The sequence below is a fragment of the Sinohyriopsis cumingii genome, chromosome 1 (assembly GCF_028554795.1).
Source record: "Sinohyriopsis cumingii isolate HCF-2022 chromosome 1, ASM2855479v2, whole genome shotgun sequence".
Lineage (NCBI taxonomy): Eukaryota > Metazoa > Mollusca > Bivalvia > Unionida > Unionidae > Sinohyriopsis > Sinohyriopsis cumingii.
The window spans coordinates 145,528,211-145,650,106 of NC_142961.1; the positions used below are offsets into that span (position 1 = coordinate 145,528,211).

Below are 121,896 nucleotides of genomic sequence, written 5' to 3' on the forward strand. Positions count from 1 at the left end.
AGTTCCTTATATATATATATATATATATATATATATATATATATATATATATATATATATATATATATATATATATATATATATATATATATATATATATATATATATACATATACATATACATATATATATATATATATATATATATATATATATATATATATATATATATATATATATATATATATATATAAGGAACTATATGCATTACTTATTAATAACATTATTGTATATTAAGAACTTATGTTGACTCTAGTACTTTTCATAGGAATTGCAAAGAAGAGGTCTCAAAAATATTGTGATACCTTGTTTTTGCATTAGAATCCGTGAGTCTAACTGCTTATAAAGGACACTTCATGCGATTAAATTGCGACATTTATAGACCTGATTTACTATAAAATCCCCAGGGACTTTTGATAATTTGACAATTTATTTTCCATTACGGGAGCTAAATGATTTCAATAAATGGCATGTGAAACAAAATCTTTTAAAAGATTCTCAATTACTCAGTACGCTATGGAACCAATCTGTATAAGCTGTGAATCGTGCGGAAGGACATGAGCGAACACTACGACCTTTCAATACCAAAGATCCATTATGTTGCAGCGTTTAAAATGTAAATCTTCTACAAAATAAACTTATTTGAACCTTTTATTTATTTATATAGCATTCACGCCAAATCAAGATTTTTTTTATGTATGAAATTAAGTCTAGATTACCATCGAGACTGTCAGAGAAGTTTTGTAGTTGTTGAGATGTTAGAAGACAAAGATTTTTTGGATTGTTTTGTCAAACCAAGTCCTCTCGTCATCGGAGTACAGCCCAAAGATATCAGTTTATTGTTAAAATGCAAATTGGTTTAATGAGAGCAACGTATTTTCTCGTTTGACACGTGTTTACAACACAGAAAGGAAAGCTTTAACACAGCGATTCTTACAATTTCATCACTGCGCCACGAGCGTTCATAAAAATCTGCTAAAAAGTGATAAAAATGGCTGGAGCGTACACAATGGCGATTTAAATCTCTCCCGTGACTCGCTTCCGGTAATGTTTTGGTGGAGATTAGTATAATCCTTAAAAATGGAATGACAGCAGTTAAGAAGTGATTTAAAAGTAATGAATTTTAACAAGCACTCGTGGAGCTGATTTATTTGACATGAATGTTTATATAATTAAAAGTTAATTGAGAGCCGTAGCACTTGAAGCGCATTTGCAAACAGCAATATCCAGTTAAAAAATGATAATTCATTCTGAGCGACAAAACACAAGGACTTGCAAATATCAATTACGATTAGACGACGGCACTTCCTTGTAAATGGACGTTCAAAAATTTTGTCTTGGATTCATACTGAGAGATGTTATTTGGAGAAAATGACGAAGGAAAAACTAAATTTTTCAGATCAACACGTCTGCGCCAGACGGTGGATATAAATTAGTACAATGACCAACACTAGTGCTGCTGTTGCCGTTACTGTTACCCAACAACAACATCGACAACAAGAGCAACAGCAACGTCGACGACAAGAAAAATTACAATCTTGTTATTGATACCATATGCATTTTAAAAGTGACAAAAAAGTTATTGCAACTATATCTTTAATACCCGGAAAATTATGTGATAAAAAAGAAATTAATAAAACGTACTTATATTTGACTCGCAAACTTTGGCTGAATAATTCATTAGTTTCTAAATTTTAAATTGATGACCAGATACAAAAATAACATTACTGCATTCAGAACGAAAATTAACAAAAACTAACAAGTAAAGCGGATGTTGGCTATATTGGTGGAAAACGCAAATGGAGCAACCATCAAGGATTGTCACTAGATTGTTAATATACACAGTTCTTTTACGTACTGATTATTTCAGGCCCAGTTTTAGTACCAAAATTAATACCAACCAATATGTCTGTATAAAACGTCTGTCAAACTTGGCACACGTGATTTGTAAGAGCCTTAAATCGGGAAACCCTATACTGAGGAGGAAACGTGTTTATACTGCGATCGTGACTGACATCTTTGAATTCACGAGCCTGTATCTTACACGCGAATACATTATCAACACAATCGTTACACAAACATATGTGTATCATATATGTGTATCATATATGTGAAGAGAAACAAATAGCAGCTCTCTGCTTTGTACTTGAGATAACACTGGACAACAAATTTTTACAAAAGTCCTGTTACTGAAATAAAATTAGTCAATTCTTATCAATTTTTATGTGCTGAACACGAATATGAGAGTCAAATTGCAAAATTGGCTCTAGTTTTTTTTGTAATCTGCAAGAAATTAATATTTACATAACGAAATGCATTCCAATAGTAAAAGGTCAACTGTAATAGCCTACCTATAAAAAATCAAGTCATTGACTACATCTTAGATTTCTTCGCCTGTCTCTTGTACAGCTGTTCGGGAGCATCTCTGAGGAGTGTCCAGCAGTAGTCAGCCAGCATTGTAGTGGACCATTTTCCCTGGTATCTTTGTTCCATTGTTGCGATATCTTGATGAAAACGTTCGCCGTGTTCATCACTAACAATACCACAGTTGCTAGGAAAGAAATCCAAACGGGAATGAAGGAAGTGAATCTTTAGAGACATATTGCAGCCAAGTTTCTTATACTTCATCAACATGTCTTCTACTAGTTCCTTATAGTTTTCTGCCCTAACATTTCCGAGGAAGTTTGTAGAAACTAGGTGAAAAGCATTCCATGCTTGTTTCGCGTCACCTTCCAGCAAGTTGTTGAACCGGTCATCTTTGAAAAGCTCTCGAATCTGAGGACCCACAAAAACTCCCTCTTTAATCTTTGCTTCGCTGAGTCGAGGGAATTTTTCATGCAGGTATCGGAATGCTGGCAAAGTCCGGTCAATGGCTTTCACGAAGTTCTTCATCAAACCTAGTTTGATGTGAAGGGGTGGTAGCAAGATTTTCTGAGCCTCAACCAGAGCTGGGTGTTGGATATTCTTCTCTCCAATGGCTACATTCTGCCTGTGAGTCCATTCCTTCCTCATGTAGTGCATTTCCCTTGCTCGGCTATCCCACTCGCATAAGAAACACATGTATTTTGTATATCCTTGCTGCAGTCCCATTAAAAGGGCAACTACCTTCAAATCACCACAGAGGTGCCAGCTGTACTTGTTATACTCAATGGAATTCAGTAGCTGCCTTAAGTTATCGTATGTCTCTTTCATGTGGACAGCATACGCTACTGGAATAGATGGAAGATTGTTTCCATTGTGCAAAAGCACAGCCTTGAGACTCAGTTTCGAAGAGTCCACAAATAGTCTCCATTCTTGTGGGTCATGAGTGATTTTTAAAGCATTCATGAGGCCCTCAATATCGGAACAGAATATCAGATTACTTTCCTTTCTGAAGAAAGGCTCCAATTGCTGGTGGCGCTTTCGATATGCAGTAATTGTGACATCTTCTTCTAGAAGATTCCATTGTTGGAGTCTTGGTCCTAGCAATTCTGCCTTGTTCTTTGATAAGTCCAAATCACGAATCAGGTCATTTAGTTCTTCCTGTGTTATTCTGTGTGGGGTTGATGATGCACCACAGTGAAAATCTGGATCACTGCATGCTGATGGACCAGGAGAAGAACAGGTCGACTCACCTTTGTCTTCGTTAGATGAATCAAGAGAATATTCTGCTGGAGGTTCTGGAATAGGAAGTCCCTCACCATGTGGAACTGGTCTCAATGCAGACGGAATGTTTGGGTAGACTATTCTCGACTTCTTTCGCTTCGTTATTCCGCCGGAAAGAGGAGGAACCAAGCAGAAGTAACAGTCATTTAGGTGGTTGCTTGGCTCTCTCCACACCATTGGGACTGCAAACGGCATTGATGACCTTTTGCAATTCAACCACTGTGAAAGCTGTGTTGTACATGTAGCACAGCATATATGCGGAGCCCAAGGCTTGTCTTGGTCACCAACCTTGCATCCGAAGTAAAGATGATATGCCTTCTTCACTTGAGAATTGATACTTTTCTTCTGGTTGGCAAATGTCACTTCCCCACAAATATAGCAAAAATTGTCCGCGGTATTAACACACTTTCGAGGCATTACTGTTCTTTATTGTACGTAAATGGATAAAATAATAAGTTTTATGTAACAGTAGCTTGAACTGTCTCGCACAACGTCTAAAATATTTTAAATGCTGAACCTATCTGATTGGGCTTTATATAGTACACTGCTTACGTCAGCTTCAGCAGCCGCCTGGCATTAGTATAATAGGCCTACACATGTATAGTACACTGCTGACGTCAACTTACTTCAGCAGCCGCATGGCATTAGTATTGCATTGCATCAGAAAATGATGCAATCAACTGTGGATGATGTGAGCATGATGGTATTATGCAATGTTACATCATTATTCCGGATGTTGCTGCAGTCCTACTGGAGAAATTTACACAGTGAAACATAGAAAATGAGGTATATGAATATCTTCAAAACGAGAGCCAATACAAATTTTTCACGGTTATATTCGTGTTCGGCACACCAAAATACTACAGATTAGGGCCTTTTCAAGTCAGTAATGATTTCACTGTTGACCAGTGTAATCAAATAGTTTTGTAGACTGATTTCCCTCTTACTCTCGGCCTGTCCAGATTGTATCTGCATAGAGAATTTGCATCCATCAGTCATTTGAAAATACGCTAAAACTTGCGTCCACTTGCGAATTGTTTGCTTCAAGAGGATGCATTTTGATCATATCCTTTCAGTAAGTGTAGACGTCACGATTATAATATGTTCATGACGTAAACATGACCTTAGGCTATTGACATAATTTATCATACAACATTCTTCCTCACTGAATATCATTGTACGTTTACCTCAAAGGCGTGAAAGTTCATGCCTTCTTTAATTATTAATTAAATTTAGTTTGCGCTCACAGTGCCGCCTAGCGCGAAAGTTTTTTTTTTATTCTCCATTCTGAACATCTTTGTCTTTTTCTGATGCGAGTAGAATAATTGCTATTCTCTGAAAGAGATTTGGATATAACCCTAGTGATACCGATTTTGGGAAGTTTTGGCGTACGAACATCCGGCTCCTTTTTATTTCCTTTTGGGGGGTGGGGTGGGGGTACCAGACTGTCATATGGTGAAGATCCCACTGAGCCCCGTAAGAGTCAGGTTGAACAAGACTAGGCTGTCACACGGATTCCCAGATTACGTCACGACCAATCTTAGTCCTGCAGTTCCTCGTCCTTTTCCATTGTAAGTTAGAAAGAAAAAACAGAAAGAAAAAAAACAGCGTCGATGTAGCTTGGGTCACCCAACCATCTCGGTTGTCATCACTTTGCAGTGGAAAATTAAACCAGTGACGAGCTAAAACGAAAACAACAAAGAAACAAAGAAACAAATATTAAAAAGAAAGTAACGTGAAAACAATGTACCACAAATTTTGGGACGCTAAGCGGCGTTACGAGTATTGACAAAGATTTGATGAAATTAATGTTGAAAATAAGGCATACCAAGGCAAAGTTAACAAAACATGAAACCATCCAGGACGAGCGTTATAAGAATAATTTAGTTGTACAAAAGCCTGGTGTCATTTTGACGTCATGTACATCATGAAGTCATAATATTGATGACTAAATGGGTTATGGATCAAAGCGTGTCAACTTGATTTAAACACATTGTAAGATGTTGCACCAAATTTGAATGGTTACTGTCCTTCCACGTTAACAATCAAAGAAAGCAAAAATACTAACCATGAACCAGCTAATCCAAGACGGCATTGATACACTTATCATGACAAAATGGGATAAAATTTATCTCCTTTTGAACTGGAAGAGGGGACCGTAGGATGCCATAACAACAGTCGTGGAAAAATTCATGGTCAACTTGAACGTCGATTAAGGATGGAGTTCATTATGTTGGTGTCACTCATTATTCACGTATTATGTGACTTGGATGTTTATAATCGGGTGGGGATGGTCTTTATTCTTTATCAGGAATGGAGCAATGTTTTCAATTCATACCGACTATGCATTTGCTCAATTTTACAACAAAAATCCTGTATTACTCTGAATTATGGAACATATATAGAGATAAGCAGATTTATTATGTCTAAATCACATTTTTTATATATAAAAAAGTACTATACCTTGATATATTATTGACGAATGTTCAATAACTCATCAAACTCAAATTATATAATAAAATATTATGGTGTGCATAATACTTATAATCATAAAATAAATAAGTATTTTATAAATAATTAATCATAATATATTGAGAATTAATTTTAAATGCCCTTTCATTTTTAAAGAATTAGTAAACTTGTTTTTGTGATATTATATTGTACTTTCACTATTTAAGTTATTCTGTGAATTAGAATAATATATAAATATTCTTAATTAATTGTAAACGGGGGACTTAATTTAAAAAAAAAAAAAACAAATTCTGATTACTGAATGTCGTATAGAGTTTTGGTATTTAGACCTATAGGATATTGTTATGCATATTTGACTTAATCTATATTTGATTTAATTTAATTGTTTGTAAATTTTAAAATATTTTTATTTTTAATTTCATTACATGTCAAAGTAATGTAATCTTGTTTACTTGAGTTTTCAGTTTTTCAGAAATTTCAGTTTGACCTGATTCTTTTCATAAACACCTAATAACATATACACTGTTTCTAATTTTGACTTAGTTCCCGACCTTGAATCATAAATCACTGAGGCCAGTAAACAACTTTCTATTTTTATTTTATTCTTGGAGTAAAATGATTGGTTTTTATCAAGGTCCTACTGGGAGTGCAAGATTGTATATATGGAAACAGCCTCTATTTCGCAATCCTGGGTTTTCCGAAATTGCGCAGTAGTTAGATTTAAAGGCGATATTTAGAGAGCTATTTCTCAGTTGGGCTTTTACTTTGGACACTGGAACGTGTTTCGCTGCGACCAGTTTGGAGTTACATTTTAATTTTTATTCAAATTATTTGGATTCTAAAAATTTAATTCTTTTTCCTGGAAATATTTTATTACTCATAGAGAATTCTTGGACAAAGACATTTCTTTAAATTTTATTCGGAATTCAAACACCGAATATTATTTTCTGCGGTTCACAAAGAACTGTAAACACATCAGCGCTATACTGACTATAGTATACGTCATCGCCTTCCATTTTGGATTTTTCGTCTGGACTCGAACTTGAATTCATTAAAACATTTCATTACTGAGACTTCTAAAATTTAATTTGTGGATTATTCTTGAATTATTTCTGCATTTAATTTTTTTAAACCGTAAGTTCTTATATTTTTCATTTTTACAATGTTTTTTCCAGGGAAATAAATTATTTCTTACATTTTTCAAAGCTTAATGTTTTCACTCTTTCTTTCGTTACTGTTTATTAGAGCCTAAACACGTAACGTAAGAATATACCGTATTGAGACGATAAATCCAATAGGTTTCCTTTAGCAGACGTTCCATCTCAGAATCAGCTATAACAATAGGTTGAAAGGAGAAATCTTGAAAAGTATGGGGACTCTTGTTTAAATGTGCGGCAACATGAGATGAAAATGATTGATCGATATAAAAAAAATATGTCTGATCTATGATGGTTCATACGTTTAGATAGTTGTCGACTGGTTTGTCCAATATATCGGGTGCCACATTTTTTGCATGTGGTCAAAAAAATAACATTTGATGTTGCACTGTTGGTATCACAATGCATATTAAATGTTTCGTTCGTATTGTTACTATTGAAAGAAATATTTTCATTAATAAAAGTACAGTGCCAGCATCAGAAGTCTTTTACATTCAGTTGATGATCACTTTTTTATAGTTTAGAATTAATTAGGAAATCTTTAAGATTTTTAGTCCTTTTATAAGCAAGTGTGGGTTTGCTTTCGTGTAGCGATTTAACACATGCTTTACATGATAAGTTTAATAAATCCCAATATTTATTGATTATCTTACATATATTAGGCAAACTTGGATTATATTCAAAAACAAAAGGAGTGCTATCTTCATCTGCTTTCGTGTAGTGATTAGAGACTGGCTTTACATTATAATTGTCATCAATCCCGATATTTATCGATAATCTTACATATATTAGGCAAACTTGGTTTATATTAAAAAACAAAAGGAATGAAATATTCATTTCTATTTTTGATTGTACATTGTAAAGATTCATTTTGGAAAGCAGTATTAATGATGTCAATAGGGTAATTTCTATTTAAAAAATGCTGACCTAACTCTGCCAAAGATGATTTAAATTCGTTGTCATCGGAAATAATTCTTCTATATATTTTTGCTTGACTATATGATATCCCGTTTTCACGTGATTTAGTATGGCATGAAGAATATTCAACATATTGATGAATATTCGTGTTTTTAACATGAACCATGGTAGTGATGTCATTATTTTCATTTTTCACGACCTACACGTTCAAAAATGATGCTTTAGTTTTACACAGATTGAATGTAAATTGTATTGTTGAATGTAATTTGTTTAAACAGTCTATAAAATAATAAAGGTCTCATAATGAATAACTCCAAGCCATAAATATATCGTCTAAAAATCTTAACCAAACATCTGGTTTTAAGAGGCATTTATTTACAAAGTCATTCTCTAATTTACCCATAAATAAATTTGCATAAGAAGGTGTCATAGGACTACCCATTGCTGTTCCCAATGTTTAAAACATCCTTTATCTAGACCTATTGAATTCGCCGTCTTAATACGGTATATTCAAAATGTCTAAATTCCAAAACTCTACACGAAAAACATCAATCTAAATTATTATTTTTTAATTATGTCCCCCGTTTACAATTAATTAAGAATATTTTTATATTATTCTAATTTACATAATAACTTAACAAGTGAAAGTTTTATTATAAAACAAATTTACTAATTCTTTAAAAATGAAATGCCGTTTTAAAATTAATTCTCAATTTATAATGATTAATTATTCATAAAATACTTATTTATTTAATGATTATATATATATTATGCACACCATAATTTTTTATTATATAATTTGAGTTCTGATGAAATATTAAACATTCGTCAATGATATATCAAGGTATAATATATTATTTTTTAAAATGTGCATTATACCAAAATAAAAATATTAATAAAACCGTTTATCTGTTTTTATTCATAAATTTGTGTATAGTTATCAATAGAGATATATTTATTTTTAAGGTCCAGTTTCATGTATTTTGATGTATTAAAATATCATTAATCTGAACTGTAAATGCATATTTCCATGTCAATTCGTGAAAGAATGAAACAAATAGGTTAAAAATGTAATATATCATTGATCACCTGGAAACATAATATATTTAATGATGCGAGCAATGTTATTGAATTCAGTTTGAATTCAGTCTGATGAAGCGATAAATATATATCTTGTCTAATGTTGTAAAGCGCTTAGAGCTATATATATAAATCCCGTTTACGAAAATTATCAATTTAAAAATGAAACTTCATTCTCAAGAAACAAATACTTTATGAATATACACGTGGAATTTTATTCCCTGATGGAAGGGAAGGTATGGTAATGCAAGATATTTTTTTAAAATAGTATCAAATGAACTGACGTTTTTTTCCGTAACAAAAAAGCAAGCAATATAAATAAAAACAAAACAAACAATAGCATCAATACTTTAAAATTACAAGTTTTAAAGGAATACAAAAAGCAGGTTTTTTGTCATTCTTTATTGATTAAACCTCAAACTCCTATGGTTTTATGGAGTCGAGGTTTTAATTCAGCTAACAGTTGGATCAAATGCTGAAATACCATTGGTGTTGCTCTTACACACATTACGTAATATTGTCATGCGAGTAGTAATTTGGATCATGAATGGCCGAATAATATATAATTATTCGTTATAAAAGATATATTTCTTTTTTTTTATCGAACACATAAAGTCTGTCAATTCTCCGTTCGTTGCAATTTACACATAAACTTTCTAATTTGATTTTATGATAAATATGTGAAATTTCATGTGCTTATTTTCTTTCATTTGGATTTATTCTCCAGTGCCTGCCACTTTAATATATTTCTCCATCTATCAAATCAGTACTATGAATTCATCCTGGCATACCATATAATGCCCAATACGGCATAATAATGCACTGGTTCACCGACGGAAGAATATTTTCTGGTTATTAGCGAATTCTCAAACACCTGACACACCATCAGTAAATGCGATTTATTCACATCCTAGTGTTCCGCAGAACTCCATTCCTCTCACCTTTGTCATCACGAGCCTGTTTGCCTATGTTTTGTTTATTATATAATTTAAATTCAATGTTTATTATATACAAACTTTTCCTTTTGATGTATACTAAACATTTAGGGTAGTGGGTATGAACAAAATAAACCCAGGGGTAAGTTTTTAGGAGGTGGTGATTGATCCAAAGACCCAAACTGGTTTCATAAATTATTTGGCGTTTAGATGCCTACGAAATGTATGGCTGTAGAGCTGAAACCTCAATTGTTTCAAGTTTTGACCCACAGGCTAAGTTCCCACCCGATCCCTACATTGTTAAAGCCTTCAAGGCTACATTTGTTAACACTGTTAACCAATGCTGAATGCATACGTTAATTACCTTGTAATTTCAGACGGCATGTATTTTAAACCCTCAAACACTGAAGTTGATAGATAGATAGATAGATAGATAGATAGATAGATAGATAGGTAGGTAGGTAGGTAGGTAGGTAGATAGATAGATAGATAGATAGATAGATAGATAGATAGATAGATAGATAGATGGATGGATGGATGGATGGATGGATGGATGGAAAGTTAGGTAGGTAGTTAGGCAGGCAGGCAGGCAGGCAGGTAGGTAGGTAGGTGAAGAGATAGATAGATAGAACCTTGAATGATTGTTGTGTTATTTTAAATTGCGTGACATACGTCGGTGCAACCTTTCCCATGATCTGGATTATTTATTTCACGCCAGTTTATTTCAATCCATTCGCCATGCAAGCATTGAGTCATTAAGGACGATACGTTGCATTCTACCTGTGCAAGAGAACCTACATATGTCTGTGTACATAAACAAAACACGACGTGAAAGCACAATAGCAACAACAGCTGTGTAATGTCCGTTCATTAACAAATTCATAACCGTTCCTAAAGTAAATATTTTCTTTATAAAAGGGCTCAAGTTGCCCGACACCATGACACTGTGAAGGAGTTAAGTAAAAAGTTCTCATGGTTCTTCCAAGCTGGTCCTCGCTTGTGAATCTCAGCAGAGTGTAATACTAACTGTGGGAAAACAGCCGCCAGAGAAATGATGTGTTTCAAACACATTATATAATAGACATTTGGATTGGCTGTTTTATAAACAGTGATATTATCAATGCTGATATGTTTCACTGATAATGTAATGTTTATCTTTTGCATGACACAACTCATTAAAGACATCTACATTGCAACTAAGTAAAATTAACATCAACGTCATTTACAGGAAAATGATTAGAACTGACAGTTCTGCGTACAATAACCCGGCCATGGATTTGGCTAAATCCTAACTCACTTATGTTTTGAATATGATGGAAACAAAATTATATAATAAAAAAAAAAATACACAAACAGAAGGGCATAATTTTAATCCTGAACGCCAGTTTAAGAACTGTCTTAGATTGTGTCCTTATTTTGGAATAACATGCTCCGAAGATATAAAAAGGTTAGCTGGTTTCAATTGACAAACAAGATTATACCTCTGCACTTAGAAACTTTCATTAAAAATCTTGTTAGTTAATGTGCAATTATTTGCCACGATTTGATAATGTTATAGCTAACAGCTTAGAACATCGTACCTCAGCTATACAAACAATATAATATGCTTCTGTCTTTCAAATAATAATAATAATAATAATAATAATAATAATAATAATAATAATAGTTTCTGTTATTATTATTATTATTATTATTATTATTATCATCGTAATATGAATTTCAGGATCACTCAACTGTACACGATATAAATTTGTTCGTATCTCTCTTTGATACAAATAATTTTCATTTTTCTATCAATATGCATAATTATACTTCTTTCGTGACAATGTATATAACTTTTATGTGACATAATCATATCGGTGGAAACACACTGAGCCACCCACCCACCCTGACACGTACAAACACATAGTGGTTATTCCACTCAATTATTTTTTATCTTCCTGGTGTAACTAACACTTTATTGGATACTTCTGAATAGCAAAGTAATAAATTCACAATCCTCTTATGTACAACATTGCAATTTGGATAACATTAATGGCAAGTTTTCAAAACTCCCTACAAGGAAAACCTAAAGATTCCGATCCTTTTACCTATGTATCAAGACGAACGCAACAAGCACATTGTACCCTTCTGTGAAACAACGTTCTCGAAAGAGCTCTTTTGCATCAATGCTCCCATAAGCCACTACTAAGCTTATTTATAGTTCTACTATGAAAGCACCTGATAACCTCGCATCCTTTCAATGTTACACATATTACATTATCAGACCAAATATGCTGCAATAAGACAATCTTTTTCTCCATCCTGTTTTAAATATGAAGACAAAAAATCAGTATAGTAAAAAGTCTGTGAGTTGTTTGTCCGTAAACAGATATTGTTCTTAACAGATTATGACAGGGTAAAACAGAGACACTGAAGGAGAAAAAAAGAAATATATTCCTTCGGTTGAGATCTCGAAGACTCTGTTGAAATGTTTCAATAAACTCTACCAGCTGAACTTAACTAAACACACGAATTACCAAATCGTACACAGTGTCTTGTTAAATTCTTTCTGTATGTTGAAATTATTTTGTAGCAATTTCACTTTTAAAAGATTTTTTTAAATCAATTAATTTGTGAAAAAATTATAAAAATATTTTGTTTTCTTGCAATGTAAGTTTGATGTTTGAAAACCGGACTGGTAGGGACAATTTTGTCCGAAGGAGACAACGTGAAACAAAATGGTGATGAAACGAATATTGTAAGACACAAAGTGAACCAAAATGGTAATATAAACAATATTGTAATATACAAAGTGAAAAAAGGGTAATGTAAACAATATTGTAAGATACAAAGTGAAAAAGGGTAATGTAAACAATATTGTAAGATATTACACGAACCAACAGGGTAATGTAAAAAATAGTGTAAGATACAAAGTGAACCAAAATGGTAATGTAAACAATATTGTGAGATATTACACGAACCAACAGGGCAATGTAAACATTATTGTCCAAAAGATACAACATGAAACAAAAGCGTATTGTAAACAGTGTTGTCCAAAATACTTATGTCAGTTGGGAGACGGGTTTATGTTCACGTTCTTCTGTGAACAGAGGTGAATTTATTTACTTCTGTAAGTTAGCATTTAAACCACGCTTGTATATAGGATGAATTCCATTCTACAGGTATACCGCCCCTCCAACCACCCACAATACACACACCCTATCAACTGAGCAATACCGTTAGTTTTACTACTTGTTGTTCTTGGTCTTGGGGTTCAAGCTGTTTTTCATGTTATGTGTTATACATGACATACAAAGCTCGGGGGGGGGGGGGGATCAATTGGCCATATTCAGACAGACGAAACCATTTTTTCCCAATTCCTTTCGTGACTCGAGTCGAAAAATAGCAGTCAAAATGTTCATTGAAAACAATAGATTCAAAAAGGCGGAGTTTTCCCACGATCGCAGCCAATCAATAAAGAGAATAATACACAATAAATTCATGGGACTATTTGGACCGATCAGAATCACATGAAGTGATATGTTAACATGTTGTAATATCAAGCATATTAAACTGCACACTATATTCAAAGTGCACCGTCTATATGATAATATCTGACCTCATATGTTGTTTTAAAATGAATTATAAAGATCTTCGTCTGGAAAATACTGAGGACGAATCTGTCCTTTCAAAAAACAAAAATACTCAAATATACTCGGAGTATCTTATTGTCCTTAAAATATTAGCAGATATGTAGAGAAAAAATTAAGTTATTCATTTTTATTTCTTTTAAAGACTAAACCTAAGAAACCTTAGTTCATAAATTAAAGTTTTGTAACTTTTTTTGATCGTTCCGTGCATTATACAGTTTTTAAAAAAAAGCAGGCTCTCATCTGCATATAGAAGAGCGCAATTAAATATGACAGTCGTGTCTAAATTATGAATGATAATGTCGGTTTTATGAATTTGTAGTACCTATTCACAAATATTAATGGAGTCATTAAACTCTTAGGTTCCGTCTCAAAACTAAAACTTACAGTGACTCTTATGTATCAAGCTTTTTGAACTATACTTCCAAATTTGCTAAAAGCAATTGTGGATTGAGATAAGGTGAAAATTTACCAACTGTTTCATCTGCCTTAATCTTGAATGACATGGAAGACTTGGCTTTTGGTACCAAACAACTTGCTTTGGTGTTTCAAATGAAAGTAAAGATGATGGCATTGTAATAGTACTCCACTTCATATTTACATTTGGTTAGATGAACAATCTCTTTGAATAATATCAATATCTGTTTTCTTTTTTCTTTTTCTTATATTACGGAAATGAAAACTTAAACATTGAAAACTAAATTTATGATTTTTCGTGTAACAAATAACGCTAGGTACAATTTCAAATTGGAACATTAAGCCAGATACCATACTGAAAATGTCAGGTGTGGCATCAATTGACTTGAGTTTTACGGTAGATGCTTAAACTTTACAAAGCTTGAAGGTGTTGGCCGTACTAGTTTAAACATTGGTCGTGTTATGCCATGTGCCTCTTTAGACATTTCGTACCATCAACAAAAGTGAATTTTTTCATTGGTCAGGCACTGGATACATAACAGCCAGTGAAAGCGGATTTAAAACGGATAAAATACCTTCAAGGAAAAAGATAGAAGAGTAGAAAAAAGTTGAATCATTCAAGATGGTTAACTTCATTATTTAAGCGATTCCGAAATATTCCTTTATAATCTTTTATTGCGTGAGACTTTTTCTCCAGTTGGCAGCTACTCTTGTAGTGACAACTGTTGGAAAAACTAAAAGTGACACTGAAATTTATAGATAAACATTACAAAAATAAACAGATAATCTCGACACAAACAGCAGTGAACACTTAATCAAATCCGTCAAAAAAGTTTAAGGACATTTTTTTTTTAAAATTCAGGTGAGATAACTCATCAAGAAATTATTAAATTTTCTTAATCTTGTGGCATTACAAATGAATACAAAGTTACTATAATTTAAATAGTTTCTTCAACAGTGCTTATGACCCTTTTATTTTATTTTTTAATTAAAAACATATTTTAAATTTACAATCATCTTCAGGTAACACATATATAAATGGAAATGATTACATATTTGTATTATTAATAAAATATGAAGTTAAAATGTATTTTTTTTAGTATAAAAGAAATTAAACTTCTGAAACAATTAGCGAGGAAAAACTCAAATTTAATATAACCTTAGTTACCACATTTTAAATATGCCTAGTGAAATATGAATAAGATCTGTGAAATATAATGCTTCGGTCGTAAGAAGTTAAATTTTTTTTTAATAACTTCAATTCTAATTTTCATCGCTGCACACAATTTAAAATAACGAATGTGTGGCATAATATTCTAAATTTTGATATTGAAAGTTGCAAAAAAATTACTATTGATATGTATTTTAGGCGATCATTACAAATTCTTTAAAAGAATATGTTAACTCTTCTATGACACAATAAGAATTTGTGAATCATTATGAAAACGATCGAAGTTATTTCGCATGTCATATTTACTAAAAGCTTTTATGTTAAGATCGCGACTTTGTTACTATTATATTTCTGTTACTATTATAAGTTCCTTGTCATGTTGAAGGCATAAAAACATCAACAATAAATAAGCTAGTACACAATCATTTATAACCAATACGTGCTAGGCTTTAATAACACATATGTTTTTTTCTTTCTCCTATGTTGTCTTTTTAAAATAATATATCATAATGTTTTCAGACTTAAATTTAATGTAGGTAGAAGCTATCCCAAATTAAATGACATTAGTTTAGTGAATTGCCTGATACCATTTGATATCATGTAATCATCTTTCAGTTCATTTTGTAAACTAAGTTGTCGATTGGAATAAATAAGTGAAAATGTCCAGGAAAGTAAATAGAGATGCAGTCTGTAGACACAAAGTGAGACGTTTTGTGAATTGGAATGAGAAGCGGAGACTAAACTCGACGAATATCACGTAAGTTTTCGTAGTGTAGAAATAATAATAATAATAATAATAATAATAATAATAATAATAATAATAATAATAATAATAACAATAATAATAATAATAATAATAATAATAGAAAACCTGCAGTGAAAAGATTGTTACCCATACTACAGGAGTAGAGAGGGAATTAAGAGATTACGTAAACGCGAAGTTATCAACTCGAAAATAAAACCAATGAAATCTAATGTTGAAATGTATGAACAAACCAATTGAAGAGGTTTAATCAGACGACATTAGCGAAGGAAGACATCTAAACAAAAAGTTGAAGTGTCATCATAGCCAGAAAGTATTGAAATCATATGAGCAGAACTAGGTAGGCATCTAACACGTTGGAGAGAGTTTTCATACAAAAATTTAAATTATAAATTAAAATGTTTGAGAAAGATTAATATTAGAGAAAAAGTTGAAACAACGTTAAAGAAAAAGATGTTACAATAGTTGTTGTAGCCAACTGGTATTGGTTGTTCTTGTTATAGGGTTTAACGCCATTTTTTCAGCACAAGATAGGCTATACATGGCGGCCAGTATAATTGGTGGAGGAAGAACCCTGGAAAACCCAGGGAAGAACCACCGACCCACGAGAAGCTACTGGCAGGCTTTCCCACGTACCAACGTTAGCCGAGCCTTGGACTCGAACCCACGCAGACAGAGCTGAGATGGCAGTGATCCGTAACGGAGAGCGCTTTAGACCACTCGGCCACTCGGGGCCCCCCAACTGGTATTGGAATGGCAATATCAACTGTTGCTCGGTCTATAACCACTGTTATAAGAATGGCAATAACAACTGTTGCTCTGACAATAGTCACTCTTGATGGAAACAATACCAACTGTTGCTGTCTACAGCCTCTAGCATTGGAAAGACTATCAACTGTTGCTCTGTCTGTAGCCACTCTTTTTCTGCCTTTAGTCAATGTACTGGAATGGCAATATCAACTGTTGCTTTGTCTATATCCATCGCTATTGGAATGATATTATCAAATGTTGCTCTGTCTATAGCTACTGTTATTGGAATGACAATATCAACTGTTGCTGTCTATTGCGTCTAGCATTGGAAAGACTATATCAACTGTTGCTCTTTCTATAGCCACTTTTTCAACCACTGTTATATTAATGACATTATCAACTACTGCTCTGGCTATAACCACTGTTATTTGAATGAATGATAAAATCAACTGTTGCTCTATCCACTGTCATTGGAATGACACAATCAACTGCTTAATTGTCTATAGCTACTATCATTGGATTGACATTATCAACTGTGGCTCTGTCTATAACCACTCTTGCTGGAATGACAATATCAACTTCTGCCCTGGTTATAACCACCGTTATTGGAATGATGCTGTAAACTCTTGCTCTTTCTACTGAAATGTTTATAAAAGGTCTAGATGACTATGGAGAAGGAATTAATGGCGATTGAGCCACATCAAGTGGCAACGATATTTACTGCGTTGACAAAACTGAAAAGGGCTCCATCGTTCTCACAGTCTATAGAAGCAGTATCGTGTCTACATTTAAATTATGCCAATAAGTTTAAAAACGTTTTCTGCGGGCAGCGTGTTAAAACTCCTCTAATATCAAGTGATTTTTTGTGAATTTTGTGGCAATGCTATGTAATTGAGGATTTGGGGCTGGAAGGATATGTTGAAATTGCATGTAGCAAAAATGTTCCACAATAATAATGCATAATTTGTTTTGTAGTTGCTATACCTTTTTTGCGTGAATTTGAAAGTTTATATACCTCATGATCGCATCAACCTGTAGTCTTCTACAATATATATATATATATATATATATATATATATATATATATATATATATATATATATATATATATATATATATATATATATATATATATATATATAGAGAGAGAGAGAGAGAGAGAGAGAGAGAGAGAGAGAGAGAGAGAGAGAGCGGTTTATTTAATGTTTTAATGTTATTTCTTTTCATTTTTTATGTGGTCATATATTACCTTGAAGGTACATCGTGAAAACGCACGTTTATCATATTGTACCATTCTGGTCTCTACCTGTAACGTTTTGGGATATCTCATGCCCCGTGATAATAACATCCTTGAGGTGTGTGTCATTGGCATCCGGAGAAGGAGTGTATCCTCGACACATCGTCACCACTAGACAGGTGTATTTTGCATCGTTTATTTTAATGCCATAGTATTTTCGGCTGGTCCCAAACTGCTAAAAGATTCATCGTATCCTTTACATTAACAAACACATACTTTTATCCGTTTAAATGTTTTGTTCTTAAAATAATTTCAACTTTATATAAGACATCATGTGTGTAGTATTGTGATGCCCTTGTATGTAAATCATGCTATTTATTTCCTCTCTTTAAAGTATTCCATTTTGCAAGCGATTTTTCAACTTTTTGGAGCTATCGTTGTCTGTTTCATATGCTTGCATGTCAACAATGTCTGCAACCTACTGGTCATCATCCACATTACTGATATCGACCCTTATGTAGCTGAATCGTTCTCTTGCTTGTCTGTTTAATGTTCCTTTAAATATCTTTCAGTTCAGTGTATTTTATTTTTTATTGTCCAGCTTAATGTATTCCCACAATTTATTAATATTTGCGAAAGCTACTAGACTTTTTAATGATGTTTTAAATAAAATCCAAAAGATATATAAACCTCCAGAAAAATACTTTATCCTTGGTAAGTTTATTTTCAGGTGTTTTCATAAGGAATATCTTTATCACGTATTTATGTGTACCAAATTGCCATGACTATTTTTATTGTACATATAACATGGTTCCCATGCCCGTCTACCTACAGCATTACTCATAGTGATTATTTTGACCCGGCGAACGATTGCAACATAATGAGGTTAACTCGCCTGAGCAATCGATTTATTGTAATAAGTACAAAACTGTCTGCAGTAAGAATTCATTTTTTTTCCGGCCACGCACGACTATAAATTGCTGATTTTTCTGTATCGTTGCAGTTCATACATGATAAACAGATCTTTCAGCTGTGCATCGGTGTTCGAGTTCGATGCTCTTCATCCACTTCCATCATTTCTATTTCATAGAATAGTTTACTACAATACACGTTTTGGAATTTATTCTAAGTTTCCATTAGGTCGCATGAAATTCATATACAGTAGCACAATGCTACCAGACTTACCATAACCTGTTTCATGTTTTGATCTGAATTTACAGCCTGGTTTGAATTATGCTGTATATGGATGCGGAGTGTTCTACTTTTTTTATAATCCCGTGCTAGTATTCGTTTTGGATAGTATCGTGCATAAACTTGGTTGTCCTTCAGCAAACAGGAAAGAAATGCGATAAATGAATTCGTTTTTGCGTACACTACTGAGAAATATAATCACTCTGTATCCGTTGCTGTACGATGTATCGTCATAATTTAATGTGTATGTTACATGAAATACGTTACTCTTCAATTTCATATCGTTGCTGTACGATGCATCGTAATAATTTAATGTGTATGTTACATGAAAGACGTTACTATTCAATTTCATATCCGTTGCTGTACGATGTATCGTCATAATTTAATGTGTATGTTACATGAAAGACGTTACTCTTCAATTTCATATCCGTTGCTGTACGATGTATCGTCATAATTTAATGTGTATGTTACATGAAAGACGTTACTCTTCAATTTCATATCCGTTGCTGTACGATGTATCGTCATAATTTAATGTGTATGTTACATGAAAGACGTTACTCTTCAATTTCATATCCGTTGTCGGACGGTATATTCTCAAGTAATCATATATTCATATGTTTGTGAGCATCCCATTTTCATCAAATAGGATATCATAAATGATTTTCAAGGATCCTTAGTTCTTGAAATCAACATATGCTCATAATGCCAATAAATGAATGAACAGAACACATTTTTATCTCTTTTGCTTGCAGAATATAAAAATATATTTTGTATACCTACACACTTATGCACATAGTTAACGCAGCAAATAATAATATATGTTGCATCGGTTGACGTATGGAATTCAACATTTGTTCAGTATGGTTAAGTACTAGATCGAAATATGTTTGCTTAGAATCAGAAATGCGTGCATTGTTGTTGTTGTTGTTTGGGGTTTAGCGCCATTTCTCAGTGCAAGATAGATTATACATGGCAGCCAGTGTAACTAGTGGAGGGAGAACCCGACAAAACTCCGGTAAGAACCATCAACCCACGGGTAGCTACTTGCAAGTTTTCTCACATAACCACATTCGCCGAGTTCGGGACTCGAACCCATGCGGACAGATGAGATGGCACTGATTGGTAATGGGGACTGCTTTAGACCACTCGGCTACCTGGGACCCTGCATCAATTATAGTAGGGTCTAATTAATTATCTTATAGGTAAACATTAGTAAATAAATATATTATTTCATACCTGGTATCGCCTCTAATCAAAAGCCATTATGGCTAACAGCTAACAATCCTTCTCCAACAGGCATTATTATTTTTAAGCAATTTGCAAATTTTTAACATCTTTCCAGACGTATACACTATTTCATATTTATGTCCATTTTTTGAATTCCTAATGGTTTACTCTGCTGTGGCTACGTCACATAGCGAGCTTCTATGTGCTGTCTTAAATCGAATTTTGTTTTCCATAAATTCTAAGTCAGCTTTTGTCGAATTGTTATATATTGACATTGTAAAGTTTACGAAATCGTTAAGTTACATTATAAATATAATCGAGTATAAATCTGGGTATTTATCCACACAAAAAAGCAATTTATTCTTTCCCTATTCTACACTATTATAAATGTATTGCTTTCATAGCTGATGATATTTATCTCGGTATTATTATCTTTGAAAGTTTTCTGTAAATCTGCATTTTTCGACATCAACAAATTAACATTTTTATTCTCTTTTACCTTGTTCTTCACCTTTGATCACACTTTTAAACTTTCTAAACTAGTAAGCAAACGGTCATTATCTCTAGATCACGCGATTATTTTCAGATTCAGTTCTATGGTTCAATTCTATGCAAACTATTGAATTCAGTACAATGAAGTTTTTTGCAATTATTTATTATGTGTACACAATTTTTGTATTATTTTGTGTTGTATCTGATGTTAGCTCCACGAGAAGACTCATTCCTTCAGTGATACGTCACTTCCGCCATTTTGTTAGTGACCACTCACTCAAATGAATCAAAACGTAGACAATGACATTCTCGCTCTCTGTTTGCTTTTGGTTGCTTACCATTGGCACAGTCTTTAATTATTAGCTACTGACTTTCTTTCTTTTTATTTGATTTATTCTGCATTTTGCTGTTTATATTGTATGTATATTTTTATTTTAACATGTGAAAATATATAACTTTTCCTGTCTGACTTACAAAGATTTATTTATGTCTTCATCAAGTTCTTCAAGCACGTGCAAATTAGCTTTCGATCTTTAAACAAATGAGCAATCTCGATAGCCTTGATATATTGTCTTTTATTTCGTTTCTCCGTGTCGTCGGCTGCTTTTCACGAGCACAAATATAGCATTGTATCATCCCCATATACTGTAAACAGTCCACAGCTTCAAGTATTTGGGGGCAACTGTAACAGATGAAGGATCGAAGCCTGAAATACTCTCCAGGACGCACAGACAACAGCAACACTAACAAAATTGAAGCCTATCTGGAAGACAAGAACATCGCAGTCAGTTCAAAGGTAAGACTGATGCATTCACTGGTGATTTCCATATTTCTCTATGCCTGCGAATCATGGACCATAAAAGCGGACGTGGAGAAAAGGGTACAGGCTACAGATATGAGATGTTTCCGAAAGATCCTCGGCGTCACATACAAAGACCATATCACAAATGAAGAAATACGACAAAGGATAAGACAAGCCATTGGGCCTCACGATGACCTCCTGATAGTTGTGAAAAAACGGAAACTGCAGTAGTATGGGCATGTTTCACGATCATCAGGACTTGCCAAGACAATCCTACAAGACACTGTACAAGGAAGACGAAAGAGAGGCAGGCAAAGAAAAAGGTGGGAAGATAATATTCGAGAGTGGACAGGCTTGACACTGAGCGACTCACTGAGAAAGACGGAAAATCGAGAGGAATAGAGGAAGCTGGTTGTTAGGTCTTGTGCGGTGCCCCAACGGTCTTCCAGACTACGGGACTGATGATGATAATAATATACTGGACTAATGAGGTTTCAAATAGCACGAGAATAGTAGTTGCACTTGAATAAAGAGGATATGGGCAGAACTGAATTGGAATTTCTCGTAATTACCCAACGTGTAGAGATCGTGTTTTTTTGTTGTTGTTTTATTTTTTGTTACTTTTTTGTTATTTTTTTTGTTGGTGTTTGTGTTTGTGTTATTCTTTCTCTTTTTATTTAGATAATGGTCTTTTTTCTTACAATATATTCACCTTTCAGAAATTTAGATTTCTCTGTTTTCGAAGAACTTACATTTTCAGAACTGTAATTTATTAAAACAGTAAATAAATTTAGTGAATTTTTAAGTCCTTATGAAGTGGTACCTGTTATGTCGGTCTGTCTCTTTTTGCTGTTTTACACACAAAGACATTTAAAATACGTTAAAATAGCGCGAATAGCGATGCAGTCGTAATCTCAGAAACATGTAAAAGCAAGTGCATAATTTAATTATTTACGATGCGTCCTTATGCTCTTGTAAGATCAAGTAAATGGGAAAACTGTGGGCCACTTCAAGACGGCAGCATCTGATTGAGAAATGGTCCAGTGCCTTTTTGGAACAGCGCTGCTCGCAAAATAGCTCCCATCAATATCAGATTATGAATTTACCTCAGACTACGGCCAAAATGTCTATGGGTGTCAATTTTAAAATTTAGGTGCAGCAATCACATATACCAGCTGCAACTGGAAGACTGGAAATATAGATCATTTGATTAGGAAAAGTCACCTATGTTATCGTAATCAAGCGGAAGATAGATTTTATTTATTTTTAACTGTCAGCTTTTCAAATATTCTAGACTTATCCAGTCAAGTTCTGTATTGTTGATTTTGATCTTTTCTAAAATACTATTGTATCAAATTAATTCTAATTTAATTTACACATCAATGAGCATCCACTGCTCATATATCAATCGATTAATCTTTGCTTGCAATCCTATCATGTTTACCCGATATTTCTCACCTATATCTACTGTATAAGGGGCCAACAATTTAATGCCCGAGTATCGGGTAGAGTAAGGTTGCTATTACCTTGGGTGGGGGGGGGGTCCGACCCTCAAAAAGCTTGAAAAAAAATCTTGCTCTGATTAATAAACAAACCTATTATACTATTATATCAATTAGATTAATTAAAAATAATAAATTATCTCGGGCTGAAAGAAAATAAAATATCCCGGCTCCAAAACAAATCCCATATTCCCACCACACCCTCACATCCCGAATTAAATGGTCGGTCACCCATTATCCATGTTATGCTCCGTATATGTCACATGCGCATTAGCTGCTCCCATACGTCACCTGGGTATGGTCTGAGACGATTTGCAGTTAGTAAAGGTGCTTATTGATGTATGTTTGAAACTGTAGCTTGTTTGAAAACTATTTAAGAGCGTGGTGTGAAATCCTTAACACCAAAACATCGTACGTTGATGTGTGATGGAATGACTGGTCTCTTTACGTAAATAGGACGATTTAGTAAGTGGCAGTGATGAAACTACATATATAATATACTCTAATGGGACCCCTCATAGTTCTTGCAAAACCAAAACGGGTACAATTTGTATAAATGTTAATGTTTAAAAATAGTATTACTTAACTGTTTCCGGATAGTAAGAGATGCTGTCTTATGAATTTTAATTGGATTTAGAAAACAAAGAGGTCTTATAAGTCAGTGCTTTTACATACTGCCAAAAAATTGATAAGAAATGTTTCAGGACAAAAGCTTATTGTTTTATGACCCCGCCGATAAATTCGAGCAACATAAAACGTTAGGGCGAGATTTGAAGTGGAACCTGATTATATCTTATTGGATAGATCATGTTGTGTACGAAATATGGGCACTTAATTCACTTGTTTATTCTGATTAAGTACATCCTTGTTGAGGAAGAAGAGGTTTAGATGGGCGAAGTTGGGTACACTTAACCTATCAATCATTCCGATTAAGCTTCTAGTTTCAGAGGTTTATATCTGTCACCGCGCGGCGCCCCGGACCGGTCACGTGTCACAGTTCCGTGAAGGCATTGCGCCTCGCAGCAGCGAACAGTGTAAGTAGTGGGTATACACGGTGGTTGGAACTTGAACGTTGCAGAATATAAGCAGGGGTTATCTGTCATACAAGATCGCATAGCCCTATAGAAGCTGACGGACGTTTTACTATGGCCACATAACACCGCACAGGTGATAAAGGTAAGAAGGTGTTTAATTATCCAACTAAGTCGCACAAACAATTATGCAAAGCCTATAACTATTTAATTTATTTTCTTTAGACTTGTCTGTCTATATCTCTCTCTAATTTCCTTTCTTTAGACTTGTCTGTCTATATCTCTCTCTAATTTCCTTTCTTTAGACATGTCTGTCTATATCTCTCTCTAATTTCCTTTCTTTCCGTCTTTCTTATATCGGATTATTTATTTAGTAAATGTGGAAATATAAAGAGACCATTATTCTTTGAGAAAATACCAAATGGAAAGAAGGGCAACGAATCAAATGGCAATATATTAAACTGCATGAATTTATACGTTAAAATGATGGTAAAATGATGGAAAATTTATATGGTTAAAACAAATGCGACCTGTCCTGCATACATATGTTGCGTATAAAGCTATATAAAGCAGAAAATGGATTTTTGTTGTTGGAAGACCTTACAAGTTAAATGTGTCTGAAAAGAAATAATTCTGCATTTCTTAGTAATATACAAGAGATGGACGAACGAGCAATTTCAAATGCAAAATCATTAAAAATCAATCACAGTCAATACGTATTTAATTGCAATTTTGAAACAGACAGTTAGCCCACTGGACAGTATAGTATTCGAAATTTTCTGAAAATAATAATAATAATAATAATAATAATAATAATAATAATCGTTGAAAAGATGTTTCGTTGTTGTTTTATGGAGTAATCTTATCCCTTAAACAGCTCTACTTGAATCGTCTAACAGCCAGGTCGAACTCACACAAAATGTAAGACATGTTGGATTAAGGATCATTTCAATATTTTCCCTACTTATTTTCCATCAAATCGTTACAAGACGTTATCAAGATAATCTTTAATCAGGCAAGAAAATACCTATCATTTTAGAATCATTAAAAACTGTTTTATCAGTCTAATTGTTCCCATTCAATCAGTCTAATTGTTCCCATTCAATCAGTCTAATTGTTCCCATTCAAAGATAATAACCACCTTGTTGTTAAACAGCTTACTAAAAAGAACTCAAACTATTTTGTTTACAGATATATACATTTAAACATGAGAGAGAATTTGTTTGTTTCAAACGCCGCAAAAAAAATCAAACCATACTTGATATCTAAGCCATACTGTCATAAAAGAATATCATTTAGTAAAAATAATTATTTGCTTCGGTGTTTCTTCAAACACAGAAAAATATCATTGTAAGACAAAGCCATTTCAATATATTTCCTTGCATAGTGCAAATAAATGCATGCATCTTCTTGGTTTCAACCTTTTTGACTTAAAAAGATAGGACAAAGAGTTCATGGGATTTGTCCCAGTTTGTCCTTCTATTTAATTTCTGATTATGTATTTAGTTACCCACTGCCATCATGTACCATTTGTGGAGTACTAAGCCTCTCTCTCTCTCTCTCTCTCTCTCTCTCTCTCTCTCTCTCTCTCTGATACATATTTGTCAGTTGCAAATATCTGCATGACAGAAGAAAACACATACTTGCATAACTCAAAAAATAGGTATCATTTTTATCGTGCTTTTAAATACATGCACATTTGCTTCGTGTGCAACCTGATCTTGTAACATAGCAGCTGACGAATTATGACTTGAACATTATGAACCTATATACATAGATTTTTCTCAAGCATTGACCCACATAGCGGAAATATTTCAAAGGTATACCCATCGATTTGACGTATCCCATTTTCTCTCTCTCTCTCTCTATCTCTCTATCTCTCTCTCTCTCTCTCTCTCACACACACACACACACACACACACACACACATACACACACACACACACACACACTCACACACACAATCGTAGAGTGAAGTATCCCAGAGTTACGGTTGATCTCTGTGAGTAATAGTCTTGGTTTTATTTCTTATGTTGTACGAAAAACAGTTTAATATGATCAGTTAGAATTTCGTGTTATATTTTTAACAGTTGTAATCGTTTTATTAAGAACAGTTCACATGGATATGAACATAGCTAGACACGTCACGATCATCAAATAAATGCACGTGCAATCCGTCCAGCCGTCCAACCACCCATCTAACTTCCCATCTGTCCAAAACCCGGCACATGTAAAATACCGTCATTTGCATCAAAATAGATCGAGAATAGTGTGTTGTTGGGGGGAGGGGTAACGCCATTTTTCAGCACATGATAGGCTATGCATGGCGGCCAGTATTAATGGTGGAGGAAGAATCCGGGAAAACCCCGGGAAGAACCACTGACCCACGAGAAGCTACTGGCAAGCTTTCTCACATACCCACACTGGCCGAATCCTAGATTCGAACCCACGCAGACAGAGGTGAGATGGCAGTGATCCGTAACGGAGAGCGCTTTAAAATAGTGTGTAGTTGAGTGAATTATAGAAAATATCATTCCTAAAACAGGGCAACTTTGTATGCTTTGTACGGCTAGGTAAATTTCTTAGAATTTAGCTGCAGCTCTTGAAAAAATTAAATGGATATAATCTACGGTATTAGTAAATCCAAGGAAGACACAATTTTATATTTTAGTAAAGCCATTTTCTCAAGCCTGATGATTTGGTGTGTATACGGGCATTTAATTAAAGTGTACATGAAATTAGAAAATAATGCCATTTGCATATTAAAATAAGATCTAATATTAATAATTTTGTATTATTTGCTGTTAGATGACTAGTGAATGACATTCCTCAGGACACGTCCAGAACTTCCAAAATAATAAGACTAACGAAGATGAGAGCCTCGGCTTAATGGTTAGCGTACTAGACTAGCGACTGAGAGAATGCGGATTCGAATCCTTCCTTAATTTCAATTGTCTCGGTTTTAAATTACCTTCATACAAAGAAATACTGTTTTGTTGGAGTGTGACTGGAATGAATCCTTGTGGAGAGCGATATACCATTTTTTGCATTGAAGATGGGGTGTACTGTCTTAGTTGCAATCAGCTATTTCATCTACGTTTTGTGGAGTCTACTACTTACTAGACTCTTCAGTCTAAGTATGAATAGGTTAGTAATCACAGTATGAATAGAGTAGTAATCTAAGTATGAATAGGTTAGTAGTCTAAGTATGAACAGGGTGGTAATCTCGGTATAAATAATACGATAAATAGGGTAGTAAATAAAGTATGAATATGGTAGTAAACTAAGTATGAATATGGTATTAATCTAAGTATGAATATGGTAATAATTTAAGTATGAATAGGGTTGTAGACTACGTATGAATAGGGTAGAAATCTAAGTATGAATAGGGTTGTATGCTACGTAAGAATATGGTAGTAATCTAAGTATGAATAGGGTTGTAGACTACGTATGAATAGGGTAGAAATCTAAGTATCAATAGGGTTGTAGACTACGTATGAACAGGGTAGTGACCTGAGCATCAATAGGGTAGTTAACCTAAGCATGAATAGGGTAATAAACTAAGTATGTATAGGGTAGTAATCTAAGTATGAATAGGGTAGTAAACTAAGTATGAACAGGTTAGTAACCTAATCATGAATAGGGTAGTAACCTAAGTATGAATAGGGTAATACACTAACCATGAATAGGGTAATAAACTAAGTAGGAATAGAGTAGTAATATAAGTAGGAATATGGTAGTAAACTAAGCATAAATATGGTAGTAATCTAAGTATGAATAGGGTGGCAATCTCATTAAAAAAAATAGAGTAGTAAACAAGTTATGAATACGGTAGTAAACTAAGTATGAACAGGGTAGCAATCTAAGTATGAATAGGGTGGTGATCTCGGTACAATAGGGTAGTAAACAATGTTTGAATAAGGTAGTAATCTAAGTATGAATATGGTAGTAAACTAAGCATGAATAGGGTGGTAATCTCGGTATAAATAGGGTAGTAAACAATAAATGAATAGGGTGGCAATATAAGTGTGAATAGGGTAGTAATATAAGTATGAATATTGTAGTAAACTAAGTATGAACAGGGTAGTAAACTAATTATGAACAGGGTAGTACACTAAGTATGAACAGGGTAGTAAATTAGGTATGAATATGGTATTAATCTAAGTATGAATGGGGTAATAAACTAAGTATGAATAGGGTAGTAAATTAGGTATTAATATGGTATTAATCTAAGTAGGAATTATGTAGTAAATTAAGTATGAATAAGGTAGTAAACTAAGTATGAATAAGGTAGTAAACTAAGTATGAACAGGGTAGTAAACTACGTATGAATAAGGTAGTAAACTACGTATGAATAAGGTAGTAAACTAAGTATGAACAGGGTAGTAAACTACGTATGAATAAGGTAGTAAACTAAGTATGAATAAGGTAGTAAACTAAGCATGAACAGGGTAGTAAACTACGTATGAATAAGGTAGTAAACTAAGTATGAACAGGGTAGTAAACTACGTATGAATAAGGTAGTAAACTAAGTATGAACAGGGTAGTAAACTACGTATGAATAAGGTAGTAAACTAAGTATGAACAGGGTAGTAAACTAAGTATGAATAAGGTAGTAAACTAAGTATGAACAGGGTAGTACACTAAGTATGAACAGGGTAGCAAACTACGTATGAACAGGGTAGCAAAATAACTATGAATATGGTAGTAAACTTAGTATGAATATGATGTTAATCTAAGTATGGATAGGGTAGTAAACTAAGTATGGAGAGGGTAGTAAACTAAGCATGAATAGGGAAGTAATAAACGAGTTTAGTTGGGGAAATTTATAGCAGAATAGTAACATATACTTGCTACACACATTTGATCCAACTATTATGTAGATAAAACATACACGCTTGATAAAAATTGTGTCACAATATAGTATCAGTATAGGTATAGATGATATTACAGAAGGGTATTCAATCGTTCTGATATCACTGCTTACACTGATAATAACGCAGTAAAATAAAGTTTGTAAGCCTGGTCAAAATTTCTATCATTCTATCATTTTTACCGCTGAGTGAAAAATTTACTTGGGAATGCCGTCGGTGACGTATTTTAAGGAAGCATTCCGTATGTATATTAGCAAAAGGTAGTATTGCAATGTGTCATTTTCTTAAGGGTTCACATAAGTGTTCCTTATTTTGGAGCTTTTCAGGTGGCAACCCTACATTAACGTCATTGATCCCTGCTTTATTAGTCTCGTTCAACTAGATATATCGCGTTCCACGAGATCAAAGCCAAACGAGAGACACTTGTATGGCGGAGATCTAAAAAGAACGAGAGTTTGCTTGAATGAGACTATTGCTTTTTACGATAATCATGTTTTGAACAAGATAATTTGTTCCATGTCTCAGTAAAAGGAGGCTATTGGGCAGCCATCTTTGATAAAATCCATTTTGCAGCCGCAACAGAACTCTCTGAAATGAACGTTGGATAGTCGCGGTAATCCGATTTAGTGTATAGTGTCTACAATTTCGTTCGAATATAAATGAATAGTGGATTTGCCTCATGATATTATGATGCTTCAAACGAATTTAAATATGTCAACTTTATTGTTTATTTTATATACCTTTTACACAGGTTGAAGATCTTTACGTTTGATACTGTATCCTGTAGTATTTCATGTTAGCATTTATTTGGAAGAGTTTGTCCTCTATTTTCTTTTGACGTGCAATCTATATTTTTACATATCTCTAAATTTGCTTTTATTTATCATTATTGTGCTTATGTGCTGATGTGCCGCTAAATGCTACTACGGACATACATTGTATGTTAATGTTAATGTTGTGAAGTCTTTTTCAGCTAGGCACAAAGCATTTTGGAGACCTTCGATTTTATCTTTCAACTGAAAGAAACATTTTTTTGTCTCATTTTCCTGGAACATTAGAGTTCTCTCTCTCTCTCTCTCTCTCTCTCTCTCTCTCTCTCTCTCTCTCTCTCTCCATGTCAAGTTGACCATATGTTGGGGCACTTGGTCATCTAATGAAGTGCAACCACTCAAATACTATTCATTAGGTTATTACGATGCATTTGAGTGACTCTACTCTATCAGATGACCAAGTACTCCAGCATCTGGTCAACTTGACGGAGAGAGAGAGAAACTACTTTATATATATAATACACCAATTAATGATAATTTTCATGTATATTGGTCAATATATGTTGCCAAGCTCTTCTGCAAGTACGCTTTTTTGACATTTTAAAATTGCCAGACAACTGCGAAACGTCTTGATCACAAAGTGCTGAATCTCGGTCAAATGTACTTTCAATATCTTTCTGTTTTATTTTCATGTTTTGGAAATTTCACATGTTTTCAAACCCTTTAAGAATAGTCTTAAATTTGTAATTTGTAATTTAATTTCCGTACTCAAAAGTATAGCCTTTTCTCGTCTCAGGAAAAAATTACAGCTGTTACTGATACAAAGTACTTGGGTAGCAGAGAAGTAATAGATGAATAAATAAGTGTGGGGGGGAGGGGCGGGTACAGATTAGAACTCATTAAGTCCTTAAAGTCAGTCATTTTCAACGACAGATTGCGTTTAAAGTTTTTTCTTAGTCCGATTGCTCAGCCCGCAATGTCATGCTCATATTTACTGATGACTTCAATCGGTATCAGTACATGTTTGGGGTTTGATTTATCTGACTGGTCGTTACTTTCTGAAAGATTCTCGCTAAACTGTCGAAATGTTCCAAAGAACTCTGTCGATCCCGCTTACACTAATCGGAATACTCTTGGCCTTTCTGTCAAATAAAACATAAGAACTAGGTTGTAATTTGTCGCCAGTGTGAACTATATTTGGTACTACTTTTGATCGCTTGGTGCAGCATGGCTGCGAAAGAAGACAAAGCCACAATCAGGATATTGTGGGCTTTTCTATCGCAATAGATATAGAGCATTCCGCCGGAGGCGATTAACCACACCCATCAACTTTATGTGTATTCCTACAACTACTTCCGTTTTTTTCTCGACTTAACAGAAATGACCGAGCAATGTTTCTTTTGTTGCAAATAATTCAACACAAACTTTTAATACTGGTGGCATCACCGTTAACGCTAGAAAAGTGGCATCTGTATTTCACCATGCTTACGCGAGTGTCTTTAGAGCTCCTCGCAACAGACCGTGAGGCCATTTAAGCTGGTCACAGTTTAAATTGAGGGGGTGAGGTGGGGGTGTTTTTTTGGGGTGGGGTGGGGGTTGGAGGTTTTTTTGCGGGTATTTTTCTTCGCCCAGGGTAAAGTTTAATTCTATCATCCTTTTGTCGCCAGTTTTAATAATTTTCTCTATATTACAATTTTTATCTGCCCTTTAACTTCTTCAATTAAACCAGTGTATCCCCAAGGGTGCAAGACTGAGAGTCAAAAATATCCTTGATGTCAAAACTGGGGGTCAGACTGAGTAAAAAACAAACTTTGGTATCAAAACTGGGGGTCAAATTAAAAATTTGGGGGTCTCTGAAGCGCAAATGAGGGTAAAGGGAAACACTGATTAAACTATCCATTTATTTATAGTAGTACAGCATTCTTTTTATGAAATATTTGTATTCCTCTTTCTCGTTACTCTCTACACTCGTAGCTCCAAGAAGTTCGAGCAAAACCTTTCAACAGATGTCATTGACTTTATGTATTTTGAGCAAAACCTTTCAACAGATTCTATTGACAATTAAATGTATTGTTGGTAACATTACCAGTATTTGCTCATAACTTTGCATTCTTCACTGCAAACAAAATTTTTAAAATTTTCACAGATTTCTTACAACACTTTGTACGTAAAACTTTGTATTTGTCTTTCGTCTTTTTTATTTGTCCCGAATGCCTTAGTTAGGCTTTAAAGAAGATGGAAGCTTCTTGATCAGAAGTAGAAGAATATTTTCAGGAGTTTGTGAGAATCAAAGCCGTAAATCTATATGCCTATTCCTATTTAAAACGTTTTTCATCCCGTTTGTCTTGTTGCCGTTGATTAGAATTCATCTATGAGAGCATTGTTGTGAGTAAACATTTATGTTCGTAGTTGGTAAAATTTTCACTGTCGTGAGTAAAGTTTTCAATTCCTAGTTGGTAACATTTTCATTGTCGTTGTTATTCTTCCCTTGTTGCTGGCAAGTCGCCATTCATTGCCTGTACCTGAAGAAAAAACACTTTATAAAAGAATTATTATCCGATTATTGTCAGTCATATCCCGTCAATATCTTGCAAACAGTGGGACTTCACTGGGCATCCTGGTAATTTGGCTGTACTCGGTTATAGTTCACATACCAAGGTTAAGGAAAGAAACTTTTCTCTCGTTGAGTTGAAAAAAGGAAATGTTTCAGTCGCCAAGGGACCGCTCCGGTGGCCTAGTGGTTAGAGCGTCCGCCTCGGATACAGAAGTTCGTTGGTTCGATCCCCGGCCGAATCATACCAAAGACTTACAAAAATGGTACTAATAGTTGCCTCGCTTGGCGCTCAGCATGAAGAGGTTAGTGTGGGCCTGGTGTCAGGATAATGTGACTGGGTGGGACATCACGCTGCATGTCTGCGACATGATGCCCCGGTGCTAGACATCACTATAAACTGCCACACTGCAGACATCGTAGCGATATGACTGAAAAATTGTTAAAGCTACGTAAAAAATCCAAATCACACACACACACACACACACACACACACACACTCAATCACCAAGGTATTGAATTAAGAGCGTGTAGTCGTTGATTCAATGTTCAGTCTCCATTCAGTCTAGTATGTAGTCATAATAAGTTGACAATGACATTTTACTTAACAATATCGATATACAGAATGAAAATCGTTTGCGAGAATTAAAAACATGGTGAAATATTACCAATTATGACATATGAGCATGTATCTGTGTTTTTGGCCATACGTTTTCCACTTAATTTTTTTGAAGACTGTTTTACTTTTGCACATTGTTTTGCCCAGGTAATATGTGATTGTTATGCACACGCACAAATAAATAAGTTTGATTTCCTTTTGTTATAAAACAAAACCTCATTTACAGAAATAACGTTTCACGTGAATGTTTCTGTTTACTGGCTTATAAATAGCCTTAAAAGTGTCAACAACAGTAAATGTTCATTTTCAGAAAGAAAAAAGCAACAAAAAACCCATGACATATTTCTATGTATGGTCAACGATTCAGTGTAACTTACATATAGTTTCTTAGTTAGTGAATATTGAAATTGAAAACTTGAAAATATCATTAGCAAGGAAATCAACCATAAGGAGAAGTGGGAGAAATAACTTTAGATCATACATTATGTCATCGTTGCAAGCCACGGGCGACAATCCGCTACGATCATTTTTCTCCCGTGGCTGTCTGTGCGATCTTCGCTTTTCATGAGCAAATTACGTTATCAACAACACATTGTTGCAGCCTTCTACATATCAGTGAAATGCCAGTTCTATCGAGCAAGATGTGACTTTTTTAAAAAAAGACTCTTTGATTGAGTGATTCAAACAGTGTGATACGTCACGTTGGGTAACAATGCAAGAAAATTGTACTTACGCTCGCACTGATTGGTTAAGTAGGTTTTTTCGTGAAAACGATGAAATCTCTGCACAGGAGAGTAGCGAATTGTCGCCATTGGCTCATGACGATGTCAAGTTGTTTAAATATCAATTTCGTGAAAAAGACGTAGGCCCGGCCCTATGGTAAGGCGAACGAGACAACCACCTTGGGACCCGCGCGCACTTTTAGAAAATCAACTCCGCAATGCATTTTTTTTAAATTTTTTTTTTTTTGCTTGGGGCTCCGCGCTCGTCGCTTGCTTCTTTGGGCCCCGCACATCCCAGGGACAGGCCTGAGAAGACGTGATTGCGTTCCAGTATAGAATTATCCTTCTTAAATTTCGCTGTTGTGTCGAACCTATTCGTCTGGAAACTGGCATATATTAAAACATAAGAATTTACAAAATAACTTGCTTATGATATCGAAGATGAAGAGTTTATCCTATATATAATAAAATAAGATACAAATTGTGAAAAGGCAGTCGTTCAGATAAAAATATTGTTTAGTTATTGTCTTTTGCTGACAAAATATGTTTAATCCTGGTATTATAAAACTCACAGCCAAGGCCTGCTAACATATTTTTAAAATTTAAATATTGGAAAAATTAATTGTATATAAAAAATAATATCTAATGCAAATTACTGCATTTGTTGATATTGGAAACTGAGTTTCTGCCATGTCTGTGCATGTGTCATTGTTGTCTTAAGTTGATTATCTGTTATACGTTTTAACATCGATGTGTAGATGTCAATAAAATGTATATGTGTCTGTCTGTGGAGTTGTTATGGCTATGATCAGATGAGAATCTTGTTGATCAGGTGAGAAACATGTTGATCAGGTGGGTAACTTGATATAATTAAGTTGGTGATAACTAGAGTTAGGTCGGAAATGATATGTTTATTGGGGACCCTTTCTCGATGGGATCTTGTTAATTCGCATGAGACAAAGTAGACTTCGGATGGGGTCAAAGAAAATTTAAGGTCAAGTGAAGTGGGCATGTCCCTTGACCAACTTTATGTTTGATTCTTTCTTTTAAGGTTTAAAGTTATTTATTTATCAGCATACGTTAAAGAGAACGCTTTGTCTGTATCTATCTCTCTCGGTTCAGTTGTACCAAAGAAGAAGAGTCAGACAATGACATCATTCCTCATGGATAACTTGGTGGGGATATTTTAGTCTGATTCACGAGAGAGAGAGAGAGAGAGCACTAAGGTAAAGGTTAACTGCATCGGCAAAACAACTTGTGCAGCCTTTTTCGTATTACAGCCCTAGCGTGATGTATGTAAGAGATATTATGTATGTATTAAACTCAATTTGAGATGATATCAGAGGGAATCATGAAAATTATCCGCCCCAGTGACACTTAGGTCTGGGAAAGCCATAGTGTTGGTTCCCACGGGATTAAAAGACATGTACATACGTCTAGGGAAGTGTCACACACAAACTTTCTCTTGTGAAAATCGGCCTATCTTGATTTATTTGCTTGTGTACATTTTTTTGTTACCTAGATTACATAACGAATTACGCTGTTATTTCTTCGTGTCCTTTGTTGAGTGAAGGCCAATTGTAAGTTTCACATTTTGCCTGGATTTGTTACAGGCACTGCATGACAATCACTTATCTCTAAAGTGTGGATACTACATATTAATTTCATTGCCGATATGTCGTTTGAATCTCAAAAATTTATTTTAATTTTATACAAATGTGATTTAGACTGAAGTAATTTTAATCAGTTGCGTCAGATGGGCATGCTGTTAATTCGATGTTGTGTTTGTTGAAACCGTTGTCGAAACAAAATGGCAGATACGTCAAAATCAATCATAATAAGCTATTTTGTTCTGTCCATATTGTATTGGTTTGATTCAATAAAATGATTGATTGCCATTTTTGTTTGCACAATTTTTAATCTTTTACACCGTGGACATATAAATATCTTTTTGATAGAACTATACTAAACAAATTGTAAAGTTAATTAAACGAAAAATAAAGTTCTAATAAAATATAATATTTTTTATGACACTTTGGGACAATGAATAAAATTTTATAAGATAAGTATTTAATGTTAATGGTTGAACGGTTATACTTCGAACTGTAACACTTTTTTATATTAATTACGATTTTCTTTTGCACAGGATTATATAGTCTCTATGACTTGTTATCATCTTTATTTCCTTTCATTTTTGATAAATTTCCAAATATAGTTTGTTAATGGCGATGTTTGCTTACAAATTAAGCATTTTGTCTCCAACGTAAGACGAACTTCGTCAGATAGTGGTGTTCCAAAATACTGGCATAGTTTTAATAGTCAAACTTAAAACAAAGTTTACACCTTGTGCAGTCTATATGCGCGCACGTGCGTTTTATTTTTCAATATGCGCGCTTCTGTATGAGTTTATGTATGTTTTGTACAAGAATTATTCTGTCATTCTTTTGCTTTCCAAATGTGTTTACATTTCTTTTTACTTCACCTAACTGTAAGTTCGCACAAGCTCGTTGAATTTTCGTTTAATCTCTTTTCTTTGGTTAAAAGTTTTTTTTTAAATACTCAAGCTCAAACTAACAGTTGGACGTCTGTACTCTAGTATTATTTCCATGACAAAACTAGTTGTAAGTCGGGTCTCCTAACCGGCCTTTAAAAAAAAAAATTAAAAAATTCTAGAAGCAGTGGTTACAGTCTCATAAATCTCTTTTTTAGACGAGACTGAACCCTAAAAATTAAAATAACTATCTGCAGATATCTGCGAGTTTATTTGACTGGCCCTGGTATCACATATATCTAGGCTCTATCGCTAGAGATTATCTTAGCTGTTGGCAGATAGACAACAGACAGAAAACAGACTTTCATCTTTATTTGATTTTAATTTTATTGTTGCACTCGGCCACTCAGGAAAAATATGTCTAAGGTGATATGTGACAGATCTGTCTTCCTGTATGTCTGTCTGTCTGTCTCATATGATACTTGGATTCTGTACATTATCATCGGCGGCGTTATAATAATAATAATAATAATAACCTGAAGAATAAGAAGAAAAAAAGAAGAGAGTTCGATAAATGTAAAGTTGAATATATCACAAATCGTCATTACTAGATGGAGAATACTGACAAAGGAAATATTAAAACTAAAAACGGGAAAGAGATTTTGCAAATGTCAAAACTTTTGGAGCAAGTGGGATACAGATACAGAAAACAAGGAACGGAGTAGGAAGAGTGCCAATCGCGCAACTAAATAAGCCTTAAAATGGCCTTTTACATTGGTTGCACATCAAGATCAAAATGAGCTGGGGGTTATTTTTCGTTCAGCGCACGCCAGATGCAAGCTTGATGGTGCAAAAGAACCAATTAAACTGATACTAACGTACAATTAACTAAGCAATCAACAAACAGCTATAGAAATAAAGAAAAAGATTAGAAAGTCATCCGATATGTATATAGTATTTTTTAAATGTAGACAAACAAGACGATAATTAAAACGTTACCGGTTGCTGTGCCTTGTTAAACTGCGAATTTGACTATAATAACAGCGTCCACAAAGCATCAAAGATAGCTGAAACCTTATTGACAAACTTGTTCCTTTAACAGCATTTCAAACATTTCAAACAAAACAAAAAACAAATAAAAAATACAAACAAAAAACAGCAACGATTGTATTCTTACACACTTCTAATTCGCTCGTTTGCGGTTTATACGGCTGTTCAGTTGAAAAAAAAGCACATTATTCAGGGTGTCAATACTTCTAATTGACAAGTGGGCGTGTTTTAGCGAAATCAATTCCACAGACCTCCAGTAAAAATATCAGCAGCATCGTGATAAATGCACGAACAATTAGGCGCCGTGCCGCACTGCTTTTCTGGCACGTGGAGATCCGCCTCTTGCAGACAGAACCATATTGAAGTTGACAGATAATGCAAACAAAAACGTATTGTTGTTGTTGTTGTAATGGGGTTTAACGCCATTTTTCAGCACAAGATAGGCTATACATGGCGGCCAGTATTAATGACAAAAACGTATAGTAACTAGTATGTTCTATGGTCTGTAATACACGTGTTTAATGTATATGTATTTAAATGAAATAATATTGAATAGGATATTCATATTGAAAAGTATAAGAGCATAGAAATTTGGCATTTATACATGAAAATATATATAATTTTTGTGTCAGTGTGTGTATGTGTTTCGTTAAGTAAGCAAAGTAAAAATATAATTTATTTGTTATTCAAATCCACGTAAATTTCAATTTTTTTATGGACACGATACAATTTCGAGCTAGTGTCAAGGACGAATCATCTGAATTGAATCCAATGTTATTTTTAATGCACGTTCCTCCTGACATATTGAACAAAGACCCATCGTGCTTATTCAAGCTGATAAATATGGCAATAAATCATATCTACCATTCACTTCCATCAAATGGTTGTTGTCTGAAACCAAGCTGCAACTCATCCTTCCTAATCGCTCCGGTGGCCTAAGTGGTTAGAACGTTCACTTCGGATGCGGTAGGTCGCGGGTTCAAACCACGGCCGAGTCATACCAAAGACTTCTAAAAAATGGTACTTGCAGCTGCTGCCTCGCTTGGCGCTCAGCATTAAGAGGTTAGTGTTAATACTGGTCGGCCTGGTGTCAGGATAATATGACTGGGTGGGATATCATGCTACATGCCTGCGTCATGATGCCCCAGTGCTAGACATCACTATAAACTGACACACTGCAGACATCATACCGATATGACTGAAACATTATTAAAGCTAAGTTAACATGTTAAATCTCTCTCTCTCTCTCACACACACAGACACACACACACGTTCCTAAGTACTATTTCTTGCGCGGCATAATGTACAGCTTGATCGGTTCCGTTAGATGTAGGCTTTTGTTTGGTATGAATCTGGTTCTAGCTTCAACACCCTTGACACCTGAACGGTTTGGTACATGTCTGTTTCAAGTTTCAACACCATTGACACCTGAGCCGTTTGAAACAAACCTGGTTCCCTATCGTCAACACTCTTGACACCTGAACAGTTTGGTACATGTCTGCATCTAATTTTAACACTTGACACCTGAACTGTTTGGTACATTTCTGCATCTAAATTTAACTCTTGACACCTCAACAGCTTGGTACATGTCTGCATCTAATTTTAACGCTCTTGACACCTGAACAGTTTGGTACATGCCTACATCTAATCTTAACACTCTTGACACCTGAAACGAAACATGGTCATTCACCGAGTACTGTGCCTGATGTACATTTCAAGCTGGATATTATATGCACACTGAGGCATTTGGGTGCTAATAACGGTGGTTTAGATCACACAATTGCTGTGAAACGCGCTTGTCTTCTACAGCTTGTCATGCCTGCAGATGTATAAATCGGCTGCCACTTAACAAGTGGTTCCTGTGTTTCCAAAGAACCCATTACTTGTTGTTTGATATTAACTTTTGATAAGCTTTCAGCAGTTATTTATTTCGACGTTTAATACTGTGAATAGGGAGATTCCTAGTCACAAATTTTCAGCCGTGTACTACTGTATATATATTCACCGGCGTACGAAATTTGAATGCACCTTGCACAGGAAGACATCAATGGCTGGACTTTTATTGAAGAAAATAACTGGTCATTGTTACCAGTCTTGAGTCATCTCTTAGACACAACGAGCTGATGAAAGATCTAAAAGAAAGCATTCTCAAAGACGAATAATAATAATAATAATAATAATAATAATAACAACAACAACCAAAATCCTCGCTACAATTCTCTAATTATGCCTTGCTTTATTTCAGAAACAATACTGTAAAAGTAGAAATTCTTGTCATTCGAACGATGTACCGCGTCCGCTTGCAATTTGAATATATTACAAAGTTCTATGGTGTTTACACTATATGAGTTCATTCGGAGGTCAAAAAATAACATAATTTAGATTATAAGGTGAAAGGTCAGTGTCGCTTTTATGCTCCTCCTCCCCGCGCCCCCTCCCGGGTCGGTGTTCAAACCTCAAATTAAATTTCAAGAGGACAAAGTATTTTGTATATTTGACACAATTGAGATATGCATTTCTTGACATCCTCAACAAATGAAATTGCATACATAATATTTACTTGCAAAATGATTTTTTTTTAATTATTAAGTTTTATAATTTTGTCATTTTATTCGGGGGTTTCCCGACATTAAAGCAGTATTTACCGTATATAACATGCGTGGGCAATACTTTTCGTAGGGGGCACTCAACGAATTTTGGTAAGTCGTCAGGGACCTCACACTCCACTGTGCCTCAAAATGTATTATATGTAGACCCCATTATGTTCTTTCCACGACAACGTACTTACACTTGATAACAATTAGCTGACTACACGTTTATCCGAAGCTTATCTTAGGAGACAGTTCATCTCGTTAAACCGTTTGTGAGCTCGGTAGAAATGTTAGACGAGGCCGTATTTTGCCCACCCCTATTTATAGAGCAAGTGAGTACCTCCTTACAGTTCGCTCCAATCAATCGTCGAACAAACTACTCTACTAATAAAATTAAATCACTGGGGTACTCGACTGTGTTGTACACAGTAGTACACATTTTTCAAGATATTTCTACTTTTCATACTTATAATATTCAGTATTTAACATTGGCGTCAGATTGGGTCAAGCGGTACCGAGATTGAAAATTATATATATATATATATATATATATATATATATATATATATATATATATATATATATATATATATATATATATATATATATATATATATATATATATATATATATATATTACCGTTCAAAATCGTGTTATGGACAAAACACAAATGGTTCTTAGTATCTTAGTACTGCCTTGTTATAGTAAAACCAAATAAAGATAGTGATAACGCACCGTTTCATTTTGGATCAATTTGGGTCTGATAGTGGAAGATACTACATTGCTAGTTGTATGAACAGGTTCAGGGGTGATACTGTGTTCAGGTATCAACTATAAATAGACACAGCACATAGTTTACCAAAGCATTCAGGCAAATACTTTTACGGAGGACGTTTCTTCATCTAAGTTTGCCTTATTCTTTCGATTGTGAAAAATTTTTCATAAATCTTGTTTCGACTGAAACGAAGAAAAGTTATCAAACTCAGAGAAGATAGTTGACATTTAGCTTGCTCGTTAATGTATAAGAATGCATCTTTGTGTACAAAATTAAAAAGGAATAAAGCAACAATGACGGTGAATAAATCAAACAAGGACAATGACCGACAAAATCAGCGGCAATCCACTATTATGAAATTAAGTTAATTGCCCGACCCAAGACGGGAACTAAAACAATTAAAAAAAGGATGAGCGAGATGAAAAGAAAATTTGAATATAAAAGTTTTTTTAAAAAGTTTTAAAAGTGCGGGATGCTTCCTCGACTTTCGAACTCGCGACCTCTTGTATAGCAGCCAGGATACAAAGAAAGAAAGAAAGAAAGACAAATATATATGATAGAATTACGTGTAAAATCAGTAAGCTAGATTCTATCGAAGTAGCTAGAGATTACACAGGACTGTTCTGGTCTTACTAACACAATGCAGTCTGTCAACTTTGAAGCGTGTGTATATGGTGGGATAGGCATCGGAGAGGGTGGAGAAAACCGATGAACAGTGCATGCTTTATGACCAAATAGATAAGTCTGTTTAATGCAGCTTTCTTATCAAATGTTATATAAATGTTGATAACTTAAACAGACGTGAGTTGCGTAACGCATAGAATCGGATGTCTTCCCACACACTGAAGCGGTCCAGCATAATAACTTTAATGGTGTATTGAATTTTGTTTCTAAGTGGGCGGACCGACATTACTCATTGCCTTAAATTTCTTCCATTAACTAGATTAAACAGATTGTAGATATTTGTCGTGGTAATTTTGTATATTGCATGCAAGTTGTGCGGACATTATATTTGATGCGCATTTTACATCATCAATGATACTGTTTCAAGACAACGGTCTTTCACTGCCATTACTACAGACTAAGAAAACCGATGATGTCAAAAACAACGTCGACGATTACAAAGTCAACACAGAAATAACTATATATTTGCATGTAGACTTAATAATGCAGTGCATCTCGCGTGCAATTATAGTAGAACATTGTCTTTCCTAGTCAAATAATGACTATTCACAAAACAACGTAACTCGATTTTGCATGTAGAAATTATTTTCACGTAAGGTGAGTCTACACCTTCGTACTTTGCATGGGTTAAATTTTTAAAGAAAAACAATTTCTTCTGTTTTCCTCACTGGTTATACTGGCTATTCATAAAAGACTTTGTATATCTTAGGTATTGCTGAAATAACGTTTAATTCTCTTTATTTTGGTGTGTGATTGATGGATGTGATTTGGGTTATAGGGCAAACACTTTGGCCGTACTTCAGATGTGCATTTATCAAAGAACTGCTAGCTCCGCTTGGTCATTTTCACTTCCTGTGTTTCTTATTTATTTTGTATTTCCTTCATTGCTCTTTGAGAAGTCTGTATGGTCGACTTTGGTAAAATTCGACTTTTTCATTTGTGATTGCTGCCAAAGATAGTGTACCTTTGACTAATTCAGGCTGATGTTTTGAGCACATGGCAGCAGTCATTTTAGTTAGTTGTGTGTTTAGATCATGTACAATTTCCTCAAGTATAATATCCAAATAAACTTCATCCACAGTAAATGAAAGTAACATAGAGGTATGCCAACATTATCTCTATTTTGCATCTTGCAGATACACTGTACAACCTGTTAATCTCTCAGAAGTTTAAATTTTATGTAGAGCGCCCCCATAAGTAAGAAATCATTGTATAGAACATGTGTTGTAACTTGTCAAACATGACCTTAAAGTAGGAAACCAGTTTCTTTCATTCCTTGGTCATACTGACCTAAACTATACAATAAATAGAATGTATTTCGCTGTATGTCACTGATTATTACAGTTGCTATGGAAATTAGCAAGATGAGATACGATGTGGAGACTATATATCCCACCCTATCCGCTACCCTGTGTGATGTGGTGACTATATCCCAACCTAATCGCTGCCCTTGGGGATGTGGTGACTATACATTCCACTTCAACCGCTACCCTGGGGAAGTTGTTTATCGGGGGTGGGGGTGGGGGAAGTAATATTAAGTGACAAGTTCTGGCGCAGTCGCCATTGTTCATGGAGAGATTTTTCAGTTTGAAAGTGTGCTGAAGCAAGCGAGTTGTTACACAAAATAGAGAATGAAATTGTAAATAACTCAATTGCTACTTAAAATTTAGCAAAATGACTCCTATACAAATGCGATTTCTCTTCTGGTACATTTAGCTCTATCAATTCTTCGAAACCTAGTTTAAAAGGGGGTCCAGTTTTGAATACTAAAATGTGTTTAGCATAATGATGTATGCTGAAAATTACGGTAAAATAACCATCCTAAGGTTTGGTGGTAGAGTGACGTGATGGATATCATGTAAGTTGAATTGTGAAGGAACCCTATCGCTATATTGCAAGTACTGGTGCGTTTGTAGCAACCCGTTGTTGCTTGTAAGGGTTTATCATTGTTGGTAAAGCCAGTAAAGTGAATAATACATCCGTTTTAAATGATGACTGAACTTACATGTTGTCAACCCTATTTCCTACATTGTAAAGATATCCTTTTGTGCTCGTTTAATTATTATGCCCGCTTAAAATCGTTAAAGTAATTTATTTTTTAAAAAGAAAACATTATTTGATTTGTGTTAATACGTTTGTTTTGAATTTAACCATGATAAATCCCTAATGTTTAAATAATTAGTTTTTTCTACTCCATCGAAACCGATTGACATGAACATGCTGATTCCTTTTTCCAGCACACTAACTGACCCAGATAGTATTTGTCTTCAACTAACTTCATAGACCCTACAAATATATTGGACTCTTTATTAGATTTCTGCTGTCTTCTATTTGCATCTGTCATCTGTCAAAACCGACTATATTTATTAAAATTATACTTGGTTGGTCTGTGTGTGACCTTCGATAGAGTGTTTAGAATCGACTCGATTGTCATTAACTTTTACGTTGATGCAATTTTTGATTTTATATTATTCTTCAATCACGTAACTCTTTGCAAGAGTGTCTTCTTTAAAAGAAGTCGAATCGAATAAGCTTATTCTTCTTGCTTCAATTTCTTAAATCTAATTCTGGAAATATAATTTTAACTAATTTTGTTAAATTTAAATTTAACTAATTTAATTTTGCTAACTACCTGTGCATTAAACATTGATAAATATTCTACTTATTTGCTTGAAGATTTTCTCTGCACACGGCACTACATGGTAAATGAACACAAAGAGATCACCATAGCTTTATTCATTCCAAGAGATGGTTTTTATTTAATATGTATTTACTTCCATCTTTGAATACATTGTGCAACGTTGTTGCCTGCTCCTTTCCTCAATTTCTTGTTCCAGCAATGCTTGTTTTAAATTCGGAAGCTTGCTTTTCAGACTTCTCATCAATATTTCGCCTTCTTTGGAACTCCTGTTATTGTTTCATCCTATCTTGTTCTTTGGAAAAACAGATGATATTGCTTTGCACTCACTGTTTTATCATTTTCAGACATCATTTTCTTTAATGTATTTACGTTAGAAATCTTTTGAACGTAAATTCTTATTTTCCATCGTCGTAGAAAATTGCATTTATATGTCAAAAATGTACTAAATATATTCACGTCAGAAATCTTCTTCAAACTTTCAGCTGTCAGACGAAGTATTAGGTTTAACCGATTCAACATTCCAGATATGCACGTGTTCACTCTGTTTTGCCAACACTAGTCTACTATGAGCCAACATCAGTCAACTAATGTGGGCCACCTTTTCACAAATCTATCAGAATTCACTCTGAATTATTCCTTTTTTCTTTTCTTTTTGGCTTCCTATGTTTGTTACGCCATTCTGCCCTCCGTTTGCGAATTTTTTTGACTGGTTCAACAATTCATTTCTGTTGTATGAAATCGTCATGTTATTACAAGTTTGCACAAACCGTTCAACATTTCACAGTGGCTTGTCACGACGGACATAACAAAACAGTATACTCAAACATCTTGGGTGATATATTTAATGTACAAGAATATTCATCCAATATTTCCTTTCAACACTAAGTAGTGTGCTTTTCCTAGAGAAGAGGACCACGTGCAGGTACATGCAGTTTATTGCAAACTATTTGATACAGTTAATGACTTTAGTAACAAGGGCAATATAAATATGTGACCTTTTGTACTCTTAGCTTGCAATCTGTGGCATTTATCACGTACTATTTCATCGCAAGATAAATTTTGTGTACTTTAATTTTGCAATCTGTGGTATTTATCACTTACTATTTCATCGTAAGCTAAACAGCAAACGCCTAAACATGCACACATTTTTCTTCATACATATAAAATTTGTGGAATTTATAACGCATGTACAAGGCAATCATGATTGCAATCTAGAAGAACTTAATGCGTTAAGAGCTGTAAATACCTCACAGCAACAGAAGCACGAATTTAAAATCTTGAACTAGAAAATAAATGGTTTACATGTAAGGAGTTAAGAATTAAAAGAAAACTTTAATTCATCCCTTCTTTTATGCAAGATACTAAAAAAAAGAAGATATTGACGAAATTAAAGAACAAATATTAAGTGGGTACTGAAAAAAAAATCACGAAAAATGTAGGAAAGTTTAAAATCCATGGCATGGCCATGTATTGGCATGAATTTCACAATCTTCCTTGTAATTAATTATGTTTAGTCAAGCCTAATATAGCTGAAACTAAACGTGTAGAATCAAACGTTGAGATAATAGTAACAGTTGCACCAGTCAGTTACAAAATCAAATGTATTCCCGAGATGTCATGAAATGGTAGAATTTGTCCTTGGATGAGCGAAATAAAAAATATTATCAGCATCCCGTATCATGCTACACTCGATACAGCTGTATCATACCATTTAGTACGTTGCTCCAAGAAACAGTAGGACTCTAGCGTTGACTACCTACAAAGTTTCGAAGAACTGATAAAATCAACTTTGCCAGCCAGTAGGTATGTCTGAGTTGACTCAAACCTGTTACGATATGAGTATAATACGTATGCAAGAGTCATGCCGGTATACGCGGACATCACTTGTTTGTTGCCCGGATACAAATGAGGCATAACACGATGCAAGAGTCATGCAGTGTGTACGCGGACATCAGTTGTTTGTTGCCTGATAGGACTGAGACATAATAAGCGTATATGTTTACATATGGGTATGAAATTTGCTTTGCTCTGCAAAAAATGCTACCCGTCAAATATGAATTAGTTCTGTATATGCATCAAATGTCTGGCGCAGGCTATACTTTTGTCAAGTGGACATAGTATTTTACAAATGGCGGGTTTTAGAGAAGTCGCGATTGTACTCGAGTCATTCCCTGTACTTGTTTTATGTAGTAAATGAGTCATAGACGGTTCAGATCTATGCTCCAATAGCTTTCAAATTTTTCTAATGTAATTTAAAAATTGGAAGCTAGTCAAAAACAACAGCTATTGCCCCAGGCTAAACCACTTTTATATTGCTGTCAGGTACCTAACAAAACAAATGCCGGTGTCAAAATAGGATATGGTAACGCTTTAACTTGTAATTGTTGCTCGGCGTTTGAAATGACCATTCGGTATTTATCTATCATCGCCCAAGTAATTCTTTTCTTGTAACTAATATCAATACAGGATACACACAGACTATGTACTAGCAATTCTTTTTTGTGTGAACATTTCGGCAAGAAACGAGTAAAATTAAGGGAAGAATATGTTATGTTGATATCTTTGTTCCAATGTTTATTGCTAGGAGTTCTCCAGTATCTCATTTAGCTGGATGACCCTTATTCCATCACTTTGTTTTCTGGAAAATTCTCTACGCTGCATCGAAAGACATTTCATAACGATCGGACTAAGTGTTTACAACACTTTACAAATTGCACATCAGCGTAAACACACTGACACTTTCTCGTGGCAATTTCAGAGCTATGATGTGGAACTGTTTTGACGTTAAATATCGGTATCTACATTCATATACCGGATCAGGACCTTGCAACTAATATTTTTAAAAAAATGCATAATTAACGAATCGAGATACACAAATAGTTATCTTTTATGTTTACTAACCTTTTATTTATTATTAATTAGTAAAATGTAGTCCATTGCAGGCTTACCATAGATACAAATGCAAATTACTGTATTCTTCCTTCCTTTGCAATTTGCGACAAACAAAAAATCCGAGCTCCTTGGGATTTCTTTTAAAATATGGGCGTAACTGACCAGAATGTTTCTTGTTTCAAAAGTACAAAAGTTGATCATTTTGTCTCTAACTGACCAGAATGTTTCTTGTTTTAAAAGTACAAAAGTTGATCGTTTTGTCTCCACTTATATATTGAAAAAACTCCTTCGTTATGAAAATTAAAAAATATCGTTTTGCGTTAAAGTATGAAACATAAATGTTTGAAATCCGTTGTATGAAAATTGCATTGAAATATCTGTTTAAAATTTTTTTACGCCATTCAGTATAGTAACTTGACCATAAAATATAATTTGACGGCTTTTTGGTCATACATAATTTGGTCAGCTACGCATGTTTACAAGCTAGGTACGTTTCCTTCACATTTGCGACTGATATATCGAAAGTCCAAACATGCACTGGCACTTATTTTATTTATTTATCTCGATCATTTCAGGTGTTCTCTTAAATACAAGATGGAAGTGTACAAAGAAGAATGCCCCAGCTTTTCTCCCGACTCCACATCGGAGCTGAAGGAGAACGAATGTAATAGTCTCAACATTATTGATGATGCGCCGACAAGAAGTGATGACGTCATGGTGGACTGTCGCTCGTCAGCAGACACCGATAATCTGCAAAACGAACAGGATGACGGGGACGACAACGTGTTTTCAGACAACGAAAAGCTGAACGACACTGGTTACATCTGTCTAGAGAGAGCCCCATATCCGTTCTTCTCGCCCAGGTCATACTGTTCAAGTTCAGGGTCAGACGGAAGCTTACAGGATTTACCACTTGATTTGCGTCAGAAACATATCCGGAGGATTAGTGATGCGGATTCAGAAAGAACGCATCTGCGCAGATTCAGTCCCAAACGAATTTATACAAATAGCCGCGAACGGTGGCGCCAACAAAATGTTAACGGGGCGTTCAGTGAACTACGAAGCCTCGTACCATCTCATCCTCCAGACAAAAAACTAAGTAAAAACGAAATTCTGAGGCTTGCTATAAAGTACATAAATCTTCTGAGGCGCGTGATCGAATACCAAGATCAGGAGATGGCAGTGAGCTCCGCCACAGGAGATGTTGTCGACACAAACGCCACACCATGTAGTATGGAAATGGTCAACATTACTGTCACGCCTTGTGGTCAAGATAGAGTGGACAATGAAGACAGTTTGCAATTGAAACACACAGACTTAAAGCAAGAGTATGATGAAGCTGTCGATAATGGTGTACATTTGAGGAATAATTCTGTCAACAACGTTGACAAACAGCACTTCCGGAGAAGCTGCAGTTCTGATTCTCCCGATTCCGTCTACTACGGAGATCGCAGCGAAGAAGACGAATAATCAGATTTGGGGATTTTTTTATTTCGATCTCCAAAAACTTTGGGTTTTGCAATATTATAATATGGGTCCATTATATTTAAAAAATTGTTATAATATCCAGTGCAGCATAACTACTATAGCCCCAATTATTTGGATAGATGGGAAGGGAAAGTTTTGTTTGCGGATATTTTGTTCTTGTGTTTTCCATTAGATCGACAATAGCAAAAAAGTTTAATTTCATTTTCTTTAAACAACAAATCTTAACATTCAAGCTGAATTAAAAGAAATGCGTTTGTTAGTTTTTGAATACAATTTAGTATGATGGTAGCCAATAAAAGGAGTAGTTCTTTTGGATGCAAATTTAAATTTTCTAAGATCCCAAAAATGTAGGAGTGAGAGAATTCCAGTTACGGTGGACACCACACTCTGTAAGCCTTCTTGTGACACTCTTATCAGTTTAAATAAAGAAACGTAATTGCCTTCAACGGAAATTATATACATTGTGTAATTTTCTGAAGAAAAATATAATTTCGCTATATACTTTAATTCTTCATTTAGCTTTATTTGTATTTGTTTGTAATGACAGTATTACAAAGGAATGTTCAAGTAATGTTACATCTTTAGGATGAGAAATATTGCATTTATAATAAATGTTGGTATTTCAAATGTATATATCTAACTTGCGTTCCAGTTATTGCGATCTTCACGGACCATCATTTTACATCCATTCTATAGCAGTCAGTCATGATACGGGCATATATGCCTATCCGCTTTTCAATCTTTTGTTTGTGCCAGAGTTAAATAAGGTAATATTTCAACAAAACAATGAAAAACTAAGAGTTATATTATTAAAAAACGTGTAAATAAGTGTTCAGATGGTTCTTGAGGTAACAGTCTGTTACATTTCCCTTATAAATATCTTTTCTTTTTCTTTGAACGAATAGTTGAGTGTTGTTTCGTTTACATTTGCCAAAACATTTTGTGTGTCCATTGCCGTTTAAAAAATGTAAAACGTTAGGTTCACAAGGCCATGGTTCAAACGGTCATAACTTCAGTTTGTATAATAAACTCCAGTCCACAGCGATTAATGTCCAACACTTCAAAACGTTATGTAGTACGAGATAGAAATTTAATGTAACATCTCTTAAACTTGATCTGCAAACACATAATACATAATTTGAAGAATTAAACATTGTTTTAGTCTCTTTCATAGCGTCAACCATTTCATCCATCCATAATAAAGGTCAACATTTTTGTATAAAAAGAAGTCGTGCTCAAGAATTATCAAACGCGTATGGTCGTGAATTCTGTCGAATCATTGAGCAACGGCTGAGTTGTACTCTCTTTCTCTCTCTGAAAATCATGTATTTTCTTTAAATTCGGAGTTTCTCGTAAAGTTATCTTTCAAAAGAAACAAATTTGGGAGCAGATGAATGTAAGCAACAGTAATGAACGCTGTTATTTGCTTTTGTTCTCTGACGCTATACTTTCTAAATTATTTATATTGCCGTTGTTTGCTAAGTCCAGTGTTTCAAGTATGCCTTTAAAATCACTATTATAGCAAATACCTTCTCACAGAAACAACAAGAGGAGTAAAAGTACTGTCCAATCATAACTGTTCCTTGATGTGGTTGGTCATTGTAAGTGCGGGGTATTCAATGGGTCTTGTTTATCTGTCTCCTTCACTGAAGAGGTAAGAGTGATCAGGGTCATTGAATCTCTTGGCTATTCCAGAGAGTTAAGTGCAATTGAAATACCGTAAACCTTGTTATAAATACCGATCTAAAATCTGTAATGAGAAGAGAAAGAGCTGTTTTCTTCTTTTATGATAATGAACTCAGTTACTATTACTTGGTTCTTTATCATGATTTCACTTAGTTTTTTATTGGGAACTTTTCCTATAGCTTTTTCGGGGTTTAAAGTAATTTTTCAGCACATGATAGGCTATACACTGCGTCCAGTATATTTGGTGCAAGAACCCGAGAAGAACCACAGATTCACGGGGAGCTACTGGCATGCAGAGACCCGAACCGACGCGGACAGAGGTGACGAAATGAACGCTCTGTAAGGGTGACCGCCATGGATCACTCGGCCAACCGGTACCCCGATTAAGAATTGACGATGTAGCTCTATTCTAAAGCACGTACAGTTACACCAGTGTAGAAATATCACTGATGGGACGATTCATTATTGGTTGTCGTGAGCAGGTTGTTTCTGTATGCGGATATATTTTTATTGATTAAAATTTGGACCTTTAGTACTGTACCGTTATAAACAGGTAGTCACCATAAGCAGGTGGTACATTTTGTGTGTAATTTCTTTCTAGATAGTCAGGATTGTGTTGACTTGCCATGAAACCTTATACACATTGAATTTGAAGCACATGAGAAAATAATGTCGCGGCCACGACGCGCTGGTAGATCAAACTTCGCAATGTTTACAGTTCACTTGTGAAATAAAAGCGAGCATAATTATTACGATAAAACGCGTACTGTACGGAAAGCACTTTGCGTGAATGTAACATATGTTTAGCTTTGTGTTTATTCACGATATTAAAGGCATTTTTTTAAAAATAAATTAGACTAACAACCCTAACAATCTAAGATTTCAATCGTGAGCCAGCCATTCCAAAACCATTGAAGCACTTTTGTCAACTTAATATTTAAGGACCACTTGAAATGTCTCGAAGCACGTGTAGAAGAGATAAAGGACTCTTTATGACGTACATATTACGATTTTGGTAACTTTTTGCTTCAATATTTTTCGTCTTTCCTTCACCCCAGGGTATTTTTCATCTTTCCTTCTCCCCATGTGGGTATTTTTCATAATTTCTATTCTCCCAAGGTATTTTTCATCATTTCTTCTCCCCCATGGTATTTTTCACCATTTCTTCTCCCCCATGGTATTTTTCATAATTACTTCTCCCCCATAGTGTTTTTATTCATCTCTTCTCCCCAGGGTATTTTTCATCATTTCGATGATCCTGAAAAAAGTGTTAAAATTAACTGAATTGATTTTGGTGGAGAGGCGGTGTAGGGGTGGGGAACTGACCATTATTTCGCCTAAACGTTTCACATCAGTGTTCTAAAATTCGTCACCTCATTTAGTTTTGTTTGCTTGTTTGAGATACGACTACTTGACAAAATTCTATTTTTACGACAAAGTTTATTGCGTGTTCAAATACGACAGAGCATTTTATTTTATTTAATTAATTGAATATTGGTTCATCCAGTAAGTAAGCAAGTAAGTTGGGTGATGGCTTTTTTCTTTGGGTAAAGCTTTTACTCGCGTCAACAGAAATTGTATCACGCGAGCAATCATATTTCATTACTGAAAAGATATTTTCGAATGAATAGTAACCAAATTACGTTTTTTTCCCTCATAATAAATAAGTTGTCTAACAGTAATTTTATGGCATTGAGGGAAGACGGTGCAAGAGTCAAACATGTGCCCCGCAGATCACAGGTACTCGCGTACTCTTAAAAGTTCCCTTGTAACAATACAAATGAAACACTTTGGCAATAATGAAAAACTTTGGCAATAATGAAAAACTTTGGCAATTTTGGCAATAATGAAAAACTTTGGCAATAATGAAAAACTTTGGCAATAATGAAACACTTTGGCAATAATGAAAAACTTTCACAGGTAGGCAGCTCAGCTGCTGTTTTAAAGTTTAATTTATTCTGTTTGTATGCATGAATTGATTAAAGTATAAACCAGTTAATTTTTAAATGTGTCAAATAGAATCTGGCACATTGTTGGGACACGATCACTGTTCCATCCTTGAATGTATGACATTGAACTAAGCATTTATTTCAAAATTGAAAACTTGAAAAGTGTGTAACTACGAATGAATGACTGAATGAATTCATGATATAAACAAGTTTTAAAAACAAAACAGACAAGGAACCCACATGCAGATCTACAAAACGAGCTGCATAAAAACAACCAGAATTATCAGAATCAGCAAATATAAATGAAGACACAATTGCTTTTATTTCAAACCATAGTAAAAATAAACAACATTATATTAACTGGCTTACAAAGAAACTACGAGATGGGTTGTGCTATCTTAATTACGACTTAAATCCCGTCATATACATCACCATACAATGAGGGGATTGGCAAACTTGTCCGCTAAAACAAACAAGAATAAGCTGTATTTCTGCCTCATCTTTATCAGCGGCAAAACATCTGCAGTCGAGAGGATTAGACGCTGCTCTTCAGCAAGCAAGATACCTAGATCGATCGTTTTCCAATGCAAGAGAATGACGGAATTTAATTGGAAGCGGATATTTGCATACAAGCACGTGCTGAAGCTGGGGAACCGAGTGTAATTAATTTTAAATCTAGCAATAACACGCGCGTCATTGATAGTTAATCCTGGGCAGGAAAGCATGATTTGTCGGAACAAAAAGCGAGATATTTTCGCCAAGAAGGATCCAAGATTACCGTTTAATTCATTAATAAGCGAGCATGTTTGAGCTCTGTATGGGCTGATGACAGACAGAACGTGTTCGGGAAATGGTAGAACGTTACAGTGCGCACCTGTAGAAGTTAGTTCTGATCATAGGCAAGTATGACTCGACCATATATCTTGGTAATTAAAACGTGTAACAGTCGTATTCCATCAGATTCACACTCCAAAGGCGTAAAGGCAACATTATTAATAATTTGACGGTACTTAAAATCTGTCCAACAGTGTTGTAATAAATTATCCACGCCGCCCTGTTCGGCATCATTTGAATTTTCAAGTAATGAAAAACTCATTTTTTAAACTATCATACCCACCCAACCCACTGTTTTCATCAGTAATAAGGACCAAGAGAGCCTAACATCCCTCCCCTTGCATATGTTAATGCAATTAGTTACATAGTTCTTTTTCTATGCATAAAACGACGTACAACCATCGCGTTATTGTAACTTTGTATTTCTCCCCTCAATAGAAAACATATATATATATATATAGAGAGAGAGAGAGAGAGAGAGAGAGAGAGAGAGAGAGAGAGAGAGAGAGAGGGGGGGGGGGCGGGGGGCTTAAATGATACAGGCCCTGTCCGTCAATTACCGATCACGATCATCTTACCTATCCATTTTTAAAAACGATAGGGCATCAAGAGTGATTAAAAAAAAACAATAGGAAAATCGTACCCCAAATCACTTGATGTTGCTCATATCCAAAATCGTCAATCATCTTGATTTATTTACAAGCACTGCCTCTAAGGTACTAAAAATAGTCTAGCAGATTTGCAACAGGACCGACTAATTAAAAACAACTCCCATGTGACAAAAAAAACAAACCCATATCATCAGCTCCAAAATCACCTTATTAATAAGTGACCCCAGGTGGCCGAATGGTCTAAAGCGCTAGCCTTTACAGAAAACTGCCATCTCACCTCTGTCCGCATGTGTTCGAGTCTGTGGTTCGGCCAAACTGGTTATGTGAGAAAGCTTGCCAGTAACTTCCCGTGGGTCGGTGGATCTTACTGGGGATTTCCCCGGTTCTTCCTCAAACAGTTATAGTGTCTGCCATGTATAGGCTATCCAGCGCAGAGATATGGCGTTAAACCCCAAACAACCACCTCATTAATATAAGCAGGTTCATTGTGATCAAACTCTTGTGGAATCTTAATGACATATGTACTACTATCTACCAATATTACAAAAATATTTTCTGTGGAATATTTAAAGCGATAATAAGCTCAAACTCGTGCAAGATTATATTATAAAAATCCAAATATCTCACTAATATTCAGATTTGTTCCAGATTTTGACCCAAATCAGTCAGTCACTAAATAACATAAGATCTTGATGGTATAAGCCTGCATACCGTGTTTGATCAAAATCTCTTAACATATATAATTAACGCGTCCGTTTCTCCCCCACCCCCTCCCTTATTCTTGAGAATTTCCAACATATAAAATTCTGGGGAAACACACACACACGCACACACACACCTTAGAGATAAGAGGTTCATAAAATGAGACATATAGAGTATTATAAAACTTGTTTCGAATAATGCCAACATGTATCCGAAAATTCTGTTTGATTGATTTGTTATAAGTTCAAGCTTAGGACTACTGAGTTGGTGCTCATTAAAGGTAATCGCTAGATAAATCCACAAACAGTGGTTAATTAAAACAAAATCATATGCTTTGTCATGCTAATCCGAGTTGAGAATACAAACAAGATCATTATTTTATATCACATCAGAGTAGATGCAATATGTTGATAACAAAAGAGATTACTTTTGTTTCTGAATTATTTTCTTGAAATAATTGTTCTTACAATCTCCTAAAAAAAAACAGGGGCACTTAGATTTCACCTTTGTCCGCGTGGGTTCCAGTCTTGGCTCGGCCAACGTGGATACGTGAGAAGGCTCGCCAGTAGCTTCCCGCGGGTCGAGCGTTCTACTTGGGGTTTCCCAGCGTTCTTCCTCCACCAAATATGCTGCCGCTTTTCAAGAAGATTGTAAAAACAATGATTTGAAGAAAAAAATAAAATGTGTTCAAACATAGCGTTAAAATCCACAAAATGAAACCAAACCTTGAAAAGTTATTATCACTGCCTACCCCTAGAAACTAAATATTATTTGGCGAAAGTCACAGGCTTTGAGAAACCCTTGAGTCATTAATAATTATCTTGACTAACGACTACTACAGGTGAGGCGTCAAATGAAAAGCATGCAATATGCAGTCAAACACCTACACTTATTCACATCTACAATACATGTGTTATCCTGGTGAGGAAAACATTACAGTAGATAATGTATAGTCGTTAATAAGGAATGTAAATTAAACAACTTCATCAAAGGACACAAAGAATTTCAAGATGTCCACTGTGTCAACTTTGTTTCAATACTGGATGATTACCATTTTCAACTAGGATCAAGTACGTTATGTCCGAAGTGTTTTAGTAGTTATCTCGTGTCAATAAAACCAGTACTCCAGTAGGAGTATTAATAAGATTTTAAAAGTGGCAGCAAATTTAGACGTCATTACGGGGCAACTTCTTATTGTAAAAATTCCTTTGGTTTCCATGACAACGTGACGAGATCTTCACTTTCGAGTAGGTGGCGCTCACCAGATAATATGTACTTTTGAGAGAGTGACGTATGTAAGGTGAAGTAGTTCGCATTTAAAACATGCACAGTGGAGAGAATGTTTGCATACCTCTATGCTACATTAATGTAATGTGGATGATATTTCTTTTGGATATTGAACTTTTGGAAATTTTACATGATTTAAGCACACTGCTAACTAAAATGACTGCTCCCTTGTGTTAAAAAATCAGTCTGAATTAGTCTAAAGTACACTATACATAGCAGCTATTAAAATAGGGAAAATGAATTTTGCCAGACTAGACAATACCAGCTTCTGAAAGTGCAATGAATGAATTACCAAATATATAAAATGTAAAAAAAGTTATCGGCTCTTTTTTTATACAATTGACCTCTGAAGTTCAGGAAGTGAAAATGACCAAGTAGAGCTAGCACTTTTTTGAAAGGAGCACATTTGAAGTAAGGCCAAGCTGTATACTCTATAATCCATAGTACACCCATCAATCATACACCAAAATAAAGGGAATTAAAGGTTCTTTGCATTATACCTAAGATATACAAGGTCTTTTTTAAATAGCCAGTATAACCAGTGAGGAAAGCCGGAGACATTCTTTTTCTTTAAAATCCTAACCCTATGCAAAATGCGAAACTGTATAGCGCCACCGTAGCAATAACATAATCTAACCTTAACAATGGCAACTATGCCAGACATGTAATTTTCATTTGGGTCGCTGTATATATGGCACTGGGGAGTTGCAGAAGTAAAATATCAAGATGGCAGATATTTTTTTTAACTGAGCTCATCAATCAGCTCAATTAGGGCCACCTCTCTGGTGGCCTAGTGGTTAGGGCGTCCGCCTCGGATGCGGGAGGTCGTGGTTTCGATCCCCGACCGAGTCATAACAAAGACTTACAAAAATGGTACTAACAGCTGTCTCGACTGACGCTCAGCATTACGAGGTTAGTGTTAGGACTGGTCGGCCTGGTGTCAGGATAATGTGACTAGATGGGACATCATGCTACATGTCTGCGGCATGATGTCCCAGTGCTAGATATCACTATAAACTGCCACACTGCAGACATCGTAGCGAAATAACTGAAAAATTATTAAAGTTACGTTAAAAATCTAAATCACACACACACACATACTTCGAGCCATCTGTGTACGTTAAGTGTTGTAGTAAAAAAAAAAGCAATAAAAGCAACAACAAAAAACATCAGTGGCGTCGCTGGGGGGGGGGGGGTGCGGACCGCACCGGGTGACACCATCTCAGAAGGGTGACACCAAAATGAAAAATTGCAAATTTTACAGAGCACACACTGCTCGGTCTAGTCGGATTTCATAAGCGGATAACCGATCATAGTTAAATACATGACTAGCAGGCACAGCAGTGGCGTCGCTAGGGGGATGCAGGGGGTGCGGACTGCACCGGGTGACACCATCAGAGGGGGTGACACCAAAATGACATTACTAAGGATTCTGTATGGTCTGTTACGGAAGGAGGACCATGGGGGTGACACCATGAGCTACCGCACTGGGTGACACCAACCCGAGTGATGCCACTGAAAAACATGTCCATTCAACCATCGGTTATGGATGAGAAGAAAGATTTTCAGATTGGAACTGGCGGCGGTCATGTTTGAGACCAGATTTTAACCATTTTCTTTTAGGACCAACTGCATATATCATAAAAAGTGTTTAGTGAATAAGCCAATGTCTATACCTGCAGGAGAAGTAATAGGGGTTACAATATTTGTCAAATAGCATTCATTTTCTTTAAGGAAAAATACGTATCCTGCGAAGTGCTCAAGTGAAAACCCAGTGTCGAAGCGACTATCTGTAAGGAGTAGTGATTTATAACATTTTCCAAAAAGCCGCATGGTAGACATTTCGGAATCAAATCGGCACTATTTTTACTTAGGGCCAACGCTGAAATTCTATATTATAAAAAGTGTTTTAGTGAAAATCCCCATGTTGATACGTTCAGAAAGAGCAGTGATAACCAAACTTTTAATTTTCACCACTGGATGGGGAAAATGTTCATTTGGAAGCAACTTCGCCATAATGCAAATACCGTTTTGGATGAATACCGCCAAGCACTGGAAATCAGACCGTCAAAATTTAAATCTAGAATTAACTACGCATCACAGAAAAGTTTTGAATGAAAATTCCAACCATATACTCAGAAGTAGCAATAACAAGATTAAAAGACTGTCACCGTAGTGGTCATGTTTGATATCGAAGAGGAACCGTTATAATTCGGGAACGACTACATACATCTGTGGTTGAAACCGGGTGCCAAGTTACATGGCTTTCAGTCAAGTAAGTTGGGACTATCAGTAACAAACAATTGCTAGTGGACACCAGGTAAGAGATTGATGACTATAAGGCACTTTATTATAAAATGGTTCCCCTTTATAACACAGACATGGCCTTGGATCCCCTTCATAACACAGACATGGCCTTGGATCCCCTTTATAACAGAGACATGGCCTTGGATCCCCTTTATAACAGACATGGCATTGGATCCCATTTATAACACGGACATGGCCTTGGATCCCCTTTATAACAGACATGGCATTGGATCCCCTTTATAACATGGACATGGCCTTGGATTCCCTTTATAACACGAACATGACCTTGGATCCCCTTTATAACATGGACATGGCCTTGGATCCTATTATCTTGTATAATTACCTTGTATAATAGTAACACTTTGCACATCAAAACACATTTTCACGTTACCCTTACACCTTATATATATATATATATATATATATATATATATATATATATATATATATAGTGTGTGTGTGTGATACTATTCTCAATGCGTAACTGTATTCTATATTTATACGTGTTCCTATTTTGGAACCAGGGATAACGATTTCCACTCCGGTGTATTATCTATATAAATTTTTATATTCCTTGATTTTGTCATAAGGATTGACTGTAGTAAATGAGAACTTAATTATTGGGTAAGCATGCGAGTGCGTCTGCTATGCATAAATGCTCATATCTGCAGATATGATCGAACCCACGACCTCCCCCATCCGAGGCGGACGCTCTAACCACTAGGCCACCGGAGCGGTTCCCGTTGTTTGTAATACATATTGATAAAATAAATATTGGGTGCTAGAAACAAACCATAAAATTGTCCTTAACATTTGCTATGAATTTCCTAACATTTATATTGTTTAAGCGACACGTATTTACACGGTATTCCTGTCACCGACCGTGATGTGACCATTTGTACTTTGGTAAACCTACTCAATTAAAGATTGGCGGATTTTAAAAAAAATATTATTTTTTTTTTGATATATGACTTTTTCGATTTTTATTCCACTTCCTCAATATTAGCTTCAAAGACTTTTATATCGACGCAGACAAGATCTATTCTCACAAGTTCGTCAAGAGTATCTACATTCAACCTGCGCTGCACCCCTGTTTTTGTTAAGTTTGGGTGCGAAAATCTGCGCTCACACAACACGGTTAGCACTTGAAGCACCTGTGAAATTTCTATCAAACATGTCACATTCATTGGATCTAGTTTTGTCAGTAATTCAGCCTCTGACTGATAACTACGTTACTGTTTTGTCTTGATTTGACCGTCATGAGCGATCACAGTGTCCACGTGATCATAACCAGGCTGTTGCATATCACTTAACATTTTCTGGGAAATCTTTCGGTTCAGAGAGAATGCATTCAAAATCGCACGGTCCGGGACTCTATTATGTACATTCGCATGAATAATCCGTATACCCTATTACTGCTTTGGCTGTAAAGTCATCGTTGCGTGACAAACACATTTCAATTATATCCCTTTGATGTGACCACTTCAAACGTGGCTGCAAGATATTGCATAGGAGCCCCAAATGGGTTAATCTCCGAGGTACACTGCTTCTTGTAATGTCAAAAATCCATCTACAATTTTGCTTCATGGTAATGTACCGTAAACCTCGTCTGAAAACACCAGATGTTTTTGGTTAGTTTTTCATCCTTATTGTGTTTGCACTTTAACACGGTGAATATCATTCTCTCAAGTAGTAGAACTATACTTATTACCATCTCATTGATAAGCCTTCCAATAAAATTTAAAAAAAACAACAACTTTAGAATAACATGTCTTCACTGACAAATCGACTGTAGTAATGGTCACTAGAGGATTAAGATGACTTCTCTACCCTCATTTAACCAGCTTAACTGTGAGCAGTATAGCCTTTAGACAGTTGAGCCATAACATACTTAGTCTGTAAGACTTCTAATGATAGTCAGAAATAGAAACGTGTAAAATACACCTTGTTACCTTTGATTAAGGTTTAGTCAGCAACACCTTTATTTACTGTCTGACATAGAAACAACGTTTAAATTGGACATACTGAATATTGGATGTTACTTTGTGATAGCGTTTATTTGATAATTTAATGGATAAACAAATCACAGGCAATTATATATAATGACATTTGGAAAATCCTATGACCAATGTCAGGTTGCACAGATTATGTACCAGTCAAAATATCTAAACTGGTGGTCATTCCATCAAATACAAGGATTTAAGTAAGCCCCCCTCTCTCTCTCTCACACACACACACGCACACACATTAAAAATAACAATGCTTTTAAAGCATTGGTATAAAGCAATTTGATATATCAATAATGCTGTCATATCAAATTCTGATCCACCCATGGTGCATTAATATGCATATATAAATACTGCTTCAACAGTAGGCTATCACTTCAACACTCTCAACTGATATTAAAATGTATGAAGGCCACCACCACCCTTTCTGGATGGTAAGGTAGCATGCTAACTGACCAAAGAAACACAGGGATGTCCAATAGATAACTAGAAGGCAAATCTCCACACCCCACACCCCTCTCTCTCTCTCTCTTTCCCATCATAGGTAGATACAGCGAAAATCTGTGAAAAAAACCAAGCATGGTGGATTTTTACCTGTGTGATGCGACAATGTCTCTGGACCTATGGATGATGGTACGATTTGTGGTCACAAAGACCAGTGCAAAGTGGAAAAATAGACATTGAGGATAGAAACAATTGTATGGTCAGTAGCAGTATTAATTAAATAACAATAATTACTTGTATCAACAGTAAATCAATATATGTATAGTATTTATACTGTATCTTTGATATACCACTCATAAATATTTCATTAAAAGGAATCTTGGCAAATCTCACCTCCTTTGAATGAAAAATGTATACATCTCACGGTATATCAATGATTCAGCATACAAACTATACATATGAGAATGCAGAACTTTTTAAAACACAGGGCAATAATAAACTATTGGATGAAAGAAATTATTGCATGTCAATATCTCTTCTGTTGTTATGGACAGAAAGACATGATAACCACAACAAATTCATCATATTCTCTGGAAATTACAATGTAGGTCACAGTGACCTTAACTGTTTTTGCGGAAGATGAAATCATCCATTAACCTTCTAGACCATTCTGCAACCAGTTATGCTATTTTAAGCAAAAACATGAGGGTCAAATGTTGGTCAGTGCAACTTGCTTTTCTGTAAAGCAAACTTACCTGTAATGGAAGCAAATAAGAAGTTTTCATCTGTGTACGGAAAACAACTTTTTTGGGAACACAGCAAATAATAAAAGAATACAAATAACATGGATATGACAGTACTCATAAAACCTGAAGTAGAAAGCTTGCAGAAAAACTTTCTTTAACAGTATCTAGAGAGATCTATGTAACATCAATTTAAATCGTGGAGTAACTAAAGAAAACCTGTTTGTATAATAAAGAAAAACGCAAATGCTGTGCAGCTGCATGATTTTAATAGTACATATATAGTTATAGTCTATTCCTCATTCAGGTCTAAACTTACTGGCAGTAAAATAAGTCAACAGGTAAAATGTTGTTATAGGCTAAATGAATCTGAGCCAATTGAAACAATGCATTCTGCATTAAAAAACTGTCAATTAGACGATAAAACTCCTCCCAAAATATGTAGGTATGTAAGTTTTGAAAATGTATTTTATGCAGTTAATATGCATTTCAAACTCCTGGAGAAAAAAAAATGTTACTGCACTTCATGATGACAATAGATTATTTCCCTGTATTTAAAAAATAATTGAAATCAGCGAGATGACAAAATACAAATTTGCTCAGTTCACATAAAATATCCGAATTTTCACTTTTCTATTTGTACAAAGACTTTGGCGTTCTTTTCAACCTGAAACAAGAGTATTATGAATGGTCAACTTTCAATGTTTAATAGTCCTCAATATCAACGCTAGCAGAGTATAGCTGACTCTGGGGATTACTGACTTCTCAGTGACCATGACCTTTGAATAAGGTATGCAGTCTTTAACTAAACTTCACGTGCAAAAACCATTATTTTTATATCTGATTTACATAAATGTGACCGCTGACCAGAACCTATCAGTTTCTTATTACCCTAAGTACAAGTTATCTACAAACGTCTTGTCAAGGAGCATACCTATGACAAAAGTTGTTCTGCAAAACCATAATGACTATGACCAATGACCTTTGATCCTAATATCAATGCAAATATTATGTACCTTAAGTGAAGGCCATCCACAAAGTTTTGGTCAAGGGATATGGTACAAAACTAAAGTTATTCTGCAAAAGCTATTTCTTCCTTACCACAAGTGCAAGCTATCCACAAAGTTTGGCGCAAGTCTTTGATGTTGAACTAATGTTTTTTTGTATAGAAACCATTTTTTTCTTAGTCAAAATCACCATTATCACTGCATACCAAAAGTGATAGACTTCAGCCTTACCCAAAGTTCAATCCATCCACAAAGTATGGTTTGGGTATGTGATATAAATTAATGTTATTGTGCAGAAACAGTATTTATTCTTTCAGTCGCAATGACACTGACTTTTGACCATTTGTGACCTTCCAACCCTAAAATAACATCAGTAAGGATACCATTATTTTTTCCATACATAAGATCAATTTTACAGTAAAGAGTAACATGTACTGCTCTTGTCAGCATGGAAACCATGCATTTGAAGAGTTAAAAAGTGTGGTCCAATGCAGCAAAGGTAACTAGAATGTTCATAACATACATTTCAGTCATAATGATGTCCAGTGTAAAAAATGGCTACAAACCCCGTGGACATCAGTGATGTCTTGCAAGATCTCATGTAGTGTGGGCAATCATCTCCTGTGCCTTAAGCAACACACAAATCAAAACAACACGAGTCCAATAGATGTAACTGCCACCTTTCCAAACATGTGAATACTGCCTTTAAAACTTCTGTGCCAACTGTTTGGCATTTTTAAAGGGCTGATTGTTTCCCTTTACCTTTAATGTGTTTTTGTTTAAAGGATGGCATTTCCCGACTATGTGAAAACTTGATCATGCAGGGGGTTTACATGAACATGGGGTAGATTGAAAAAAAATCTGAGGTAACTGTGTAAAGATAATTCAGTTCTCTGAGTAGCTTTACTGAGTCTCACTCAAATACAGGCAAGCTAATTTTCAGATTCAACCTCAATAATTGTATTTCCGAATTTTTGCTTTGTTTGTTAAGTTCATTTTCTAAGGGCAGTTCCACTAAGCCTTGTGGTAAAATCATATTGGATGGCAGGTCTACCTCTGACCCCAAATCAATAAGCTTCTTCCTTACCCCAGGTGCAAGCCATCCACCAAGTTTGGTCCAGGTCTGTGAGGTAGAACTAATGTTATTATGCAGTAACCATTTTTCTTAAATTCCAGTGACAGTAATATTGACCTTTGACCTGTTGATCGCCAAAGTCAATAGGTTTCTTCCTGAATCCAAGTGCAGTAAGTCAATGATGGGGAACTATACTAATTGCACAGAAACCATTTGTCTTCTTCTAGACAGAGTGACATTAACTGGTGACCCCAAAATTGATAGAGTTCCTCCTTACCCCAAGTGGAAGTCATACACAAAGCTTGCTTATTGCAGATGGTGAAAAACTATAGTTATTGTCCAGAAAGATAAATGGATTTATAGATGGACAACATTACAACATAATTTGGTCCACCTTGTGACTGGCTCATAAAAAAATGTCTCCAACCATAAGAAAGATTTTCTTCAAATACGATCTTAAAAAACAATGAAACATTAAACACGTTGAGCAGTTTTTGATTATTCTAGTGACATGGTACATTTATTTCACAATGTCTTGCCTTTGCTACCACTGAAACTTGCCTTCAAGAAGCAGCAATCCCTAAAGGTAACATCATTTTATATTAACTGCCATTAATTGGGCAAAATCTTAGCATCCAGTGTAACAAATGAATGACTATCAACATACATGAAACGTTTGTGAGGTATTACCCTACCTCCTTGTAAAACAACCAAAAAACACCCATAAAATAAAATAAACAAAAATTATAAAAATCTGACAAATGTAATGGGCACCAAATAAATATATCCATATTGTCCAAGGTTAACGTGACTCAAACTTTATGCTAGATCTTATTTATTATATGAATTGACATGATTTCTCTGATGGACAGCTTCATGTCACATGTAAATTATGATCGGCTGACTTGTCCTAGGACAGCCTGTAATACTGATCTAGGATATTTCATACTCAACCCTGTCTGCACAGTATGCACTTTAAAGTACAGTAAATTAATTTATCTCTGTCCCAGTCAGACAAATAAAAGCAGCTTTCAAAACTAAGTAATAGTGCGGGGATTAATTTCCCTACAATGGCTTCGGATTTTTATGTAAATGGTTGAAGATGACAGGAAAATAGGTGAACGTGAGATGTAATGACTGAGGTAATAATAATGTACCAAAATCATGCTTGATGAACAATAAGCTTAATTTAAAACATGCAAATTACTGTAACATACTGTACTAATTATCAATGGAACCCTGGCAACTTTATGTTTCTTTAATATATTATTCAGAACATAAGTAATCTGCCAACACAAATTTTAAGTAACAACACGTACCTATGACTTCTCTACTTTCTACAGAGAAAGTCGGATACCTGTTCACTACCAATTTGAAGTTGACTGCTTTGTATGTGCAGTATTTAGTACCGACTTAAAGTTGGTTGCTTGGTACAGGCAATGTTAGTACTTACTTACAGTTTGATTACTGTTGTATGCAGAGTTTAATACAGGCTTAAAAGTTGGTAGCTTGATGTATGCAGTGTTTGTACTTAAAGTTTGTTTCCTGCAGTGTTTAGTACTAACAAAGTTGGTTGTTTTGTCTAGACACTTTAGTAGTGACTTAAGTTGGTTGCTTGGTATATGCAATGTTTGTACTTCAAGTTTGTTTCATGTTGTAAGCAGTGTTTAGTACTGATGTAAAGCTGGTTGCTTTGTCTAGACACTGTTTAGTAGTGACTAAAGTTGCTTGGCATGTGCAGTGTTTAGTACTGATGTCAAGGTGGTTGCTTTTCTAGACACTGTTTAGTACTGATGTAAAGATGGTTGCTTTGTCTAGACACTGTTTAGTACTGATGTAAAGATGGTTGCTTGGTCTAGACACTGTTTAGTAGTGACTAAAGTTGCTTGGTATGCGCAGTGTTTAGTACTGATGTAAAGCTGGTTGCTTTGTCTAGACACTGTTTAGTACTGATGTAAAGCTGGTTGCTTTGTCTAGACACTGTTTAGTACTGATGTAAAGATGGTTGCTTGGTCTAGACACTGTTTAGTAGTGACTAAAGTTGCTTGGTATGTGCAGTGTTTAGTACTGATGTAAAGTTGGTTGCTATGTCTAGACACTGTTTAGTAGTGACTAAAGTTGCTTGGTATGTGCAGTGTTTAGTACTGATGTAAAGTTGGTTGCTTTGTCTAGACACTGTTTAGTAGTGACTTAAGTTGCTTGGTATGTGCAGTGTTTAGTACTGATGTAAAGCTGGTTGCTTTGTCTAGACACTGTTTAGTAGTGACTAAAGTTGCTTGGTATGTGCACTGTTTAGTACTGATGTAAAGTTGGTTGCTTCTTCTAGACACTGTTTAGTACTGATGTAAATTTGGTTGCTTTGTCTAGACACTGTTTAGTACTGATGTTAAGATGATTACTTGGTCAGACATCAAATGCTGCATCTGTTTTAAATTAATGAATCTGACCAACAATGTAGGTTGGGAAAAAAGCTAGTTTATATCAGCAAACTAGTTGTTTCATTTCCATACTATTACATGTATATCTAAGACATCTAATGGACACACCTCTACATGTATATCTAATACATCTAATGGACACATCTCATTAAATAAAGATCCATTCTCTTTATCATTACTTCCTAATGTTCATATTCTGACCAGGAACAAAGCTAACAATGGATTTTTAAACTTTTCAATTTACATGGAACAAAAAGAAAAGTAAAACCACTTACTTGCATAATAATGCAAAAAAATAAAGGTTATTTAACTAAAAGAAACACCATTTAATGGACTGTTGAACTGTATATGGAAACCCTGAGCATATTTATTACGGCTCAATCTCAATTTTCATCTTAATTATATAAAAAACATACTTTTCTCCTTAAGTTAATTTCCCAATGGCATGCAGATAAATACTACTAATAAAGAAGGATATGAGACCAGAAAAGGTTGAACTATTTCATTCAAATTCCAAAAGACTGAACAGCCAATGCTATTACCTTCAGTAAAAAAAACCACCCACCAGTACCCTGCCCAAGTTTGGAACATATTAATTTCAATCAACTATTCACAACTTCAATTTAACCCTTTAACTAGTTTTCATAGGATTTGAGCAATGATCTTTTACCCTTTTTTTTGAATAATGACCTAAATAAAATCAAATGAAATGTTATTTTCCAGAACTTATTATGTGACTCTTCTAACACCAAGTATAATTAAAAATGGACACCAGTATGCTCTCCCCCTGGTCAATGGTTATTAGTATTGATGAGTGACATCGAAGTACTTGTACAAGCCTTATCAAAACAAATCGAAAACAAACTTATCATAGAAAGGATGAACTTTTAATGAACAAAGTCAGCAATATTCTCAAGTGAACATCTTTTTCTTTCACGATAAAGACTGATCACACCTGAATTAGCACTTACCCACCAAAAATTATCACCTGCCATTTTGAGCCAGGCAAGTTAATTTTCAATGTCTGCCAATTATCCTGCATATACTTTGCTTAATTCACACGTCATCTACAATGATGAGATATCCTAGGCAATTTTCAAATCTGTATATGTATTACGAGAGAGGACTTGTCAATAAATATACATTATTTACTTACAAATATAATATGCCATCTCTTTTAGCTAATACCTACAACAGTTGAAATATCTGATCAACTTTAACTTTCATTACATGCATGATGGCAGAATTTATTTTTTGACATTCATCAAAGAAGACTGCCATAAAAATCCACTGAGCTGGATGACTGTCAGCATGTGACTTCATGTTTCTTTAGACAACTCAGAGCTTAAAAATCATTTTGATCTTATAAGCTACAACTTTAAGAAATATCATCTAAAAACATCAATAAAATGGTACATTCCATAAATTGGCTTTTCTTAAATAAAATTAAGGCCATGTAAAGAAGAGTAGCAAAATGATAAATACCATCTTAACTGGTTGTATAAAATCTCTCAAAATGGAATATTTTCAAGAAAAAAGTTGAACCTGTTCAGTGCAAATCCAAATATTAACCAAAAAGCATGCTGATCAGGAAATTGAGTTTAAATTTTTCAGAATCTAGGTGACCCATCGTTAACGGGATAATACATTCATTAAAGTACAGCAAACTTCCATACAATACTATCACATCTCTACGAGTCTATAACATTTTCAGCCAAAACAACAACTTTAAACATTAGTTTTCCACACAAATAAACCACATTTATTTTTATTCTTCATCTCTTCCCTCATTTTTCACTTATTTACAGCCTAATAGACTGGTTTCTTGTTCCGTAGATTCAATTTTGTACATTAGAAAACAAAACTCTACGTACCAATATATCATAGTGGTGCTGAAGTACATATTTACCTACCCATGTAGAGAACAAAAACTCCTATTCAAAACTGTATCTCATGAATTTTCATTTCTGTAATTTCTTAAATATATTTCAGAATGCACATTTATCATAAACCATGCATAATTATTCCACAAACTCCAGAATGGATGGCATCTCTGCAAATCTGCAACATGGCTGACATTTCCAGCAGTAATGGGTTTATGTTCCACTGGCTGCATCGCTTGCAATAGACCGTATCCTATCAAACATACTTTCACAAGAAAATTACCCCATATACTCACGTCTCAATATCGAATCATTCACCTTTACAATGCACATTTCCCTAATATATCTGGTGTATTTACCTAAAATTCCTTGTCTGAGGTGACTCTGACAACTAAGTTAGAATTGCAGTATGCAACAAAATCTGATAAAAAACAAAGCTGAGTGCCCAACAGTTATTCTGAAGGGCCCACACATTTATGGACACACAATGAACATAAAATTATCCATAACTAGTACATGCAGCAACAATCACTGGCATATTGCACAATATAAATAGAACATTGTCTGTGGTCAGTTATCCTCTCAGCTCTCTGCCTTACTCATCGAATCCTTGTGAACAGATTCAATACTGACTTAGATTCCTAAAAGTGTAAAGAGAGAATGATTCAAGTAACCATCTGAATATCCAACCATCGTGGTGATTAATAATAATAAGTGCAATTATTAACTGCCGTGTCACTACATGGCATAGAGTAAGATTAAGTCACTAAATGCCTTTACTATTGTTGCTATCTTGCTTTTGAACATCACTATATATAGTGTAGCAGTCTGATCTTTTTTTAATTCATCCATTCATAAATACATTTTAAAATGTTGTAGCGCTATTCAGAATATCAAGAATGTTAATGATACTATAATAAATCTGTTTATTAACAATAATAGAAAATTATAACTTGAAAATGCAATCCATCATACCAATGAAGCTGCATACCACGCATTGGGGATGCTAATAAATCTACTGTCAAAAAATAATGTTTATCTCATATTCCAAACAAAGACCATATTTTTAATTCTTAATGCAAGAATAAATCCAAACATGTCCAGCAAAGACTAAGATCAATCAAACAGTTGAAAATCTTCACATATTACAAAAAATTAACTGTATAATTTGCAACCTATATCTGCTATTATTATCAACTTTGGAGTAACACACACAAGATTAAGAAAGTATCACTGTGATATGAGTCTTGGTTTTTAATACCTTGGTTGAGCGAGTCTTGCTGAAGACATTCCAGAACCGCAGGGTCTCATCTCCCGCTCCTGTGACAATTGCCTCACCATCTGGAGACATGGCCTGCAAAGGACACACACAAAACAAACCTATGAAATTCTTGATTTGTTTCTTATAGAAATATTTTAAATATGGCAAGGTGTATTAGGTTGCAGTTACAAAACTGAAAATGTGTATGAGTTCAGAATGGCCTAAATTTATTAAGAAAAAAATGAGCAGTAAACACTGGACAGGAAAGGGAGGCAATACAAAATAGGCACAGGTGCATACATGTATGCAAGCATATGACAGGGCAGGGATGATTCAAACAATAACAATTTTAGGACTCCATCCCAATTTTCAAATCAAATAGCTGTGAGAATTTTAAACACAATGGCTTCTGCTTTCTAAACTCCTATCATGCATCACTTGTATAATTTTGGTTGCAATCCCCCCACTAGCAATTTCTTTTATGGCTAGGTAAGCAAGACTACTTTGCAGAACTAACTCCGGATAAAACCAATTTTTTGAAATAAAAATGCTGAGTGTTCAAACATCAGTAATATTTTTCAGCAATATAAATTTTCAAGTAAGCTGTTGTGGTGGTCATATTTGATATAAGATTGACACCATTTCCATTTAGGATAAACTGGACAGGGTCTGAAGACCTGTTAAAAACTCATGCTTATATAACCATCCATTCAGGAGAAATAGTGACAAGGTGTTCCAATATGTTCATTGTGGCAGCCCTACTGGATGTCTGCGGGGTACCATTTTCATTTAGGACAAACTAGTTGTAATTAGATGTCAGTGTGATGAAAACCTTATGTCGATATGACCATTAATTTTAAAGTAGCATTAACAAGATTTTTCAAGATGGCACCATAGTGACCATAATGGATGCCAGATTAGAATGAACTAAACACCATAAGTCTTCTGGTGAAAATCCCAGGTCAATATGACTCTCCATGAAGAAGCAATGACAAGACTTTCAACATGGCTGCCATGGCAGCAATACCGGTATATGGGGTCAGACTGGCACCATATTTTCATTTATTACCAACTAGGTTATCATATTTAATGTTCTGAAGAACACCTCAATCTGATATGACATTCCATTTTGAAAAAGTAGCAATAACATGATGGTCAAGATGGCTGCCACTGTGGCTATATTTGATGTCTGATCAGCACCATAAAGACCAATTAGACATCATTATAAGTCATCTGGTGCAAACCCCACTGTTAATACAACTTTACATCCTGGAAGAGAAGCAAAAACAAGATTTCAAGATGGCTGCTTTGATGGACACATTGGACATCAGACTGGCACAATTTTCATTAAACAGAAACTGTGAATGTTTGGATGTCAGACTGCCTCAGATTGGATGTCAGATTGGCATAATTTTGATTTGACACACTCTTTACAGCACAATAAGTCTTTACATCAAAACCCCATCTTGATAAGACATTCTGTTTAAGAGTAGCAATAACAGGAATTTGAATATGGTTGCTGTGGTTGCCATATTAGATGCCAGGTCAACAATGTTTTCACTTAAGATCAACTAAACATCATAAGAAGTCTTGTAGTGAAAACCTGATGCTGAGGTGAACATCTATTCAAGAGTGGTGAAAAGATTTTAAAGATGATGCTGTGGCAGCCATATTGGATTCCAAGCAACACCATTTTCACTTACGACCAACCAGATAACATCTGAAATCTTCTGGTGAAAATATTATGTCAATATGACTTTCCATTATGGACGAGTAACGATAACAAGATTTTTAAGATACCTGATATGGTGTCCATATTGGACATCAGATTGGCACAATTTTCATTTACAACCAACTAGATATACTAAGAAGTCTTTTAATAAAAATCCCTTGTTGATATGACCATCCATTCAGGAGTAATGACAACAAGATTTTCAAGATGGCTACTAGTGGCTTAATGGATGTCTGAGAAGCACCATTTTCAGTTATTTATAATATTTTCATTTATTTATAATAATTCTTTGTTGCTAACAGGTGTTATTTGAATAAAAGTGTTATATGATTATATGGCAGCTTTAGTTATTGCATATACTTGAGTCCAACTACAAACTGCACAAACCCAGATTTGCCATTGCATTAAGTGTCAGCAGATCTGTGTCTGTGCAGTTTGTTGAGAGTAATCAGTAGAACAACAAGCATAAATCCTGATCTACAGGTGAATTATTATAATCCTGAATTATGCAAGTGTTTATCAGGATTTATGTAGTTTGCAGTTGGACTCAACTTATAACGAGTACATACATTAGATAAATATCATATTCAAATTATTTCTTTCTAAATGACAGGAATCTTTTGCCATATATTTACCAAGTGAACTTGAGCAAACAAGCTAAAATACTGAACAAAATTCATTTTTCAAAAACAAAAGCATGAAATAGATGGTCATAAAAACATTATTTGGTTTATATGCCAGTTGTTTAGCATTTCACAATAGACCGTTTGGGTCCAAGCATTTCACAACAGACCATGTGGGTCCAAGCATTTCACAATAGACCATTTGGGTCCAAGCATTTCACAATAGACCATTTGGGTCCAAGCATTTCACAATAGACCATTTGGGTCCAAGCATTTCACAATAGACCATTTGGGTCCAAGCATATCTTTGCTGATGAATAATACCATCAGCATTCATTTCGAGTAATTAAAAGCACAAAATGTCCATTGATCATTACCAGTATTACTGTCAATGCCAATAGCTCTTTAAAAAAAATTCCAAGGAAGGAATGCATATTCATCATTATCAAACTGGAGAAGCTGTCTGCTTTTTTTGTCAGTTTTTAAAAGATGTACAGACTCTGGTGATTCCATATGTTTATTATGCTTAAAAGCTCTGAACTCAATGCAAGCTTCTTTATGATCAAGAAGAAGGAATTGTTGCTGTTGTTGTTGTTATAGGGTTTAATGCCATTTTTCAGCACAAGATAGGCTATAAATGGCAGCCAGTATAACTGGTGGAGGAAGAACCCTGGAAAACCCAGGGAAGAACCACCGACCCATGAGAAACTACTGGCAGGCTTTCTCACGTACCAACATTAGCCCAGCCTGAGACTCGAACTCACGCAGACAGAGGTGAGATGACAGTGATCCGTAATGAAAAGCACTTTAGACCACTTGGCCACTCAGGGCCCCAGAAAAAGGAATAAGGTAACATTATGGTTCTGATCTAGTAAAAAGCGGAATAAGGGAAAAATTACGGAAAGCAAGATTTACTGACTTTTGATTAAGATATTTCATAATAAAACTTCTCCGGCCACCGACAGATAACAGAATCATCTCTACACAGTGATCAGTTTTTACATCTAGTGGAACCAAATGATTAAAAAAGATATGTTAGTTGACATGCATTATGTTGCAAAAATATTTTGAATGGCGGGAACTTTGACTTGAGAGCCCAACCATACGCATGTGGTTCATGCTGACAAACAAACACATACTTTACTGATGAAGAGCTTCATCAAGATATCTTAAACTGTGTAAATGATCAAGAATGACAATAATTATTAATGAATACCTGTATTGTGCTGTGATCCTCACCCCTCAGCAAGAACCTGAATAAGTTATGTCACATACCATCTGATACAAGATCATCCTAATGTCACTTATTGTTAAAGGGTGTATAAATAGTGTGAACAATGTAAGGGACTCCCATATCTCTGGTGCACAGCTCTAATCACAATTTTACCAATTGACAACAGGCTTGACATACAACTAATTCTGACTAAAACAACCCAAACAGAAATTTCAAGGAGTGTTCTGGGCATTTATGAGCCTACAAGAAGGAAAACTTTGTTTTACTTGGCACAACTTCTGTCATAGTGGTTTTAATGTTAAAGGTATCTGCAGGCAATACCAAACTAAAACAAAGAAAGCAATCTCACATGTGAATAATGTTTTGATGACACACCTTTCTGCATAAGCAGCGGAGACACAAAACATGTATCAGATGACAAACTTAATGTGGAAAGTAGTATTACCAAATATACTCGCTTATAGGTCGAGTCCAACTACAAACAATATAGTTCCTGACCTGGCATAGCATAATGTGCCTGCAGATCAGGGTCCATGTTGCTTGTTCTACTGAGTACTCCTAACAAACTGCACAGACCCAAATCTGCCAACACATTATGTGATGGCAGAGCTAGGTTTTGTGCCACCACAATCAAAGATCTAACAGAATACGCAACTGGTGTTGAAAATATGTGGCTTTTAGAGATCTGAATGTATAATTTAAATGTTGATGATAACTCTGCAGATGTCACAAAAGCAAAACTTAATGCCTTGCAATTCAGAGGCAAGATAAGAAAAAGATTATGCCCTAAAAAAAATGTATGCATTTGTGTCCACATTTGTGTTTCAATGAGAGAGAGAGAGAGAGAGAGAGAGAGAACGTAATTGGTAAGGTGATAGGGAGTGATTACAGAGTGTTGACATGTATCTAGACCTTCAGTGCCCTGATAAGTATGGAGCTTAGTTTTGTAATGCAATCTAGATATTGATCAGAACAGACACATCAAGTGGGACTTGTGCAACGCAAGAAGTGCTACATTAATAACCACTCAAGAAAAAACCCACGACAAGGAAAGAAAACAGGCCCTATTGAGAACCAGCTAGATGGTTACATATTCCTGGAACAGTATCAAGTAGTATCAAATACTTTCATCAGCGAAGAGATATTTATTTAAATAAAGTCAGTGACAAACACACAAAGCTTCTTTGTAATCACATTTTAATGAGAGAATGAAATAATTGTCATATAAATGGCTTTCAGATCAACAAAATAAAAACTTTAAACAAGTCTGCTAAAGATAAGTTTCTCATCAAGTTTTATTTTCCCATAAATAACTGACAATGTACTTCCATGGAGGGGGTGAAAGCCATTTGTGGTAGCTACAAGCCCCAAACTTAAAAACTAAAAAAAAAAAAATCTGCCTGCTCATCTACAAATTTAAGTACTGACAACAATTTCAGTTTTGTAAAACCACCAAAACTCCCACAAAATTAAATAAATGCAGAGATTTCAATTTTGATTAGAGGCAGAAAAACTGGAGTTTTGTCCTGACTTTTGTTTTAATAAAACTAGTAATCAATCATGCAAAAATAATGATCACAGAATACAGCTTGCAAAAATAATGATCACAGAATACAGCTTGCAATGTTTAACCACCTGCTGGAACAGTAAGAAAAGACCTTTAACCTGTTCTGACAATAGTTGTTAACCAACTTTACAAGCCACCTGGCAAGTAGCTTTTAACCCAAAGCAAAAGCAGAATTGCATCTGAAAGCACCTATTAAACTCCGACAGGCAAGAACTTTAAAAAAAAACAAAACAATATATCTTCTTCAGATCATATTATAGTTCCACATTGCCCATAATTCTAATGTTCACTGACCCATATTATTCCAAGAATTCACACCTTCAGGAACCCTAACTGGAGGCTAAATCGAAGATTTGATTGATAACTGATAAAGGATGTTTTCTTTCTTCCCAAAAATGTGAAAGCAGATGAAATATATCAATTAGATTATTTTATATTCTAAATAAAGACAGCTTTAAACATTTCCCAGTGAACATCTTGTGGTGAAATGAAAGTTTCATATGCTGCATCTGTTTCTCATTCATTTCTATCAGATAATGTCATTTACCTCTCTACAACAACATATTTTAGGTACACTCCAAGCCCACATTACAGTCTAAGAAAAAATTTCTCTTTCAACACTTCAATTACCAACCAATCTTTCTGATCATAGTTTGTGTCATGTCATTTCCATGCAAGGAATGGGTCAACCATTTAATGCTTACTGTGTATGAAAACACTTATCAACTTCATCTGTTATCAAAGTACATCTAAATGCAAGGTATATATCTAGAACCCCTGAAGGATGGATACAGCAAGTACAAAATGTACAGTCTCTAAGTATTGCATTTTCTAGGTTGACTAACAAAACATATACAAATAATGTCACAAAAATAAAGTCAAAATAAATTCTAAGAATTATGTGTATCAAGGATGAAGTGATCAATGTGACCTACTTTATACTCTAAATATTCCCACTGAGCTATAACCCACTTTTGTCAAGATGCATTGGGAGTCATGGTAACTCATTTGGCAGAGCATTAGACTCATAATCCAAGAGTCATGGGTTCAATACCAATGCATGTATCAACAAAAGTTCCTCAAAGTGACTGATGCTCTGCTGGCCAAAAAGAATTTCAATGAATTCAAAATAAGACCATTTCTTCTTTTTAACTGATGAGGGTTGAAACCATCCCTTATGGGTTTTTTAATCGCAATACCAATATTTTCAACTTGGCCAATGTGGCAGCCACACCAGATGTAAGATTGGTACCATTTTCCTTTAACACATTAACCCCTGGAGGTTTTTCTCGTTTTCGTCTGAAATTCAAGTAGGAAACACATTTTGAAAGCTATTTCTGAATACATCCTAAAACATCAACTTCCAGGTGATCTTCCAATAACATAATGCCTAGTTGTGTTAGAAACATCGTTTTTCATTGGTTTTTGGCTTGCGCATGAGCAGAAGGGTAAAAGTTGGATTTTTATTTAATATTTTTTGGTGCTTAACGGACCCATTATTTTCGTATCGAGACCACTCTTTATTCCAAATGCCCATCTTATCCTACTTTTTGCAAAGGTTCATCTGTCTGTTTGCAGTTCATACCAGTCTGCCTTAGATCTTAGACCAAAAATTCTAAAATCCAGGCACAAAATCGTATTTCAACCACGAGCAAATTTTGGGTTTAAAATAATCTGGTCCAAACAATGAGGTTTTTTCCCTCTGTATTTTGCAGTGCAACTAGAAATTCCAGATTATTTGGTATCATTGTAGAGTTACATCTACCTTTCTCTAATACCGCCCACTTTAGTGTATCTTCGGCAGTAGGCTACTACCTCCTGCCACATAACTCATCACCAGGGGTTAATGTGTTATGACCAACCAAACATGATTAAAGACTTTTGGCAAAAGTACTTGTCACTGTTGTTGGTTTAATGCCATTTTTCAGCACATGAAAGGCTATACACATGGCAGTCAGAATAACTGGTGGAGGAAAAACCCAGAAAAGCCCGGTAAGAATTGCCAACATATGGGAAGCTACTGGCAAGCTTTTTCACACCAACATCAGCTGAGCCCTAGACTTGAACCCATGTGGACAGAGATGAAATGGCAGTGATCAGTAAGGTGAACACTTTTGACCACTCTGCTACTAGGGGCATCAAACTATGAACAGATGTAACAATGACAATGAACGAGGTAATTATGATGATAGTAACAATTATATAATGAGGGTTCTTATTCTGTTATAAAAATAATATAACAATGACATAACAGTACTGTCATTATAACCATCATCAGCATGTATGTTTTAGCTTACAAGAAACAGATCCAAGATGCAATGAGTAAATCTGAATGTCCAGGTATCCAAAATAACCATTGTTGGTGCAGGATCGGTCAGGGATTACATGTATACCATAATAATGTCTATTGTTTTGTAAAGGCAGCATTTTCCATAGAGGTGCAAGACTGAGAGTTAAAATTCCCCTTGGTGTCTGAACTGGGAGTTAAATTTAAAACGTGAGGGTCTATGATGCACAAATCAGCGTAAAAAGAAATGCTGTAAAGGTGAATCAAAATTAGGTCAGTCTGCCATACATTATCTACAGTACCTCCATGCTTTTCTACATAAAAGAATTTGAATTAATTAAAAAGTATATATTAGGATACATAAATCTTTATGTATACAGTTGACTTCCACGACACTCTGTACAACAAGCAGGACAACAGTGGAATTTACTGAATAAACGGCTAAGAAGTACTTCATGATTTTTCATATCAACATTACATCTAATATGATTCATTTCAATTCCACATTCCAAATTACATACTATAGTCTGAGTGATATATTTCCAGCCATGACATAATGTGATGAACTAGGCATGTGAAACACATAGTCTTTATGTTCCAATAATGCCCTGAAATTTTTCTCCTGTATAATCAATGACATCTGTCTGAAATTTCATTCTTTATAACTCAGACTGTCTTATCTGAATTAAACATTATGTAATATGGATTCAGACTTATTCATCAGTTTTATAAATCTCTTTTACAAAAAGCTGCAAGTGTGTTTACTGTGTTCAATGTTTATGCAACAGCATGGGAAACTAATTTTCAGTGGCTTTTATAAAATATTCATCTCTGTGACTTTCTGCATGGGAATTTATGGAATGTGACAAGTTGTTTTAGTCAATGTCCTTGATGAAAAGCTACCCAATCAATGTCTCTCTGAGAAAAATGAATTTGTAATAAGCATGCAGACAACATCATTGATAAGGTCTTGCTACAGAGAGAGAACTGTAGCAGTACTTGGGGCATAAGAGTGAAATCTAAAGAATGTGATGGAACATTAGATACGTACTGTTGATAGGTTGTACAGCTAATTACATGTCACTTGATTCAGACCTAGTCTGGTTCAGTGGCTGACTGCCCCAATTCCACTCAGCCAGGATTGCTACACATACTGCAGCCTTTTGTTCTGGCCAAGATATTTAATGGATATTAATGCAGTCAAAAGTCAAATCAACTGACTTAAAGGTTTATTGTTTATGACACTCACAACACTCCATTTAGTGGTGACAAGAAATGAGAACTGACAGTCCGATAGCACTGCCAACACTCACAGTTTCAACCACACACATTTTTGAATCCTGTATTTATTTCAACTTCACTTTGGCTGGAGAAAAAAAAAAACACTTTAAACATAAGAACTCCATATGTTCCTTTATTTTTTATAAGATTTTTACTCATAGCTTTTTTGTGTGTGATTGAGAATGATAAAAATTTCATACTTTGCAGTCAAATTCACCTTTCTGACATTAAAACTAGTTAACAGTGGGAAGATGTCAACTGTTGGATTTCCCAATAATTATTAGGATTAGTATCTCAACTTGATCCATCAATTATTATGATCAGTGTCACAGCTTGATCTGTCAACTATTATTGGGATTAGTGTCACAGCTTGATCTGTCAATCATTATTGGGATTAGTGTATCAACATGCCTATTATTATTAGGATTAGTGTCTCAACTTGATACACGAGTTATTATTGGGATTTGTGTCTCAACATGATACGCCAATTATTATTATGATTAGTGTCTCAACTTGATGCACCAGTTGTGTTTAGGATTAGTGTCTCAACCTGATAACCAATTATTATTTTGATAAGTGTGACAGCTTGATCCATCAATTATTATTATGATTAGTATGACAGCTTGATCCATCAATTATTATTATAATTAGTGTGACAGCTTGATCCATCAATTATTATTAGGATTAGTGTCTCAACCTGATACACCAATTAGTATTATTAGCATGACAGCTTGATCCATCAATTATTATTATGATTAGTGTCACAGCTTGATCCATCAATTATTATTGGGATTAGTGTCTCAACTTGATCAATTATTATTAGGATAAGTGTCTCAACTTGATCCATCAATTATTATTAGGATTATTGTCTCAACTTAATATGCCAGTTATTATTAGGATTAGTGTCTCAACTTGATCCATCAATTATCATTGGGATTAGTGTCTCAACTTGATCCATCAATTATTATTAGGATTATTGTCTCAACTTAATATGCCAGTTATTATTAGGATTAGTGTCTCAACTTGATCCATCAATTATTGGGATTAGTGTCTCAACTTGATCCATCAATTACTATTAGGATTAGTGTCTCAACTTAATATGCCAGTTATTATTAAGGTTAGTGTCTCAACTTGATCCATCAGTTATTATTGGGATTAGTGTTTCAACTTGATCCATCAATTATTATTAGGACTAGTGTCTCAACTTGACCTATCACTTATTTTTAGGATGAGTATCTCAACTTGATCAAGATTGTGGACTGTAAGCCTGCATTGCATTTTATCCATGCATAATTGTATGAACTGTCAATGTAAGTGACAAAATGAATATGCAGGGTTTTTTTTTCACATGTAGGGACTGACCATTTAATTTTTCAAAATGGGGCAGGGGGAGAGCAGGAGAGCTGGCATTTGTTTTATCTCAAAACTTTCAGTTCCCAAATAGCTTAAAACATAAGTCTTGCTCTCATTTTTCAAAGAAAAACTACTTATATCCATTACGTTAGCTGGAGAAAAGAAAATATACCTTTAGGTACAACAAAAAAACATAATATCCTAGTCTGAGAGACACTCCCAGACTCCCAGCCCCCTCCCCCCCCCATTTTGGAAAATTAAATGGCTGATAGCTGGTCCCTTATTTTCTATTCCCTTCACTTGCAAAACACATATTCATTGTTATTATAAAATTATATTGCCGACCTTATGAACCACTGACTGTATTATCCTCTAAAGTTTGAGCAGCATTATCTTCCCTTGATATGAATGGTGTGTCAATTGATCCACCAATTATTTTTGGTAAACAAATAATTAACAAAAAGAAGAAACTGTGCTTTAACACATTAACCCCTAGCGATGACTTAACGGAGCAGGAGGTAGTAGCCTACTGCCAAGCTCTGTAGCGTCATGGTCATGCATGATACACTAAAGTGGGTGGTATTATACAAAGGTAGACAAATGTAGCTCTACAATGATAACAAATAATCTGGAATATCAAGTTGCACTACAAAATACAGATGAAAAACCTCATTTTCTGGACCCGACTTTTTTCTACCCCAAATTTGCCCGTGGTCGGAATCCGATTTTGTGTCCAGATTTTAGACTTTTTGGTCTCTGATCTAAGGCAAACTGGTATGAGCTGCAAACAGACAGATGATCCTTTGCAAAAAGTAGGATAAGATGGGCATTTGGAATAAAGAGTGGTCTTGATACTAAAAAAATGTCTCCGTTTAGCTAAAAACAAAAAAAATAACTCCAACTTTTACCCTTCTGCTCATGCACAAGTCAAACAGCCAAAGAAAAACGATGTTTCTAACACAACTAGTCAATATGTTATGGGCAGATCACCAGAGATTTGGTGTTTTCGGATCATAAATAGCTTTCAAAATGTGTTTCCGACTTGATTTTCTGGCAAAAATGTCAAAAACCTCCAGGAGTTAATGTGTAAAACAGTGTATTTTGATGATGTCACCAAATTTCAATATTCCTTGCGTATTTAATCACTTGTGCATCAACATTGCACATACATTACAAATTTAGCAATTCCTGGACGATTTGTAAAAAAAAATAAAAAAATCCTTGATAACACATTAACCCCTAGCGACGACTTAACAGGACAGGAGGTAGTAGCCTACTGCCAAGCTCCGTAGCGTCACAGTCATGCATGATACACTAAAATGGGCAGTATTATATAAAGGTAGACAGATGTAGCTCTACAATGATACCAAATAAACTGGAATATCTAGTTGCACTACAAAACACAGATTAAAAAAACTCATTTTTTGGACCAGACTTTTTTTGTACCCAAACTTCACCCGTGGTCGGAATCTGATTTTGTGTCTGGATTTTAGACTTTTTGGTCTCAGATCTAAGGCAAACCGGTATGAACTGCAAACAGACAGATGAGCCTTTGCAAAAAGTAGGGTAAGATGGGCATTTGGAATAAACAGTGGTCTCGATACCAAAAAAATGGCTCCGTTTAGCCAAAAAAAAATTCAACTTTTACCCTTCTGCTCATGTGCGAATCAAATAGCCAATGAAAAACGATGTTTCTAAAACAACTAAACAGTATGTTATGGAACAATTACCGGGGATTTGGTGTTTTCAGATCTATTCAGAAATAGCTTTCAAAATGTTTCCTACTCGATTTTCAGGCAAAAATGTCAAAAACCTCCAGGGGTTAATGTGTTAAGGGGTTTGCCATAGGCTATGAAATGAACTGTGATCTTGTGGAATGTTTAGAATCTGAAGCAAAATTATATACGTCCAATCTCTTGTGATCTTGTGGATAGTTTAGAATCTAGCAAAACTCTAGTGTCCAAACTCTGTGATTTTGTGGATAGCTTAGAATTTGTAGCAAACTTCTATATGTCCAGTCTCTAACTGATCTTGTGGTTAGTTTAGAATCTGTGGCAAAATTCTACATGACTGTCCAGTCTCTGTGATCTCATGGATAGATTAGAATCTGTGGCAAAATTCTACATGTCCAATTTCTAACTGATATTGTGGATAGTTTAGTATCTGTAGAAAACTTCTACACATCCAATTTTTGTGAATTTGTGGAAAGTTAATCTGCATCAAAATTCTAACTGTGCTCCAGTGAAAAGTTTAGACTCTACAGCAAAGTTCCACTTGTCCAATTTTTAACTGAGAAAACTGGTGGAAAGTTTACAATCTGCAGCAAAATTCTACATAGCCAATCTCCTATGATCTTGTGTACAGTTTAGCATCAGTGGCAAAGTTCTACATGTGCCATCACTGTGATCTTGTGCCAAGTTTAGAATCTGCAGCCAAACTCCTCCAATCTCTAAAGTAACCATTAGATCATGGGTAAAAACTACAACATTGTACATTTTAATACATTACTTCAAAAATCTTACATTTTTTTAATTATGTACATATATTTTCTGATGTTCATATCATCTAAGTGAATATGGGATAAAAAGTACATCAATTACCTAGGTCTGATAACAATTATCAGCAATGACTACTTAATAACATGCACAATTCCTTTCCTCAAATAGTATTATCTCCTGCTGTAATCAATGATCAAGATTTATTTCTTCCTCATTATTTGATAGTCAAAAGTTTATATAAAGAAACATGCTTTCAGTGTTCCTTTACTGTATGAAAGGACACAAGTCAGTTTTCAATGTATTTCCCTCTCTTCTTGCTCTCTCTCAACTTCTCTCTTACAGTTTTCCTGATTTCATCTCAAAAGTTAAGTTAGCACCAAACCACACAGGGTTTCATTTGTTGCCATAATCTATACCAAAGTCCTTTTTTAATGTTATGAAGGTTTAGTGATTGATTTACAGGTGCATGAAGAGATATTAAGACGTATTCACAGCAATTTAAAAAGCTATGGGTCCTGGTCATGAACACAGTTTAATTACTTGTTCCATATTTTTCATGCACATTCTTGCTTAAGAAAATAAAATAATTGCCCTTTTTCTGTCTGTCTGTTCTTTTTTAAATTGCAAATTCTTACTGCCTCCCACCCAAAACTTATTTTCACTTGCAATAACTGTACTTTCAATACATTTCTACAGTAGTGGATGTCTGGCTCATTAGTGATGCCATACAAATGGCACACTGGATGTAAGACAAGAGACAGTGTTGCACCTTGGTTATGTTTTTTTGTGGTACATTTTGTATAACTCTGCCCCTCCCCATGATCAAGATATGGTTATTCGTAAAATTAATGGGAACACTAGCAGTTTTGGAATAGGAAAATGTCCCCTAAGCTAGTCGCTTGAGGTACAACAATGATGGGAGGTAATGCAGTAGATTGTTTGCTTCAATCTAGATTTAAACTATTTTGGCAGTTGGACCTGGCTTGTGAGGACATATGGCAAGTGGATAATACCACCAAAGAAATTTTTTAATAGTTTCAATTTGGTACGAGAATTACATTTGCTAAAATGTGTTTATTTTTGGGATCAATATATTTTTCATCTAACAGTGATTATAATATACTTAATTCTACAATGTTCTTTAAGTACATACATGTAAAAGGTAAGTTCATCAAAATATTCCTCTGAATTTCTCAAAGTCTATGCATTTCTGCAAATGACAATAACAAGTGGGTGAATGCACCATGTAAAGATTCCAAGTGAAGCCACTATGCCTAGGCAAATGTATTTGAAAGTCAATTTTAAACAAACTTTCCACAATTTCAGTTATACAACTATTTAATAAATTTAAAGATGCATGCGAAGTTTTGTTTTTCTTCCACATGTCGAACTTCTGTTAACACTCAAAATGAGAAATACAAGTCAGCCATTTTGTTTTTATAACAGCAATCATTATAATCATAGACATTAAGGCATTTTTGAAAATAAATGGGGAGACATTTTAAAGGGTCACTTATATTTCATTACATTTTATATAAAGATGGATGATAACATTTTGCCAAGTTCTGTTAAATGGTTATTGCAGTTTTGCAGTACGATGGGCATGAAATTTCAATTTCATGAATTTTTTTTTTTGTTAAATGGATTTTAAAATACTTTTAGCATTTTACTGACTTGATTTACAAAACTTTGAAACTTTAAAAACAGAATCTTAATGTTTTCCATGACAACTACCTGGAAATGTGATATTTGAAAGGGAAAAATAAGAATGACATACTGTAATGCCAACAACAAAATGAATTGTGGAATACAAGGATCTATTTTAGAGCCACAACTATTTCTTATGTCTAAAAATGATCTGTATTTGCATAAAGGAAATATTGAGAATGACCTATGTGCTGATCATACAACCTTATATGTTATTAACTCATCTAAAAGTAACACTGAAAGAAACTTAATGCTCTTGTTGAATTCTCCAAAAGGTGTAATCATAATGGAATGGTCATTAATTAGACAAAACTAATGCCAAAAAGTGTAAACATGATGGAATGGTTATTAATTAGACAAAACTAACACCAAATAGTGTAAACATAATGGAATGGTCATTAATTAGAAAAAACTAATGCCAAATAGTGTAAACATAATGGAATGGTCATTAATTAGACAAAACTAATGCCAAAAAGTGTAAACATGATGGAATGGTTATTAATTAGACAAAACTAATGCCAAAAAGTGTAAACATAATGGAATGGTCATTAATTAGACAAAACTAATACCAATAATCGCAAGGTGTGTGTGTGTGATTTGGATTTTTAACGTAGCTTTAACAATTTTTCAGTCATATCGCTATGATGTCTGCAGTGCAACAGTTTATAGTGACGTCTAGCACCAGGGCATAATACAGCAGAATGTAACATGATGTCCCACCCAGTCACATTATCCTGACACCAGGCCGACCAGTCCTAACACTAACCTCTTAATGCTGAGTGCCAGGTGAGGCAGCTGTTAGTACCATTTCTGTAAGTCTTTGGTATGACTCGACCTGGGATCGAACCCACAACCTCCCACATCTGAGGCAGACGCTCTAACTACTAGGCCACCGGAGTGGTCAATAATCGCAAGGTAAAGACAGTGCTAAAAAAACCTGATAACCTGACGTCCGGGGCCCCTCAAATTTAAGATCAGGCTGGTCATGTATTCTATGTCAGATGCCCGTTGGGTTTGTAAAAGAAAAATCTATTCTGCCTGAGGAAACTTAGATCACACTGATGAAATGTGTAAATGTATTTTCAAGATGTTGACATACCTGTCATAACACAGCACAGTCTGATTAAAATCAGATCAACACAGTCCTACATTAAATTGAAACCTGATTTTAAATTGAAGCATGGCATGTCATACTAAACATACAATTTTGCTTTCCCAAATCCCTGACATGGTCATGTTTCGAGAAAACACAATTTTCAGTAATCTTCAAAAATAGAGAGAAAAAAAAAAGACCCCCATACTTTCAGTGTATGATTGTTAAATGTAGCATGTATAAACAGTAAACATTATGATTGGAGCTGATGTAAAACTATCCCTTGAGCAGTTTAAATAGTGGCAATTAACAGCAGTGATGCGGTCAGGTATAAACCATCATTTCACATATTACTTAACAGGTTTACAATAGCTAATGAGATGTGTTTGAGGCTGCAATGGGTGAGCCCATTGTGCTAATTTGCATAGGTAGGATCTTGAAGTGGAACAATCCATCACAGGTGAATCTAAGAGATGCTAGATGCATGCATAAGAACAAAAGTTATTAAATATCTTAGCCTTGAATGAGAATGTAGAAGTAATATGTATTATATTTTTGATAAGTTTGTGAACAGCAGCAATGCTTCTTTGAAGTCTGACTTCACTGCATATATAGAATATTTCAAGAACATTTCATTTGTGAGAATAGTGTTCAAGTATAATTCATTTTGTAAGTTGATTTAGCAAGCAATTCACTATTAGCAAAGCCCCACAAAAATTGTATTCAGAACTTTGGTTGACGGAGTTTTACTTTGTGAAGCACTCCTGGCAAACAAAAAGGGGGGGGGGGGCTATTAACTCAACATATGTCAACTCTGACCAGGAGATTCACAAGAGAATCCAGCACAGAAATTTGAACTTAGAACCATCAAGTCCCTAGTGAGTTTAGTGAGAAACACTAATGACACTTGCATTACCTGCAAACCCCTTTGAAACGTCTTGAATTTATTATATTCCATCTGTAGCTATTGCAACACTGTGTGACAATATTAAAAAAGGGGAAATTTTGGGCATATGGAAATGTCACCAGCCCTAAGGGCTATGTTTAAAAAAAATTCTTTGAGCACTGAAAGACATAACAGAAATAAAGATCACATTCTCCACATAAATTGTAATGATGTGGAACTAAAAAATGTTGTGGAAGATAAACTTTTAGGAATACAAGTTGATAAGAATATATTATGGTCGATGCATATCAGTAATGTTACCAAAAGTCAAGGAATATCTGGTTGCTATTAAAAAATTAAAGAAGTCCTAACCTTAAAGGTTAATGTTTCATAAAATAATATTTAACCTCATCGCATATCATTTGGTAATTGTTCTAAAACAAATGTTAAAAGCATAAAAACTTCAAAAACAAGCCATCATAATTATCCTTAACAACAATAATGATAACATCTGTAAATGTATAAATGATTTGAAGATCAAACCTAACAAGACCTTCTCAGCAAGGCAGTCAATTTATTATGCAAGCTGGGTTAGTTTTCAGTAAGGTGTAACAAAATATGCACTACTATTGTCAAGCTGGAAAATATGCATTTAAAAGTCCAGAAGCATGATTCAAGACTGATGCACCAATGGTAAACATCATGTTCATCTCAAAAGTAAAGTTTGCTTTAACCTTAGTTCTCTCCAGTACAGTTCCAAACCCTACAGAGCTCAATGGCTTTTTGACATCTCTCAACCTGACAGCAATCATCTTTCCCACCATGTGACATACTCAAATCAACACATGATGTCCACTAAGTGTAACTGTTGCCATTCCTGCTTCCCCCCCAGAATCTGAATATTCCATTTCATTCTTCTGTACTATTAAACATTTTTTATGAGATTTATTGTTCGCTTCATTCTGACTGCTCAGTTGTTCGATGCAATTTTAAAAAAAACAACAGGCAATAATTTGCTCATGAGGGCGTTTTGCATCACAAAATGTGCATGATTGAAAACTTTTTCATTCATACATACACCCTAACAATATATATGATGTACACCCATACAGATATACAACAAAATTGGCCATAATCAGTTTTAGACATTATCTGGATTGCATCGATTTCAGACATCCGTGATGACAATAAGGCACTGTTGATACTTCTTTGACGTCATATGGTAGACAGTTCCAAGTGATTGGACCTTAAAGGCTAAACTACTTTCATACAATATCAATTTGGGTCTTGGAAGGAAAAAGTGATTAGATGATCTGGAGCTAAATTTAAGTATATCTGAATCTGTCACTTTTACTGAACACATCACTGATATAATTGGGCATAGAACAGTTAGGAATTTTAAACATAAAACTTAGCCTTTTTAAATGTATTCTTTCATAGATAGTCAAACCTGCCAACCCTTGTGATTTTGCTGTAAGTCTTAGAGAAATTACTCTTAAAATACGGACTTAAGGAATAAAAGTCCAAATTACAAAAATATGATTGTGGTAAAATTTGGATATTGGTTTGTTCGTATTTAATTCATATCCAGGTCTGATATTAGATTCAGTGGAATTAGTCACGGAACCAGACTAACTTTACTGGAGTACCTCAGACTCTTAAAACTGTGTACACAAAGCTTTGTGTCATACTCTATTCCTTTAGTGACCACAGATCCATAATGCCTTTTGAATGATACCATATTTACTGTACATATTGGAACACAATAAAATAATCATTTTTTTCCTGTCCAACAATTTAAGGTGAAACTTTTTCCATATAGGTCACATTTCCCAAGATATAAGAAACAAAAATAAGTTTCTGTTGAATTTGTGCCCAACCCCCCACATGTTGCAATAAACACATAAACAAAATGCTTTATTGATAATTAAAGAAATTAACCTTGTATTATTATCATTTATTCCTCTCTTTTTCATCATGAGCATTAAAGGAAAAAATATATCTACGAACTCCATGTATGTAGCGTAGACATCATTACTGTAGTGTGTAGTGCTCATGTGAGATAACACACAACACATTGTTCATTGAAGTGAAAATCGAGAAACAAATCGTGTTTGGATATACCCAACGGTTTGAATATGTTTTCTGACTGAAAACTGGATCCAACAAATTCACAAAATAGTGGGAAATATCAACTGATTGCCTGAAGGTATGTGCCATTCAAGCATGACACGGTGTTAGGTGAAAAATAACCAAGATTGTACTATATCCAGGTTAACTATATGACAGTATCTCACAAATAAAAATCATTATTTGAAAATAAATTCAATGAGAGTGCCAATGGCAATCTTTTCATCAGCATGGGTTAAAAAAAAGTATTACTAAAGCAAGTTATTGATGTGTATACTATTTACCTACAAACATCAATGCCTATCTCTATTAATTATGAACTACAGATGCTGAGCAAACAGAAGCACTGTGGTGAATAAACAAAACTGGCAGCGAGCAATAAACTCATTGCTTGAACTTACCGACAGAATATCAAATACAAAAGTTATTTTATTACAATGCAAGCTGACCTTGGAAGTCAACTCTGGATTTATGTTGTACTTGAATATTATTTGAGACAAAAAACATTTGTTAGGATAGTTCAGTGGAAATAGAAAGTGATCAGTGTTTGGACTAAACCATTATTCTGGAACTATTGTGACTCATTCAAAGGTGTTCTGGACAATGCCATTTTGACAATGTCAAGATTCTTGGCAGACCAGTACATTTCAGGTTCAGGTTCTTTGGGACTTTCATACAACTTTATCAGGATTATTTTGGAATCACCTCATAATAGTCTAAGTTCCTCTGAAATTTTCATCCATAACTATCACTGTTAAATTATTTGCTAAGCTTTACAAAACTTTATGGTTTTGCTTCCTTCTGTTACTTAGTTTATGACCAGAGAGTCATAACACATGTATACTGAGAGAAAGTTATTACAGAAAATATCTGGTTGTAACAAGTGACAAATACATTATGCACTCTTAAATATTCTATCACCTAAAGCTGTGTAAAACATACTCCCTCCTCCGAGGTCACATTCCTTCAGTGTCTGTGTGGTTACAGATAATATGCATACAGAGTGAGTGGGCTAGTTATTCCAACCCAACATTTCAAAAAATAAACTGTTCTGATGATCAGTCTTTCTGTAGATATTACAGCTTTCTGTACTGATATTACAGCTTTTTGTCCTGTTATTACGGCTTTCTGTACTGATATTACAGCTTTTTAAAATCTGAAATGCACACTCAAGATAAAACTGCAGAAACCTCAAAAGAAATCATAAGTTTCTGATTAGGAACATTTTTATCAATGGATATTATCTAAAATATTTATATTATCACTGCAAATAACTCTTGCCTCAATTTTAATTAAGATTACAAGTAATTCAGAGATCACCCTTAAACAGTTTGGCTTACTCTGCAAAAGATCAGAAAGAGTCTGAGGGTGTGGAGTGGGCATGGGGGCATCTGCTGGTATGTAACAGAGAAAAACATCAATAATTTGCCTTCCTAAAATGAATCAAGTAAGCAAAACTTCAATTTAAAGTTAACTCCTTCTTTTTATGTGATCTCTGATTATGTCAATAGATGGTGAAATGCATATTAAACCTACCAGACAAAACAGGACTCAACATAAAAAACAAAAAATCAATTATTACTATATTAATTAGGACTCCACATACCTCTCATTTGCACAGGAAATAAGAAAAAAATTGTTTCATACCTAAACTCAAATCTTACAAAAATCCAGTCAACAACAAAGTCACCAATGATTTGCTGAAAATAGCAGTTCTTGTACAATGCAGGCTACCAATTTGTACCCAGGCCAGCAGTAGTGTTAGGTAGGGGATACAACTCTTGGTATTTTGGAAATCATCTATTTCAATAATATTACTTTAAAGTACTATAATTAATTTTTTAATGATTTTGCAAACAATTACATTTCTGTAAGAATTTCAATTCATGGATTGGGGATGACGCATCATACTATTTTCACTGAAGGATTATTGTTACTCTGGTGCTTGTAATTCACGGCTTTGTTGAAACCATAAAATCCAGGAAATTTTGTACATCATGAGATATAACGAATTCACTTTAATTTTGTAAATGTAAAACAATCACATGTAATCATTTGTAATCCAATTATTTCTATCTGAAAACACTGTACTCTTCTGACAAGTAAACAGACAAATTATTCTTGTTTTATAGAATGCATCAGACATATCTGATATACTCAATATACAGATAGTGACAAAACTAATTCAGACTCATTATGCTTTGGCATTATTCTAAATGTATTACTCACCAAGTAGAGAACTCTGTATGAATGCCCTGTAAGTTTTGCTATCTGCACAAGAGATGGATACTTCCACACCAGGATCTGATTTTGCGAATATCCATGTGTGCTGACCTAAAATGGGAAAACAAAAATGCTCACATACTGATATCGGATAATGTAACTACTGCTCTGATTTTCCGCTCAGAAGGGCTGTACAAAAATAATCCATGAAATACTAACACACAAAAATTCTGGTGATAAATTTTCAGATCATATTCTATTCTTTCCGATGACACAAGTGTGGAACACCATAATTATTTACCTGAAAGTAGAGAAGGAAGGTCATACACATATGCAATTAATGGCATTTTCAAAGTTACTTAAGCTTCAAAAGTCAGCGGTACAGATGTGATCCAGAATCTTCATTAAAATCTTGAATCTCAAAGTTTTACAAAAATTTGATCGTCATAAGTTGTCTGTGTTATTTAATTTTGAAACAGTTAATTAGGTGCATTTTATAGTACATCATAGGTATTTTATAACAAAAATATTAAAAATTGGGTTCAGTAAAAGATATAATGCGGACAATAATAGGACCTTTGTCCTACAAGTTTAGGACTATCATTGAAAATATACAATTGATGTTGCAAGGCAAATTTTAAGCTGCACCGCTGAACCAATGACCAATATTTTTCACCTACAACAAAGTTCCCTCCATGGTGCGAAGAAAATAAAGATATCAAGAGCACATTGTCAATGATCATTGATAGGAAAATGTACAGAAAAGACCAGATGAAATATTCTGCAAAAGCACTGCAGCATTTATTTCCAAAGAATGTACAGGAAGGTAAAATGTTGATTCAAATGTAAAAACAAAATCAAGAAGGGAATTTACTTGAGCATGAGAAATTAAAATCCAGGTACAGTTAAGGCTGATAATAACAAGCATTTGGGTCGTGAATTTCTTCATTTCTACAATAAACAGTAATATTTCCAGCAATGTGTACATTAAAACCCATCAAATAGGTTCTTGTTTACTGAGGATTTTGCAGATGTGAAAAAAATATGACTTTTATAAAGCATAAGATATGTTTCCTATTGCACTGGCTTTAAAACTAGGATAGGTAGGTAGTTATTTTTAAAAACACTATATATATTATATTGATTAGTGTATATAATGTACTTCATGTGTGAAGCACTGAGCTAAACTGTTCCAATTAGATGCTCAAATCAATTTAGGGAAAAATTTGGTTTTTAATATTTTTTTTACCCTGGGGCAAAAAAAGTGCTAGGGTCGACAACTAAAAACAGGGACAGTCAGACACTGGAAAAAAACAGTTTCTTTTTTTCCTCCAAAGTGTGTGTGTGCGTGAGGGAGGGAGAGACAGAGACAGAGAGAGAGAATGTAATTATGTATGTGTAAGAGTGTACAATTTCAAAAAGATGTTTGAGTGTTTTATGTTGTTGTTGTTGGGTTTAACGCCATTTTTCAGCACAAGATAGGCTATACATGGAAGCCAGTATAAATGGTGGACTAAGAACCCAGGAAAACCCCAGAAAGAGCCACCAACCCATGAGAAGCTACTGGCAAGCTTTCTCACATACCCACATTGACCAAACCGGAGACTCAAACCCACACAGACAGAGGTGAGATAGCAATGATCCGTGATGGTGAGTGCTTTAGACCACTCAGCCACTCAGGGCCCTGAGTGTTTAATGAAAAGTTCGATCAACAACATAATTTTCTTCCTAAAGTCACATACAGCCACATGAATAAACACAGCTGTCCCACAAAGAAACACAGTCCACATATAATGAAACATTTAAGGGACTAGATGCTTTCAAAACTTTACTGTAAGCCCACTGGATTATCAATGATAATCCAAAATGTTTAAATATTCCATACAATTCATAATGCCAAATTCTTGTAGTTTCATCAACGTAGGTTTTGACACAGATTCATAGTCTCTGATTAATCCAATTTTAACCTGAAAGTATTTGGGTATGATGCTTAGCTGATCATTAAGACTTCTTGACATGGGAATGATGATAAATGACAGTCACAGCAACTTATACATGTGATGATTTTCCTTGTCTGAAAATCAACTGAGTAAATCTGACGTCTAAAATATGTTTTATTGATCTCCATCAGCCGAGCACCAAAAGTGAGGTTGCATGCCCGTGTAATTAAGATGAGGCATTTAATTAAATCACAGAAGTTTCATGTATCTTTTTTTAAATACAAATAAACAGCATTGTTCATAATTTGATAATAAGCAGATTAACATAATCTTCTTTAAATGGCTTTAACAATTTACCTTAAAAGCTGGCTCTTTTTTTTATGGTACCAAGACTTTGCATTAACCTATCATTGGTCATAATCTGTGTCAGTGGGTGTGTCAATTATTGACATACACTTTACATTTTCTCACTGATAAGTCTAAATAGTATTTGCTAACTGTAAGTAATGTGATCTAGTGTGTCAGAAATTTGGCACCTAAGCTACATTTCCCAAGTTTTACACAAGTCTAAGTTTTATAAGGTTTGTAAAAGTGCACTATTGCAATTTGTGATAAAAACTGCAGTTTTCGGTCAAGAGGGTTTTCAGTGTCCTGGTGGAGGATTTGAGCATAAAGAGGGTTCAGTTTTGAGGTTCTTCACTACACTCTGAATCAGTCACTATTGAGACAGAAAATTCAAGATTTCTACAATTTCCTTGTCCACTAGAACAATCATGTACAGAACAGTTGACAAGGCCACATTTATATTAGTGGATAGGTAAATTATAGAAAAGCCTATTGTTGTCTGATTCGGTAATAACCAGTTCAAAGTGTATAATGCTGGAAAAGTCAATACTTATTGCTGACATTAAGAAATTCACGATGTGAGTGCCTGTGATCATATGTTTTAATTTCTTGAAAAAAAACATGAAACATAAGATATTCGCAACAATTTTTCTAAATGATCCCATATTTTGACCTAAATGGGGCTAATGTGCTCAAATTATTTCATTTTTTAAATGAACATGAGATGCTGTGATTGCGTGATAAATGAGACATCAAAAGAAACAATCTTATTTACCATACTGAACTGTAGCAGATAGCTGAAGATGTAACAGGACGCTATGTTTGCTTTTTATCTAAAGATTATGAATCATGTGACTCTCCAAATGAATAATCAGCAACTTGAAAAACTTAAGCTGACATAATCATTACATCCTTGTTATCCAGTTTAATTGGATTATTATTCTTAATTTAAATTTTCATGTCCTTTGTTACATCTACGGCAAGAGTCTTTCTTTCCCATTTGGTCACAGAAAGCAACCACTCTCTCATTATATCATCTGATACAATCAATGGAAGCTGGGTCATATTTAAATATTATCCTGACAGACAAGTCATTACTATTCATGCTTTTTTATTTTATGGAATAAATGGGGTGTGAAACCCATTTGCACTTTATCACTCAATTATATTGTTCAGAATTATCTTGCCATGAGCCATCAGATTTTTGTGTAACATATATGTACCATATTTAATTAAATCTTTTGAACCCTAAGAGACCCCACAAGGTCACATGACTGGTTGTACACAAGTCCAAAGTGATGGTAAGTTCGTGGTTTTAGATATTAGTGAGGTTTTTTAGTTTTTCCATTAGTTCAGGGTGTTATCTCGCATTTCAAGACTCATGTGAAAGACAATCAACTCGGATTAACAATGCTTCCCTTATATTGCACTAAGTGTACAGCAATTCCTTCCTACAGCAAATTTTCAGAGCACTGGTCAGTACAGCCAGTACTACTGTAATGGTGGATTATGCACTGCAGGCAAAACTAAAGACCAGACCCATGTTGTGCATATATATATATATATATATATATATCATTTTTTTAAGAAACTCTCCCCAACTGTACAGGTTACTGATGAACAAAAGGGTTTCATTCTTGAAACACTGCAACAATATTTACTGTTGAAATGGTTCACGATGCCGAGATTGAGAATGTTAATGGAGCTCATGGGGCTGCAGAGCAGTCATTTGGATGAACAGGGCTAGTTTCACCTTCTTTGCCTTGAGCAACATCACATGAGATCAACAAAGGATTTTTTCCTGCATGAAACTGCAACTGTATCTAGTATCAAGATAATTCATGACGTCGAGGTTGAGTATGATGAGTATGGGACTGCAGCACTCATTTAAATTAACAGGGCTAGCTTTAACTTCTTTGTCTCAAGCGATGCCACAAGTCATGTGACACAAGCATGGGGGTTTACTGATCAGATAAATAATCAGTGCACTGCAATTAACAGTTGTTGCAGCAACAAGCTTTTCTCCTAAGAACTGCAACAGGTGCTGGAAATCAAAATCAACATTTTCAGAAAATGGCAACCTCATTACACATATTTTCTCTGCTTTCATATGAGAAAAGCTGACATTATTACATCCGAATGTATTCATAGTTGAAAGGTCAACTGTCCATATATGGCATACATGACATCACAATTTTGTCACAACATATTCAGCGGAAATAAACATATAAAATGGATATATATGCTAACCCCTTGACCTTGCTTTGTAAATACTTTAGAGTTCTTTTTACAAGAATATTTGTAAAACGTGTGCAAACATTTGTGTAAAACCCCTGAATTATGTCTTTTTTGAAGGTCACCCATGACAGCATGAACCATAACTCTTTTGCTTTAAGATTTCAGTTTTTACATTTATTTTATTTGTGATCCAGTAAACATTAGCAATACCATCTCTCTTTCTGATAACTTTAAATGCACAACTTCAAGATCTTCTTGCTGTTTCCTACATATGTAACATTTTCAAAGTACACACACACACACACACACACACACACACACACACACACATATATATATATATATATATATATATATATATATATATATATATATATATGTGTGTGTATATATATATATGGATATAATTTTGTATATAAATGTATGTGAAGACATTACAATTTTAAAAATCAGCATATTTATTTATATAACGAAAATGAATAGAAACTGTTATTTACTGAGTAACTCACCAATTCATTTGAGTGTTTGGACCAGGCCAGATTGCAGACTTGTGATCCAGTATCCACACACTGAAGAGGTTGACCTGTTAATGTGTTCCAGAATCGAATACACCTATCTGCAGTCCCACCCCCACTGGCCAGCAGACCATGCTGGTGGGGGGACCATGCTATAGCCTTCACAGCAGCTAAATGTTCTGTGTAGGTCTGTACAGGGTTTAAACTTGCTAAGTTCCACACAAATAATTTGTTATCATTTCCTCCTGAGGCTAAATGTTGGTGGTCTGGTGACCATTTTAAACCACAAACTTCCTGTTTATGTCCAGTCAATCTACGCTCAGGAACAATGGAAGGTGTGCGAATGTCTCTTTGTAAAATTAATCTATCTCTACTTCCTGAGGATAAAATATCTGCATTCCAAGCCAAAGCACCTGCAAAACAATGTCACCAATAGATGGAGATTATGTAGGTGTGCAGTGAAAAATGTACTATACATGTTAGTGACTTTAAATAAAATGTTTTGGGGTTTTATTGTTTTCAACTGTACATAGTGAATAACCTTGCAGAAGCTGTATATGCAAGAATTTACAGTAAAAAAATATAGATAGTTAAAAGAAAAAATGCATTATCTTTCCAATTTTCAATTATTACAATGTTTTTTTTTAAAAAGCAACACCACATGAGCATGTAGGCCTTAGACCATTCACCTCTCTGGTTAAGATCTACAACTGAAAGGAATTATGCCATCATAGTTATGCCCCAATAGCCCTAGCCTCATGGGCTTTAATTATAATGAAACAAATATCCCTCTCAAAGAGGAATGATATGCTCTCTTACGAGAGAAAACAATTCGCCTCAAAATGGTGACTGATGAAATATCTCGGGAAGAAATGATTATGATCATTCCTTGTCCTTATAGAGGAAGCCAAACAGAACCATAGCACCCTAGATGGGTAAAGTAGCATATCTTAATCATCCCCAGCCCAGGGTCAATGAAAGGGGGGGGGGGTCCCTAGAAAGGAAACTGGTAACCATCCTTTAAAGTGAATGGAAACATGTATTGTCCATGATGCCCAACCAGGCCTCTAAAATGAGTTAGGTGGGCACATGAACACTGGGAAGAGTAAGATGAGGGAAAAGATGGTGCAGCTCTCTAGGGCTGATTGCCTATTTAGATTATGGGGAAGAATCTGAAGACTTCCTCCCTTGGTCTCTATGACTGCCTTGTCGAGTGAAGGATTGGTATGAGGGACTTTAGAACTGTGGCTAATTGCGCGGCTGTCAATGTTGACGCATTTAAAAATCTTGGAAGGAGATCATATCAATTGACCCTGGACACACTGTGTTTCCTGGCGAGTTCTGACTAACCCACTGTTGCGACCAGGACTGACTTTACTGGTCATCCAAATCTTCTGACGCTGTAGGGGAATGAGACCTCCTAAAAGTGTCTCTACATCAAGTATGGATATGTCAGTAGGTTCTTGATGTGGTCTAGTAAGACTTTGGATATCTCCAAGGCAGGATCTATATGGAAGTGGAGAAACTCTGTAGAGGGCATCATGTACATTAACAGTACATGTCTTGACATTTTAACAACAGCATCCAACAAGTGTGAAGAGCTGATGGAGACAATGATTCCTCCCTCAACTGAATGAAGCAGGCAGACAAAAAGAGATTGCTATGATAGGCTATACGTCATCATGATTTGAGCCTTTAGTTCTAGGGTTTCCAAGGATTTCATCAGAAGCCATGACTGGTTCCTGGCAAATATTCCCAGCTGGTAAGCACTGGATTCCAGGGGTGGTGGATCAAGTGGCCAATCATTAGGAGAACGAACCTGATAACTAGTGGTGAAAACCAGTGGCCAAAGCCCAGATCAACTACCCTTCTGCTTTTTGGCAACCTCTAGATCCCAGGAAAATGTCTGTTCTAGCTCCTGAAATATTGTTGAGTGTACAACCAGGAGACTTTTTGATTGAGAGTGGGGCCTGGATAGCTACTCAAAACTGGTGAGAATCCTAGTGTTCTGAAGAGAAAGCTTGCTAGTAGCTTCCCATGGGTCAGTGGTTCTTCTTCTTGAGTGCTTCCTCCTACCAATATACTAGCTGCCATGTATAGACATTTTTGTTTAAAACCAACCAGACATCATTAGAAGTTTTCTGGTGAAAACCAATGGTTGCTAAGACTTTCCATTCAGGAAGAATAGTGATAAAAACTTTCACGATGGCTGCTGTGCTGGTTATATTGGGCATCTGAACAGCACCACTTCCACTTAGGATCAACAAGATCTTGGGATGAATGTGTATGTAAAGTTTCATGGCAATAATTTAGGAGGGATAGCAATAACAAACTTGTGCTAATGGACACAAGGTCATTAACAACAGACAATGGACAACAGACCATGCCATCAGCTCTTCTGGTGCATTACCAGTAAAACTAAAAATTGAGGGAAAAAATATATAACTTGGAACAAAAAAATGTATGCATACCTACCTGAACACCAGTACTAAGAAGGAGGAAAAATTAACAGAAGCATTACTTCACTGTGCAATGTCTGGACGAAAATGACTCAATACAAAAAAATATATGCTTGACCAAAAAACAAACAATGGTTAAGGATGGCAATGAAGGTGCAAGTTGTTAAGCATCGTACAACAAATATATTCAAGCAACAGTAAAAGGAAAATGACAAAAAATTTCTGAAGTGTAGCTATGACTAAGCAATTGGATTGGGATCATATTCTTTTAAATTATTAGATGAGGTAAAATTTAGCTTGGACATGGAAACCTAGAAAAGGAAAGCAATGCAATAGTAGCAGGCATTGTATTACTGCTATTAAAATAACATAGACATGTTGTTATAGATGACTGACAATGGGTAATACAAGTAGGATGCAGAAATATCATAATATCACTTGGCGTTAATGATAGATGTGTTAAAAGTAGATTTCTTACAAATAATCGACACCAAAAATAAAAAATTTGTTTTGGATTTTTAACCTAGCTTTAACAATTCGAGTCATATCACTATGATGAGTCATATTGTTATGATGCCTGCAATGTGGCAGATTATAGTGATTTCTAGCACTGGTGCATCATGTCCCACCCAGTCAAATTTTCCTGATACCAGACCAACCAGTCATAACACTAACCTCTTACTGCAGAGTGCCAAGCAAGGGAGCTATTAGTAACATTTTTGTAGATCTTTGGTATGACTCAAACAGAATTTGAACCTGTGACCTCCTACATTCAAGGTAGATGCTCTAACCACTAAGTTACCAGAGCAATAAAATTAAATTTTTAAAAAAAAGGCTTCTGAGAATTATTTTGGTAAACTAAGAAATATCTTGAACAGCCAGACAGCATGTGATAACAGTGGATTTCACAAGTCAGCTAAATTAAAAGAACTAATTGTTCCTATAATCACAGGCAGCCATTAACCCACCTTTAATTTACTTGGGTGGCACTTACCAACTCTGGCATTGTGTCCCCCTAATGTATTGATCTTTTTGCTGGCTGCAACATCCCATATCTGTACATAACCTTTGTGTGTGCCCACTGCTACCAGCTGTCCCTGTAGAATTATTGACAAAAACAAGAAATGGTTTGTTCAATAATGGATCAACAATAGTTCCTATTAAAAGTGAAATTTAAAGATAAATTCTGAAAGCTGCAACAAGCCTTTAAGTTGTGGATCTTTGCATTACTTGAATGCTGTATAATCTAATATAATGCTCAAATTAAAGCCTGAATTTAAATAATGCCAATTTTTTATCTACTAAGCACCTGCTATAAGAATAAGTCTTGCATTCTTCAAAATACATTTATTTTAACATTTTTGGGGGGGAGGAGTGTTTGTTTAATGGCATTTTAAAAGCATTAATGGTTATATTATGCTGAAGTAACTGGAGCTAAGTGCCTTTCCTAAAGACACTGAGGCAGCCAAGCAAAGCTTGCTTGGCATGTATCAAATTTGTAGCCTCTGGATTCTAACACTCTACCAAGCAACCAAGGTAGACTACATTATTGGACAGCAAGTTAATATTCCAAATTTGATATTCCAGCAATAAAAGCCAGACCTTATGCTGATCTAAATCAAAACAACAAATAACTTTCAATAATTTGATACTGCAAGACAGGACTCAATGAGAAAACCCAGCACGAAGTTAAACATATGACATGTATCTATCAAATCAAATCTGAGCTCCCATCTCCTTTTACATCTACAAGAACTTTGGGGTAGATTTAGTTTATTTTAACAGGTTCCTGACAACTTACCCTCTCTGACCATGATACAGATGTGACTGTATCTCCATCACCAGAAAGATCACATAATCTTGTCACCTGGAGGGGGAGAAATAAATTACAATGTAAACTTGGTGTTCATGTACTGGATGCAATATTTCCTTTGCAGATGGCAGATAGTAATTGATCAAATGCATAATACTACTTTGATACTTTATTTATGTAATGCAAATAAAAATATACTGTGTAAATGATGTCTAAACACACTCAACATGGCGATGTAAGTAAAAAGAAATCGTTAGGTAAACATGATATATCACAACTCCATGCATCTTAATGGCTTCTTGCTAGATCTCTCAACTCAAGCTCACTAAACTTGACGTAATCTTTATTGTTTATTTTTTTCACACTGGCAATCTTCTTTCCCATTAACAGGCATACTCAAATCAGCATGACATGATGTCCAATAAATATAATTGTTGCCTTTCCTGCTTTCCCTACCACGAATCTTAATATTTCTTTATATATATATATATAACTATGCTGTTTAAAGTTGTAAGAGGCTTATTGTCCCTTTTGTCTTCAATGTGTTCTTTTGTTTCTTGGGTGCTGTTTCCAAAAAATGATATGAGAACCAACTTGATCATGCAGGCGTTCTACATGAAAAATATGAGCTATTTAAAAGTCGGGGCCCCAAGTGGCCAAGTGGTCTAAAGTGCTCTCTGTTATGGATCACTGCCATCTCACCTCTGTCTGCGTGAGTTCAAGTCTAGGATTTGGCCAATGTGGGTATGTGAGAAAGCTTGCCAGTAGCTTTTCATGGGTCGGTGGTTCTTCCCAGGGTTTTCCCGGGTTCTTCCTCCACCATTAATACTGGCTGCCAGGCACAGCCTATCGTGTGCTGAAAAATGCCATTAAACCCCACCACAACAACTCTAAAAGTCAGACTGATTCCCAGCTCAACTGAACCTAATATGAAACCTGGATTTGAATAAAACACAAGCAAGTCAGTTTCTAGATCTGACTACAATTGTATTTTCACATTTTTTGCTATTATTCAGCAAGTCTGTAATTTAATAGTCATTTCAGTAATACCTGCAGTCAAATCATAGGGGATAGCAATGGTAGGCTCAGCAATACCTGACTAGTGCAAGCACTCCAGAGATACACACATGTTCCAAGCCCCACACTGAGGACATTCTGAGAAGACCAATCAACAAGGTTAAGGTAAAAATCATCCTGTAGCTCTGGGGCATCCAGCACCTTGAACGGGATTTTCGAAATCTTCCTAATGGCCTAGAAAAAGAAAAAAAGTATTACAATGCTGAAAATAAGAAGAGTGTACAATATTTGAAATAACAAAAATGTAATATTTACCTGTGATCATTACCCTGCTATCTCTTTTCATGGTGCTAATCCTTGTCCAAGGTGAATATTCCCTCCGATGTGGCAGTAGTACTGAAGAGCCAGAACAATATAAACATAGTCCCACTCCAATTACTTAGTCACTTTCAGCACTCAGAATATCATCTTTTTTTTGGTGACTAGACCCAAGACTAAATAATGTTACAGTGTAAGGAATTGGGTAATAATCACATATAAGTATTACATAAAATTAGATTTACCCTGGAATACTACATTTTATTGGTTGCAAACCTGCAAACCCTGACGAGTCCGCCTCTGTAAAGCAGCTGATTTCTTTCCATAAGTTTGTCCAGTTTTCACTAATGTGTAACAAAATACCATAAACTGTTATTGTAAAGCTGGAAAACGTAATTAAAAGTTCGTTATTTGGAACGTGCAGCGACGATAAACTTAAAAGTTTGTAAAGTATGCGTAGACTTTATTTACCACTAGTACAGTTCCATAAAAGTTAGTTCCAAACCCTATGGAGCTCAATCACTTGTTGCTATCTCTCAACTTGATGTAATTCTTGGAAATTCTTTTTTCCATTTCACATGACAACAGCAATCATATTTCCTGTCATGAGTCGTACTTAAATTGGCACATGATGTCCAATAAATATAATTGTGTCCCTTCCAGCTTTTATTCACAAGAATCTGAATATACCTTTCTATTTTTCTGTGTTAATTATTAACACTTTTCAAGAGGCTTATTTCCCATTTTGTCTTAAACATGCATCACTTGCTGGATGCCATTTTAAAAAAATTCTATGATGAACAGTTTGCTCATATAGATGCTTTGCATGAACAAATATGTGCAGTTTAAAGCGTCTGATGTGCTGCTGTAAAGTTAGTCTGGTTCCCTGAAAAATTTCACTACTTCTAATATGAAACCCGGATCCAAATCAAACACAGATGAACAAATTTTCCGAATTTTCTGCAATGATCATTTTTCCATAGTTTTTGCTTGTATGCAGTGAGTCTGTATTTTAAGGGTAAATTTTGTAACACGGCAAAATCGTGAGAGTTGGCAGATCTATGGTTGCAATACATTACCTGCTTTTTTTCATTTTGCTACCTTTTCCAGTCCAGAGAAAGGCTTATGACCACATGACTTGCGGTCAGTGAGAACTTTCTGGGTTTACAAAATTGGTCCTAATGCCCTGATGTTTTTGTACAAGTGCGATACTGAACAAAGGCGGAATGAAGAAAAGATAGAGTGAGACACCCAGAAAGGAAGATGTTAAGATATTCTTCAGACAGGAATGATTAAGGTAGGCTGAAGATACAGCAATACCCCTAAGCTCATTGACTTTGATTCTCATGAAGGAATGACCGATAAGCCTTTTTAACAGTCAGACTTATCCACCTAGCAATGGTGGCTGCCAAAATATCAAAGGTGGCTCTGAAAGGAATGAAAAGACATTTCTGATCATATCTTTTCCCTTTTGAGATACAAACATAAGCCTCTACTTGGGCAAAGAAGTCTTTCTTGATAAATCTTGGTACAAATGCAAGTGAGGATAGGAATTTCAATTTGTTCTGGGGTTACAGAAGGTAGCAGACTCTTGGCCAGAAAGCTGGGCAGATAAAGAGACTGAATCATAGCTGCAAATGATATGGCATGAATTTCATAACTTCTTCTAGCTGATGCTACAGAAAGACAGATGACATTCATTAAGGTTCTCAAAAGAAACCATATTCTGAAGTTCCCAAGGTATTTTACAAAATTACCAAAAGAACATATTAAAGGTTCTACCTAGTCACTGCTGAGTGAGAAACTGGTACTTGGGTACCACCAACTTCCTTAAAAAAGGGAAGTGCTCTTGATCCATCCCAGATCAACATTCTGGCAACTTAATTGAACTGGGAAGTGCCACTAATTTCTCATGTGATCAGTAAGCTGACAACTTTCTTGAACAAATATTGTTATTTAAATTTTATATAAAACCATCCCCGTCTGGGGGTGGAACAAAATTCTAAAATGATTATGCATATCTACCCAAAGCCATCTTATTGTAAGGTTCTTTTATGATTAAGTGCTGGACAAAGAGCTGCCAACCCTCCAGACTCGCAATTAGTGAAATGGGATAAAAATTTATGAATTTTGAACACAATTAGTGAAAATTATATCATGACACTAACTCCATCCACTTCGATGGTCAGTACTGCATTATATGAAAATCCCAAAATGAAACTAAAACATATTATTTACACTGATTACATGTACTACTATATTTGCAGACAAATTTACTGATATACACAAACTTCACGCTATTTGTCACGATATGATGCTGTGGCAGTCTCAAACTTTCTCAATGAGGCCATGGTAAATTTGTTTTCAAAACGGTTTAGGTTTCTTGCCTGCAAGCTAATCTTGGTGACTAAAAAATTGCAGCAAATTTCCAGCACCTAAGGAGGCACTTAAAGTTTGTCTTATTAGGAAATAATCTTTAACTGTCACTGTTGCTGATCTCCAACTGAGAAAGACAGGTTATGTTCAACAAGAAAGCTCACAAACAATGCTTCAGCACTGGTAGCATGCAGGACTTGAGTAGGTGGCTTAAAGTGTTCCAAAACTGAAACCTGCTGGGGGTGCTATAGCAGTGTGCTGTTTCACATTGTTCTGCCACATACCTCCAATGGCTGTTTCGTTGCTTACAATTTATCTTTCATACATGTACTTATAATAATATTACTACATGGTACATACATGACAGATAAATTATAAGAAACAATACCAACCCTTGTGCATATTCCCAATTGTAAAATTCTCGGCACACTACTGTACGAAAAGCATAACGTACATTGATGTTTGATGGCTGAACGCTAGGCCAAATTTTGGTGTACTCCAATCTATACTTCACTTTTCTGTGGAATACAAATCTTTTTCCTTGGAGGTGAAAACATTTTAACTGCAGTTTAATTTAATTACTAAATGGTATTAACCCAGAAGATGAAATGTCGAATGGTGAACAATTAGTGGTGTTGATGTATGCGCAGAAAACTGAACTCAAGCAAATTACAATATGTGTTAATCTTTCAACCTAAAAAATTCCAAAACTCGAAAAAACTGTCTTCATGTAGTTTCCCAACCTTTATGAGCTTTTTTGCTATGAATGTGCTTCCTCACATCGTCTCTGCCACCATGCCCAATGCTAAAATTTGTGGCACACTGTGTGCAAAAAGCACGATGTATATCGGTATTTGATGGCTAAATGCACGGCAAATGTTTGGTATATTCCAAAGTAAACATCACTTTTGGTGCAATACATTTCTTTTTCATTGGTGGTGAAAACGTTTCAAAGATGCAATGCTGAACGGTAATTCAAATCAGTGTTGGCAGCACATGCATGGAGAAAAATTCCGGTTTGGCATCGGTTTCTTTCAAAAGCATTTGTAAAACTAATCTTATACATATAGATTAAAATGCACTAAAATGCATGCTACTGGGCCAACGGTACCAATCGGCTATAGTTCTACTAATATCACAACTAGCAGTGCCGAATCGTTTCAGCAACGGCCAATATCAAGACTAGCACTTAACGGAAAAATTCAAAATAATTGAGAATTGGGGAATTCATGATTTTTTTTGGCAAACTGCGTGAATCAGTGAATCCTGTAGAAAGTTGTGAAATTCACACCAAAATGGTGAGGGTTGGCAGCGAAACAAAATGATTAATTTGATTAGTAATGAACCACGCTATGTCCAATGAGTGACAATTCGCTTCAGACCATGGATGCAAATAATTAATTTTCACTTGTTTTTCAAGAATCAAGTGAGTTTTCAGCAACAACTCTGCATACAGCATGTAATTTCTGGTATTCATGAACATTAAATTAGTACCAAATTTGACAACAGATCATAGAACTTCTTTTTATAACTTCCCAAATTCTTCTTTCTAGCGAAAATTGACACAAATGCAACAATTTACTTTGATTAATGATGCACTGCATTGAGAGAAAAATTGGTAGGGTGAATGACATGAAATCAATGCAAGGTAAACTGAATATCTTTTAGGCATGTTGAAGCAAAATGAAAAACTCGAAGGAAAATATTTTGCCAAAATCACTCTACGCCCCACATGGACACACAATGAGACATCCTTTCATATCAGGATACAAACTTTAGGGATATTAAAATATTAAAATCAATTTCACTTGAATACAGCAATTGATATAGATGATAATGTGACCTTAAAAGCTTTTACAAAGGTCCCTAACAACAACAGTGCGACTGCAAACTTAAAACTATTATGTATGTCACGGGTAAGATAAAAATGTTAATAAGCTGTGAAGAATTCACTATCTCAATTGGTTTATTTTATGTATATGTTGTAAAAGGGATTACAGGTAGCAATTGGGGACTGCAATGCATTACCAGATTGTCTAATATTTTGTTCTGTTAGGTATAATATGTTTGGATGTACAAAAAAAAAAGAAGCAACAAAACAGGATGAACACATGACCATAACCATGTCAGTACCAATCAGCTAGCCTACCTTTCTTGGAGACCTGAGTAACTTCTGACTTTTGCTCCCAACAGGGGACAGCGAATATGGGGATGTATCACTCATATCAAGACTCCTTCGTGACACACGGTACTGAAAAAACAAAATGAATATTAGTACATAATTTAATTCCTTCAATTGGTATGAACCACAATAAAAGTGTCTGATATGCATACTTAGTAATAAATATTATTAGTTTTTCTGAGACAATCAAACAATGTTTTCAAATAAAATTTTGCACAAATCTTTTTAGGCATGTTCTTGTATCATAACTGATGTAAACTGGAAAAAAACCAAGCCAAATATAGTTTATGATGAAATAGAAATACTTTTAATGTCTCTGTTATACTAATTTTAACAGATACATTTGGCCACATTTAATTTCTTATGAAAGTCATACAAAACACTATTTTGCAACCGTATACACATATTAACACAAACAATCATTTAAAACCCTTAGTCCATTGTACACTGGCTGTACATCTTTGGGCTTGTACTATTTTTAAATATTTTTATTTCATTTCTGCTCAAGACAGATACTGAACTGTAGGCAGCTCATCACCTTATGTGACTGTACGAGTATTTATATACCACTGCATACAGATGTATATGTATATTCATTGGTCCTCTCTTTCCCACAAAGATATGGAATCAAAGCATGACAGCTATGCATAAATGCAATAATTTTAACACTGGAACATGTAAGTGGCTTATGAAACTCAAATCCATGGTACTGGTGAAAGGATATTTGAAAGTGTCTTGCTGGTCACATTAAAAGGGCTGTATTGGCATAATAGTTTCTCCATTTACATTATATGTTGAATATATTCAGATAAAATTTGAATATTCATTGATGTTAAAGTAATCAAATTAAATTTTCTTTGTCAACTTTGGTGTTCATTAACACACCTGCAACCAAGCTGCATTGAAAACACTACTTTGAAATCACTTTGAACTTTGTCTCTAAACATGTCGTGAGTAAATTTTGTGAGGGATTCAGATGAAAAATCAAATGTGTGTCAAGTTATTTACCCCGTTTATCTTCAAACTCAGTATGACCAAAAACATTTCTTTAGTGCTGAAGATGGACTGGTGTAAACAAGAGTAGCGACTCTATGGGAAATAACTTGTTCATAATGGAAATAGCACTGGCATTTGGCCATTGTTGTTTATTATGTAAAGACTTTGTTTCATTTCATATGATTGCTGTCCTGTATGATGTTCTTTATCCAACAACACGTGGTTTCATTTTACACATTTCACAAAAAAAGTCTTCTGATTTTAATGACAGTTATTCATCTTAGCTCTACTTAAAACTGTATCAAGTGTGGGATTCTATTTTGATAAACATGTGTACCCATTCCAGAGTAGGCAGTTTACACTTACCCGAAATAGATTTTTACTCTCCTTGGGAACAAGAATCCTCCTATCATCTGGCTGCATATCCTGTAAAAAATCAGCAGTCACTGAAACTAAAAATCTAAATCTTGTAATCTGTAACATTCTGAATCTTTTGCCACGATAATGAAGTTAAGCTGAGCTAATGACTCTTCATTTACTAAAAAAAAATGCTTTTTCTTCTTCAGAAAAAGAGTCTCAAGTGGGCCCGAGATCACTCAAGTGGGCCCGAGATCACTCATTTGGGTGACATCTGCCTAACAGTCAAATGCAAGTGCAATTGTCTAAATATGTGGGTAAGAATGACGTTTGGAGAAGTCAAAGGTTTTTCTATTTATTGAAATGTTGTCCCTATTTGATGATGAATTGGCACAAATTGTACAAAGGCTTTCATTCAAAGATGCTTTATGTCAAATCTGGAGAAGTTCTGTTGAGTAATTTATATGAAGTCTTTAAATGGTTTTCTATTTTTGGTAATGATGGCCATATTAGATGGTAGATTGCCATTATATTTACATTAATTATAGGCCTTTAAAACAAGATGTTTTCTGTTTAATTTGATCAATACAGTTGTGTGTTCTTTGTAGAACAGGTTGTGTCAACAGTCTTCAAGTTTTAGTAACTGCCACCATATTTGTTGGTAGATGAGAAACATGTACACAAATCTGAAATGCCTGCATGCTCTGCCACATTTAGTTAAAACTGGTCACACAGTATCCAAGTAAATGTTCAAAAGATCAAATGTAGACAGACTGCAGGTAATGTATGCAGGTTAAATATGTATGCATGTACTGTATACGATCCTGAGTATGTAAACATAGCTTCCAACCCTCCAGGCTCACAATTAGTGAAAAAAAAGGAATAAAATTAGTGAATTTTGACATGAATTTGTGAAGCAATCATTGAGTCTGGGAATATTTGTCAGAACATATGTTTAGCTTGATCTCCAGCTGATAAAGGTAGATTGTGTTCAACAAGAAAACTCACAAACAATGCTTAAGTGTTGTTAGCTTGCAGGTCTTCCGTTGAGAGCTGAAGTCTGCTGCGAGTTCTTAATTTTCACAACCTCTATGTGCTTTTTACTACAATGTGCATCCTCGCATCGATTCTACCACCATCCCCAATGGTAAAATTTGTAGCACACTGCATGCAAAAAGCATGATGTATATCGGAGTTTGATAGCAGAATGCACAGCTAATTTTTGGTATATTCTAAACTTAACTTCACTTTTTGTGCAATACATTTCTTTTTCCTTGTTGGTGAAGACATTTTCAAGATGCGGTGCCAAATGGTAATTCAAATCAGTGTTTGCGGTGCATGCACAGAGCAAAATTCTGGTTAGGCCCCAGTTTCTCTCAAAAGCATTTGTAAAACTACTCTTATACATATAGATTAAAATACACTAAAATTCCTGCTACCGGGCCAACTGTACCAATCAGCTATAGTTCCACAAATATCATGACTAGCAGTACCGGACCATTTCGGCAACTGTCGATATCATGACTAGCGCTTAACAGGAAATCGGTTATTTTATGAAAGATTTAAAATAATTGAGAATTGGGGAATTCCTGATTATTTTTGCATGCGACATGAATCCGTGAATCTCTGAAAAAGTCGTGAAGTTCACGCCAAAATCGTAAGGGTTGGCAGCTATGTGTAAGGTATACAAAGTAAACTATTCCAAAGGGAAATCTTTAATCATAATTTTATTATTTTTTTAAAATGTACAAGACACAGAAAAGAAAATGTATTTTTACTTTCAGGTCCTCAATGCCTGCAGCAAGAAGTTCATTTTTCAGAAGACAACTGTATGCTAGCCCATCCTTTCCATTGTCATTGGTTGCTTCTTTGGCCTTCCGTGTTTGGACAGGGGACTGAGATGGACTTTCCTACACAAAATTTAAAATGCATGTGTTTTTAAGGTTTTCAGTTGCAAATTTAACTCTATGAGGCTTTTATATTTCATGCACAAGCAGAAAGATTAATTTAAAATGAAGACATTAACAAAGTGTTTTCACCTCACATTCTGCATAATGTATAAGCCACTATTATGAACAATATTTTGTATACATTAATTTCTCATTAAAAATTTTATTATAAAATATCACTCCTCTGAGCATGTTCCAACTGTGTTATTGAACTTTATAAATTTCTGCACTAAAAGGAATTAAGTTGACTTAGTTGTATGAAGAAAGCATGAATATGCAATTCAAACATGCTATCTTTATTCTGTGTTTATTGAAGATGCAAAACTTACTGGAGTGAGATTGAAATTGATGTGCCACGAAGCTCCGGCTCGACTTGGAATGAATCTGTCACTGTACTTGTCCTTGCTTGGCGAGGCCATTGGGCTACCTGGGCTGAGAGTAAGTGGCTGAAAATAACGTAGAGAGAATGACAATGAATATACAAACATAAGATACAACATAAAAATTATAATTCATTATTGCTATAATTAAAAATATTGTGAAAATTGAACAACCTTGGGTAAAGGTTTTCATACCAATAGAATTATATGCAAATAAAAAAAGTTTTTAGTACTGGCCTTCATTTTATATTTGTATCAACCATAGTTTGTCAGCAGGGTGTTTTAAAATTTGTTATGTTTTATTAGGTGTGAACACTGCACATGGTTAATATTTCCTTTTAAGAAGCACTGAAATGTGTGGAACTTTGCTCGTAGACTAAATAAAATAAAATGTCCGGTCATTTAAAAAGGTGGTGATCCCTATCATATCTAGAGTGTGTAATTAGTGTATCCAAAAATATTCCCTATCTTTACTCTTAATGTTGCTACTAAAAAGGCCTGTATCAGACAAAACTATTTATATTACTTGATACTGAACATAATCTATGTTGTGGTTGGGTAAGTTGCAGTGTTTAGATACCTGGGTATCCATCTTTTTGTAGACATTCCTAAGCTGTTATTTTATTCTCAATTGAAATTCCCTATTGGCCTCACCTTTCTATTGTTTCTTACAAATGTGGCACCTGAATAAATGTTACTTTTGGTACAATTACCTCCTCACATGGCAGTGTATTTGAGATTTATATTTGTGCTTTTAAAGATTCTGGATTTATCAATTGTCACACAAACAGCAATTTATAGTATTGCAATCCAATCCAATCCAATCCAATGCAATCCAATGCAATGCAATGCAATGCAATCCAATCCATTATTTGCAAATGATTTACCCAAAGATACATTATTTTACTTGAAAACCTAGCTCTTAATATGAAGCCAATTCTCTGTCCAAAAACTGGATTTTGGAAGCTGCCAGGTAAAGTAAGGCTGACAGATATTATGTTACACCCTAAGCTTAACCGAAAAGAGTAAACAATATATATGCTGAACTATCACCATTTACATGGAAATAAACTGCCCTAATCTGGTGCTAGGAAACTGAGTAACCAAGGCAACTTTTATTTTATGTTAGACCTTGAATTACTGAATTTTTGGAAAGAAAAATAATCTTGATATTTCACTGAAGTGAAAAAAGATCATAATTTTTCACTGGCCTCAAAACAGACAAAGTTAACATAATAACCATGAAATTTGAAATTATTCTTAGATGCTGATGTATCTTAACAGTAAATATGACCACGTAATCTTTATAAAAATAAAAAAAACTCAAGTAAACCCATCAGGGCACAAGTTTTATTTTTCTTAAAATGCTATTTTACTCCAAATCGCAAAGGAAGATTATGTAACTGTTTTTAGTTTTTGTATGAATAATCACAAAACACAGCAGAACATGAACAGTAAACCAAAGACATCTAACAGGATCCAGTAAGAAATCTGCCACTCTCTTCTGTTATACGGCACATCTTCATAGCCAATATATTTGAGCATAAAATAAAAAGAAAGTCTGTTATTACAATTGACTAATGGACATCATTGTGTATTAACACGCAAACTATGAAATATATCCATTATTTCCTAGTTTCAAGCAAACAGCCTCTATATAACAATTATGACGTTTTGGGAAAAAATTGAGATTTAACATAAATCTGGTATCAAATTCTGTTCAATATCTCTAGCTATTTGCTCAAAAATACTTTTAATGACAGTTTCACTATTTACCATTTCACCATTTAATGCTAAACTGAGTCCAAACTGTGCTATTATCCTCTTTATTGAATATAATGTGCCAGCTTATTTGACTGTGACTGACAATCAACCATTGCTAAGCCACCTATCTAACTGGTTATTGTGTTACTTTAAACATACTTATAGGTGGGATTTTACTGGTAAAAGACTAACTGTGGTATTTTCTCAACTTACTGATCCATAGGGAGAGCCTTGGCCATTCTGCTGCCGTAATAATCTCTTTTCATATTCTGGATCCATGTTGCTACTGATAAAATTAGTCTTGTTCAGGTTGACTCAGCAGCTTCATTCTAGATCAATCAATTCCTTAAGAGAGAGAGAGAGAAAAAATAAAATATGAATGATGAATATACTGAAAATAGAATCATATAGAAACAATAAAAGAGAATGATGACATGAAATAGGAATATTTCTGAACATTTGCGAAATGGAATGCAGAGACCCTGGAATTTTAATTTTTGTGAAGAAAAAAGGTTGAATTGGGATATTTTTTGTCCGTTTTAAACTATTAATTCACAAAATAATTTAATAGCCTAGGTAACTCTGACTCTAATATTCCTCACTACATTCATTATAGTAATTTCTCAGCCAGTCAGTACATTATGTAAAATATTCTGAGCTGTGAGGTCTTCTGCACACTCCCTTTTACTCTCACAATGTAACATCTATTACTTTGCAACCCTATGTTCTCTACAAAAAAAAAAACATGCAAACATTTCTGTCTGTGCAAAACTGTATTAGGATGACTGAAAGATTTCAGAATTTGATGCAATTTGTAACCTTCTGCATCATCTCTGCCCAGTTTTGATTGTATTTTCCTTTTTTTTCCTCTCAGGTAGAATGTTATCAAAAATACACTATAAATACTTTTACTTGGGTATTTCTTTTTGGAATCTTTTCCTTTAAACACTCATACCAGCTTCCAGATTTATGCTATTCTGTTAGATGCTGATGAGTAGATTGTGTTATAATAAGCTCATACTTTCTACAGAATCCCCAAAATCATTTGTTTGTACAAGTATTTCACAAATGTATGAAATAAATATGGTTTAAATTAAAGTCAAAAGGACATGTGTCCTATTCTTTTTAGAGTTGTGTTTGGGAATTTTTCACACACAAATTGGGAAAAATGGAAAGTGGCTCATACCCATATCACTCATTAGTCTGTTAGAGGTGATTCAGAATTTGCTATGTAATTAATACACATTGCTTTTGCACTGAGTTGATTGATGCTGCTTTCCAAGCATGCATCAGCAATTATTCAAATTCAACATCAACTGCTGATGGATATCAAGGTACACAGCTCCCTCAATAACTCGCACACAACTGGGCCAGAAAACAGACCAAATTTGGGCATGAGTTACCAAGGGATCTCCAAAATATAGAAAGGACAGTATCCCCACTGAACACTGAGAAAAGTGCCCAACCCTTAAAGATCATTAGCATTATTCTACCTGGTTTCAACAACCTTCACGTGTATAAGAAAACATTTTGTATTACATTAGTGTATTTTGTTCATGTTGAGAAGTTTGGTTCCAACTTCATAAGATTTCTGCAATGCAGCAAAAGGTGCAAACAAAACTGGAAATACTGATGCCAGGATTTCATTGCAAGTAATAACTAAACTTTTTTCATCCTTATGGAAATCTCTGAATGCCAATTCAGGAATTTTAAGTTAACTATAAACTCTGAAACTTGCTTTTCCACAATGAACCATACCGGTGAAATAAAGCTTTCAACTTCAAATACATGTATTCATTGAATCTGGTTGTTAGGCAACCTTTGATGACATTTGTAAATGATAAACCAATGGTCTATGCAACAGTTAGATGAAAACTCTGAACATTAACAACTTTGATAATGGTCATACATGAACACTGTAGTAATATGAAACACTCCACCATCGCCAATCAAACGAAGGCGATCACATCAGGGGACAATAAATGGAAAAGAAAGGCGAAGCGGGCAATAAAATACGATAGTGGAGACCAACACTAAACAGGGACAAGAGGTTTTAATTACCACCAATCTATACCAATCTTTCTTGCATCACATGACCATTATATGTCATGTGATCAACATTAGTCATTGATGAAAGCAGTGTGATATTGCTGACATTTTTTAACTCTCAAGACATTTATGCTCTATGTAAAAGAAATAACTGTTGATCATGTTTCCAGGAAGTGTTGTTTTTGCCCATTGATGATGTTGCTTTCCACGTGTGCATCGGCAAAAATGTCATTAACAGATTTAGTCACAGATGTTCTGTTTTGACTGGGATTAACAGGGATGGTGCTGGCTTTAAAAGTTTTTGCAAACAAAATTGCCATCCTCAATATTCTGTTGCCAGTTTTCATAATGCAGTACTATCAGTTTATCTCAACATCCTCAGGACCAAGGTAATATTGTCATTATAAGTGGATGTTTAAATAAGGGGGGGTCTGAAAATAAATTGAAATTTTTAAAGAGATGACCTGTCATTAGTGACTAGGATTTACGTAGAGGAAAAAAAAATGGAAATTTTGATTACCGTATATACTCGCGTATAAGCCTGTTCACGTATAAGCCGACACCCCCAAACTGAATTGGTAAAACTGTTATAAAGTGCATGACCCGTGTATAAGCCAACCCATAATTTCTAGACTACCGGTACATCACAAGATGCACAAAGTGAGTTCTGAATAGGTTTATTTAGGCAAATCACATTATTAAATAAAATGAAAGTAAGAAAGCTAATTTATATGTTGAAATAAAAACAATTCTAAAGTGTGAAGTCTTAATGGAAATTTAATTAATCCTCATTCAAAAATCATGAATTATAAAATTTCTATCCTTTTAGAATCGTTCAAATTCTGGCTCTGTATCAGACTCAGCAAACAGTTCATGAAACTCAGCTTCTGTTACGGACGTGCTTTCATCATATATGTTGTCATTGTCATCATGGTCATCTGATAGTGTGTCATTCTCCTTCTCGCTCTCCTTGTCATTGTCGGATTGAAATATAGCATCATCCTCTGTTCCATCCATGGCATTGCTGATACAGCACTTCCTGAATGATTTTGCAATCATTTCCGATGGAATTGAGTCCCACGCTTCTTTTACCCACTTGGCGACCAAATCGATGTCCGGCCTCATTAAATTCCCACCTTTTGTCATTTTCACAGCCCCATAACAAACCCATTCTGCCCACATCTTTCGTAACTTGTCCTTAAAAGGTTTGTTAAGGCAGACATCAAGAGGTTGTAACACTGACGTTAAACCTCCTGGTATCACAACCAGTGTTGTTTTCATTTTCTTTGTGGCCCTTTTTACTTCATCGGTCTTGTGTGCACGAAACATATCCCATACAAGCACTGAAGGTTTCCGAAGAATTGCACCTGGTCTCTTGTTCCATACTTTCTCCAACCATTCAACTGTTCCACTTTCATCCATCCATCCCTTTTGCTGTGCACGAACGATGACACCAGCAGGAAATTTCATGCTTTTGGCAGCGTCTTCCTTTTAAAAATGATGACAGGAGGCAGCTTTGATCCATCAGCTAAACAGGCCAATACAACCGTGAAATGGATTTTTCATGGCCGGTCGTTTTTATCAGAAAAGTCTTTTCACCAACAGCATTGACTGTTTTATTGCTTGGTAAGTCAAAGGTCATAGGCAGCTCATCCATATTTCCAATTTGTGATAGTTCAAATGAGCACTCCTTCCTGCATTTAATGACGAACTGCCGAAATGATTTAATTTTTTCTTCCAAGTCTTTTGGTAGCTTTTGTGCTATCTTCGTTCGCTGCCTGAGGCAGAAACCATTCCGGTTCATAAAACGAGAACACCAGCCAGCTGATGCAACAAATTTTGAATCTGCCAACTTATATTTATCATTTTTCGCCATCTGCATAGCACATAGACGAATTGCAGTTTGTGTGAAAATGTATCCATTTTGTCACCGTTCACTTACAAAATCACTGAGTTCTTTCTCCAATTCAGGGAAAGAGGCAATCCCAGTCCGACAAGCCTTCTTGGATTTTGGCATTTCTTCTAATGCTGCTTTGCTTTTACGCCATTCCCGTACTTGTTCTCGTTCACAAAAAATTTGCATGCTGCAGCACAGTTGTTATTTGCTTCTGCATATTCAATAACTTTAAGTTTGAATGCTGCATCATAAGCAGAACGCTTTCTTTTACTTCCAACATTATTCATTTTATTTGATTGAATTGAATATAAACTTCTAGAGAGATTAAACTGAAATAATTTCTTATAGTGGTAGTATACTATTTATATACCTTATCCTGTAATTATTTCCATGTGTGGTTGGTTAACAATTTGTATTTGATAATAATTTATCATTGTTGTTTATTTGTGTGTTTTTTTTAAACTACCGGTAGTGTGATTCAATTGATCAAAATATGATTGGTTTCAGCGTGGACATTATTCAAGAATTGTGACAGCTTATAACTTTGAGCAGAAACCATGTCCACTACCATATCTCATTAAACAATACATCTGAGAGTTGGCATGTATTAGTAAAGTCATTGGCATTGTGCAACAAAACAAACCTATTATCCCCGAGGCATTTACCACGGATTAAGCATATGGTAGCTATTGTACAACAATCTACAGCTAACAACCACTTTGCTTTACAAACAACTAAACAACAGTAGTATACAAACTGTGGCTGCCGATTACTTCTAAAACGCCTGTCAAAGAAATCCCACAAATTATACTGTTTGACAATTATTCACGCTGACTCATATATTGCCCTGTTATTTACCCTTCCTAAGCGTGCGCACAACAAACCCCTATGGAGCCTCTCGCTATTGTTCCTTTAAGACTATCGTACATGTATTTCTACTCTCGATCAAAATGTTTGTCATATATACCTTCAATATAGTAATTCTTTTATTTTTTTACGTAGATTCTTTTTATATTTACACTGAAATAAGCTGGCGTGCATTTGTATGATACCGTAGAGTTTAATGATTACTGATTAGCTGAGGGTTAAATACTTGACTGGAGATTACTAATATGGTGGTTCTTTTGGAAAATACACATACCACCGTGGCTCAAATAACACGTATGGCTGCATTTTCTGGTGGATGGACATCTGTCAAACAGACGTCAAGTACGTTAAAACATGTTTTTCATTCATTATCCTACCACTTAAGTTAGAAAAAAAATATTTGTTTCACTTCAAGACAGCACAAATCTTATGAGCCATTTGGCATCATTAGGCTTTTTTTGTTGTTGTTGTAGGGTTTAACGCCATTTTTCAGCCCACGATAGGCTATACATGGCGGCCAGTATTAATGATGGAGGAAGAACCCGGAAAACCCCGGAAAAAACCACCGACCCACGAGAAGCTACTGGCAAGCTTTCTCACATGCCCACATTGGCTGAATCTTAGACTCGAACCGCCGCAGACAGAGGTGAGATGGCAGTGATCCGTAACGAAGAGCGCTTTAGACCACTCGGCCACTCGGGGCCCCGGCATCATTAGGCATGTGATCTCATCTTTGGCTATCGACAGAAACAAGAAATACTGGAAATCGAGGGGAAAAAAGTGTTAAAAATTTCAGACTTGGACCTTGGCCCGCAGATAAGCTGACCCCCCTTCTTCCAGGCCTTATTTTTTTCCTAAATTTTTCAGCTTATATGCGAGTATATACGGTAAATGAAGACAACTAGTCTGAAACACTTGTATACTGACAACTTACATTTGTAGAGTATACTACACAACATGCTAAATAATATCTATACAGTAGTCCCCCTCTTATAAGGCCACCCCTAATGCAGCAGGGAAGTGGCCTTATAATGCGGGTGGCCTTTCTAGAGGGGGATGACAAATGTGAATAGTAAATACATATGAAAAAAGTCACAAAATATTTAATATTTTAATTAAAAAATTCACATGCATGATGTGAAATAAATGTAAAACAAACTTTGTCATCATTTTCAAAAGAATGCTATGAATAACCATTGATATAGTTTTAAAACTGTCTTTATAATTATGTTACAGTTCACATCATCTGTCACTTTGTTGGTAACAGTCTAAAAAACGAACCAGTCTCATCACATTAAAAATATCCTTGCTGTCATATCCTCTGCACATATCGTTTAGTCTTTTGTTCCAATCTTCGACAACTTCATTATTAACATCAGTTGATTCGCCGCTAATGAGAGAACACTTGATATTGTGTCGCACTTGAAATCTGTGCAACCATCCGTTACTTGCGGTAAAGTCGTCATATCCCAATTCAACTGACAAACTTTTTGCTTTATCTTGTCTTTCAAATCAGGATACAAACGTCTCCTGGCTCAAACAATCTTCCTTTCTCCGTCCATTTCACCTTTCCACTTCTGCAGAATTGTTTCATTATCTTTCATGATATTGTTTATCTCAGTCTTCCCGACGTTAGTTTTGTGCAAGGATCCTCGACGACGCCCCCCCACGTCAGTTTAACTACTTTCACGTTCTCCTCTAAACTGAGAATTTTTATTTTCCTCGATGACATATTGATCTTTTTGCAGTAAGTTATTCATGTTGCCAACTACAATACTGATGAAACAATTTTGTATGCATCTAAACAAATTGCCGTGTTTTTAAAGGAAGTGATCTTGTCACGTGATTCGTTAGTCGCAGTCTGGTACCCTATTGTTTTTATACATTTCTTGAAACTAAGTGAGAGAAGCCAAAACGGCTTCGATATGTACCATTAACATCATGCAGATTTGACCTCGCGGCTGCTAAGATCCGTAATTTTGACAATTATTGTCAGTAGTAATAGCCACTGATTACCAAAGTGAACAAGCTCAACATCTTACTAAGGGAAGCCATAAAGGCTATTAAACCATTTTCCTGTTGACTTGGGTATTGTACATCGATACTGCCACTTCTCAGCTGTTACTACTGTTCGATAATTGTAATTTTAACAATTATCAGAGTGACTAAACCGGACATCTTATGATAACACAGCAGTAAGGCTAATTGGATTACATGTACGTACCCTTTTGTATGGATTAAAATTTGAGTCTTTCTCGGTTTTTATGGAATAAATTTGGCTTCTCGTGAGGCGTAAATGATATAATATTAACCTTGGTGGTAAATGTACTTTATTCAACACTTCTTTCAGTAACGAAAACCTGACATCGGGAAACAGAAATCGTATTACTTAACACATGTTATGAATAAAATACTGGTTCTGGATACATATTCATATAAAATGTGGCCGCTTTTGAGGGGTAAATTTTATAATTTTGCACTAATATGCTGGCCGCTGGTCGCGTTAGCCGGGTGGCCTTTCGCGAGGGGTACTTTTGAACACAAACTCGTCGGTGCCAACGGATTCTGGCCGTAAGGAGCGGGTGGCCGCAGGTCGGGGGGACTACTGTACACAAATGAAAAATCCATAAAGTCCAGTATTCGATCATGTTAGAAAATTCATGTATCAGTCAAATCCCATTTTTTATATATATATATATATATATATATATATATATATATATATATATATATATATATATATAATATGTATGTATGTATGTAAAACAGTAGTCCTCATTTGATGAATATCCCACTGTCAACAAACATGTTTCCCTAAATAATTCACTCTATTTATTCTCCTAGCAGCACATCACTGAATAGTTGTTAATATGCTACACGTACATGTACTTAAATTGGCCTGGATTTTGGCAAGGCTACCAAGGGAATGAGGCTATCCATGTGAACAAATTAAAGTTTTACATTCTTGCAAGATGTCTCACCTTCATTTAACTCAACAGCCAGATATATATTGTGTTACGCATATCTGATGTAATTCATATTTATTTCAATTTAATTGTTTGTCAGTTTTAAAAAAAATTTATTCTATTATATGCTATTATAATGTAAATTTATTCACTGGAGATTATAGTTTTCCAGAAAATCAGTTGACCTGAATCATTCTTTCGTAAACACCAGGTGTTGATCTAATTCCTGACCTTGTTTCAGAATTTGTAGCAACCTTCGTAAACAAGTTCTATTTTAAAATGATTGTTTTCGTCAGGGTCATTTTTGGTGTACGTGACATAAACACGACCATGTGACCCCACCCTTTCGAGTTCGCAATTCCGGTTTTTCCATTACTGCGCATTTGTTAGTTTAATAAAGATGCATAGAGAGAGAGATTTCTCAGTTTTGGGCTTTTTACAGTGATGTCAAGTTATTTTGTTGTAGCCAGATTTTGAGTTAAAATTTTCTTCAGATCAGTTGGATTTCAAAAGGATTCTTTTTTCTCTGGAAATATTTTGAGGAGTGCTCACAAAGAAATTCTGAAAAGACATTGCTTACAAATTTAATTTGGATTTCCAACACCAGAGTGTCATTATTTCTATTTCTACAAGGAACTGTAGATAAGCACAGTACTGACTACAGCATACATCATCCATCTTGGATCTTCCATCAGGATTTGAACTTGAAATTATTAGAACATTTATTACTAGGATTTTTGCAATTTAATTTGTGGATTATTCTTGGTTTATTTTTGGATTTGATTCTTGAAACCGTAAATTCTTCTCCTTTCTTCATTTTTACAGAATTTTTCCAGGGAAATAGATTATTTGTTAAATTTTAAAAGGCTTGTTGTTTTCACTCTTTCTGTGTTACTGTTTATTTGAGCCTAAGCAAGTAACAATTGTTTGAAAATATTGGAACTTTAATTGGGGTTTTAAACCACCAACGGTAGCGACCATAAGAATGAACATTTTTGCTACAAACAGGAAACTTTCACGGCACAATAAATATGTTCCAATTAATAAGAAAAATGAAATAATGCTTTTATTTAAGTTTGTTGCCAACCTTCTGTGATCAAAGGTCTTTGGCTTGCTTTGATGAAGGTTTGTGTGTTATTGAAGGTGCTGCTAAAGGCACTCTGTGAAGGACCAAACAAATGGCCCTTTGTTACTGCTGTGGCAAAATCAAATAATTGCAAAACAATGGCTGAGACAGAATATTTTTCCATTTATTTAGTATATATATATAGAATGATCAATGCTTCAAAGGTAATCAGTTTTCTTTGAAGTTTCAGCATAAATATTTTTTTCTGGTACATTTTTCTGGTGGATTGTAGTCATTCATGTTCCCAATTTCAGAACTGGTTGATTGTACCAAGTCAGGTAGCATGACTGTTTGGGTTATATTTAATAATTACACCACACAGAACTAAGGACAGACATCAGCATTAGCAGATCATGATATAACAATGCCATGTTACGGTGGTTTGTCAACATGAACAAAGGATTTGTTTATGTAACAATAAATTCCATTGCAAATTTGAATTTCTCAACTCCAAACCTAAGATACAGTTTTTAACAACCAAAAATCTAGTCATCAAAAAGACTGACAGATGGTATATATTATCACCACCAAGGAAAAAATTGCAATTTGCAACACTGGCGAAGCCCAGCACAATCCCTGGATTAATACTTAAAAAGAGAAGTGTTTTAAAGGATTTAATGCGAAGTGGGATATTACTTACCATCCGAATGACAAGGTCAGTCAAAATAAATTTATTGATCACTAGTAGGTGTTCGATAGTAAGAATTATTAGAGGATGAAAACTACAGTATGAAATATGGTCCAGCCCAGTTGGTCTCTGCTACCAGTAGTATCAATAAGAAAAAAGCAGAGGCCTACTTCTTGGTCTAATCTTTCAGAATAATACCACGATTCTTTACTTTACCTATTTCATCACCAAACGCTTTGGATGTGAAATATCTCAGATACAAAATATTATGCTTAACAGCATGCTGGATGAACATCATTCCATGTACAAACTATACCGAGTACGATCTGTCTTGGCTATGAATTGCCCATGTTATTAATGGAGATGGGATCCAAATGGTCCGAGTACAACTTGTCTTGCATACGAGATAATTTATGTGATACGACTTGAAATCCATAATTTCGTGCATTACATTTTATTGGTATTAACCAAATAATCGTCTGAAATGTGTAGCTATGGCTCATCAACAACAGGTTTAAAATTCGAGACAGGTGTACTCAGATTTCGATAATTTGCCCTCACTGCTTTATATATATTTTGAGACTAGTTTTAACGACAGCAACTACCTTCAGCAATTAGAATTGTTATTTTTCTCCACTCACCATTAAAAACTCCGATAAAATCAGCTATATTTGAAACAGTATTTGCTAAAATATTATGTGAAATTTGAAAGGAAGTCGTTGCTTGTATGGCGTCAAGCATTGCATTCTGGGGTCCGTTCAATAGACTGGTTCGGTGAAATCAATCACAACCCACGACGTCAAGGGCTTGCCTTCTGCGATAAGGACCGAGGATATTTTAACTAACAGTTTTCAATCAATATTTATATTTCACAAATGAATTTATTTTATATAGTAACTCATTTTACATTGTATGTATGTATTGTATGTATGTATGTATGTATGTATGTATGTATGTAAAGTGTTAAAAATTAGTCCTTTTCGCGAAACGTTCCCGTTTCTTGGAAAAGACTAACCGTCTGCGAAAAGAACCCAATACGATTTTACTAACATTTTCGCTACATTTCACCAATAAAATTAGTTCGTGTATTCAGCATTGTATGCAGATTATTTTCAAATTCAATATTACAGTAACCTCAGCAAATGTCTATCACGAAACCGACATGAACTGTTTGCAGAATTTCCTGATAACGTTATAAATTATTTATATAATACTAAAAAAGAAGATTCATTAGTCAAATCAAATAATTTGGGTGTTGATGAATTCGACGCAAAGTAAATGGACTTTAAAGTCTATTACATTTTTTTTTTTTATTTTTACAGGTGTAATGTTGTCCTGGACATGTTTCAGATATTTTGTAACGTGTATTTAAATAATCTTATATGTCGTCCTAAAATGTCATGATTTCATTGAAAAGAAATGGCATTTTTTGTTTAAATTGCCTCGTACACAGAGTATTTTGATAATAACGTATTGTTAATGAGGCAACATGTACACCCAGCTATACTGAAAGGACTGGAAAATTAATAACTGGATAAACGGCAATAACGAAACTGTTTTGACAAACAGGTGGACAAGAAACGTAGATTCACTACAACAGAACCGCAGCCATGCAAAAGTGATATTCTTACAATCCATCGCCTCTACCAACAGCTCATTGCTTCAAACCCGGGTAAAGATACGTAAGAAAAAAGCAATCAGTGAAGGGTGAAAGAAGAACTGAAGAATTATTCAGTGAAAGCACTTTAAAGGAGGATGAATAGGGATTTATAAACGTGTTTAATACTGACCTTTACTAAATAAATATTTCTCTTGGATACATACCCAGGAATGCAAACAATAGTAAATAAATATCGATATATTGATTGTTTGATCGTTTGATCGAGAGGAAGGAGATTACAATGAAACATGCATAATATACTTTGTTATAACACGATTTCAGTAGGTAACACAAAAGTCAATAAGTAGATAGATAACCCAACCATCAAACCCAATAGATTTTATCCACCAATAGCGGATATCGTAATCATGACTAGGTGGGTATCTATGTGTGTTTGTGCGTGTATGGGTGTGTGTTTGTGTGTATGTGTGTGCGTGATAGAGAGACAGACAGAGACAGAGAGAGAGAGAGAGACAGAGAGGGAGGTATCTTAAAGCGGGACTTTCAGCATTATGATTTAACTCAAAAACATTATATTGACATCTTTTGTGTACTCCGTCTGGATCCCGTTGAGAATAATTACAACATCCAGACTTTCTCACCATGCTACAGACACTTATTATTAGTAGTAGTAGT

The 121,896-nt window shown here is 34.9% G+C and overlaps 2 protein-coding genes across 2 annotated transcripts; one reads left to right on the forward strand and one right to left on the reverse strand.

The window, feature by feature from the left end:
* The first annotated feature begins 24,342 nt into the window (after positions 1-24,342).
* Positions 24,343-49,202, forward strand: LOC149808091 (uncharacterized). The gene is made up of 2 exons (XM_089973454.1): positions 24,343-24,567; positions 47,659-49,202. Exon 2 carries the CDS (start codon positions 47,678-47,680, stop codon positions 48,551-48,553), a length of 876 nt encoding a protein of 291 aa, XP_089829580.1. The 5' UTR covers positions 24,343-24,567; positions 47,659-47,677; the 3' UTR covers positions 48,554-49,202.
* Positions 49,203-61,390: 12,188 nt separating this feature from the next.
* On the reverse strand, positions 61,391-120,351 carry LOC149808092 (fizzy-related protein homolog). Its single transcript, XM_089973459.1, has 13 exons — positions 120,242-120,351; positions 110,281-110,412; positions 108,253-108,369; positions 107,753-107,884; positions 105,984-106,043; positions 104,589-104,690; positions 99,824-99,979; positions 98,717-98,782; positions 97,910-98,012; positions 94,451-94,869; positions 89,425-89,529; positions 68,805-68,897; positions 61,391-68,184 (listed from the first exon to the last, which is right to left on the reverse strand). The coding sequence occupies exons 2-13, from the start codon at positions 110,344-110,346 to the stop codon at positions 68,143-68,145; spliced, it is 1,461 nt and encodes a 486-aa protein (XP_089829585.1). The 5' UTR covers positions 110,347-110,412; positions 120,242-120,351; the 3' UTR covers positions 61,391-68,142.
* Positions 120,352-121,896: the final 1,545 nt, after the last annotated feature.

Excerpts from the sequence above, each read along its gene's own strand:
- LOC149808091 (XM_089973454.1), top strand. The coding sequence starts at position 47,678 with ATGGAAGTGTACAAAGAAGAATGCCCCAGCTTTTCTCCCGACTCCACA.
- LOC149808092 (XM_089973459.1), bottom strand. The coding sequence starts at position 110,346 with ATGGATCCAGAATATGAAAAGAGATTATTACGGCAGCAGAATGGCCAA. Across the intron at positions 98,013-98,716 it reads CTGTATCATGGTCAGAGAGG|GGACAGCTGGTAGCAGTGGG; the intron begins GTAAGTTGTCAG and ends ATAATTCTACAG. Across the intron at positions 68,185-68,804 it reads GCAAGACTCGCTCAACCAAG|GAATCTAAGTCAGTATTGAA; the intron begins GTATTAAAAACC and ends TTACACTTTTAG.